Source organism: Microcaecilia unicolor, chromosome 4 (assembly GCF_901765095.1).
Source record: "Microcaecilia unicolor chromosome 4, aMicUni1.1, whole genome shotgun sequence".
In the NCBI taxonomy this organism is placed as follows: domain Eukaryota; kingdom Metazoa; phylum Chordata; class Amphibia; order Gymnophiona; family Siphonopidae; genus Microcaecilia; species Microcaecilia unicolor.
Window position 1 is genome coordinate 338,409,745 of NC_044034.1, and position 144,179 is coordinate 338,553,923.

A 144,179-nucleotide genomic window follows, 5' to 3' on the forward strand; every position below is an offset into this window, starting at 1 on the left:
CATTAGATAGGATCAGTCGCAGTGCCGATCCCTGTGACACTCCACTGCTCACCTTCCTTTCCTCTGAGCAAACTCCATTCGCCACCACCCTCTGTCATCTGTACGTCAACCAGTTTCCAATCCATTGAAGGAAGAGAGAAGGAATGGCATTGGAAGCAGCTGGGCAAATGCTTAAAAGACATGTGCTTCTGATGATCTAAAAAAAAAAGTGAAGGAAACTGCCCTGAGCTGTGGTGAGACTGGACATGCGGAGATCCATGCATGAACTCTGGGAATCATATTTCAGCTCTGTGATTCGATATTGTGAAGGCAGATTTCACAGCCCCGGGGTGAGGAGGAAAGGTAGGCTTAGCCATCACATAGCAGTGATAACTACTGACCAGACTGAATGCTGCACACATAATCAGGCTGCAGAGGAATATGGCTTGTGGTTTCTAGGCAAGTCTTGTGATTGCTGGGTTAAAAATTTGGGAAAATAATCCCTGAATAGATTCAGTGAATGCTCATAGCGCTATGATACTGCTAAGAGGACCAATTCTGATTAAGCTGGAAGCCTAAATGAGTGGACCAGAAAATAAAAGGGCTGTGAATGTTTACAATGAGGCTAATATTCAAAGGTCTTAAGTTGCTATCTTTCAGACTTAAAGCTCCTAAATTGGCCTCTTTGAAAATTTACTAGGCCTAAGTTTCTAAATTAATGTTCATAGTTTCACTAGGCTCCTATTTTGGAAGCTAAACTGTGGGTGGTAACAAGGAGCTCATCTGTTTTTGAAAATCAGGCCCAATACTTTTTTGACCTACTTTCTGAAGAGAAAAAAAAACGGGTTTTTGAGATTGCTTTGTGTGTGTGGATGTGTGTCCTCTGCTGTCTTGATTAATTTAGCAACTGCAGTGGACATAAAGGAAGAACATTACATTTACAAACAACACATCATATCTTTCTACAGCTCTGAAGATTCTGTTGCCACTCCAACCCGCCTACCACCGCATGCCTTGCAGCTCTGATCTTTATTACCTATACAGTGTGAGTTAGCACAGAGGGGGCGGGAAATGGGATTCTCGCACAACAGAATCATCCTTCTCTTGAGACCTGAAATACACAAAAGGAATATTATAAACTGTGCAACTACTTACAGTGGGGGAAATAAGTATTTGATCCCTTGCTGATTTTGTAAGTTTGCCCACTGACAAAGACATGAGCAGCCCATAATTGAAGGGTAGGTTATTGGTAACAGTGAGAGATAGCACATCACAAATTAAATCCGGAAAATCACATTGTGGAAAGTATATGAATTTATTTGCATTCTGCAGAGGGAAATAAGTATTTAATCCCTCTGGCAAACAAGACCTAATACTTGGTGGCAAAACCCTTGTTGGCAAGCACAGCGGTCAGACGTCTTCTGTAGTTGATGATGAGGTTTGCACACATGTCAGGAGGAATTTTGGTCCACTCCTCTTTGCAGATCATCTCTAAATCATTAAGAGTTCTGGGCTGTCGCTTGGCAACTCGCAGCTTCAGCTCCCTCCATAAGTTTTCAATGGGATTAAGGTCTGGTGACTGGCTAGGCCACTCCATGACCCTAATGTGCTTCTTCCTGAGCCACTCCTTTGTTGCCTTGGCTGTATGTTTTGGGTCATTGTCGTGCTGGAAGACCCAGCCACGACCCATTTTTAAGGCCCTGGCGGAGGGAAGGAGGTTGTCACTCAGAATTGTACGGTACATGGCCCCATCCATTCTCCCATTGATGCGGTGAAGTAGTCCTGTGCCCTTAGCAGAGAAACACCCCCAAAACATAACATTTCCACCTCCATGCTTGACAGTGGGGACGGTGTTCTTTGGGTCATAGGCAGCATTTCTCTTCCTCCAAACACGGCGAGTTGAGTTCATGCCAAAGAGCTCAATTTTTGTCTCATCTGACCACAGCACCTTCTCCCAATCACTCTCGGCATCATCCAGGTGTTCACTGGCAAACTTCAGACAGGCCGTCACATGTGCCTTCCGGAGCAGGGGGACCTTGCGGGCACTGCAGGATTGCAATCCGTTATGTCGTAATGTGTTACCAATGGTTTTCGTGGTGACAGCGGTCCCAGCTGCCTTGAGATCATTGACAAGTTCCCCCCTTGTAGTTGTAGGCTGATTTCTAACCTTCCTCATGATCAAGGATACCCCACGAGGTGAGATTTTGCGTGGAGCCCCAGATCTTTGTCGATTGACAGTCATTTTGTACTTCTTCCATTTTCTTACTATGGCACCAACAGTTGTCTCCTTCTCGCCCAGCGTCTTACTGATGGTTTTGTAGCCCATTCCAGCCTTGTGCAGGTGTATGATCTTGTCCCTGACATCCTTAGACAGCTCCTTGCTCTTGGCCATTTGTAGAGGTTAGAGTCTGACTGATTCACTGAGTCTGTGGACAGGTGTCTTTCATACAGGTGACCATTGCCGACAGCTGTCTGTCATGCAGGTAACGAGTTGATTTGGAGCATCTACCTGGTCTGTAGGGGCCAGATCTCTTACTGGTTGGTGGGGGATCAAATACTTATTTCCCTCTGCAGAATGCAAATAAATTCATATACTTTCCACAATGTGATTTTCCGGATTTAATTTGTGATGTGCTATCTCTCACTGTTACCAATAACCTACCCTTCAATTATGGGCTGCTCATGTCTTTGTCAGTGGGCAAACTTACAAAATCAGCAAGGGATCAAATACTTATTTCCCCCACTGTATATGAAAACCAAATACATCTCAAATTCACACATGTTCCTATGGAGTAGTAGCCTATGATATAGAACACTAGGCTGAGAAACAGAGAAACCCAGCTCAAATCCCACTATAGTTTCTTGTGATCATGGGCAATTTACTTAACCCGCCATTGCCTCATCTCCCCTTACGTTCCCGCCCGTAACCTCCGTTCACAGGATAAATCCCTCTTCTCAGTACCCTTCTCCACCACCGCCAACTCCAGGCTCCGCTCATTCTGCCTCGCCTCACCCTATGCTTGAAACAACCTTCCTGAGCCCTTACGCCAAGCCCCCTCCCTGCCCGTCTTCAAGTCGTTGCTTAAAGCCCACCTCTTCAATGCTGCGTTCGGCACCTAACCCTTATCGTTCAGTGAATCCAGACTGCCCCAATTTGACTGCCCCTATCGGACCGACCGTTCACTTGTCTATTAGATTGTAAGCTCTTTGAGCAGGGACTGTCTCTCTTTGTTAAATTGTACAGCGCTGCGTAACCCTAGTAGCACTCTAGAAATGTTAAGTAGTAGTAGTAGTACAAACTTAGGGTTGTTGTTTTTTTTTACTAAGGCACGCTAATGGATTTAGCATGTGCTAATGAATAGCATGCGCTAAATGCTAAGAAGCCCATAAGTATAAAATGGACTTCTTAGCATTTAGCTCACACTAATTGTTAACGCACGCTAAATCCGTTACCGCACCTTGGAAAAAGGGTCCCTTAGGTTATGAGCCCTCCCAGGACATGGAAATACCTACTGCACCTAAACACACCTTGAACTACAACTGAAATAGACATGAGCCAAAATCCTACTCAGTGGCGATCCTAGGTCGGCTGCCACCAAGGGCGGATCGCCGCTGCACATCCCCCCCCCCCCAGCGCAATGACACCCCCCCTCCCCGGTGCATCAAGCCCCCCCCCCCAGCGCAATGACACCCCCTCCCTGGTGCATCAAGCCACCCCCCCCCCCCCCCGGTGCATTCTTGGCTGCTGGAGGGTGCAGAGAGCAGCCGCGCGCCTGTCGGCTCCACTGGCTCCCTGCTCCCTCTGCCCCGGAACAGGAAGTAACCTGTTCCGGGGCAGAGGGAGCAGGGAACCAGCGGAGCCGACAGGCGCATGGCTGCTCTCTGCACCCTCCAGCAGCGTGCACCCGGGGCGGACCACCCCCACCGCCCCGCCCTTGCTATGCCACTAATCCGATTCCTACTCCTCCTTCCTGTGCTTGAGCACATGAATAAATGGCCTAGTGTTTAGAGCCCTGGGCTAAGAACTAGGGAAGCCAGGGTTCAAAACTCTTGCTCCCACTGCCTCTTTTAGGGCAATTGCATTATTCTCTATTTTTTAATGCATCCTGGGACACGGAAATGCTTACTGGATCTGATCTGTAACTTACCTTGAGCTCAGATATGGAAAGCTGAGTGATTAGAGCCATAAAATTAAATCAAAGGAGCCATTATGGGGCAATTCTATAACCGGGAACCACAAGTTAAGCAACTAGATGTAACGCAGTGAGCATGAATTTTATAATGGTATCTGGGCAGGGCTGTGCCTAGGGTCTCCGGCGCCCCCCTGCAGTTGGCCCCGCCGGTGCGCCCCCCCCCCCCCGAAAACGATCGCTACACTACCCGCCCTCTTCTCCCCAGATCCTTTTCCTTTTTGTTTAAATTTACCTCTCCGGCGCACGGCAGCGTAGCGTTAGTGAGAAGGAGGCGGCGCTCCCCCGCCCCGACGTGTCTTCTTCCCTTCGCTCAGTGTCCCGCCTTCTTCTGACGTCATTTCTGACGTCAGAAGAAGGCGGAACCGAGCGAAGGGAAGAGACTGACACGTCGGGGCGGGGGAGCGCCGCCTCTTCACTAACGCTATGCTGCCACGCGCCGGAGAGGTAAATTTAAACAAAAAAAAAGGACAAGGATCTGGGGAGAAGAGGGCAAGGTAAGCATGATGCGGCGGGGCGCCCCCCCAGAGGATGGCGCCCTCCTGCCATGCTTACCTCGCTTACCGTGTCGGCACGGCCCTGTATCTGGGTGCCAAGATTCTATTATAGAATCTAATATAATAATTCACACCTCCAACGTTCTGAAGCTGACTCCGTGGCAGCGTGGCAGTGAAGCCATGTAGTGTTCGTAGGGTTCGTAATCGCACTCCCAATCACTGCCCCGCCCTCGAGGGAACTCTGTGGTTTCGCTTCTGTTTCTGCTGTTCCTGTGGTCCCGCCCTTCTGCAAACAGGAAATGAGGGCGGAACCAGAGGCACAGATGAAACAAGCGGCGTCTGTACTTGCTGCACTTCAGTGTTGCCGGACGAGCAGGAGGTAAAACTTTTTAAACAGCAGCTGCACGTACGAAGGGCCGGGGCACCCGCACACGTCCTCCTTGCTGTCGGAGGCCACAGAGGCAGAGGGAGGGAGGCCCTGGCCGGCGGAAATGGGAGGAGGGGGTGGTGCGGACATTTGAGGAGAGGGGGGGCCTGGATAGAGGGGGGTCTTGAGACGAGAGAGAGAGGGGGATGCTGCGAAGACGGGAGGGGGAGGGAGGTCCTGCGATGACAGGGGGTGTCCTGAGACGAGGGGGGGAGGGGGTAGAGGAGGGGGGAGAACATTAATGGCAGAAGGTCATTACCTTGTTAGCGCCCATTTCATTTCAATGAGAAATGGGCTTTTTTAACTAGAACTAGCATAAGTCAGTATCAATACACCTACATTTGGGTGTGCCCCACTAATGCCATGTAAATGTATGCACCTAAATGTGGCACTTTAGCACACTAGAAATCTGCAAGGGAATGGGGTTAGCAGGAATCCTGTGGTTCCCGTGGGATTTCCATGGGGATCCCCTCCATGTCCACGGGACTCCTGTGGGGATGGAAGCAGATCCTAGGGGGATTCCGCGGGGATGGATGCAGGTTCTGCGGGGTTCCCACAGTAGTGTAGTGCCAGGCCAGCGCACCCGTCCTTTCCTTCCGCCATGGTAATTATAATAGAACTTAAAAAAATGAATGGATATGGTTGATAGCCTTGAAATCCCCATAAGCACTGAGAGGGGAAGTTATCAACATGGGGAACGAGTTATTTTACCACAAGTTGGGGTATATTAGCATAGGGGATGGGCAGGGATGGAGGAGATTACTTGTGGGGACAGGCAAGGATGAAGCAGATTCCAGTGTGGATGGGTGGGGATGGGTGAAATTTCTGTCCTCATTCAAAACTCTCTAGTGCACACCCCCTTGCATTTATATGATAAGCGAGTAACGCACCACTTAGCACTCAAGTAACACTTCTGCACATAACATGCATAAGTGTTAGTTCTATATAATAATTTGCACCTTCAACGTTCCATGTCTGGCTGCCTGGGTTCGTAACATCTCCTGACGTCAGCCAGCCTCCAGCGTTCCATTCCCCCTCACTGTCCCGCCCTCGTGTCAAGACGTAATGACGTCAGAGGGCGGAACAGTGAGAGGGAAGGGAACGCTGGAGGCGAGCTGAAGTCAGGAGGGATGTTACGAACGGAACGGAAGCCTGCGCCAGCCAGCCAGAGAGCGTTCAGGTACAAATCGAGGGGAGGAGAGAATCGCGGGACATCGAGGGGAGGGAGGGAGGAAGGGAAGGGGAGGGCAGGGCAGAGGAGAATTGATAGAAATGGATGGGATGGGAGGACAGTAGAGGACAGAATCGTGGAACACGGATGGGAGGGCAGGGAAGAGGAGAATCGCTGGACATGGAGGGGAGGGAAGAATTGCTGGACATGGAGGGGAGGGCAGGGGAGAGAGACATGACAGCCTTCCTAGGGCCCGTTTGATTGTTGAGGAAACGGGCATGGTTCCACTAGTATTCTATCATTTACGCACGCAATTAACACAACATTAAGCAATCTATTTTAGAATGAGAGGGTGGATGCATGATGATTAACAAGGAAATATATTCCTTGTTGAGTCAGTGTTTGTAAAAGATGCAGCCGCTCACTGCCTGCTGTCTCACTGTGCTATGCTTATTTTTTCACATCTAGACCCACAAGAATAGAAACTAATTCATTTTTTCCTATCAAATTTCTCTTACCCACAAAACACACACACAATGATGATAAGTAATATGAAATCCAACATATTGCTAATCCTCGTTGAATAAAAGTGTCACAAACAATCAATGGTGAACAGGCAATACAAAATATAACCTCACCATATCTATTTTCTGCCACATTTTCAGCGAAATGGTAACTACTTTTTTTTTTTATATGCAAAGGAAGAACTAGGGGATGTCACAATGACTTCCAGTGGGCATCTCGATGTCAATAACATCTTTTATTAAACAAGGCACCAATATAGGACCCGACACAGGACTGTGTTTTGGCGAACAAGACCACCTGCCTCAGGTGCCAACAATGCTGTACATAAATAAATATATAATGTAAGAAGACCAATAACATAAATGAAACATCAGTAACTTGAATATAAGGTGACATGTCATAAAATATAAATATCTGAAAGTATGACTATAAAAATATAGCACACAAACTAATATTGAGCCTGCAAATAGGTGGGAAAATGTGGGGTATAAAAGTAACACATAAATAAATAAATATAAAGTAAAATAAACATACTGATACCAATCAAAATAAACAGCAATAGTAAAAACAAATCAAAACTAGTGTAAACATTAGTACAAATAGCTAAAAGGATATTTTTAAAAAGCATACAAAACTGATATGAAATCAACAAGCAAATTTATATGGGAATAAGTGCTACTAAATATAAACACAAATTAAAATATACACAAAATTAGCATTTAAAACATAAACAGTCCACAGGAACTATAAAAGGTATGATAATGACAACAAGGGCAGGACGTATATGAAACTCAGCAGTGCTTGCTAAAATAAAATGCCTACTATGAAGATTGTGATGTGGAAGACACCCTCCTGGTCTCCCTGTTGTCTTTGAGAGGAGAAGAATTTACCTGGATAGCTGGGTGTGTGTCCCTTGAATGTCTGCAGCAGGAGAGGGGTGATCATAATTACCAAGAGGGAAGATTCTCCAGGTTCTAAACCCTTCCCACTAATGCTTAGTACTGTCCTCCTCAGGACAGGCACAGAGCCCCTGGAAGGGGGAAAACCTGGCATGGCCTCAGGAAGGGAGGTGCTACATACCTGTTGTGCTTTCCTGGAGGAAAAGGAGTTAGTCATCAGGGTAAACCAGGACTTAGATCCAGGTATTCTCCTGACTCAAAGTGAGGCTTGGAAACAGGTGGGGCCCATTTCTCTTGGGGGGGGGGGGAGACACCCCAAGATAAAAATCCTGCTGTTAGCTGGGGCAGGGGTAGGCAACTCCGGTTCTCGAGAGCCTAGGGGAAAGAGAGAACTTTATGCAGAGGTAAATTGGCTACCCAACCCAGGGGGGAAAAGGACCCTAAATTCATTGCAGTGCTTGGTCAGTGAGAGAAGGGGAAAGAACTGGCAGGGCCGTGCCTAGGGTCTCTGGTGCCCCCCTGCAGACTATCAGTTGGCGCCCCCCCCCCCCCCCCCCCCGTGAAAATGATCGCTCACCACTTGCCACACTGACAGGAATTGTCAGCAATATTCTTAGAAACAAATTGCTATACATTGCAAAATAAGATAGCAGTGTAAATTCTCAAAGTGGACATATTCCAAACACTAAAATGAAAATAAAATGATTTTTTTCTACCTTTGTTGTCTGGTGACTTTCTTTTTCTGATCATGCTGGCCCAGTATCTGATTCTGCTGCTATCTGTCCTCTTAACTCCGTTTCCAGAGCTTCCTTTCCATTTATTTCTTTACTTTCCTCCTTTCTTCTTCATTTCTTGCTCTATATCCCCTGCCCCCTCCATTCATCCCTATCCAGCAATTCCCCTCTCTCCCTGAGCCCTGCAATCCATATCCATCCATGCCCATCTGCCCCCTGCCTCCTCCATTCATCTCTATCCAGCAATTCCTCTCTCTCCCTGAGCCCTGCAATCCATATCCATCCATCCCCATCTGTCCCCTGCCCCCTCCATTCATCCCTATCCAGCAATTCCCCTCTCTCCCTGAGCCCTGCAATCCATATCCATCCATGCCCATCTGTCCCCTGCCCCCTCCATTCATCCCTATCCAGCAATTCCCCTCTCTCCCTGAGCCCTGCAATCCATATCCATCCATGCCCATCTGTCCCCTGCCCCCTCCAGTCATCTCTATCCAGCAATTCCCCTCTCTCCCATCCATGCTCCTCTCTCCCCTCCCATCCATGCTCCTCTCTCCCCCCTGCCCTCCCGCTCCCATGTCCCAACTGCCCGCCGGCGCCCTCTTCTCCCCCCCCCCCCCCCCGCAAGATCCCTTTCCTTTTTTTTTTCTTTTAAATTTACCTCCATCCAGCAGCACAGCGTCAGTGAAGGAGGCGGCGCTCCCGATGTCTCTAGCCAGCCTTCCCTTTGCTCAGTGTCCCGCCTTCTTCTGATGTCATTTCCTGACTAGACATTGTCCATGTAGTTCTAGCCGCAGTAAGTATTTATGCTTATTATTACTATACTAGTAAAAAAGGCCCATTTCTGACACAAATGAAACGGGCGCTAGCAAGGTTTTCCTCAGCTCCCCTGCAGCCACCCATGTCCAGCGACCCTCCTCTCTCCCTGTGCCCACTGCAGCCACCCATGTCCAGCGACCCTCCTCTCTCCCCTGCCCCCCTGCAGCCACCCATGTCCAGCAGTGGCATAGCAAGGGCGGGGCGGTGGGGGCGGACCGCCCCGGGTGCCAGCCAATGGGGGGTGTCCTCTGCTGTGGTCTGCTGATGCCCCGCTTCCCATAATGATGCACGAGCCGGCGCGCGCTCCGCACACAGCGCTGCTCGTCTCCTGACTCCTGCTTGCTGCTTCCTCTGTCCAGCAGCTCCGCTCTGGATGAGACGACGACGTCACAATGATGCCTCCTCCCCCTGCGGCACCCTGCGTGCGCATCAGTGCGCCTGGTTTGCGGTGTTGTGGTGGCAGAGCTGAGCCTGAAGAGAGTACTACTAGTACTAGCGAAAGCGGCTCGCGTCTGCCGTCTCCAGACTCCCCGGTCTCCGAGACCTCTGGCCCAGGCGCTGAGGCTCTCTCTCGAGCTGACTCTACTTGCTCTAAGCTTAGTTCCGCCCCTTCCCTGGCCTTTCCTGCACTCCACTCACTCACTGGCTAGTGCACACTGCCACTCCGTCCTCCTCCATCCCTGCCATCCACGGGCCACGCCACCAGTCAGGACTTGTCACTCGGCAGCAGAAGAGAAGAAGAAATCTCTCAATCAAGTTCTTCCAGTAGGTAATGGCCCCGCGGCATGGATCTTTTATTTATTTATTTCGGCTGCTAGAAGTTTGATGACGAGCACTAGACCAGCAAGCTGCAGTTGGGGGGGGGGGGGGGGGTGTTGACGGAGTCATAATGTAAAAGGTCAGGATGGGGGGGAGGGGACAAGAACACTACTCTGGTGGATGGGAGAGAAAGTGGGCATGATGATGATCAGATGATGGATGGAGGGAGCATGGAGGGAACAGACAGAGAGGGGAGGACGGCGCTGGAAATGAGAAGAAAGGGCAGACCAGACAGACACTGGAAAAAAGAGGCAAAGAAAGGAGGCAGATGCTGGATGGAAAGGGGCAGAGAGGGGGGGTATACACGGAAGGAAGGGAGAGAACGGGCAGACACATATGCGGCTGGATGGAAAGGGGCAGAGAGAAGGGGCAGACTCTAGATGGAAAGGCAGCCAATGGATGAAAAGGGACAGGGGCAGACACTGGATGGAAAGGGGCAAAGAAAGAAGGCAGATGCTGGATGGAAAGGGGCAGATAGAGAGGGGGGTATACGCGGAAGGCAGGGAGAAAACGGGCAGACACATATGCAGCTGGATGGAAAGGGGCAGAGAGAAGGGGCAGACTCTAGATGGAAAGGTAGCCAATGGATGAAAATCATTTTTTCACGGGGGGGGGGGGGGGGGGGTGTTAAAAAAAGGTCGGCCCCAGGTGCCAAGTATGCTAGCTACGCCACTGATGTCCAGCGACCCTCCTCTCTCCCCTACCCCCCCCCCCTGCAGCCACCCATGTCCAGCGACCCTCCTCTGGACATGGTTCAGCTGTGAGGCATGTTTTTTCCCCCCGGGTTCTGAAGTTGACATCATAATGGCTACAGTGATGTCAGCCTGATCTACAGAGCCCAGCAGACCAACTCGGAATGAGCCACGGTCCTAGGCAAGTCAGAACGTTGGAGGTGAGAATTATTATATAGGATAAGTTATACTGTTTTTCATCACTGTCTGTCTCAAAGCAATTTTCACAATGTTTGTGTAACACAATTTTTTTTCATCTAACATTATCTGTGCACTGTGGAGAGGCATTTTCGATATGACATCTAAAACTAATTTTGGATGTTTTGCTGAAAAGCTCCACAAATCAAGTGGCAAACATAGATATTTTTCTGGCTCAAAAATTGCTATCTTTTTGTTTTGAAAATGGCCATTTGCTAGACTTTTTGTGCTCAATCCGTGCGATATTTAGTGCTATTTAACCAGTCAGAATGGATGCCAACCAGTTAAATATCTGCTGATATTCAGCAGGGGACAACTGGCTGTCCTTCACTGCATATCCACTGATTTTTAAACTGGGTTTGGCCATCATATTTGGCCGCATCAAAGCCTGGTGTATTTTTGGCTGGTTTAAAGATAACTGGCTATGTCTGACATAGCAGGTTATCTTCAAACCAGCCAAAAAAAACCTTGGTTATTCATTGCCGGTCACTGGAAACGACCCAGCATTGAATATCCGGGTTCAGCGTGGACCGCGGAAGATAGCTATCTCCCACTGTCCAAATATTGAGGACAGTATCTATTTTTGTAGACCATTTTAAGAAACAAAAACTTCTAAGGAAAAATGTACAAAAACATGCTATTGGGATTATGGGGGGGAGGGCAGCATTCTTAGTAGACTGACCATACAGACATCCCAGCAGAGCAGTAGGGCACTGCAGTAGACTTCAAAGGTCCCAGGTACACATCTCACCATTACCCCATTATATTTTAGGGTGAGCCCTCCAAAACCCACCAAAAACCTACTGTACACCACTACAATAGTCCTTATAGCTTCAGGTGTCATCTATATGTGGGTAAAGTAGGTTTGGGGTGGGTTTGGGGTGGCACAAGTGTAACAATTAGAGTGGAATATAGGCCTGGATTCCCTTCTCTACAGTGCATGGCACTGACCACTAGTCCAGGGACCTGCTTGATGCTCTACTAGGTCTGGTCATAACATCTGAAGCAGCTATAGAGGCTGATATGTACTACTTCTTTTACATCTTTGGGGGATGGGAGAGGGTCAGTGACCACTGGGGGAGTCAGGGCGGTCTTAGCAAGCGCGGGGCCCTGTGCAGACCAATTCGATGGGGCCCCATCCTAGCCCTGCCCCACCCTAGCCCCGCCCCCACCCAAGCTCTGCCCCCACCCTAGCTCCAGGGTCGCCCCCCCCCCCTCCCTCCGAGCTCCTGGGCCATCCCCTCCGAGCTCCAAGACCATCCCCCTCCCTCCCTCCCAGCTCCAAGGCCCCCCTCCTTCCGAGGTCTCCCTCCGAGCTCCAGTCCCCCTCCCTCTGAATTTTAAAAGTTACCTCGTCGGGTTACAGGCAGCGGCAGGTAGCAGCAGTGAAAAGCGTGCGTGCTCGGCGCTTCAGGAGCCTTCCTTTCTCTTTCTCAGCTCTGGTCCCGCCCTCATTTCCTGTTTCCACAAGGGCGGCACCAGAGCTGAGAGAGGGAAGGGAAGGCTCCTGAAGCGCCGAGCAGCTCGCACGCTTTTCACTGCTGCCACCTGCCGCTACCTGTAACCCAACGAGGTAACTTTTAAAATTCAGAGGGAGGGGGACTGGAACTCGGGCGGTCGGGGCGGAGGCGCACAGGGCCCCCTTGAGCACGAGGTCCTATGCGGTCGCCTCGGTTGCCTCGCCCTAAGACCAGCCCTGGGGGAAGTAAGGGAAGATTATGCATTAATCCCTCCGGTAGTCATTTAGGGCATCATTTTGTGACTTAGCCATGACTGAAACAGGTCTAGACCAAAACATCTAACCTTTAGCAGTGGACATTTTTTTTTAATTTGTTCCATTATGGCAAAGAAACGTCCAAGTTTTGGGAATGCCCATATCCTGCACCAACACGCCCCCCTTGTGATTTGGATACACCGCATACGAACTGCATATTAAAATGAGTTTTGAAACTGGCAATTTGGAAACTTTGGCAAAGAAAACCAGCCATCTGCTGCTTTCTGCCACTTTTTGAACATTTTCCCGTTTCCAAAAGAGCCCCTTGATGTGCTGTGGCGCATTTTAAGAGTGGCACAGCATGCATAAAACCTGGTATTGATTTAAGACCCCACAGTTAGGGAGTATGGAAAATAAAAATAAGATATTATGTTTCCGTGAGCCTGCTTTTTATTTGCATATTCCAATGGGAGATTTAAAATATTGTTCCCTGTCCTATATGGGTAGTGCTGTACTTATTTTCAAAGCTAATCCTAGTCTCTTAGAATGAGAAGAAGGATGCAACAACCTCCCCCCCCCCCCCCCAACCAACAACCTCTAGGTTGGGGCTTCCCAAACCTGTCCCGGAGTCTCTACCACAAATTGGCATGATATAAAGTCTGAATATCAAATGCAAATTTATCTCATGCATATTCAAAAGCCTTACTGATGGGGGAGGGGATCCCCAGGACTGGCTTGGGATGCTCCAGTCTAGACAACCCAGAGAGGGATGCTCTGAAGCTTGTTTAATGGGCTTAATACAATGCAGACTGCAGAGCTCATTTAAAACATGTCTATTTAACAGTCTGAAAGCTAGTTAATTAGAAAAACAAATTAGAAATCAGTGAAAACCAATATCGCCACTGGTGTGTGTGTGTGTGTGCGTGCAGGATGGGGAAGCATTGCGAGATCTTTTGGCAAAATCTTTTAAAAGCTGAAAAGGAATATTACAGATAAAATTGTGTTATGCAGATTGTAATCGGTCTTTCACTAGGGGGTGAGGGTAACTTGAGTGCTCCTATGAAAATCTATAAGAGGTGTCTGGGGCTTTAAACAGAATAAAAGTAGGAACGTGCCTTCTAGTGCACCAAAAAAGATAACAGTTCATGGTGGATAGGGGGAGGTGAAACTCAAGGTCTAAGTTAAAGACATATTAAAGACAAAAAGGCAAGTGGATATGATTAGATAAAAAGTATTACCAGTCCAGCTAATGCAGTGCAAAAGTAATTAATGTATGGAGTTCCATATCCTTGGACCAGAAGCATTCTTCTGCTCTGTTCTTCCTGGTTCTTCTCCTGTGTGGTTCCTAGATGGGACCCTTTCTCCTCTTCATGTGAGTCAGGTTAATCCTCTTCCTGAAAGAGACCCCCACATTACATTTTCAGATAGCACATTCCTAAGGCAGCTACCCGCAGTGTACAATGGCTGGACAATACATAAATACTCACTTCCTTCACGTCTTCTAATCTACAAAACAGTGTATCTCCTAGGAGGAGATGCAAAATAAGGGAATCACTTGCCCTCTTCCCCAACAGTGCAAGTATTAAATCAGTATGAAAGAAGAAACAAAGGCATATCCTTTGACTGGGAGGTGAGGGATACAACTGGGGGTCAGGCCCCTTCTGCCTCACTGCTCAGTCTTCTCAGTTGTGATGCATGCAGCAGACACCTGAGAAACAGGATCTACTCCCAGTTCTGAAGCTTCCCCTCCTTTCTTCCAGACATCTGGAACCTTGGTCACTTCTGTCTGAGTGCCTCTAGTACTGGACTCTGCAAGCTGGTGTTTATAGTCTCAGTCAACTTGGACTTCTCTTACTCCCTTGATTTAAGATGATAGCTCAGTTAGCCCTAGGGTTATCATATTTTGTCCCCCAAAAAGGAGGACACATGCCTCACCCCCACATACACCCCACCCGCTCCCTTTTACACCCTTGCTCCGCCCCCTGTCACATTTTCCCCTCCCCCTTGTCACATACCCCGTCGCCCCCCTCCCCTTACCTTACTACTGCCCTGGTGGTCTAGTGACCTCTTCTTCGGGGCAGGAAAGAGCCCCCTCTTTCCTGCCCGGCGCGCTGCCCTGCATGCCTCCTTCCTGTTGCTGATCCTCGGCGCCGATTCAAAATGGCTGCCGAGAGTTGAAGTCTCGCGAGGTCACGTCAACTCTCGGTGGCCATTTTGAATCGGCGCCGAGGATCAGCAACAGGAAGGATGCATGCAGGGCAGCGCTCCGGGCAGGAAAGAGGGGGCTCTTTCCTGCCCCGAAGGCGGAAGAGGTCACTAGACCACCAGGGCACAATAAGTAAGGGGAGGGGAGGCTAGCAATCTGCCCATTTGTCCGGACAAATGGGCAGATTGGCAAAACCCGCCCGGTTGCCCGGACATGCCCTCAAAAAGAGGACGTGTCCGGGTAAATCCGGACATATGGTAACCCTAGTTAGCCCTAGCTAGCTTGTGGGATAGCAGCAATCTTTAGCAAATGACCTTCCAAGAAGAAGCCTCCCAAGGCTGTGCTAAACCTCTTATGGGCTCTGATGGCCTTTCCAACTTTCCCAGACTCCACTGAAGTAAAGAAAACTCCAGGTTACTGATAGAGGGGCCCTTAATGCTTCCTTCTAAATTTGAGATGGAACTCTTGTCTCCTACCTAGTAAGTGGCAGGCAAGTCCAGGTAGAAAGGCCATATTAGAAGCAGAGACTCTAGAATGTTCCTCTTGTGGCCATACAGGGCACAGTACGGTGGTCCAAATCTTTCAATCTACAAACTGTAAGTCAAACATTTCAGAGATCCCTGTACCGAATTACTGGTGGCAGAAATGCCCAGGTCAAAATGGCAAATGTAAATGACCCCCCCCCCCCCCCCAGGGGAAGATTTAATGAGAAAGAAGAGGAGATCTTTGCTTACAGTAAGTTTCAAAAGCAGATTTTCTCTGTCTATATTATAGTGAGAAAATAAGCGAGGTTTCTAATTGTTTGCTTGAGCAGTAGCACTGATGCTGAAGTAGAAATGTATCAATTTGATGAAATGTTACATGGCTGAACTAAGCAGAGACAAAGGTGGGTGGCACCTTATGTTAATTATTCACTGAAGGAAAGACAGGCAGGCTAATGGAGCCACATTTACACACTTTGGGGATATTACTACTACTACTACTGAGGCAGCCTGGGCAAAGAAATCATATTTGTTAATTTGGTGTTTAACTTTTCAGTCCTGTAAAGTGATGGAATGCCATCTGGGTTTAATTTACTCAGAAGTCTAGCTTTTGCTAGACCAGAGGTTAGAAAGGTCAGAGAGAAGTAATTATTTACCACATCTGGATACCATTATAAGTAAGGCATATTGCAGGCAGTTTAAAGGATTAGGCTAATGCTGGTTAGAAGGAGATAGTTTAGAGATAAATAATTCTAGATGATTTAGAATTTGTCTTATAAGGAATTCTGATTTCTGCTTATTTTAGAATATGTCTTATTCTGTGTAATTAATAAGTTCTATTTCTATGTAGAATATCTTTTCAATTCAGTGTTATATCTTTGACTGACTTTTCAAGTGAAGCTTTGTCTGTAGTTTAAAAGGTCATCATCTGGTTTGAATTATCCACAGTCCTAGCGAGTTCTGTGTAGGAAGCTAATAGGTGAAAGAGGTCAGGGAAAGTCTTGATTAATTATAGCTAAATGAAGGACTGGTTTTCTGAAAGTAATAACAAATCATGTATGTGTGCTATTAAGCAAGATTGGCCCTTGACCCCTTAATGAATGCCAGAGTCCAGTTAGCAGTTAGTATGAAGCTATGACTGGGAATATGAGAATTTAATAATAATAAAATGCAAGAGATAGGTGCCACATTGTCTAGTGTGAGAGGCCCCAGGTCATAGGTCAGTTTAGGAAATATCTCAAACCTATGTAACTGATATTTTTAAGTAATGTGTAAGTAATAATTAGTTCAAGGCAGGGTAATCAATCTATTCTTTACCATCTGGTGAGAAAGGGGGGCCAGAAGGGCTTAGGACCCTATATAACTGAGAGCAGAAGCAGCTTACGTCAGAAGAAGAAGAGAAGGAGCTGAGACAGAAGCCATAAGATCCAGAGAGCTGAGAAAGAGAAGAAGAGACCTAGTGCTGATGTCCTACTTTGTTTGCTGGCAAATAAAGAAGATTTCTCTCTCATTCTGGTGTGTGGTGTTTGACTCCTGAAGTACCACAGATTCTGCTAACAATAGTGGTAATTCCTGCAACACTACTATTTAGCATTTCTATAGCGCTACAAGGCGTACGCAGCGCTGCACAAACATAGAAGAAAGACAGTCCCTGCTCAAAGAGCTTACAATCTAATAGACAAAAAATAAAGTAAGCAAATCAAATCAATGTGTACAGGACAGGGGCGTATCTGCGTGGGGCCTCAGGGGCCTGGGCCCCCGCAGATTTCGCCCTGGACCCCCCCTACCGCTGCCAACCCTCCCCCTCCGTTGCTGTTGCCTACCTTCGCTGGCGGGGGACCCCAACCCCCGCCAGCCGAGGTCCGCGTCCTCCTGCCGCTGCCGGCTGCCTGTAAAATAATTCCGTCAGCTGGCGGGGGACCCCCAACCCCCGCCAGCCAAGCCGAGGTCCTTTCATTTCTTCCACTAAAGCTGGCGCCGAAAGTTTCTGTTTCTGAGTCTGACGTCCTGCACGTACAACGTACAGCGACGTCAGACTCAGAAGAAACTTTCGGTGCCAGCTTTAGTGGAAGAAATGAAAGGACCTCGGCTTGGCTGGCGGGGGTTGGGGGTCCCCCGCCAGCTGACGGAATTATTTTACAGGCAGCCGGCAGCAGCAGGAGGACGCGGACCTCGGCTGGCGGGGGTTGGGGTCCCCCGCCAGCGAAGGTAGGCGACAGCAACGGCGGGGGGAGATTGGCAATGGCAGCGGCTGGGGGGAGGGGGATCGGCAATGGCAGCGGTGGCGGCGGGGGGGCTATAATGTGCCCCCTCACTCTGGCCCTGGCCCCCCCTACCGCCGCAGTTCAGATACGCCCCTGGTACAGGAAGGAGGAGAGGAGGGTGGGTGGAGGCGAGTGGTTAAAAGTGGTTACGAGTCAAAAGCAATGTTAAAGAGGTGGGCTTTCATTCTAGATTTAAAGGTGGCCAGGGCCGTGCCGATGCGGTAAGCGGGGTAAGCACCGCAGGGGGGCGCTATCCTCTGTGGGGCGCCGCCGCTGCGTGCTTACCCTGCCCTCCCGCTCCCATGTAGGAACTGCCCGCCCTCTTCTCCCCCCCAAGATCCCGTTCCTTTTTTTTTTCTTTTAAATTTACCTTCCTCCGGCAGCGCAGCGTCATTGAAGGAGGCGGCGCTCCCAGTCCCGACGTCTCTAGCCTTCCCTTGTTCGCTGCTCACTGCCCTGCCTTCTTCTGACGTCATCCTTGACGTCAGAAGAAGGCGAGGCAGTGAGCAGCGAACAAGGGAAGGCTAGAGACGTCGGGACTGGGAGCGCCGCCTCCTTCAATGACACTGCGCTGCCGGAGGAAGGTAAATTTAAAAGAAAAAAAAAAGGAATGGGATCTTGGGGGGGAGAAGAGGGTGGGCAGTTCCTACATGGGAGCGGGAGGGCAGGGGAGAGAGGGGAATCGCTGCCTTGGAGCCAGGCAGGGGAGGGGGGCGCCGCCAACTGGTAGTCTGCAGGGGGGCGCCAGAGACCCTTGGCACGGCCCTGAAGGTGGCCAAGGATGGGGCAAGACGTATGGGCTCAGGAAGTTTATTCCAGGCGTAGGGTGCAGCGAGAAAGAAGGCGCAAAGCTTGGAGTTGGCAGTAGTGGAGAAGGGAACAGATAAGAAGATTTATCCATGGAGCGGAGTGCACGGGAAGGGGTGTAGGGAAGGATGAGTGTGGAGAGATACTGGGGAGCAGCAGAGTGAGTACATTTATAGGTTAGTAGAAGAAGTTTGAACAGGATGCGAAAATGGATAGGGAGCCAGTGAAGCGACTTGAGGAGAGGGGTAGTATGAGTAAAGCGACCCTGGCGGAAGACGAGACGGGCAGCAGAGTTTTGAATCGATTGGAGAGGGGAGAGGTGACAAAGTGGGAGGCCAGCAAGAAGCAGATTGCAGTAGTCTAAACGAGAGGTGACAAGAGTGTGGATGAGGGTTTGGTAGAGTGCTCGGAAAGAAAGGGGCGGATTTTACGGATGTTGTAAAGAAAGAAACGACAGGTCTTGGCGGTCTGCTGGATATGAGCAGTGAAGGAGAGAGAAGAGTCAAAGATGACCCCAAGGTTTCTAGCTGAGGAGACAGGGAGAATGAGAATGATATTATCCACTACAGGGGATAAAAATAAAATGGTTTTAGTAATGTAAGCACAAAGAAGAAGGATAGCTGAAGCTAATTGCGGGGAGGTGGGGGGGGGGGGGCAGAAAATAGAGAATTTATTTGCCATAATAAAAAAGGAACACACTGACAATGATCTTTTGACTGGCGTGAGTAAACAGGACGTCAGACTCACAGAAACAGAAGCCTGCGCGGCCGCGTTGCTGATCTGCAAGGGCAGGCTTCTACATGGAATGTTGCTAGTGGAATAGCAACATTCCATGTAGAATCTCAAATAGTAGCAACAGAATCTCAATAGTAGCAACATTCCATGTAGAATCTCAAATAGTAGCAACATTCCATGAGCAATCTCAAATAGGGAAAGGGAAATGGGCCTTGATACACCGCCTTTCTGAGGTTTTCTGCAACTACATTCAAAGCGGTTTACATATATTCAGGTACTTACTTTGTACCAGGGGCAATGGAGGGTTAAGTGACTTGCCCAGAGTCACAAGGAGCTGCAGTGGGAATCAAACTCAAAATGGCAGCGCCCAGCCACGACCAGTGCATTCTGGGGTGACTGGGCAGGGCCGAACTACCATATAAGGGGAAAACTCCCTTATGTGGTAGTTAGGCCCTGCCCAGTGAATCCCAGGATGCACCGTGCAGGGCAGGGCACTGCCATTTTGATGACGCCACCTGGGAGGGAAGAGGGAAGGATGCTTGCTCCCTCCTCCCTGCTATCTGAGGCAGGGGGGTGGGCCTAGGGCACCAGGGCTGACTTCGGGGGAAGGGATCCGGCCAGGCCAAGGGTCCCACTGGACCACCAGGGCCAACTTCGAGGTTGGGGGTCTGAACGGGCCAAGGGTCCCACTGGACCACCAGGGTCTTGGCTACATTTTTTGAGGTCAGAGTCCACTGGACCACCAGGGCCCTTTGTGAGGGGGGGGGGGGGCACTGGAAGCCAGTTCAAAGCAGAGTGGTTGGGTTGTTGGGAGAGAAGGGATGACCTTAAACAACCCTTCTCTCAACCAACCCTTCTAATGCAGCTCAGACCAGGTGTTGTTTTTGCAGGTGCTAAACGCGCCTGCAGCTCTTTTTTTTAGCATGCCACGGGAATACCTGACCTCATTTAAATGCATTTTAATATGATCTGCACTAATGGTTTTAGCGCGGGCCCTGAAACCATTAGAACATTTGGCGGCACACTAACTACTACTACTTATCACTTCTATAGCGCTACAAGGCATACGCAGCGCTGTACATCATAACATGAAAAAGACAGTCCCTGCTCAAAGAGCTCACAATCTAAGTAGGACAAGTAAACAGAACAACTAAGAGGTAAGGGAATTAAAGAGGTGGGGATAAGAGGGTACATGGCAAGTGAGTAATGGTTAGGAGTCAAGAACAGCGGTAAAGAGGTGGGCTTTTAGCCTGGATTTGAAAACGCCGGCAGATTTTGAGCATTGTGGCATAAGGGCGCCGTGGACAAAAAGGAGTGGAGGAGTGGCCTAGTGGCTAGAGCACCAGTCTTCCAATCTAGAGGTGGTTGGTTCAAATTCCACTGTTGCTCCTCGTGATCTTGGGCAAGTCACTTAACCCTCCATTGCCTCAGGTACAAACTTAGATTTGTGAGCCCTCCTGGGACAGAGAAATATCCAGTGTACCTGAATGTAACTCACCTTGAGCTACTACTGAAAAAGGTGTGAGCAAAATGGAAATAAAAAACAACAACACGGAAATAGGCTTCTATTGTGCCCTTTGGGAGCCTATAGAATTGCCTCCTTAGGTGATTTTTTTTTTTAAGAATTTCATCATTTTTATTTATTTCAAACATTTCTAATCCACCAATACAATCAGAGCGATGTATGCAAAGTCCATAATCAACACCCTTCACCCAAAGCAAAGCAATAAACCAAAGAAGAGGCTTTGCGTCTACAGGGACAGTGGGTCAATGATGTGTGCACCTCAGATGGAATTTAACAGAGATCTACCTCTTGAAAGACATGAGGCATATTTTCAAAGCACTTTGGGAGGCTAAGTTCCATAGGTTTCTATGGAACTTTGGGAGGCTAAGTGCTTTGAAAATATGCCTCATGGTGAACTGTCCAATCTGAACATATCTAGGAGGCAATCAAAAAGAGCTGAGTTAGGTTGCTGCTGTGTGTGTATATTACTCTGGAGGAGGAGCTCTGCAGGGTTTTTCTTGTTTGTCTGTGAGGATGACTCAGAGAATTCCAGTGAACGCAATCTGTTCCACCATCTGACAGTGTTTTCATATGCTGACAGGAGAAAGAAACTGCAGACAAGGAGCTACATAAAAAAAAACAAAGCAAATGTGGCTGGTAGGAAGAGATATTCATTTCCCTTCGATACCTCTGATCGCTGTGATAGAAATTAACAGGGAAAAAGAAATCACCCAAGCACATAATTAGACCTCGTTTTTTTTTTCCCAGTAAACATAGACTGCTTCTCCTAAAGGGTATAATTCAGTCTTTTCAAGGCTGCTTGCATTCTTCACATGGGAATTGCTTACACACCAGAAAAGACGAAATCGGAAAATAAGAAGCCGATGGATCCAAGCGCACTTAAAACTCATAAACACGAGTACATGGATAAAAACTTCTGCTGATTAGGGGGCACTTTTACTGAGCTGCGGTAAAAAGGCCCCCTGAGAGGGCTGTTTTTGCCACGCGCTGAGGCCCTTTTTACCACAGTGGGTAAAAAGGCCGAAAAAAGACATGGCTATGAGGTAAGATTTCACTTACTACGTTGCCATGTGTGGGGGGGGGGGGGAGCACTTACTTCCACCCACTGAGGTAGTGGTAAGGGCTCCCACACTAACCCGTCGATAACCAGATAGTGTGTGGCAGGGCCGCTGAGGGGGGGCAGGGGGGACAAAATTCCCCAGGCCTCCAAGAGGGGCCTGGTGCCGGGGTCAGGCCGCCGGCGCTGCAGTCCCCAGTCTCACATGCCTGCCTCCTCGGCTCCAGGCCCCCCACATTCGAAACGGCAGTCACAGATCACCTCCCTTCAGGCCTTCCCTCCCTGTGTCCCGCCCTCGCGGAAACCGGAAGTTACGTCAGATGAGGGCGGGACACAGGGAGGGAAGGCGAGCTGAAGAGAGGCGATCTGCGACTGCCGCTTTGAATGCAGGGGGCCTGGACCCAAGGAGACAGGCAGGTGAGACCGGGGACTGCAGCAGTGGGGGGAGCAACAGGGGGGCGGCAGTGGCGGGGGCGGAGGCGGGGCGGCCTTGCCCCGGGCCCGGCCTAGTCTCTCGGCGGCCCTGGTGCGTGGTACTGCCCGATTACCATCAGGTAACTGCTGCTCTAAGAACTAGTGACCTATTTGCCTAGCACGAGAAATGACGGATGCTAGGGCTGGAACTACCGCTGGTGCCACGTTACATAAGTACATAAGTATTGCCAAACTGGGACAGGCCAAAGGTCCATCAAGCCCAGCACCCTGTTTCCAACAGTGGCCAATCCAGGTCACAAATACCTGGTAAGATCCTCAAAAAGTACAAAACATTGGATGCCGCTTATCCCAGAAATAGTGGATTTCATGTTGGGCTGGCGGTAGCTCCAGATTGGCGCCTGAGGAACCCACGTTGGGCTTACCGCCACTTTGTAAAATGGCCCCTAGGTGTGTCTTTAATTGTAGAAAAAATCTTTTGCTAACATAGGGTTAATCATTCTTACACTTTTAAAATAATTGTAGACCCTCTGAACTGTAGATTCTCTGACCTTGTGTACATGACCAATAGAATGGAATGTGCCTAGATATGCTTGGGAGTCACACAGACACAACTAGTAGCTTAGAAATGTAACATGTTAGAAAATGCAATAGTGTTGACAGACACACAGGCACTGAGCTTCCTTTGTGTCCCTGTACGTAGGAAAACTTATAAGAACTGAGGGGAGGAATTTTGAGTCAGACAACCTTCTGACTGCAGTTGGATCTGTCTCCTTGCAAGTAAATAAAATGCTTAAACCTGACTTGGTCTGACGGTATTCGTGAATATTGTTAAGTAAAATTCTTTTAACATTAATGTACTTCTTCTAGATTGTGCATGTTTATGTGTGGAATGCTTGCTAGTCAGATGGAAAATTAAGCAAAATACTTCATTACCTATAAGCACAGAGTTAAACTATCCGTGTTCAATGCTTTACAAGCAGTTTGGGGCTGATGCTCAAAAGCTGAAGGCAACGGTAAAGGCAGTTGGTTCCAGTCTAGTGTGCATGTTAATGTTTGCAGAATGCTCAGAGGACTCCAGCATGACTATTAATGTACGGGTCAAAGAGGGCTGCAAATTGCATTTAAATGCATTCAAATGCCTGTTCATGAGGTCCATCACTAGTCCCTCCCAGTGCTCAGACAGCAGTGCAGAAGCAAATGCTGGCCTTAATGCTGAAAACTGACCACCAGTTCCAGAGTGGCATTGAAGGTTTTCAGAAGAAGATTTCTTGTCAATTTAGTACATTAAAGGGCGAGTTTTGGCCCATTTCGTAAGGGAAAGGACGACCGTGCAAGCTTTAAGTGCTGATAGTGAGAGAAACAAACAAGCAGAACTGAAAGTGAAAGCTCACATTGGTGCCTGTTTATCTGCGCTAAAATTTGAGCCTTAAAGTGCAATTTTTAAAAGGTTCATATTTAGAAGTGCAGAAGACCAGCGCTGATGTGTGCCTGGACATGCAACCAACAGGCCTGCTCACTGCAAAATTCTTGTGCACAGCACATCACTCCCCCTACTTTCAGTTCCATAGTGCTGTCTCACCGCACATAAAATTTAAATATAATTAGCTTTGAGAATTGCTTAGCTATTTTGCTGTACTGTTGTCATGCTATAGGCCGGTCTTAGGGCGAGGCGACCACATAGAGCCTCGTGCTCAAGGGGGCCCGCGCGCGGCACGCCTGAACTCGCCCCGCCCCAACCGCCCGAGCTCCAGTTCCCCCTCCCTCTGAATTTTAAAAGTTTACCTCGTCGACGTCGGGTTACAGCGGCCGGCAGGCAGCAGCAACAGTGAAAAGTGTGCGAGCTGCTCGGCGCTTCGGGAGCCTTCCTTTCCCTCTCTCAGCTCTGCTCAGAGAGGGAAAGGAAGGCTCCCGAAGCGCCGAGCAGCTTGCACGCTTTTCACTGCTGCTGCTGCTACCTGCCGGCCGCTGTAACCCGACATCGACGAGGTAAACTTTTAAAATTCGGGGGGGGCGGGGGGCAGGCCTTGGAGCTGGGAGGCAGGGGGGCCTTGGAGCTGGCAGGGAGGGAGGGAGGCCTTGGAGCTGGGTGGGGGGCCTTGGAGCTGGGAGGGAGGGGAGCCCTGGAGCTGGGGGGCCCTGGGGGAGAGGGGGGCCTTGGAGCTCGGAGGGGATGGCCTGGGAGCTTGGAGGGAGAGGTGGCCACTCTGGAGCTCAGAGGGAGGAGTGGCTGGCCCTGGAGCTAGGGTAGGGGCGGAGCTAGGGTGGGGGCAGGGCTAGGATGGGGCCCCATCAAATTGGTCTGCATAGGGCCCCGCACTTGCTAAGACCGGCGGTTATGCACTTTGGTCACAGGTGCAAACATTTAAGTACTGACTCCATTGTTGCCAGAAACATTAACTGCATCTTTGGTGGGTGGGTAGGCCTTTCTGTGAAGAAGTCTATAGGTAAAGTGCATGCATCCTTTATTTATTTGGATTTTGCTCACACCTTTTTAGGAGTAGCTCAAGGGGAGTTATATTCAGGTAGACTGGGTATTTCTCTGTGCCTGGAAGGCTCACCATCTAAACCTGTACCTGTGGCAATAGAGGATTAAGTGACTTGCCCAAGATCACGAGCAGCAGTGGGATTTGAACTGACCACCTCCGGATGTAAGGAGGTGTAACTGTTGGATTATTTGTAGTAAATAATTAGCAGATTTTAGTACACACAGCTTCAGCTTTAGAAATGTTAATTTCTTTCTTCATCTCTCTCTCATTCACCCCTGAATAATTCACTGCTGAGTCACTTTAAAGTTGAAGTAACAAAACATCTGTTTACTCACAGTTTGTAGTTAGATTATAATCAGACAGGCTTATATATACATATTACTATACATTTGTATTATCAGCTCCTTCCATGTGCTTAGATGGTAATGGATGCTCACACCACCATAGATCCTCTCAGGTTAGGAGAGATCATGAGCTCCATGTGCTCCATGTGCTTCATCTGCTGTGTCTGCTGTGTCTAACCCCCACCCACAGGAAGTTGCATAGCTGTGTGACCTCTCTAAGTAATTCACATCAGAGGTCACAGAGTAATCACAGAGAAATAATAGGTGACAGGCAATGCATGTAAAAATACAATACATTCCAACAAACCCCTTCTCATGCATAACTGTCATGCAATTATTTATTCATACAAAGTCCAAGCTTTATACGCAGATTCACAAAATGTTCTCTGGGTAACGGTTGGGTCATGATGTCAGCTGTCATCTCACTGGTGTGACAATAGTGTAGACTGATGACCCCTTCTTTCACCAACTCTCGCACGTTGTGGTATTTCGTTGCGATGTGCTTGGTGCGTGACTGAACCTTGTCATTCTGTGACAGTCGGATGCAGCTCTGATTATCTTCCATTATCTGGATTGGTCTCTTTTCAGCTATTCCGAAATCCAGCAAAAGTTTTTCAATCCACATCAGTTCTCTGCACGCTTCCGATACGGCCACGTATTCAGCTTCTGTAGAAGACAAACTCACAATACTTTGTTTATGACTGGCCCATGAAATTTGTACATTTCCATACATAAACACATATCCACTTGTGGATTTATAATCAGAATGATCCCCTGCCCAATCTGAATCACAGTAACATATTAGTTTTGGATTACTATTGGCTGAAATCTTTAATTTACAATCAATGGTACCCTTTAAATACCTTACCATCCTTTTAACTGCAGTCCAATCTGATTTGGTAGGTGAGCTGACCCTTCTGCTCAAAATTCCTACTGCATTTGCTATATCAGCCCTGTATGTGGTAGCTAGATATAAAAGCTTACCTATGGCTGATCTATATTGGATGTTATCTGGTAAAGGTTCTCTTACTGTTTCATCCTTCAGAAAATCAGTGATCATGGGAGTGCTTACAACTTGGGCATCTTGCATACCTAAACTTTCAATAAGCTCATTTATTTTCTGCTTCTGGCTTAGAAGATAAGAACCATCATTTTGTTTCTCAATTTCTATACCAAGATAGTATGACACATTACCAAGTTCTTTTATCTCAACATTCTGGTTTAAACACTTTACAATGCCCTTGTACTCTTGCTCACTTTTGCTTGCAATGAGCAGATCATCAACAAAAGCTAAAATGTATGCATATTGTCCATTTCTGCACCTAGTGTACAAGCATTTATCTGCTTCACCTTGCTTAAATCCTAAATTTGTCAATATTTCATGCAATTTGTCATTCCAACATTCTGCACTTTGCTTTAATCCATAAAGACCTTTGTTTAATTTACACACTAGCTGTCTTTGTTTTGTATTTATGAAACCTGTTGGCTGTTCCATGTACAAGTCTTCAGTTATATCTCCGTGAAGAAACGCTGTTTTCACATCAATGTGGTTGACTTGCATGCCTTTTGAGACTGCAATGCTCAGAAGTGTTCTGATTGTCGTGTGTTTCACTACAGGTGCAAACACTTCATCAAAATCTTCTCCATATTTTTGAAGATATCCCTTTGCCACTAATCTGGCTTTATACCTTTCCACTTTTCCTTGTGCATTCCTTTTAACTTGAATACCCATTTGCATCCTATAGCTTTCTTGCCAGGAGGTAATTTTGTAAGAATCCAAGTATTATTTTTATCCAATGCATCAATTTCTTCTTGTGCAGCTTTACGCCATTCAGCAGCTTCTTCTGCTGGCATTTTCTCAATCTCATCCCATGTTAAGGGCTCTTGAGCTTCTGCTGACTTTGTTAGGTAAGACAGTCTTAGGGGTGGAACACCTTTGTTTTCCCTGGATGAGCGTCTGACAACAGGTTGGTCTGACCTTTCCGCATCCTCTAAATCTGAGAGTTCTTCTCCAATTGATTCCCCTTCTCCAACTGTACTGTCTTCTTCAATGATTCTTTCTGTGTCTGCTTCCTCTGCCTGTTCCTCGTTAGATACAGATGAGTTGCTTTCAGACATCTGCCTTGGTATGGCATTTATATACACTGGCATGTCTATTATGGTTCTAGTTTCATATTCTGGATGATAAGGCTCATCTGGGATAATCCAGCCTTTATCAACCCTTTTGTTTTCATCAAAATATGTAACATGTCTTATGCCAACAATGCCAGTTTTCAGATTCAAAATTCTATATCCTTTGTGTCCTGGAGCATAGCCAACTAAAATGCCCCTTTCTGTTGTGGAATCCAGCTTATGCCTTCTTTGCTTTGGTATATGAGCATATGCTGTACTTCCAAATGTTCTTATGTGTGACAGGCTTGGCTTCCTACCATGCCATGTCTCATGTGGTGTGCGCTCAGCGCCTTTAGTTGGCATTCTGTTTTGTAGGTACACTGCTGTGAGAATGGCTTCCCCCCATAGTCTTTTAGGGAGATTGCTATCTGACAGCATACATCTGGTCATTTCCACAAGTGACCTAAATTTTCTCTCTGCAACAGAATTTTGCTCTGGTGTATAAGCTACTGTTGTGATATGTTGAATGCCTTCTTGTTCTAGAAATGTGCGCATGCTTTGTGAAGTGAACTCACCACCATTGTCGGTCTGAAGAACCTTTGGTTTTCTTTCAAATTTATTGCTCACCATGGCTACGTATTTCTTCAGCATGTCTGTGACTTGACTTTTTTCTTTCAGCAAATAGGCCACACAATATCTAGAGAAATCATCCAAGAATATTAGCACAAATCTGTTATTTCCCAATGATGGGATATTAAACGGTCCACATAAGTCACTGTGTATTAAGTCCAGCACTTTATTACTCCTATTTCCTGTGTATGCAGGAAATGAGGGTCTCACACCTTTTTGAGTAACACAGTCTATGCATTTCTCCATTTTACCAGCATCTGCACTTATCTGAATGCCGGTGGCCAGTTGCTTACTGTAAAGATCCTGGATCACCTTAGAATCACGATGTCCCAGGCGGCGGTGCCAGATTTCCAGACTACATTTACCATCATTCTTCCTTACTTGCGCCATATGTGAGGCTTCACCTGAAATGTTCAGCTTATAAACATCATTATGCATAAAAGCTTCAGCATACACTTCATCATTTTTAGAGATTGTGCACTTACTGTTTTCAAAATGAATCACAAATCCCTTCTTATCTAATGTAGATACACTAAGCATATTGCAAACTGCTTGGGGAATATACAAGACATCACTTACAGGAATTTCTTTAACTTCATTAGACACTTTGCATTTTAAGAATCCAATACCTTTTGCTTGGATCTTAGCAGTCCCTGCGTTTGCAGTTTTAAGAATTCCTTCTTCTGGACACATTTCCTGAAAGAAATCCTTACAATTGGTTAAATGGCATGTGCTCCCTGAATCCAAAATCCAAGTACTTTCATTTGAATTATTATTTACCATAGTCAAAGATTTTTCTGCCATTAGAAAACCCTTGTGTTTATCTTTGTCCTTCATACATTTCCTGGTTTGAAAATTCTTTAGTTCCATTGGCTTAGGTGAGCTAGAGGGAGTGTTTTGTGTTTCCTTACACCATTTAGATACATGTCCCTCCTTTCCACATGAGTAGCAAATCAGCTTGCCCTTGGGTGGAGTTTTCCCATAGCTCCGCCTTCCTCTGTTCTTTGCCAAGAAATTTGTTTCATTTCTCTCTGACTTGCTTTGAGAACACATCTCCTCAGAATCATTTATTATGCATTCCTGCCTTAGTTTTGATGTTGCCTGTTCAAAAGATTGCCCTTCAATGGCCTCATTTACAGACCTAAAAACATCAAACTTCTTTGATAGTGAGGTAAAAAGAAATGCTCTTTTCAATGCATCACACATGGGAATTCCAGAAAGTTCTAACTTTTGAAATGAAGACATAAGATGCATAATGTGATCATTACATTTACTTTTATCCCTTAATTTGGTTTCATTCAACTCTGCCAACCAAATTGGTTGCTGCTTTGCATATGTAGTTGCATACATAGTTCTCAGTTTATATAAAATGTCCTTTGGTGTATCTTTTCCCTCCACTAATATGGCTTGTTTCTCTGAGAGAGCTTCCAAAAGCATGCACTTCACATAATAGTTTGCATTGTCCCATTCAGCCATATTTTCAGCTGTTCTGTCTTGGTCTAAGCATATATTTAATCCTTTTGCTCGAAGGAGACATATGAATCTTAATTCCCACTGCTGATAATTAAACTCAGTTAATCTAGGCACCTTGAGAGAATAGAAAAATAGTGAATTTCTTCCCTCAGCCATTTTCTTAGCCTTCTGTCTGCTGTGTGGGGGGAGAGAGAGACAGACTGAATCTTTCCTTTAAAACTTAAGAGAAAAATGTGGCCTTTTTTTTTTTTTTTTTTTTTTGCCTGGTAATATTTCTCTTCTTTTTCAATTCCTGGACCCATAACCCTTTTGTTGGATTATTTGTAGTAAATAATTAGCAGATTTTAGTACACACAGCTTCAGCTTTAGAAATGTTAATTTCTTTCTTCATCTCTCTCTCATTCACCCCTGAATAATTCACTGCTGAGTCACTTTAAAGTTGAAGTAACAAAACATCTGTTTACTCACAGTTTGTAGTTAGATTATAATCAGACAGGCTTATATATACATATTACTATACATTTGTATTATCAGCTCCTTCCATGTGCTTAGATGGTAATGGATGCTCACACCACCATAGATCCTCTCAGGTTAGGAGAGATCATGAGCTCCATGTGCTCCATGTGCTTCATCTGCTGTGTCTGCTGTGTCTAACCCCCACAGGAAGTTGCATAGCTGTGTGACCTCTCTAAGTAATTCACATCAGAGGTCACAGAGTAATCACAGAGAAATAATAGGTGACAGGCAATGCATGTAAAAATACAATACATTCCAACAGTAACCACTAGGATACTCCTCCTCCTCCTACTACTACTACTATTTAGCATTTCTATAGCGCTACAAGGCATACGCAGTGCTGCACAAACATAGAAGAAAGACAGTCCCTGCTCAAAGAGCTTACAATCTAATAGACAAAAAATAAATAAAGTAAGCAAATCAAATCAATTAATGTGAACGGGAAGGAAGAGAGGAGGGTAGGTGGAGGCGAGTGGTTACGAGTCAAAAGCAATGTTAAAGAGGTGGGCTTTCAGTCTAGATTTAAAGTTGGCCAAGGATGGGGCAAGACGTAGGGGCTCAGGAAGTTTATTCCAGGCGTAGGGTGCAGCGAGACAGAAGGCGCGAAGTCTGGAGTTGGCAGTAGTGGAGAAGGGAACAGATAAGAAGGATTTATCCATGGAGCGGAGTGCACGGGAAGGGGTGTAGGGAAGGACGAGTGTGGAGAGATACTGGGGAGCAGCAGAGTGAGTACATTTATAGGTTAGTAGAAGAAGTTTGAACAGGATGCGAAAACGGATAGGGAGCCAGTGAAGGGTCTTGAGGAGAGGGGTAGTATGAGTAAAGCAACCCTGGCGGAAGATGAGACGGGCAGCAGAGTTTTGAACCGACTGGAGAGGGGAGAGGTGACTAAGTGGGAGGCCAGCAAGAAGCAGATTGCAGTAGTCTAAACGAGAGGTGACAAGGGTGTGGATGAGGGTTTTGGTAGAGTGCTCGGAAAGAAAGGGGCGGATTTTACGGATGTTGTAAAGAAAGAAATGACAGGTCTTGGCGGTCTGCTGGATATGAGCAGAGAAGGAGAGAGAAGAGTCAAAGATGACCCCAAGGTTTCGAGCTGAGGAGACAGGGAGAATGAGAGAGCCATCAATAGAAATAGAAAACGGGGGGAGCGGGGAGGTGGGTTTGGGGGGGAAAATGAGAAGCTCGGTTTTGGTCATATTTAATTTCAGGTGGCGTTGAGACATCCAGGCAGCAATGTCAGACAAGCACGCTGAAACTTTGGTTTGGATGCAAGGTGAGATATCAGGGGTAGAAAGGTAGATTTGGGAGTCATCAGCATAGAGATGGTAGGAAAAGCCATGGGATGAGATTAATGAACCAAGGGAAGAAGTGTAGATAGAAAAGAGGAGGGGACCAAGAACAGAACCCTGAGGTACGCCGACAGGCAGAGGGATAGAAGTAGAAGAGGATCCACCAGAGTGAACACTAAAGGTGCGGAGGGAGAGGTAGGAAGAGAACCAGGAAAGGACAGAGCCCTGGAATCCAAGTGAGGACAGGGTATCGAGAAGTATGCTGTGATCGACAGTGTCAAAAGCAGCGGAAAGATCAAGAAGAATGAGGATGGAATATTGACCTCTGGATTTAGCCAGTAATAGGTCATTGGAGACTTTAGTAAGCGCAGTTTCGGTTGAGTGGAGAGGGCGAAAACCAGATTGTAATGGGTCAAGAATAGTCCACTCTTCTGGACTCATTTGCATGATGCTAACATTTCTTATTGGCACGCATGACAAATGAGCATTTGCACATGCCAGTGTTAAATGTATTTTAGCACAGAGGTCTGTTAGATTGCTCAATCCCAGCCTTTCCAGAGAGTTAATCCTCTTCAGTGTGGCAGGTATTAAGCTGAGAGTGTAAATATCACTGTGCCTCTTCTGCACACATAAACGAAGAGCCTTTGCTCTTATCCTAAATGATTTCACTTGCTGCTGATACAAGATAACGGCAGCTAAATATGGAGATAGATTTATAAAGCATTTTTTTTTGCTTATAAAATTGTAACACCAATTGTATCTTTTACCCTGGAATGGCACCGCCATAACAGGTCTTTGTAAGCCACATTGAGCCTGCAAATAGGTGGGAAAATGTGGGATACAAGTACAATCCTATATAATAATTCTCACCTCCAACGTTCTATGCTTGGGACCGTGGCTCCCTGGCTGCAGGTGGACTGCGAGGCAGACACGCACGGACGTCAATGACGTCAAAACAGCTGATTCCAAGGCAAGGAGAGGAGTAGTGTTTCCCTACTCCTCCTACTGCCTCGGAATCAGCTGTCACCCCCCGCGCTACGGCCCCCTCGAAACCCACCCCCTTCCTGAACCTGTCGATCCCCCCCACCGAAACCGCACCCCCCGCCGCTGTTGTGCACTACCTGTGCTGACAGCCGAAGTGTTGTTCTGCCCTTCGGGTGGGTTCCTCAATCATCTTCTCAGAAAGTTTAACCGTGCGTCTGACGTCAGACGCATGCAGAGGAACGTCCCGACAAGATGATTGAAGAACCAACGGGAAGGAAAGAACAACACTTCAGCTGTAAGAACAGGTAGCACAACAACGGAAGCAGCGGCGGCGGGGGGCAGTTTTCGCCGGAATGGGGGGGGGATGACAGATTCGCGGAAGGGAGGGTTCAAGGGGGCCGTAGCACGGAGGGGGGGGGGAATTGCCTGCCTAAGGCCTGTTTCCTTGCCTACAGAAACGGGCCTTTTTTACTAGTAAATTAATTAATTAATTAATAAAGTTAAGCAGGCTTTACATGTGGAGAATAGCTCCTATGTGCAGGGGTGTGCATGCATAAAAAGCAGGGCTACTGCGCAGATGCGTAGCCACGTCGTGACATCAGGGGGAACGGACTCCGTAAAAAAAAAATAGGCGGCAGCGCAAGTAGGTTTTTAAAACCTCATAGGCACCGTTTTTATCAAAAGTCCGTTTGGAGGAGCGGTTGCTCCTCTCGCGCCCCTCCCCCCAGCTATGCCTTTGGCACTGCGAGATTGCCTACATTTATGCGATCTGCATGTGTCATTCCCACAGTGTAGTTTGGGTGAAGGTGGGGCAGAGTTTGTGATGTACCTGCATAAACTATTTGTAACATAAACATAACATAAAGCTTTTTTATACCGTCTCTACCAATGGCTCTAGACAGTTTACAAAATAACATAATAGCATCATTATAAAAAAAAATTCAATCCAATTAAAATGAAGACTAACTAGACAAATTACAAAATCTAACTGACTAAACTAGAGGCTGACCGAATTTCGCTTTTATGTTTACAATGCCAAAACCATGCCAAAATCCTTTTTCTGCCCAGTTTTGGTCAAAAGGTTGTTTAAAGTTTTGGCTATATTTTCAGATTTGGACAAAAATGACCATGTGTTTTTGGTGGAAACTGAAAAATTATTTATTTATTTTATTTATTTATTTGTTACATTTGTATCCCACATTTTCCCACCTATTTGCAGAGACCTGTTATGGCATACCAGGGTAACAGTTAACAATTGGTGTTACAACCAGGGGCGTAGCCAGACACATAACTTTGGGTGGGCCTGGACCCAAGATGGGTGGGGAGAAGAACCCCTCCCTTTCCCACAGGTGATTTGGTCTCTCCTTGTCTCACCTGCATGCCATCTGCTATTTACAAGGTATGCAGAAGGGATAGTTGTTGGAAGTTTTCAGCTGGTGGAGCTAGGGAATCCCTGCCAGACACACCGGCTACACCACTGGTTACAACAAGATCAGGGTGTGAGAAAAGATCTAAGCAAACAGTTATAGGAAGATGACTATCAGAAGAGGGTGAAGTGTAGAAGTGTTATGGTTGAGCTATGGTTTCTCGTTGTAGGCCTTGTTGAAGAGGTAAGTTTACAGAGATTTGCGAAAGTTAGTTATTTCGTTAATCGTTTTCAAGTCAGTTGGTAGTGCATTCCATAGCTGCGTACTCATGTAGGAGAAGCTAGACGCATGTGCTAGCTTGTATTTTATTCCTTTACAGTTGGGGAAGTGTAGGTTGAGGAATTTACGGGCTGATCTTTTCGCATTTCTGGGAGGCCAAGCATGTAGGTCGGGGCATCTCCATGGATGATTTTGTGAACTATCATGCAGATCTTGAACGTGGTACGTTCTTTAAGTGGGAGCCAGTGGAGTTTCTCTCTTAGGGATTTTGCACTTTCGTATTTTGATTTTGAATATGCTCTGTAATTTTGTTCTTTATAATAGTCTCTACCATTTTGCCTGGCAACGACGTCAGGCTCACCGATCTATACTTTTCCGGATCACCGCTGGAACATTTTTACAAAATCACTGTTACATTGACCACCCTCCAATCTTCTGGTACCATGCTTGATTTTAAAGATAAATTACATACTACTAACAATAGTTCTGCAGGTTCATTTTTCAGTTCTATCAATACTCTGGAATGAATACCATCTGGTCCAGGCGATTTGCTACTCTTCAGTTTGTCAAATTGCCCTATTACATCTTCCAAATTTACAGAGATTTGATTCAGTTTCTCTGACTCATCAGCTTTGAATACCATTTCTGGCATCGGTATCTCTCTCAAATCTTTCTTGGTGAAGATCGAAGCAAAGAATTCACTTAGGGGCTCTTTTACTAAGCAGTGGTAAAAAGTGGCCTGCGGCAGTGCGAGTGTTTCTTTTGAGTGCATGCCGGGCCAGATTTTACCGCATCCTGGAAAAAGGGCCTTTTTTTAAGGGGCCAGAAAATGCTGGTTCTGCAAAATAAAAACCAGCACGTGTCCATTTTTGGCCTGAGACTTTACCATCACCCATTGACTTAGTGGTAAGGTCTCACTTGCTACCTGGGTAGTAGGCATGCAGCGCGTGCTCACTGCTATTTACTGCCGAGTAAGTGCCACGTGGCATGTTTTTGGCATGTGCAAAATTCAGAATTACCGCCTGGGGCACACCTTTGTAAAGAGCTCCTCAGTCTCTCCACTATGGCTTTGCCTTCCCTGAATGCCCCTTTTACCCCTCAGTCATCTAGTGGTCCAACTGATTCTTTTGCCAGCTTCTTGCTTTTAATATACCTAAAAAAGTTTTTACTATGTGTTTTTGCCTCCAACACAATCTTTTTTTCAAAGTCTCTCTTTCAGGCTTATTTTCGAAAGAGAAGGACGCCCATCTTTCGACACAAATTGGAAGATGGGCAACCTTCTCCCAGGGTTGCCCAAATCGGCATAATCGAAAGCCGATTTTGGGCATCCCCAACTGCTTTCCGTCGCGGGGATGACCAAAGTTCCCGGGGGCGTGTCAGAGGCATAGCGAAGGTGGGACTTGGGCGTCCTCGACCCATAATCGACGAAAAGGGCGTCCCTGACGAGCACTTGGACGACTTTACTTGGTCCTTTTTTACAACCAAGCCAAGAAAAGGTGCCCGAACTGACCAGATGACCATCAGAGGGAATCGGGGATGACCTCCCCTTACTTCCCCAGTGGTCACTAACCCCCTCCCACCCTCAAAAAAATAGTCTAAAAATATTTTGTGCCAGCCTCAAATGTCATACTCAGGTCCATCACAGCAGTATGCAGGTCCCTGGAGCAGTTTTAGTGGGTGCAATGCACTTCAGGCAGGCAGACCCAGGTCCATCCCCCCCTACCTGTTACCAGGGGCGTAGCCAGACTTGCGTGGGAGGGGGGTCCACAGCTCGCGGGGAGGGGGCACATTTTAGCCCCCCCTGCTGCTGCCCCCTCCCGCCGCATTGTCGCCCCCCCGTCTCTGCCGACCCCCCTCCCGCCGCGAACCTTCCCCCGCCGCCGCCTACCTTCCGTTTTGCTGGCGGGGGACCCCACTCCCCGCCAGCCGACGTCCTCTCCCGTAGAACGTAGCGGCACTGTCTGGCAGAGAAAAGTCTTCTTCCTTGCATACTGACGTCCTGCACGTTGTACAGTTCTGTTCTCTGAGTCTGACGTCCTGCACGTACAACGTGCAGGACGTCAGCATGCAAGGAAGAAGACTTTTCTCTGCCACTGCCGCTGCGTTCTACGGGAGAGGACGTCGGCTGGCGGGGAGTGGGGTCCCCCGCCAGCAAAACGGAAGGTAGGCGGCGGCGGGGGCGGGTTCGCCGGGAGGAGGGTCCCCACTGAAATCTACGGGTGCCCAGGCCCCCTCAGGCCCCACGTAGCTACGCCACTGCCTGTTACACTTGTGGTGGTAAATATGAGCCCTCCAAAACCCACCACAAACCCACTGTACCCACACAATAGTTGCACTCATATATAGTTTAATGATTTTATTCCTCATTCATTTTTATTTTTTTTGTAGTTTCATTGTCTTATGGTTTTATCATGACTTGATTATTTATATAACCAAAACGTTTTATGTATATTGATTTGATTTTAGTTTTGTAATGGTTTCTCTTTTACCCTCCTGTTTACTAAGCCGCATGGCAATGCCAACACAATCCATTCAATGTCGGCATTAGCGCACGGCAGCCTCTGGCACGGCAGAGTAAACAGGTGGGTTAGTTTGTTGTATATGTCTGAATTGACAGTCTTACCTCTTTTTAATGTGAAATATGGCCACATCGGATGCTTGTGCTTAATAAACGTCATAATTCTACACCTGCTGGTCTGCTACATTTGTGTGCTGATTGCTGTTTGTAGATCGCTGCCTCTTTCTGCTTCTCTTTTAGTAAATTTGTGCATGACTGAACTAACAAAGGAACAAGAAAGTGCCCAAATCTGTAGCTACAGTGTCATCCAGTGGTCCTTCTTCATGACAATTTTGGCTACACCAAATGGATGTTCTTTTAATAAAATTTAGGGCCCTGTTTTACTAAGGTGCACTAGCGTTTTTAGTGCACGCTAAATGCTAGAGACACCCATGTATTCCTGTGGGTGTCTCTAGCGTTTAGCACGTGTTAATTTTTAGTGCATGCTAAAAACGCTAGCATGCCTATAGCACAGCTTAGTAAACAGGGCCCTCAGTTTGTGCAGGGCATATTGCAAACAAATGATTCTATTGAATGCTAAGTAGAGAGGTGTGGTAGCCGTGTTAGTCCACTCTTAAAGGTTATCAATAGAAATCAAACAAAATAAAACATGGAAAAGAAAATAAGATGATACCTTTTTTATTGGAAATAACTTAATACATTTCTTGATTAGCTTCGAAGGTTGCCCTTCTTCGTCAGATCGGAAATAAGCAAATGTGGTAGCAGATAGTATATATAAGAGAAACATCAAAGCATTACTTTGACAGTCTGACAGAGTGGGAGGGTGGGGGTATGCATGGGGACATCAAAGCATTTCATTGATATTCTAACAGAATGGGTGTTGGTAGGTGAGAGGAGGGTAATAAACAGAGACATAAACAGAGAAATACAGCTTTATGTTTTATAATGAGTTAGAAAACCCAGATCCTTATTAAGTCCTGTTTTTGTTGTGTGTCAAAATATTCAATCATTCTTATTTCAAAGGTCTTACGTTCCTGTATTGTTTTAAAATTACCTTTCAGTATTCTTACTGTGAAATCACTGGTGCAGTGTTCTGGTCTTGTGAAGTGTTGGCCCACAGGGGTGGGGGCTTGACTGGCACCGGCTATTTTCATGTGATGTCTGTGCAAATTGAATCTTGTCTTAAGCATCTGGCCTGTTTCTTCAATATAGCACCCTTCATTACATTTTTTACACTGAATGATATATACCACATTGGAAGATGAGCATGTAAAATAGTCCTTTATGTTGAATATTTTTCCTTTGTGAATGACTGCTTTGTGAATGCACGCTCGCTGATGCCTCTTAGGAAAGAGCGTCAGCGTGCACAGGACAGGAGGAGCAAGAAGAGCAGGGCAGAAGCGGCTGTGCCGGAGATGGTGCTGAAGGAAGGCTTCGACTGGCAGGGGTTGGGGACCCCTGCCATCAAAGGTATTTGTGAGGTGAGGGGGTGCGAGAAGGCGTGAGGCGGTGGTAGCGGGGGGGAGGTGAAGCAAAGTGTGGCGGGGGGGGGGGGGGTGACACTCAAAATGTGCCCCCAAACTCAGGCTCTGGCCCCCTCCCACCGTAAGGTCTGGCTGTGCCCCTGCTACAAAGAGGGTTCATTTTAATATATTTGGGGCCCTGCTTACTAAGGTGTGTTAGCATTTGTAGTGCATGCTAATACTAGGACTAGGGGGCATGCGATGAAACTACAGTGTAGTAAATTTAAAACAAATCAGAGAAAATGTTTCTTCACCCAACACGTAATTAAACTCTGGAATTCGTTGCTGGAGAACGTGGTGAAGGCGGTTAGCTTGGCAGAGTTTAAAAGGGGGTTAGACGGTTTCCTAAAGGACAAGTCCATAAAACACTACTAAATGGACTTGGGAAAAATCCACAATTCCAGGAATAACATGTACAGAATGTTTGTACGTTTGGGAAGCTCGCCAGGTGCCCTTGGCCTGGATTGGCCGCTGTCGTGGACAGGATGCTGGGCTCGATGGACCTTTGGTCTTTTCCCAGTGTGACATTACTTATGTACTTATGTAGTATTAGCATGCACTATGGGGTCCTTTTACCAAGCTGCGGGAAAAAAGGCCCTGTGCTAGCGGTGAGAGCCATTTTCCCCGAATGCCAGGGCCCTTTTTTACTGCAGCAGGTAAAAAGCCCCCAGACAAACATAGCCATGCAATAAGAGAACTCTTACAATGTGGCCATGCAGTGGGGAGCCCTTACCATCACCCATTGAGGTGGTGATAAGGGCTCGGGCAGCGCACGGCGATGCCTGATTACTGTCAGGTTACCACCAAGCAAGCCATTTCCAGGAGTTTTCTTTTCCCCCCCAGAAATGGTGCGCGCTTGGGGCAGAACTACCGCTGGCGGCCGCGTTGGGCCAGTGGTAGTCCCGATTTAGCGTTTGGTAAGCCCATGTTGGGCTTACTGATGCTTTGTAAAAGACCCCCTAATTTTTAGCGTGCGCTAAAAAGCATTAGTGCACCTATAGTGTGGCTTAGTAAACAGGGCCCTTGATTTTCTGATAAATAACTTGGGGGGGGGGGTCCTTTTACTAAGCTGCAGTAAAATGTGACCTTATCGCACCCTTACACGGGTTTTCCCTGCGTGCTAAGGTCATTATACTGCAGCCAGAAAATCAACAATTTTTAATTTTTTCTATTAATGGCCTTGTCCTAATGTTGCCATCAGCGCGCGGCCATTAAGAGGAATTACCGCATGAACGCTCACCTCTTTTATAGGCAGTAAGGGCTCACACGGTAATCCTGCGATAACCAGTTAGCGTGTCATAACGCTGACGTGCTAACTGATTAGCGCAGGAACATCTCCTCTCCATCCTCAGACATGGCCTCTCCAACAAAAAGGTTAAAATAGTTTTTGCACATGGTGAGTGAGTGCTTATTTGGAGCTTACCACAGAACACCTGAGTGCATCCCGTGGAAAGCTATTTTAAGCTGTGTTAAGCACATGCTCGTTCTTATCGCAGCTTAGTAAAAGTGTCCCTTGGTTATGTAAACCACCCAAAGTCACTGTATTAAAATAATCACCATAATTACCACTGCCCTCCCATCCTCAACATACAGATAATTTTTTTGCTTCAATTTAACCAATTTATCCTAATTAAAAACAGGTGTATTTTGTACTCTAAGGGGTAAAAACAATTCTTGTAGTTTTGGAAATATCACATGCATGTGCTATTTTATTCCTCTGGTTGAACATGCCTCCTCACAGTTTGGTTAAAAATATGTGCATAGACTGTGGGCAATTTTCAGACAGGCAATCTAGTGCATTGATTCATTTTAACACAGCTAGACTACTACTATTACTACTACTACTATTAAACATTTCTATAGCGCTACTAGACTTACGTAGTGCTGTACAAATTAACATGAAAAGACAGTCCCTGCTCAACAGAGCTTACAATCTAAATTGGACAGACGAACAGACAGCTAGGGGTGGGGAAATTGCAGTGGTAGGGGTGATAAGTGAGGGTGTTGAGTAAGAGAGTCATGGTTAGGAGTCGAAAGCAGTAGCAAAGAGGTGGGCTTTAAGCCTAGACTTGAAGACAGCCAGAGACTGAGCCTGAGGTACTGGCTCAGGGAGTCTATTCCAGGCATAGGGAGCAGCGAGATAGAAGGAACGGAGCCGGGAGTTAGCAGTGGGGGAGAAGGGGGACGACAGGAGACATTTACCCAGCGAACGGAGTTCACGGGGAGTGTAGGGAGAGATGAGAGCGGAAAGGTACTGAGGAGCTGTAAAATGTAAAATGAGTTTATCTTGCGCAAGCTGGATGGACCGCTCAGGTCTTTATCTGCCATCATTCACCATGCCACTATGGATTCAACCACAAGAGAATTGTGTGGAAGTTGAACCCTCTCAAATCTGGAAACTTTCTGGATAAGATACTGCTTATCCACCTTCTAAGGTGCAACCTGCACTAAGAGAGAAGAATCCCAGTTCTTTGCAAGTGCATCTTTAAGCATAGGATGCAATGGTATTGTAACCCCCCTCCTTAGGAGGAGACTTGTAGTCCAGGACAGTTAACCTATCTGCCCTGGGCTCTTCCTCCATCTCTAACTTAAATGAGATGGCAGAAGCCATTTCCATCACAAAAACCAGTGAAACAAAGACCCTCAGGAGGAGATTTATGTCTAGACTGCTTTGAAAATTGCCCTCCCCATTTCAGTCAGAGTCTATCCTATATGAAAGCAGTTATTATTTACATTTTAGTGCTGGATGTAAACTCACAATAAACATTTTTAGAAACAAAGAATTATTATCCAGCAGCACCAGAATAAGCAGAGAATGGACACTAGTAAAGTATAATACAACAGCTACACCTCATGGTTGCTGGTGGAACCTGAAAAATCAAGCAGATGAACAAATGCAATTTACAGGTATTCTGTTGTTTACCTTCAGAAAGAATTCAGTTAAGTGAAGGACTAGTTCTGCTAGTTAGAACAGGAATGAAAGCCAGAGTTCAAAGTGTGTTTCTCCCAATGATGCTCCCTGTGACCTTGGGCAAGCCACTTCTATTGATAAATCTTATATAAAAAGACTCTTAACTAAACGCTACAGAATACAGCTGTACGTGTCTTGTGTAGGGCAAAGCAAAGAGACCATATTACTTCCCTTTTCAAGAAGCTTCATTGGCTCCCGGTTGAACAAAGAATACATTCTATAATGTTATCGTTAACCTATAAGGCTCTTCATATAGGCTTACCTTATTACCTTGCCCATACTCCTGTATGCTACTTCTGCTCCATCAAAGACCATAGACTTGTTCTTTCTAAACCTGCTAAGAAGCACTGGAAATCTACCAGATTAACGTGCCTATAATGCTGCTTAGTAAACAGGGCCCTCAAACTAGTATCTTAAACTAGATTCACCAAATACTTAGCATCCAATGAAGTTTCAGTAATTGCAGAGTAATATGATCCATCCTAGACCCTCTGCCATTCACCCGTACAGCAGCATTTTGAACTACTTGGAGGGCTGTCTATGGTGTTTGGGGTAAGGCATTACAATAATCCATGTGTGGCATTACTAAACTTTGCATTACAATAGTGGATCTTTCCCATTGTCCTGAAGATTGTACGTATGATAATGATCTAATCTGTACTGGCCTTATTACTTTTGCTGCTCTAGGCAAACCCTTCAATTCTGCCACATCTGGTGCAAGGGCTCTAGCACCTGCGACATGCCTATCCCCCGTCGCTGCTCTTTCTCCTGCAATCTTGCTGAAGTCCCTATGCATGAGATCAATTTTCATGCACTGCCTCCTTGATATGCAGCTCTATCTCATGCAGCTGGGTGCGCCTAGGGTTACCATATGTCCGGATTTACCCGGACATGTCCTCTTTGTGAGGACATGTGCGGGCAACCGGGTGGGTTTTGCCAATCTGCCCGTTTGTCCGGATTTCTGGACAAACGGGCAGGCTGGTGGGCGGGCCAGAAGTTGAGTGGATAGGAAGGATAATGAGGCAGAATTCATGGCAGCAGGGCCCAGCCTCAAAGTGAAGGCTGCAGCTCCCTAAGTAGGAGAATGCTGCCACTGACTCTCTTCTGATTGACAATGTCAAATTACAGAAAAGTGTGTCAGTGTTTGAACCTGCCACACTAAGGGCTCCTTTTACCAAGCGATGGTAAGCCCAACGCGGGCTTACATTCGCTATACAAGAAGTACTGCCCACCCCTAGCGTGCCGTCATTTCCGATGCTACAAAAATGTATTTATTTTTTTAGCACTGGAGTGTACCCGGCAGTAATCAGGCAGTGCCGCGCGCTGCCCAGTTACTGCAAGGCTCCCCCCCCCCCCCCGAAATGGCTGCGCGGCAAGTGCTTTACTTGCCGCACAGCCATTTCCTGCAGGAAGGCGAGACTTCCCTTTTACCAGCTGCGGTAAAAGGGGGCCTCGGCGCACGTGTAAAGCACGCACCGATGCCAGCGTCGGCCCTCTTTTGCCGCAGCTTGGTGAAAGGGGCTCTAAACAACTACCTACTTGACTAATCCACTAGAGCAGGGGTAGGCAACTCCGGTCCTGGAGAGCCGCAGGCAGGTCAGGTTTTCAGGATATCCACAATGAATATGCAGGAGATAGATTTGCAAGCACTGCCTCCTTGGTATGCAAATCTATCTCCTGCATATTCATTGTGGACATCCTGAAAACCTGACCTGCCTGCGGCTCTCGAGGACCGGAGTTGCCTACCCCTGGCCTAGTGGTTAGTGCAGTGGAACATGGAATGTTGCTACTATTGAGATTCTGTTGCTACTATTTGAGATTCTACATGGAATGTTAATGTTGCTATTCCTCTAGCAACATTCCATGTAGAAGCCTGCCCTTGCAGATCAGCAACGCGGCCGCGCAGGCTTCTGTTTCTGTGAGTCTGACGTCCTGCACATACGTGCAGGACGTCAGACTCACAGAAACAGAAGCCTGCGCGGCCGCATTGCCTCCACATGGAATGTTGCCAGTGGAGGAGTAGCCTAGTGCAGAGGTAGGCAACTCCGGTCCTCGAGAGCCGCAGGCAGGTCAGGTTTTCAGGATATCCACAATGAATATGCAGGAGATAGATTTGCACGCCCTGCCTCCGTGGTATGCAAATCTATCTCCTGCATATTCATTGTGGATATCCTGAAAACCTGACCTGCCTGCAGCTCTCGAGGACCGGAGTTGCCTACCCCTGCACTAGAGCACTCCCTGGATTTATCCCTTGATACACAAGATGCTTGTCTATCTAGCTAAACAGTAGACCTTTGTTTGCCTATACTAGCATTGCTGATGAGCATGTTGCAAGGACATCCCTAGAATTTTTATACATCTCTATTTTCACAGTACACACTCTTCCTTCTCAACGTCTTTCCTTGGCCACCGAGTCCCAGCCACTCATATGCCATATATTGCGATGCATCTCATTTCACAGCATTTATTCATTTGGTTCCATTTAGTCACCCACCTCCACAAAAACCGCTTGAGGTGACTAGCAGCACAATTAAAACACTGTCGAACAACATATGATAGCCCCATGAATATATTCTGAATAACATATCCTTTTTGGTGTATAATTCATAACCGGAAACTTCCATTTACTGACTCATAGCAACACCACATGCCTCCAGTCAATTAGCGCTTGCCAACTCTCGTTTCAGTCATAAAGAAGCTATTTAGCCTCTTATTTTCAATGTTCAGATTTAAAGATATAATTCAATAATATTGTACACAGGCAATGAACTCCCTGTCATGTTGTTGGAAAGTAAGCTATTTTGATTGGCTCAAAATAGGGGCCCCTTTACTAAGCCGCGTTAAGCGTCTACGTGTGCCCAACACGCGCCAAAACGGAGTTACCGCCTGGCTCGTGGTAATTTCATTTATGGCGCGCTTCTGGAAAATCATTTTTATTTTCGGCCGCGCGTATCGGTCATGCGCTAAGTGGCATTTGGCGCGCATAAGCCATTACCGCCCAGTTACCGCATGAGACTTTACCGCTAGGTCAATGGCTGGCGGTAAGGTCTCAGGCCCAAAATGGACGCCCACGGCCATTTTCATTTTGCCGCACGTCCATTTTCGGCAAAAATTTTAAAAAGGCATTTTTTTGTAGGTGCGCTGAAAAATGATTCTGCGCTTGCCCAAAACCCACGTCTACGCCACCGCAGGCCATTTTTCAGCGCGCCTTTGTAAAAAGACCCCCATATGTCCTGTTATGAACACAGCAGAAGAGTAAATGAGTCAGAGATCTACTTTCTTCCTAATATGACATCATAGATCTTCCCAGTTGTCCTAACTTGAATCTCCTTAAATCCCACCGCTGTAAGGAGCTTGCAATACTCAGCGGGAGTGCGTTCTCTCCCTTCTGTCTGTACCAACATGTTCAGAGAATACAGCTGGGAAGACAGAGGACCACTTTTATCTTCATTTAAAAGGACTTCAACCAGAAGGACAGCACCACCTAATTGGATTAAGAAAAAAGAATGCAAATAGACTTTAGAAAACACGATGCCAGGTACTATTTTGCAAATATATGGATTTGATAATTTACACGTTTATAAAATCTCTGCTAAGTATCTTGTTAGTCTTTAAGCTTGCAACAGGCTAATCATAACTCCACTTTCTTTTGCACCGTTTTTTTAATAGGATCATTCCCTAGTTGTGCAATTAAAATAAAAATGAAAAAAAAAGAAGGAATTATGAGTTTCCAAAAAGAGAGCTGTATATCACAATTGAGAAACTCCTGGAAAATCTGGATTAAAAGGCCCAGAACAAGCAACAGGGAAAGCTGCTCTCATTTGTGTTCTTTGATCAGGATGTTCTGTCTACCTCTGTTCTCCAGTGGTGACTAAAGGCACCAAAACACTGTTCCCTCTAAGCTAAGTGGAAGTTCTCCACCTACAGTCCTGCCAGTGGGGGGTGCTGTTTCGCTATCACATTTTCAGTAGTGAGAGACAGGCAAACTCTGTAGGACTTCAAAGAACCTGCCTGTCCCAAGCAAATGAAAACACAATAATGAAACACCACCCCCTACTGGAAACAATGCAGTTGGAGGACTCCCGCTCAGAGGGAACAATGGCACCAAAAGCTTCTATCAGTTTAGAGGATAAATGTGATGTCAGAATAGCAGAAGCTGGAACTTTTTTGTGTAATGTTTTGTTCAGATAGCAATGGACTCTAAATTTAAAGTTGTGAATTATTGCACTTCTAAGAGAATATCACAAATATCACGAGAGTAAAGAACAAAATTCAACAATATAAAATCAAAAAAAGTATTTTGTTCTGAAGATTGAAGGAAGAGACCAACAGGTGCGCTGAAAAATTATCGGCTTGCAGCCAAAACCCACGCCTACACTACCCACAAGCCATTTTTCAGTGCACCTTAGTAAAAGGACCCCATAGTTGTATTTGTTCAGCTTGAAATGAACATTGATAGTGAAGAGTCTGTGGTATTGTTCCTATAACTTAATAGCATCTTTTTTTTGTAACGAGGATGTTATAATGCCGTTGTATCACTCCATGGTGCGACCGCACCTTGAGTATTGTGTCCAATTCTGGTCACCGCATCTCAAAAAAGATATAAAGGAATTAGAGAAGGTGCAGAGAAGAGCGACGAAAATGATAAAGAGAATGGAACGACTTCCCTATGAGGAAAGGCTGAGAAGGTTAGGGCTCTTCAGCTTGGAGAAAAGGTGGCTGAGGGGTGATATGACAGAAGTCTACAAGATAATGAGCGGAGTAGAGCGGACAGATGTGAAGCGTTTGTTTACACTTTCAAACAACAACAAAACCAGGGGACACAAGATGAAGCTAGAATATGGTAGATTTAAAACAAATAGGAGAAAGCTTTTCTTTACTCAGCGTGTGGTTAGACTCTGGAACTCGTTGCCGGAGAATGTAGTGACAGCAGCTGGCCTTACGGAATTTAAAGGGGGTTTGGACAGATTCCTGAGGGAAAAGTCCATTGAACATTATTAATTTTTTGGGGAGGGGTGGGGTGGGGTGGGGTGGGGGGGGGGGGGTTGCCGGGTTCTTGAAGCCTGGCTTGATGGACCCTTGGTCTTTTCCCAGTATGGCGGTACTTATGTACTTATAACAGTGTTTTTTCTCTGTTTTCTAGTTGTTTTTCACTGTTACTTTTTTGGTGCTTTCATTGAAACCAGTGATTACAGCCATTTATGAATGGTCATCTACGTACACCTTCTGTAGCAGTTGAGGTTTCACTTGTTTAAACTCTTTATCGGTTGATGTCTGTTCCTTCAATGCTCAGAATAAAATACTTCTTTTTTTGACTTCCAAGAGAACACATCTTTCAATTACCCTTACAGTCATGTGATTCAAATTAAAGGCCCTTTTACTAAGCTGCGGTAAAAAGGTCCCTGCGCTAGTGGCAGCGGCCGTTGTTGCCATGCGCTGAGGCCCTTTTTACCACAGTGGGTAAAAAGGTCAAAAAAAGAAATGGCCGTGCAGTAAGATTGCACTTACCGCATGGCCATGCGGGGAGAGCATTTACCGCACCCAGGGGCCCTTTTACTAAGGCACGCCAAAAAATGCCTGCGCTTTTTTGGGCCAAAAATGGATGTGTGGTAAAATAAAAAGTGGCGCGCATCCATTTTGGGCCTGAGATCTTACTACCACACGCTAAGTTAGTGGTAAGGTCTCGCGCGTTAACCGGGCAGTAATCGTCAGTGCGCATACACTGCCAGTTAGCACCACGCGGTAGAAAATAAAAAATATTTTATGACATTCGTATTGGATGCGTTGTAAAAATGAGAATTACCTCCCAGAGCATGTGGTAGCCGGGCGGTACTTCTAATTTGACGCACGTTGTATGCACATGGGCGCCTACATGCCTTAGTAAAAGGGCCTCCCAATGAGGTGGCAGTAATGGCTTTTGCGCTAACACAGTGGTAACCGGGCACTTTCCGATTACAATTGGTAACTGCTACGGTAAAAAATATTTTCCCTAAGTAGGGTTACCATATTTTGTCCCCCAAAAAGGAGGACACATGTCCTGCCCCACCACACCCCACCCTCTTTCACACCCCACCCCGCCCCTGTCACATTTCCCCCCCCCCCCCCGTCACACACCCCGTCGCCCTCCCCCTACCTTACTACTGCCCTGGTGGTCTAGTGACCTCTTCGGGGCAGGAAAGACCCCCTCTTTCCTGCCCGGAGCACTGCCCTGCATGCTTCCTTCCTGTTGCTGATCTCGGTGCCGATTCAAAATGGCCGCCAAGAGTTGAAGTCTCGCGAGGTCACTTCAACTCTCGGCGGCCATTTTGAATCGGCGCCGAGATCAGCAACAGGAAGGAAGCATGCAGGGCAGTGCTCCGGGCAGGAAAGAGGGGGCTCTTTCCTGCCCCGAAGGCGGAAGAGGTCACTAGACCACCAGGGCAGTAGTAAGTAAAGGGAGGGGAGGCTAGCAATCTGCCCGTTTGTCCGGATTTCTGGACAAACAGGCAGATTGGTAAACACCCGCCCGGTTGCCCGGACATGTCCTCAAAAAGAGGACATGTCTGGGTAAATCCAGACATATGGTAACCCTATCCCTAGGGCCAGAAATGCCGCGCACTGGGGGTGGAACTACCACTAGCGCCTGTGTTGGGCTGGTGGTAGTTCCAGATTGCTGCACAGTAAGCCCGCGGTGGGCTTACTGCTGCTTAGTAAAAGGGCCCGTAAAACAAATATCAAAACTTGGAGACTGAAGTAACCAGTGCACCAAGATAGGCATCCTATGAGCACTGCTACACTTTTTGAGAGGCAGAAGGTTCAGGAACTACATTCTAGTGTTAGACACACACCAGGTTTACAGGCCTTGTAAACTTTTTCTAGAAGCTGTAAGCACTTTTTCTCTGTCCAGTCGTGAAGGATTCTAGCCAAAATGTACAAGTCAGCTTCAGGAATTGAATCTTCAAAAAAGTCTCCTGTATCAAAGAAGAAAATAAAAAGTCTGCATTCATGGCATAGCCATTCAAGGTGCGTGTGTTGCAAATACATCCCCTTTCAGTCGATTACTATTAAAGGTGCCACCTTTGCATTTCCTTTTTTTCTTTCTCCCTCCCTCCATGCATGGTCCGGCATCTCTCCCTTCCCTTCCCAGCATCACAAAGCTCTCACAGGGGTCCTTTTATTAAGCTGCGGTAAAAGAGGGCCTGCACTAGCGTCACTTCGTGTTCTTGATGCGCACTAAGGCCTCCCTTTACCTCAGTGGGTAAAAGGCTGTCTATTTTTGGGAAACAGAAATGGCCATGTGGTAAGTAAACCACTTAACGCAATGGCCATTTCGGAGGGGAACCCTTACCGCCGTCCATTGAGATGGCGGTAAGGGCTCCTGCGCTAACCTGGCGGTAACTAGGCAGCGCTTGATGCTGCACGATTACTGCCGGTAAAGTTCTGGCACTACAAAAATAGGATGTATTTTTGTAGCACTGGAATTGGTGTGCACTAGGGGTGGGAACTACTGCCAAGCTCCTGTGGTAGCCTGGAGGTAGTTTTGGATTGGTGCACAGTAAGCTCATGGTGGGCTTACCGCTGCTTTGTAAAAGGGCCCCACAATTCCTTACTTCCCCCCACCCCCACCCCCATGCTTTAAAATCACCTCCAGTCTTCACCCGGTCAATACCAGTGACATCAGCACTAATAGGCTGCTTGCGGCCTCCAACGGGGAATTCTCTCTGAATCATTCCGCCCAGTGGTGTGCTGGAGTAGGCTCTCACGGGCTTGCGAGAGCCATTTGTTAAGTTATTAAGAATTTTGGGAGCCAGTTGTTAGAGTAGGCCCTCCAAAAGTACTTTAACAATTGGCTTCCAAAATGTGGGCTCGGGCCTCCTCATGAATTCTCTTTTACTTTGCTGGCGGGGATGCTGAGTGCTGGAGGGGATGCTGAGTGCTGGAGGGGATGCTGAGCCCTACCAGTCAAGTAAATAGACTGCTGCTGCTCTCCACTCCTTGTTTCCAGCTCTGAGCTGCAGGCTGGGACTTCTCCTGCATGTGCCAGAAGTCCCAGCTTGCTGCTCAGAGCCAGAAACAAGCAGCGGGGGGGGGGGGGGGGGTGTTGGCAGTCCATTTATTGGCTGTTGGGGTCAGCATGCCCATATGAGGGAGGAGGGGAGAGAGAGGCATGTGTTGCCCCCCCCCCCCCCCCCCCCACACTAAATTGCAAGGCTGGCTAGCCCAGACAGAGAGCTCGTTGTTAAAAATTTACCAGCACACCCATGATTCCGCCCCTTCTGACACAACTTCCTAATTTCAAGCCTGCAGAGCTTACATGCTAATCAAGGAAAGCCTGTCAGATAAATGCATACAAGGTTCTGTGGTGAGGGCTTCTCGCATGTACAAACAAAACAAAAGTGTCAGCACCCCTCTGCACCTGTTGTTCAACACATAAATATTAACCTCGAAAAAATGTCTTGCTTATGCAGTTTTTGCAAGGCTGATATTTATTCACGCCACTACCTTCTCTTACAAGAGCACGCAGATATGGAATGCATTACCTACAGACCTGAAAGCAATCAAAGAAACAACTATGTTTCGAAAATCTCTGAAAACATTCTTCTTCAACAAGGCCTACAATGAAAACCTATAACTTCACTAAGTCCACTCTATAACTACCTTAACAATTCTCTTCCTTCTTCCCTCTCCCCTTCCTAATCGCCACACATAATTAACTGTATCTGATATCCAGCTATGACAATGTTATCAGATCTATGTAAGCCACATTGAGCCTGCAAATAGGTGGGGGAATGTGGGATACAAATGCAATAAATAAATAAATACATAAATATTCATAGAACAACAGGCATGGATGGGTGCTGGCTCTCGTGGACAAACACACATGACCTGTTGCCTCCCGTCTGTCTGGCCATTGGTAGTATGTTAAAACTAAATACAAATAAAATGAATCTTCTATGGTTCCACAATTATAATGTTGTTGTTCTAGATACAATAGTGTATGATGATGATGATGATTATTATTATTATTATTATTTGTAGCATTTGTATCCCACACTTTCCCACCAATTTGCAGGCTCAATGTGGCTTACATTTGACTTAATGGCGGTTGCCATTTCCGGTTAACAGAATTACAAATGGTATTGCGTACAGGTACTTACATACATGGTAACATACATGAAACACAAATTACATGGAACTTGTATATATATATATATATATATATATATATATGCTATGTGCATACATACATGATAAGAATTCATTATGGTATTGCATGAAGGTAATTGTGTCATAATTGGATTTTGACATACATTTGGACATCTAGTGGTAGTGCTTGATCATCATTCATAGCAAGGAGGATAGCCAATCATGTGATAAGAGTTCAGTTTTGTATAGATCGTGTATAATGTTAAGATGGTTAGGTCTTGCGTTGTTTTTATGGCCTTCGGTACTGCATTCCATAGCTCCGTGCAGATGTATGATCTCTTCCAGTGGAAAACAAATCTAGGGTATTAGGTATTATTCTTGACTCATCCTTGGTTTTTGAACCACAAATTAATCATCTGTGGCAAAAAATGTTTTTTCAAACTTACCCCCCTGTTTACTAAGCCAATAATGCTGACACGGCCCATTCACTTTGAATAGGCTGGTGTGGCTTAGTTAACGGGGGGGGGGGGGGGTAGGTAGTTTACATTGGTGAGGTCTTATTTTGATCAGTCTACTTTTACTTTGCTGGTTCAGATGCTTGTTTTATCCCATATAGGTTACTGTAATGTTTTGTACTTAGGATTGTCAACTAAGGGGCTATTGCTGTGTGAGTGTCAGGCTGAATGGATTGGATGCTGGTGAGTATTACTGTAACCCCCTCTGCTGAAAGGAGAGCCCAGTCTTACTCTTTTACCTGTATTGTAGTCCTGGTGTAGCCAAGTTACCTCAGAATGAGCCCAGATCTCAGGAGGGTGGTACTACAAAAGATATTACTCCACCCATAAAGATGTTACCAGATGAAAACTAGTGTAAGTAAGTTTTGAGTGAGTGTACAGGTGTTAAGAGAATCAATTTATGTTACAGATTCCAAATTGTCTCACTCAAGTAAGAATAAGCAAAAACTCTTAATAAAGTGCAAACAGTAAATTTTTTGCACTTATTATTTTTTTTATAAGAACTAGTTAAAATCATTAAAAACCATTGCAATCTTAAAAGTACACAATAAACAATTAAAATTTTATTAAAACCTGCCTACTGGATCCAGATAATACAACTCTAATTTTTCTTACAGCGGAACATAACACATTCAGGTGAATATAGTATAAAATATTTTAAATTTGTTAAATCAACAAGTAAGATTAAGTTACTACATAAATAACTGCTTTTCCCCCCTTTTTTTGTTTTATGAGGTGAGTGTAATTTTCAATTCCTTTTTTAAAATAAATTACACCAATGTTCTATTTTTTAACTATTTCTTTTCTTTTGACAGATGTCCCAAATTTTAACCAGGTAAGTATATGTGTTGTTCTGTGAATGTATCCCCCTCTCTTTTCCAATGTCCCATTGTCCTTAATGTTTGTATCTTCTTGTTTACTTATCTTTTCAAGCTCTCTTGGGTTCAGTTCTTCATCTGTCTTAGTTGTCTTTGCCTTGGTCTTCTCCCCACAATCTACCTCTAAATAAAAATAAAAGGAAAGAATTCTTCCTCCCTTCAGTGAGTGTCTCTAGATATGTGCCTGCCTGTCACAGGATACCTGAACTGGAAATGGCTGACTAATAAAACAAAATTCCTTACTTCAGGAAAACAGTTCTGTCTGAGTGCCCTTATTATGCTAATTTGTTCACTTTCCCTATCTTTAACTATCAGGAGAGTGCTTCATCTTCTTCTGGATTCAGGCTATTGAAACGTTTCATCAGTGAAATCACTCACAGACATAGAACACTTTCATACTTTTAATAAATAAACGGACGCTAGCACAGAACCCCTTAATAGAAATAATCTTCTGACTTTTAAAAGTCAGTTCTTCACCTAAGAAATCTTAGGGGTTTAATCAAGTTTTTAGTTTGTTCATACTCCGAGTTTTCATTTTTCACAGAGCATAACTTTTCTCACATCAATATTTAACTCAGAAGTGATTATCTATCTTTCCAACAGAGAGTTAGGAGCCCTTTTTACTAAGGCACGCTGAAAAATGGCCTGCGGTAGTGTAGACTCGTGTTTTGGGCATGTGCAGAATCATTTTTCAGCGCACCTGTAAAAAAAAAAATGCCTTTTTAAAATTTTTGCCAAACATGGATGTGCGGCAAAATGAAAATTTCCGCATGCCCATTTTGGGTCTGATACCCCTAGCAGTAAGGTCTCAAGCGGTAACCGAGCAGTAATGGTCTACGCACGTAAAATGCCGATTACTATTACTACTACTACTACTTAACATTTCTAAAGCGCTGCCAGGGTTACGCAGCGCTGTACAATTTTAACACAGAAGGACAATCCCTGCTCAAAGAGCTTACAATCTAATGGACAAGTGTAGAGTCAGTCAAGTAGGGCTAGTCAATTTGGGGCATTCACGATTACATGAAAGGTACAAAGGTATAAAGGTTAGGTGCCGAAAGCAATATTGAAGAGGTGGGCTTTGAGCAATGATTTGAAGATGGGTAAGGAGGGGGCTTGGCGTCCGCACACCAGAGAATAAAAATATTTTCCAGTGCGCGTAGCGGACATGCGTCAAAAATGAAATTACCGCAAGGGCCATGTGATAGCCGGGCAGTAACTCAAAATTAACGCACATTGGACATGTGTAGGTGCCCACTTGGCTTAGTAAAAGGACCCCTCAATTTTAAAGGCTCTGCTGATCAGACCTTGATCCCTTTAAATGAACCAAAATTGAGTAAAATCATTTCAATAATATCTTCTGTCCCTAAATTTATCTTGTTTATCAAGAAATTATTAAACCTGACAACAGAGATTAAGGGCCCTGTTTACTAAGCAGCGTTATAGGCGCGTTAACATTTTTAAAGCGCGTTAACCATGAACATGCCTACAACAGCCCTATAGATGCCTACACGGTTAGCGCGTGCGCTAAAAACACTAACACACCTTAGTAAACAGGGCCCTAATTGTTTTTCTGAGTTCAGATTTTCTCTTCAAAATATATTTTTTAACTAATATACCTTTCTCACACGCTCCGGGACACTTATGTTTATTTTCAGACAACACACTTTAACTTCCACTCATTATAATTCTTTTCACGCTAAATTTCTCTCATATCTACGACAGCACTTCTGCCTTCTTTAAAGGTGTCCATTACTCTGCTGAACAGTGCAGCCAATCAGAGCCCTCCTTTCAAACATTCAGACACTCTTTAACATTCCATTATTCTACATTATATTAACATAATCTTTAAAACCTTTGCTTTTGTTTTTTAACTATATAATTCACTTCAGAGCCAAATCCCAAATTAAAAACTGCAGCATTTTGCATACAAATGGAGCACAAATGAAACTATGGTTCATATTTGCAAGCTCTCTACACTGAAATTCTTAATTTTTTAACTTCGCAAACACTTTTTAAATCATTAAATTATTTATTTTATTTTGCAAGTGTCAGTGCAGGTCTCTGGTGACCTCACTGCACATGCGTGATTTTTTTTGCGCCACTAGGGGATCATCAGGGTCAAAAGTAGGCTTCCTTGAGCTCCCCCTCGCTTCCCAGCATACTCTAGGACTTGCTTAATTAGAAATGAACCATTCACGCATGCATATGCCCCTGCACGATTGCATTAATTTAAATAAACGCTGCCACTTATTTTAAGACCCTTCCTGGGTTCCCATATGTTCCCCAACCTTATTTATTGACAATAATTGGTGGTCCAGCATTTCTCAAGCCACAAGACATTCCCGGAGTCATCAGGACTCAATTTCCCAATGTGCATGAGAATGTGACATGCACAACAAGGGACTTTCCTGCCTACTCCAGCCAGCTCACACTATCTTCGGGGTGGGCCAGAACCCAGCAGGTCACATCAGAAGCATCACTCCCGCGTTGGGTGTGCCCCAACAAAGGACCAGAACCCAGAGCCCCCCCCCCCCCCCCAAGCTCCAGGACACTCCTCAACTTGGTAAAATTTAAAAAATATATATATTTTTATACTGGTTACATTACTATAGATAAATAGATGTTTGTTTCATTTCTGACTAATCCATTAAGATGTGTTACTGATTACCTCTTATTTCTTAAGCTGTTGAAAGCATATTTATTTATTAAATCCCTTACTCATACTTGTAATTGTTAGCTCTCAGGCTTGCTTGGAACCCTGCTCTTGTTATTCAATAGTAGTGAAGTTTGTGTATTGTATTGTTACTATGTATGCTAATACTAACTGTATTGTACTTTTTATGAATGTTTATTGTTAGCCACATTGAACCTGACCTTGTTTGGGATAATGCAGTATATTTATTTATTTATTTATTACACTTGTACCCCCCCCCCCCCATGCTTTCTCACATACAGCAGGTTCAATGCGGCTTACATAGTAAAGAAAAAGCATTACAGAGTCCTGGAAGGAGAATATTACAAACTACAATAACATAATAGTAAGGTTTGAAGAATATATGGGTTGGATATGGGAAGGTAATCAACGGTAACGGAATTCAAACATGCATGGGATAAGCATAAAGGAATCCTGTGCAGAAGGAATGGATCCTCAGGAGCTTAGTCGAGATCGGGAGGCGGGACTGGTGGTTGGGAGGCGGGGATAGTGCTGGGCAGACTTATATGGTCTGTGTCATGGCCGGTGGTGGGAGGCGGGACTGGTGGTTGGGAGGCGGGGATAGTGCTGAGCAGACTTATACAGTCTGTGCCAGAGCCGGTGGTGGGAGGCGGGGCTGGTGGTTGGGAGGCGGGAATAGTGCTGGGCAGACTTATATGGTCTGTGCCCTGAAGAGCACAGGTACAAATCAAAGTAGGGTATACACAAAAAGTAGCATCATCTACTATGTTACTATGATAGATAGGTAAAGGAGAGGAGATTGGGAGGGGGATGGGATAGGAAGATGGAGAAGAAACGATTGGAGGATGAGTATAAGGGTATTAGGAGACAAGGTTAAAGGTATAATCGGTGTAGAGGAAGTGTCATTGTCAGAGCAGAGTAGAATCAGTGGGCTGATAGGATTAATGTCAGAAGTAAATATATTTTTGGAACCTTTTAAAAAAATGTAATATTAATTGAATTTTGGGCACAATTGGATTGCATTGGAAAAATCATTGGAAATGGTCATTTTTGAAGAGATATTATGAAGGACTTTTTAACAAACCTAAAGGTTATTGAATGTCTTACTGATGCCTTAGGAAACAGATAATCTCCATCACTGCCTTTACCCTTCCCTGAATCTGGCCCCGATTACATTATTGTATATTTTTGGTTGATATTTTACTAACTGATTATTGATTATTTTACTGCATGTTTTTGGTTGGTTGATTGATTGATTGTTTTTTATTTTACTGTTTTGTCTACTGCTTTATGATAGCTTGCCTTTATTGGGATTGCTCAGAATGTTAGATCAGCAGGATAGATGCAGTTTTTAAATCAATTAATCAATGATCTGATCTATGAGTTGCTGTGACCCAAACCTACCTTCCTGGAAACTGATCCGATGCTCATCTGTGGATATAAAGTGCTTCTTTGCAGTTTGCACAACTTTAGGCAGGTCATAGATTGTCACCATAGATTCTGGGTATATGGAAATGCATTCCTTTGCCAGAGCTCCCGAGCACCCTTGTATAGAAAGCAAGCAAAATACTACATGAACAAATATGAGCGTAGAAAGCAGTGGTTCCCAAACCTGGCCCTGGAGACACCCCAGCCAGTCAGGCTTTCAGGATAACCGCAATGAATATTCATGAGAGAGATTGGGTGGCAAAGCCGGTGGCGGGAGGCGGAGATGGTGCTGGGCAGACTTATACGGTCTGTGCCAGAGCCGGTGGTTGGGAGGCGGGGCTGGTGGTTTGGAGGCGGGGATAGTGCTGGGCAGACTTATACGGTCTGTGCCAGAACCGGTGGTGGGAGGCGGGGCTGGTGGTTGGGAGGCGGGGATAGTGCTGGGCAGACTTATACAGTCTGTGCCAGAACCGGTGGTGGGAGGCGGGGCTGGTGGTTGGGAGGCGGGGATAGTGCTGGGCAGACTTACACGGTCTGTGCCCTGAAAAGGACAGGTACAAATCAAGGTCAGGTATACACAAAAAGTAGCACATGTGAGTTTATCTTGTTGGGCAGACTGGATGGACCATGCAGGTCTTTTTCTGCCGTCATCTTCTATGTTACTATGAGAGAGATCTGCATGCACTACCTTCGCTGCATGCAAATCACTTTCATGAATATTTATTATGGAGATCCTGAAAACCTGGCTGGCTGGGATGCCTCCCAGCCAGGTTCGGGAGCCACTGGTATAAAGCAAAAGGCAAAAACACAGCAGCATTAAGGGTTTTTATATCACTAATGGTGTTTGTAGTTTTATTAGGTAAAAGTTTCCCGCCCCATCATTCTTCTGTTGTTAAAGGCAAATGAGGCCCAAAATTCAAAGAATTTATGCTCCTAAATGTGAGAGTTATCCTCATAAATTGAACTCTTTGAAAATTTACTGGGCCTAACTACATAAATGTTTACTCAAGGGGTGGACTTAGGGTGGGAAAAAGAAGTTAGGAGCTTAGCACTGATTTTCACCACTAGGGACCAGATTCTATATATCATGTCTAAAATATCGGCACCAAAAAAATTACACGCAGGTGTATTCTATAAAGTATGCCTAAATTTAGATGGACTTTATAGAATGCACCTAAATTTCTGCATGGTTTATAGAATACACCAAGTGCCTGTCCGCGTGACTAAATTTAGCCGTGGGCAGTTACACCAAGTGAAACTTGGTGGAAATGTTGACTCTTAAATTAGGCGTGGACCGGGTGTATTCTATAGCAACACATCTAGATTTTAGAAACGCCCACAACCCACCCATTCCACACCTATATCCATGCCCCCTTTTCAACTATGCAACTTAGAATTTATGCACATCACGCCTAGACTGTTGAGCATGTAAAGCCAATTGGTGTCAATAATTGTAATTATTAGTGCTGATTGGCTTCTTAACCAAGTTACATGCGCAAATCCAGAATACGACCGGATTACTCACAAGTTAAGTCGCGCTACATAGAATCCTGGGGTAGGCTCATAAATCTAGGTAACCGAATGGCAGGCCTAAATTTATGTACATATCAATATAACGGTTATTAGAGAAAATTGATCGCTTAAACCAAAGTTTCCACTTAATTATCCAAAAAGTGATCTATTTAAACATCAGTTAGGGGAATTAGTATTTGCAGAGGAAAAAGTCTCAGATGCTGCAATGGGTGACGGTAAGGACTCCCCCCCCCCCAAAAAAAATGGCCATGTGGAAATTGCTTTACTTGCCACACGGCCATTTCCTGCAGGAAGTCAAGACTTCCCTTTTTCCAGCTGCTGTAAAAGGGGGCCTCGGTGCGCGTGTAAAACATGCACCAATACCAGCACTGGCCCCCTTTTGCCGCAGCTTGGTACAAGGGGCCATCAGTTTGCGTGCACAAATTGGGCATGAGTCGAGGTTTGCACACGCAATTTAAAGCACCATTTATGGAATTTGGGAGTATGTGCTTACTTAGGGGCCTTTTTACTAAGCCATGGTAAAAAGTGGCCTGCGCTAGTTCTGGTGCATGAAATTGGCACGTGCTGGGCCATTTTTTACCAAGGCAGGAAAAAGGCCTTTTTAAAAACGGGGCAGTAAAACCCATCCCTCCCTCCCTTTTTAAACCCATCCCTCCCCCCCCCCCCACCCTTTTTGAGAACAATACCTACTCAAATTCTGTGGAGGATTATGGGGAAAGGGAGGGGGGAGGGTCGGAGGTGGTTAATGGCATAATTTGCTTTCAGTTGGATCATGGTAGGAGAGCTAGTGCTCATGGGTTACGTTTACCCGAGGTATAGACCTTGGATAACACATCAATTTAAAGATGTTTGAATTTAGTATATGTTACGAAAACCTTAGATTAAAGAAAGGTTGTTTTTGTTGTGGTAGTACTTTGTCAATTTGTCCTATTAAGCAGACTCATATGTGTTACCGAATAATAGTAGACTGCCAGGATTTGTTAGATAATTTTTTTCCTGGAGAAAATCAGAATTTGTTTAGCTCAGGCAGTGGCGTTCTGACCCTAGCTGACACCCGGGGCGGATCGCCAATGCGCCCCCCCCCCGGGTGTAGTGCGACCCCCCCCCTCCCCCCGACGAAATGACACCTCTTCCCCCCCCCCAGCGAAATGACACCCCCCCGGGTGCACGCCACTGGGGCGGGGTGCCGCAGCGCTCGCCTGTTGCCCTGTCTCAGTCCGAGTTCGCAATTCACATGTGTTCACTGCTCCCTCTGAGTCTGCCCCGGAACAGGAAAGTAACCTGTTCCGGGGCAGACTCAGAGGGAGCAGTGAACACATGCGAATTGCGAACTCGGACTGAGACAGGGCAACAGGTGCGCGCCGCGGCACCCCCCCCAGCGGCGTGCACCCGGGGTGGACCGCCCCCACCGCCCCCCCCCCTTGGTACGCCACTGAGCTCAGGTAATTATACCATACTTGCCACTGTTCTGTTTTTTATGACTTGACATGTGATACTTTGTGATGTACATTACAATGGTTATGTCTTTATTTAAAAGTTAATAAAAGATTAAAAAGTAAAAAAAAAAATGAGGCAGTAAATGACGATGTGCTAATATTAAAATTAGCACGTGGCTATTCACTGCCTGAGCCCTTACTGCCACCTGCTTAGTGGGCAGTAAGGGCTCACGCGCTAACCTCACGGTAATCGGGCAGCACACAGCAATGTGGCCACACTGCCAATTACCATCAGGAATGTCGTCGTCCCCCCCCCCCCCCCCCCCCCCCCCCGTAGAAAATAGAAAATTATTTTCCACTGTAGGAAACTGTGCGCGCCAACTTCAGAACTACCACCAGGCTCCCCGATTTGGTGTGCTCTACCCATGCGGTAGCCCTACCGCACCTTTGTAAAGTGCCCCTTAGCAGGTTAGTGGCCGAATATCGCTGCTAACTGGCTAAGTTGTGGCTTAGCCCAAACTCCACTCCTGGACCGCCCCTAACCTAGCCAGTCAGGCAATAGCCAATCAGCGAGCGGAGATATTCAGGGGCACTACCCCAATTAAGTGCTGCTGAATATCAACGGTTGGACAGCTCAGCAGGATTTAACCAGGCAGGAGCCCAGTTAAACCCCCTAAGGTGAATTTTCAGCTGAAAGTTATGCTCCTAAATTTGGATGAAAATAGGGCACACATTTAGGAGGCTTTCTTAGGAGCTCAGCGTTTTCCAAATATTGGGCCCTTGATATCCACATACCATTTGTGTACTTGACACAGTACTTTTCTCCACAGAGGATTGCTTTGAGGTTACTTACCTCCCAGGTCACATACAGTGGTGAAAGGTGAAAGATCAAAAAGTTTAATGACATCTCTGCTACACAGAGTCCAAACGGAATTCATAAGGTGCATGAATTTTATCATCTCTTCCTCTGATCTAGTGATCGAAAACAAAAGCTAGTTGAAGGTTACATTACATTCAGCACCTTGAGGTAACTATATTAGAGATGTTTGAAATGATGTGGAAAATGTCAACATTTATCCAAATAAGATCAAATATATTTCTAATGTCATTTTGTTTTGTGGTGTTTCTCCTGTGTTTCTGAGTGTGAGAGCTAGTCTTGAGAATGCCTGCTGGTGGGTGTCATATTGCATGAGTTCCTTTGATGAGGCACAGTTAAGGATGCTCCCTGAGAGGACCTTAGAAACCTCAAAGGTACATAGGGGACCAACTTATTCTTTAGGTATCACATCAGCCTTTCTGCAGTCTCCAGCCCTCCGGGACCACTCCAGCCTCTAAGGAAGCATTTGAAGAGGTCAGACAACGGAGCTGCCAAAACTTCCCTGATGTCACGGTTGTGGCCGTGCCCTTATGTTCAGACAGGGACTGTCTTCTGTGTATGGTGTCCAGCGCTGCGTATGCCTTGTAGCGCTATATAAATGATAAGTAGATAGATAGATAGTAGACCTACTGTTTCTCTGTGACCTCTCCAGTCTGCCTTTTTTCCTATTGTTGTTCTTCCTGTAAGCCAAGCCTCACTTTGATCTTCCTGCTTCTGCTTCATTTCCTGTTGTTGTTCTTCCTGTTAGCCAAGCCTCACTTTGGTGTCCCTGAAGCCAAGCCTCGCTTTGGTCTCCCTGCTTCTGCTTCATTTCCTACTTGTGACATCATCAGCCTACTCCTTTATAAGGACCCAGGGAGCTTTACTACAAGAGGTCTCTTAATCTTGTGTTACCTGTTTAGATCATATCCATGCTTGGCTTTGTTCCTGAGTGTTTTACTCCTGAAGGTCTGTGCTGTGTTTCTCTGAGTCTTGTGTTTCAATGCTTTCTTTTGTTTATGTGAGTTTGCTTTTGAATCTTGTTTCCTGAAAGCCTGGCTGTAGAGCCACACCCTGCCCTTGGTGTCTGTATCTGTTTGATTCTACCCATGGCTCCTGCTTTTAGTCTAGCCCTGCTTTTGACTCTTGCTAAAGTTAAGCTCTTCATTTAAGCCAACCTCTTTGTTTAGCCAAGCTCTGTTTCTGTATTTCCTGTTCTGTTTCCTGGGTGTGGTTCTTGTCTGTTTATTCCGAGTCTGTAGAAGCCAGCCTCATACCTGATTACTTCACTGCTATCCAGCTGTGGGTGCTGGTAAGCACATTGCTTCTTTGTTTGTTTGTTTGTTTGTTTGTTTGTTTGTCTTCCCTTAGTCTGCTTAATACTTTGCCTGCTAACTTTGCTTCCTGGCTCTTGAGCTCTGTTTCTGCTAAGTTCTGTTCCTGTTGTGTGTTTCAGCCAGGTTCTGCCCCTGCTATGTGTTTGAGCTAGTTTCTGTCCCTGCTCTCTGTCAAGCCATGTCCCTTTCAGTATCCTGTTCCCTGTCAAGCCAAGTCCCTTTCAGACTCCTGTTCCAGCCAAGCCACGCCCGTTCCAGAATTTGGTTCCAGCCAAGCCTGTTTGAGAATCCTGAATCCTGTTCCAGCCAAGCCTATTTGAGAATCCTGAAGCCTGTTTGAGATGCATGCACAGAAACTTGATCAGATCATTCAGCAAGCAACGCCGCGCAGCCGAAAAGAGAACTTCGGCTGTCGGGGTTGGAGTCCCCTGTCAGCAAAAGTACGCAATGGCGGTGGGGGAGGGTTGGCGGCGGGAAGGAGGGGTTGAGAGGGTCGCAGCAGGGGGGTCCAAGGCCAAATCTACGGGGGCCCAGGCCCCCATGGCCCCATAGTAGCTACGCCCCTGGATAGAAGTAGAGGAGGATCCACTAGAGTATACACTAAAGGTACGCTGGCAGAGATAAGAAGAAGACCAGGAAATCCAAGTGAGGACAGCGTATCAAGGAGTAGGCTGTGATTAACAGTGTCAAAAGCTGCCTGTCTCCTTACATTCAGAAGGCAAGCCTTGTCTCAGTTGTGCATGCCATGATAACATCAAGACTGGAATTCTGCAATGCACTCTACACTGGTCTGACTACAAAGGGTTTGCACCAGCTCCAACTGATTCAGAATGCTTCAGCAAGACTAACAGAAGTTTGTAAGCGACGTGACCACATCACACCATTTTTGCATAATTCACTGGCTACCAGTACAATACAGAGCCAAATTTAAAACTCTCTGTTTGACCTTCAAGGCCCTTAAAGGAATTGGCCCAGAGAACAGAATCTCCCTCTATACACCTTCAAGGTCACTAAAGTCTTCCCCAGAAGCGTAGTGAGGTTTTACCATCAGGGGGAGCAGATCTATTATAAAACAGGCGCCAGTGCAAGGCTGAAGGGCCAATCCACATAGGCGCCATTTCATTCAAAATCCATTTGGGGGAGCGACTGCTCCCCTTGCACCCCACCTGGCTATGCCTCTGGTCTTCCCAAGGAGTTTCCCTAACCACACCCTCTCCAAAGGACATCACACGATGTGATACCTGCAAGTGAGCCTTCTCCGTAGTACCTCCAAATCTTGGCATTTGGGCACAGGAATTAATTTGCAAGTATCTTCAATCTATGTACAAATTTCAGAACCATATATAGAATCTGAGGGAAAATGTCTTTAAATCTCCTGTTCCTCTCAAACATAAGATTCATTAGTTTTCCTAAGATCACACTGTTCATATAAGTTGTGCTTAAAGTTAGGTACAGTTTATAGAATAGCGCCTACGCTCGGGAGTCACACCTAACTTCCCATTAAATCTACTTAATGCGAATGATTGCTTGTTTAAAAGCCAATTGGCTCATTAATTACATAGTAACATAGTAGATGATGGCAGAAAAAGACCTGCACGGTCCATCCAGTCTGCCCAACAAGATAACTCATATTTGCTGCTTTTTGTGTATACCCTACTTTGATTTGTACCTGTGCTCTTCAGGGCACAGACCGTATAAGTCTGCCCAGCACTATCCCCGCCTCCCAACCACCTGCCCCTCCTCCTAACCACCGGCTCTGGCACAGACCGTATAAGTCTGCCCAGCACTATCCCCGCCTCCCAACCACCTGCCCCTCCTCCTAACCACCGGCTCTGGCACAGACCGTATAAGTCTGCCCAGCACTATCCCCGCCTCCCAACCACCAGCCCTGCCTCCCAACCACCGGCCCTGGCACAGACCGTATAAGTCTGCCCAGCACTATCCCCACCTCCCAACCACCAGCCCCGCCTCCCGATCTTGACTAAGCTCCTGAAGATCCATTCCTTCGGCACAGGATTCCTTTATGCTTATCCCACGCATGTTTGAATTCCGTTACCGTTTTCATTTCCACCACCTCCCGCGGGAGGGCATTCCAAGCATCCACTACTCTCTCCGTGAAAAAATACTTCCTGACATTTTTCTTGAGTCTGCCCCCCTTCAATCTCATTTCATGTCCTCTCGTTCTACCACCTTCCCATCTCCAGAAAAGGTTCGTTTGCGGATTAATACCTTTCAAATATTTGAACGTCTGTATCATATCACCCCTGTTTCTCCTTTCCTCCAGAATATACATGTTTAGTTCAGCAAGTCTCTCCTCATACGTCTTGTAACGCAAATCCCTTACCATTCTCGTAGCTTTTCTTTGCACCGCTTCAATTCTTTTTACATCCTTAACAAGATACAGCCTCCAAAACTGAACACAATACTCCAGGTGGGGCCTCACCAACGACTTATACAGGGGCATCAACAATTAAATTGTGCACAACATTTCTGGCAACTTTTATAACATTAGAGAGTTTATATTCTCAGAAAAAGTACAGTAATTAATGTCGTTACCTGTAGAGATCCTCAAATATGTTTTTTGAAGATACTCCAAATGCTCTCTTGAATTGGTTTTTGCCCTCTCTAGAAAATAAAACACAGTGCATAAAGTTTGTTAGCTTTTCTACCACCAAACATTTTGAGTTTGTGCTTGTGAGAAACGTGACTGGCTTTCAGGAGTGTGAACATTTTAAACAGTTTTGATTTGTAATATGGAACCTTCATGTTTCATTTTTCAAGTTCAGTTGTTTGAGTATGCAATCCTGTACAAAAGGAAACAGGTCGTTTCCCTAATAAAATCCCTCTTCCATGCATTTCAGGAGCAAGAGAGCTCAGATTGCAATTTAGCCTGCTTTTACTTTCTGCGATTCCACCCTCTTTTAATGCGGTGGTCTTGTTAGCAATCAAAGAAAGATACTTTTTAATTAGACTAGCCTTACAGAAACATAGAGGCTACACTCTGTAACTGCAAAACCCTTGGAATGTACAAAAGAAAAGTTAAATTGTGTGCTGTAAGGAGGTTGGAGGGTCTAAGCAGGTCAGGAGGAGGTATGGGGCCAGACTACATTCCCCACAAGGCCCTGATCAGTGTTGCCAGGTGGGCGGTTTTACCGCCCAATTGGGCGGTTTTCCGCGACCCGCCGCAGGAAATTTTTGCCCGCGGCGGGTCGCGTTTTTTTGGGCTTCTTTTTTTTCTTTTCCGCGGTTTTTCGGGCGGTTTTTTTGGCTGTGGGGGGCAGGGTTAGTGATGTTTTGGGCGTGGTTAGTGACGTTCTGGGCGGGGCCGATGACGGGGGAGGCGGGGCCGATGATGGGAGAGGCGGGGTCGTGACGGGGAGGCGGGGCAGATGACGGCGGGGGCGGGGTTGATGACGGCGGGGGCGGGGTGATGACGCGGGGGTGGGGGTGTCAGGGGCGGGGTTTGAGTTTGGGCGGGTTTTGGGCTGTTTTTAGGCTGGATTGGGTGGGAAAAAATTTTCCACCTGGCAACCCTGGCCCTGATAGAAGGGGTTGGGGGGGGGGTAGGTCCCAAAACCCGGTAGGGACACCCCGTGGAAGGGAGGGGGAAAAGCACTGGAAAGAGCAGCTGCTATGGCAGACGAGGGCCAGAAGGGGGAGCCGTGATGACAAAGCTCAATTCCACTGGGTTAGAAATCAGTACAAGATTCCTTCCACCTGGGAGGGGGAGGAGGTCTCCAACCAACAGGCTAGCAGAGAAGCAGAGTTAATGGAGTGCTTGGAGGAAGGACAGTCTGGAGGGCCCCTTTTGTAGGAACCGGTTGACATGGACTGTAATTGTACTTTGGGGCAGAGTTGCAGGGACTGAAGGCAGTGGGTGGTCACAGGAGTCAATTAGCTGTGTTGTGGGCGGTGTACTGCCATTCTGCAACCACCCAAGCGGAAAGACTTTTAAAACTGAAACCCAGGCTGTTGAACTGGGGAGAACTTGGATTTAAAGGGAAGTTTTTTTTTCTTGTTGCTTTGTTTTGAAACTGAATGGGACTTTAACCCCCTTGATCTGAGATTTGTGGAGGAGGGGAAATAAACTGCTGGGAACTAAAAGCTGTGTTGTCTGGAGGGACTTTGTTTGTGGACTGCTGAAGGGAGCCTACCACCCCCTGAAGGTTTGCTGCCGGGATGACAGTTATTACAGTGCCCACTAGGGAAAGAGAAATATAAACCTCTTTGGTTGTACCACTGCTACTACTTAACATTTATAAAGCGCTGCCTGGGTTACACAGCATTGTACATTTTAACAAAGAAGGACAGCCCCTGCTCAAAGGAGCTTACAATCTAAAGGACAAAAAGTGCAGTCAATCAAATTGGGGCAGTCTAGATTTCCTGGATAGAGGTACAATGGTTAGGTGCCAAAGGCAACATTGAAGAGGTGGGCTTTGAGCAAGGATTTGAAGATGGGCAGGGAGGGGGCTTGGCGTACGGGCTCAGGGAGTTTATTCCAAGCATGGGGTGAGGTGAGGCAGAAAGGGCGGAGCCTGGAGTTGGCGGTGGTGGAGAAGGGTACTGAGAGGAGGGATTTGTCCTGTGAGTGGAGGTTACGGGTAGGAGTGTAAGGGGAGATGAGGGTAGAGAGATATTGAGGGACTGCAGATCACGTGCATTTGTAGGTTAGTAGGAGAAGCTTGAACTGTATGCAGTATCTGATCGGGAACCAGTGAAGAGACTTGAGGAGAGGGGTGATGTGAGTATATCGGTCCAGGCGGAAGATAAGACGCGCTGCAGAGTTCTGAATGGATTGAAGGGGGGATAGATGGTTAAGTGGGAGGCCGGTGAGGAGTAGGTTGCAGTAGTCAAGGCAGTATATCAAATCCATGACCCATACTCTTACCCTTGGTGTGAACCTATTAGGCACATTCGCAGGATTTTGCTATGCAGTTAACATAGACACAGGGGTCCTTTTACTAAGGTGCGCTGAAAAATGGCCTGCGGTAGTGTAGACGCATGTTTTGGGCGCGTGCAGAATTATTTTTTAGCGCACCTACAAAAAATGCCTTTTTAAATTTTTGCTGAAAATGGACGTGCGGCAAAATGAAAATTGCCGCGCATCCATTTTGGGTCTGAGACCTTACCGCAAGCCATTGACCTAGCGGTAAGGTCTTACATGGTAACTGGGCGGTAATGGTCTACGCACATCAGAAAATAAAAAAATATTTTTCAGACGCACGTAGCGGACGCGTGCCAAAATTGAAATTACCACAAGGGCCACTTGGTAACTGGACAGTAACTCTGATTTGGCATGCATTGGGTGCACGTGGGCACCTACATGGCTTAGTAAAAGGACCCCAAAATTTATTACTGCATGCTAACTACAGTACATTATGGAGGTCTTTGACAAAGTGTCAGTAAGCTTACCGAGTGCTAAATTGGGACTATCGCCGGCAGGTCTACACTGAGTGTGTGCCTTTTCAGGGGGGGAAAAGAAAACCACCGGAAATAGCTTTTGTGGTGGCAAGCTAGTAGTAATTGGGCATCGCCATGCACTGCCTGGTTACCACTGGGTTACCACGGGAGCCCTTATCGTCACCTCTTCTCTTACCGCATGGCCATGTTTGTCTGGGGGCTTTTTACCTGCTGCGATTAAAAAAGGGTCCTGGCGTGTGGGAAAAATGGCCCTCGCTGCTACTGCAGGGCCCCTTTTCCCGCAGTTTGGTAAAACGACCCCTATCTGCTGTCTTATCAGCACAGGTAACAACCTTCATGTTAACTACACACAGTCCCAGCTGTTTAACATGGGAGATACTGCACGCCAAGTTTCAAGGCACTATGGGCACCTTTTACCAAGTGGTGGTAAAAAGGGCCCTGAGCTGGCATTTGCATGCCAGTTTGCCGCGTGCCAGGGCTGCCTTTTACCGCCACCAGTAAAAGGCATTTTCCAGTGCAGGGGCAGAAAATAGCCATGCGCTAAGGAATGACATTGGTGCGTAGTCATTTCCTGGGAAGAGCCCTTACCGCCTTCTATTTTCGAGGTGGCAAGGGCTACAACGGTAACCCTGCCCGATTACCTCTGGGCACACTCTCGGTGCTAGAAAGTACAAAAGTATTTTCTAGTGCCTAGAATGGTGAACGGTTTCTTGCCAGATCTACATTCCTATAAATGAATTCCCTTTCCCTGCTGATGACATTATGGGCATTCATTTCTGCTTACTGATAAGCAGAGATCGGTTTCTTCCTATCCCACCCCTTTATTTCCTATCAATTATGCTTCTCTAGTTTTTCCTGGTTGTGATTGTTTTTTGTTTTTAAGAAACAGCAGCAAACAGAAGAGATTAACCCTTTGATAAGTAGATTCAATTATAGATTGGCAGCTTAATGGTTCTTACCTCACAGCATCTGTCAGGAAATGCCAACACAAATACAAGGTCTGAGAATAGTATATCATCATGTCATGTAAAGACTTGGGACTAGATTTGGTAAGATACAGACTGGAAAGCTCTGTGTTTCTGTAAAAAGCTGGAGGAAAAGCATAAATGTCAGGTTGATAGCATTGCTGAGTTTTCAGTCAATATTCCGTGCATTGCAAAAGTAACACATTTAGAAGTCATAAAGACAAAAAGATAATTTATAAAGTAATAGTAACAATATTAAAATTAAAAGTACAGAGAACTTAATCATAAGAACAATGCCCAGGTTTTGGTCAGCCACAGGTAAGCTAGACAGGGCCACAGCTCATGGTTCTTTGAGCCGGAGAGAAAGCTGCAAGCCAGTCCTGAGTGTATTAATCCCTTGAAAAAGCAGTGGAAAGCGAAACAGGCACCTGTCGGGTTTACACGAGTACCCGGACTTACAGGTAAGTGCAGTCTCTTATATGTTTGATGCTTTGGGCAGAATAAATATACCCGTGACTAGTGGCGTACCAAGGGGGGGGGGGCGGTGGGGGCGGTCCGCCCCGGGTGCACGCCGCTGGGGGTGCCGCGGCGTGCGCCTGCTGCGAGAGTTCGCTAACTTCTCTCGTTCGCTGCAGCTCCCTCTGCCCCGGAACAGGTTACTTCCTGTTCCGGGGCAGAGGGAGCTGCAGCGAACGAGCAAAGTTAGTAAACTCGCAGCAGGTGCGCGCTGCGGCACCCCCCCTCCAGCGGCATGCACCCGGGGGGGGGCTCTTTCGCCGGGGGGAGGTCCGCGCTGCATCGGGGGGGGGGGGCGGGGCGCCGCCCCGGGTGTCCGCCCCCCTAGGAACGCCACTGCCCGTGGCACTATATACACAGCCTGATATAAGACATCAGCAGGAAGCCGATTGTGGTAGGAAGTATGACATTGTAATTGAAAGCAAGAAGTTTAAAATTGTGACATTGTGAATATAAGAACAAAAAAAGGAAAAAATCTTTATCAAGGCAGGAGGGGGTCAGTCGATGATTACATCCATCACCAAAAGGGTATACCAAGATAAATGGTTGATATAATTCCCTGGTGATTATATGAGACTTCCCCTGGTAATAGATATAGTCACGAACAGTCATAATTAACACAGCAATCCTGTTGAATAAAACTCTAAGTTTTGTAGTTTGGATATTGGCAGTAGAGTATAGCCATAATAAGTGTGACAGTTATATTTTATTAGCAGCAGATGAGAATCATAGCAAAGAGGTAGATACTGAATTGCTAATTATTCATAAATCAGGAGACAGAATTCAGGTAATCACAGCAGGTGACAATCACAATTAGAAGGAAAAGGTCAGCAGGAGCTGCAGAAACAATGAGGACCTTCTTTTGCACCTGCCCCAGGGAAATGAGGGCAGCAGCAAATTACAGACACCAGCTCTAAATTCAGGAGGCTTCTCCTAGATAGGAATTTAAGAATAACTGTACTGGGTCAGACCAAAGGTCAATCCAGCCCTGTATCCTGTTTCCAACAGTGGTAAATCCAGGTCAGAGGTACCTGGCAGAAACCCAAATAGTGGCAACATCCCATGCTACCAGTCCCGAGGCAAGCAGTGGCTTCCCCTTGTCTGTCTCAATAACAGACTATAGACTTTCCCTCCAGAAGCTTGTCGAAACCTTTTTTTAAACCCAGATATGCTAAGCACTGTTACTACCTCTTCCGGCACAGAGTTCCAGAGCTTAACTATTTGTTGAATGAAAAAATATTTTCTCCTATTTGTTTTAAAAGTATTAACATGTAACTTCCTTGGCTCCTGTTTTCTGCATTTAAATAAAAGCTTTCCAAATAAAAAAAAAAAAAAATTGATAAGCTTATATGTAAAGGGGCAGAAAACAGATGCCAGTGTGTGCTTCTACATTCGGGTTTGCCTAAACCCTGGCCCCCTCTACATTTGACCCCCTCGCTGCCAAACCACCGGAGCCGCTGACTTCCCCCCCCCCCCCCCCACCACCACCGCGCCAGGTACCTTGTTTGCTGGCGTGGGTCCCCAACCCCCGCCAGCCGGAGAATCTTCTTCAGCGCCGGTCGACTCCGGCGCCTTCACTGTGTGATGATCTGTTTCTGACGCCTTATGTCCTGCATGGGGCTACATACAGGACGTGCACGGCGCAGGACATCAGGAGTTTGAAACACCATCACACAGCGAAGGCGCCAGAGTCGACTGGCGCTGAAGAAGACTCTTCAGCTGGCAGGGGTTGGGGACCCCTGCCAGCAAACAAGATACCTGGCGGCGGTGATGGGGTAGGGTTGTGGCAGCGGCAGGGTGGATGGGGGAGGCGGCTAAACAGTGCCCCCCCCACCTCAGGCTGTGGACCCCCCTCCCACTGAGGTCTGGCTACGCCCCTGATTCGCACAGGAGCTGAGCTTACCGCAAAACTCTTCTGCCAATGTGCCAAGCATGTCTTCTCCTTGCTTTCACTGTAACAACACGCATCTGATTTGCATGTCATTTCCTTTGAGCATTGGCAAGCTAATTTTCAGTGCTGTTCCGGCAGGATAGTTTCTGCACTGTTGGATTACCCTGGGAGTTCTGAGCATCAGGACATTAGACATTACTGTGTGTTGGTTGCTCCTGCAGAGGAGTAATTGTGCCACTCCTTTGAGTTAACATTACAGACAAGTTTGGGGTTGATGCTGTAAGTGTGTATACTCAGAGGCTGTGCCTGTTCTGATGGTCCAAACATACTACTTTCTATAGTGTGGTAACTTGGAAAAAAATGCATTGAAATATATTTATTGATATATTAAACTACAGTGGGGGAAATAAGTATTTGATCCCTTGCTGATTTTGTAAGTTTGCCCACTGACAAAGACATGAGCAGCCCATAATTGAAGGGTAGGTTATTGGTAACAGTGAGAGATAGCACATCACAAATTAAATCCGGAAAATCACATTGTGGAAAGTATATGAATTTATTTGCATTCTGCAGAGGGAAATAAGTATTTGATCCCTCTGGCAAACAAGACCTAATACTTGGTGGCAAAACCCTTGTTGGCAAGCACAGCGGTCAGACGTCTTCTGTAGTTGATGATGAGGTTTGCACACATGTCAGGAGGAATTTTGGTCCACTCCTCTTTGCAGATCATCTCTAAATCATTAAGAGTTCTGGGCTGTCGCTTGGCAACTCGCAGCTTCAGCTCCCTCCATAAGTTTTCAATGGGATTAAGGTCTGGTGACTGGCTAGGCCACTCCATGACCCTAATGTGCTTCTTCCTGAGCCACTCCTTTGTTGCCTTGGCTGTATGTTTTGGGTCATTGTCGTGCTGGAAGACCCAGCCACGACCCATTTTTAAGGCCCTGGCGGAGGGAAGGAGGTTGTCACTCAGAATTGTACGGTACATGGCCCCATCCATTCTCCCATTGATGCGGTGAAGTAGTCCTGTGCCCTTAGCAGAGAAACACCCCCAAAACATAACATTTCCACCTCCATGCTTGACAGTGGGGACGGTGTTCTTTGGGTCATAGGCAGCATTTCTCTTCCTCCAAACACGGCGAGTTGAGTTCATGCCAAAGAGCTCAATTTTTGTCTCATCTGACCACAGCACCTTCTCCCAATCACTCTCGGCATCATCCAGGTGTTCACTGGCAAACTTCAGACGGGCCGTCACATGTGCCTTCCGGAGCAGGGGGACCTTGCGGGCACTGCAGGATTGCAATCCGTTATGTCGTAATGTGTTACCAATGGTTTTCGTGGTGACAGTGGTCCCAGCTGCCTTGAGATCATTGACAAGTTCCCCCCTTGTAGTTGTAGGCTGATTTCTAACCTTCCTCATGATCAAGGATACCCCACGAGGTGAGATTTTGCGTGGAGCCCCAGATCTTTGTCGATTGACAGTCATTTTGTACGTCTTCCATTTTCTTACTATGGCACCAACAGTTGTCTCCTTCTCGCCCAGCGTCTTACTGATGGTTTTGTAGCCCATTCCAGCCTTGTGCAGGTGTATGATCTTGTCCCTGACATCCTTAGACAGCTCCTTGCTCTTGGCCATTTTGTAGAGGTTAGAGTCTGACTGATTCACTGAGTCTGTGGACAGGTGTCTTTCATACAGGTGACCATTGCCGACAGCTGTCTGTCATGCAGGTAACGAGTTGATTTGGAGCATCTACCTGGTCTGTAGGGGCCAGATCTCTTACTGGTTGGTGGGGGATCAAATACTTATTTCCCTCTGCAGAATGCAAATAAATTCATATACTTTCCACAATGTGATTTTCCGGATTTAATTTGTGATGTGCTATCTCTCACTGTTACCAATAACCTACCCTTCAATTATGGGCTGCTCATGTCTTTGTCAGTGGGCAAACTTACAAAATCAGCAAGGGATCAAATACTTATTTCCCCCACTGTACATGCTTCAACATGGTCTCTTCCCTAAGGAAAACGGCAACATCCTACTCACCCCAATTCCAAAAGATACCAAGAAAAAAAAACAAATGATATCACCAACTACCGCCCAGTAGCATCAATCCCACTAGTAGTCAAACTGATGGAAAGCATGGTAACTAAACAACTAACTGACTACATAAACAGATTCACAATACTGCGTGAATCACAATCAGGATTCCGCTCCAACCACAGCACCAAAACATTTCTAATTACTCTCTTAGCCAAATTCAAACAAGAGATTGCAACAGGCAAAAGCGTACTCCTAAAATTTGACATGTCTAGTGCATTCGACATGGTAAATAACAACATGCTACTAAGCATCCTAGAATATTTCGGGATTGGTGGAAGTGTACTTAACTGGATCAAGGGTTTCCTAACCAATAGAACATATCAAGTGAAATCAAATTCGAACATATCACCACCATGGAAAGCAGACTGTGGAGTACCTCAAGGATCACCACTATCACCACTCCTTTTCAACCTAATGATGACCCCACTAGCCAAGTTCTTAGACAGTCAAGGCCTCAACCCTTTCATATATGCAGACGATGTCACAATTTACATCCCTAACAAACATGACCTTACAGAAATCACCAAAGAAATCAATCTCAGCCTAAACATCATGAACTCATGGGCAAATTTTTATTTTTATTGCATTTGTACCCCACATTATCCCACCTTTTTGCAGGCTCAATTTCAACTAAAACTTAATGCAGAAAAAACACACAGTCTCATCCTGTCATTCCAATATAACACGAACAAACCCACCAACATAACCACCTCAGACTACACCCTCCCTATCTCAGACAGCCTGAAAATTCTCGGTGTCATAATCGACCGAAACTTTACACTAGAGAGCCAAGTGAAAACTACAACGAAGAAAATGTTCCACTCAATGTGGAAGCTCAAAAGAGTGAAACCTTTTTTCCCGAGAGAAATATTTCTCAACCTGGTACAAATCTATGGTACTAAGCCATCTAGACTACTGTAACAGTATCTATGTGGGATGCAAAGAACAAATCATAAAGAAACTCCAAACTGCTCAAAACACAGCAGCCAGACTTATATTTGGAAAAACAAAATTAGAAAGCGCCAAACCCCTATGTGAAAAACTGCACTGGCTCCCAATCAAAGAACGCATCGCGTTCAAAATCTGCACCCTGGTTCAAAAAATCATTTACAGAGAAGCCCCGTTTGGGTTTGGTCCCAATGAGATATTGCTGGACTTTCCAAAAGTTACCCTTTCAGTTATAGTTAATCTAGAATACCATGGCCAAGATAATTAGGGAGCTCGGACAATGAGATAATGTTACTTGAATGTGGAAGATTTTACACTGCCTGCCAATTAAGGGGGTTAGTTATTAAAGTTTGTTATGGCCATAATGTGTGTTATTTGCCACTTAACATGTGTAAAATACAATAACGTGTGTTATATTATCATTGCACACATCAGTATTAGTTGCCTGAAATACATAGTAATGAGATTCAAAGCAGCTCATTACTATATAAATTGAATAATGCAGCTTTTGGTGAACACAAGCTGTGCTATTCCTAGAAAATGCCAGCTAAAAGCTGGATGCTCAGAGGCCATATCTTAAATGCACCAGGCACTAACGAATGACCTTCCCTTCCCCCAAAGCCACCCAGCATCACGCTCTCTCCATGCAAAAAGCCTCTGCTTCACAACCCCTCCTGAAGCTGTCCCTTCAATCACTCCCCCTCCCAAAGATCTCCATCACCAATCTCCCCTTATCAAGAAGCCCCCTCTCTTACAAATCCCCTACCTGTATACATCCCTGGGATCTAGGCAGTATGGGGCAGACTTGATTTCCAGTTGCTCCTACCCTGCTGACACCAGATTCAAAATGGTGTCAGCGAGTCCATTTTGAACCCAGTGCTAGCAGGGGAAGAAGCAACTGGAAATTTGCTCCTCCCCATACCCTTCAGGCCCGAGAGATTTATACAGGTAGGCCTGGGGAGGTGATGATGAGGGTCAGCAGCGGGGATATGTTTGTGGGAAGCTATGGGGAAGGGAGAGGTATTGGATTATTGTTCATCCCCTTCACGCTGCAATATAGTAGCTCAATGCTTCTGGGCAGCATGAATACTTTTTATTTATTTATTTATTTATATGTGCATTTATACCCCAAGTTTTTCCCACAGTTCCGCAGGCTCAAAATGGCTTACAATGCACTGATAGGCTATTGCCAAATCAGAGGTGATACAGTTACAGTTAGAATAGAATCAAATAGATAGAATCAATGAAACAGAAAATAGATAATAAGTTGACAGGTGAAAAGAGTTTAAAAATGGTCCGCAAATATGTCGCTAGGAAGGGCTAGGAAGGGCGATATGTTGAAACCTTGGAGTAGGCTGAATCTCTGTGGCTGCCTGTGCAAACTCCGACGCTGAGAAGGTTTCGACCCATTGTGTGAGGCAGGATGAGATGAGAGCTGCCGAACCGGCCAAGTCGAAATAGCAGGCTGCAGAAGGCGGTAATGCTGCAATTTTTAATAATTCTGTGGTTTTAAGTAGCTTTTATTTGGAATTTGTTCTTATCCATTTTATCTTGCTTGTTAAGTTTTATTTATTTCCTGAATAATTTTTATTTACTTTGAGGGTCTTTTACAAAGGTGCGTTAGCGTTTTTAGTACACGCTAATTCTTAGCATACGCTGAACACTAGAGATACCCATAGGAATATATGGGCATCTCTAGTGGTTAGCACAAGCTTATTTTTAGCACACATGCTAAAACACTAGTTTGCCTTTGTAAAAAGGACCCCTTTGCGCACTGCATTGCGCATTTTTTGCAATCTGCAGAATATAAGAATGTTAAATAAAATATTAGACTTTACCTTCGTCATTTTTCAGTTCAGCCTCCAGTAACTTCATTCCGACACATGCGCTGAGCAGTCTCTCCATCCCATCAGCGCTGCTGCCCACACGCTGAACAATGGCAGCTGAAGAGAGAGGCTCCTCTGATTCCAGCAAGAGATCAAACACTCCCAGCTCACAGGCGGTAAACATAACCTGGAAGAGGAAACCGTTCTTGGCATCACGTCAGCTCTTCACAGCATCTGGGAGATAGTTCTTCCTCACGATTATCAATTGGGCTCGCAGTCTAAATATTTTCTTTCCAGGCTCTCTTGCTCATGTAGGGCCTTTTACCAAGCTGCGGTAAAAAGGGCCCTGCGGTAGCATTAATGTATGTGGATTTATCGCACTCTGACGCCCTTTTTACTGCAGCGTGTCAAAAGCCGGAAAAAAGAAAATGGCTGTGCATGGCCATTTCTAGGGGAGCCCTTACAGCCACATATTTAGAAGGCAGTAAGGGCTCTCACTCTAACCCAGAAGTAACCGGGCAGCACGTGACGCCGGGGCGTAGCCAGACTTCGGCGGGAGGGGGGTCCAGAGCCCAAGGTGAGGGGGAACATTTTAGCCCCCCCTGGTGCCGCCGATCCCCCCCCCCCCCCCCCGCCATTGCCGACCCCCCCTCCTCCCACCGCCACCCAGGGCCGCCGAGAGACTGGGCCAGGCCCGGGACAAGGCTGCCCCCGGGCCCCCCCCCCCCACCCGAAGTCACCAGGCCCCCCTCCACCCGCTACCGGGGCCTCTCTCCACCTCCGGACCCTCTGCACTGACCTTAAGCGCCTCACCTTTGAAAGCGCAGCAAGCAGCGGCAGACCACTCCTTCCTTCTGTGTCCCGCCCTCGTGGAAGTTATGTCAGGCGAGGGCGAGACACGGAAAGAAGGAGTGGTCTGCCGCTGCTTGCTGTGCTTTCGAAGGTGAGGCGCTTAAATTCAATGCCAGGGAGCGACGGAGGGCGGGCGGGCTGGACTGCGGCAGTGGCGCCGGGCCCCCCCCCCCCCCGGAGGCCCGGGCCCGGGGAATTTTGTCCCTCCCTCTCGTCGGCCCTGCCGCCACCACCAACAACAACTTCGACCCCCCCCCCCCGCCGACGACCCTCTCGACCCCCCTCCCGCCACCAACCCTCTCCCGCCACTGCCGTCGCCTACCTTTGCTGGCGGGGGACCCCAATCCCCGCCAGCCGAGGTCCTCTTCTTCCGGCACAGGACGTCAGACTCACAGAAACAGAATGAAGCCTTGCAGATCAGCCAGCGTTGCTCAGAAACAGAACGAAGCCTTGCGCCAGAAGAAGAGGACCTCGGCTGGCGGGGGTTGGGGAACCCCACCAGCAAAGGTAGCCCACGGCGATGGCAGCGGCAGGCAGTAGGGGAGGGTTGGGGGCAGGAGGGGGGTCGAGAGGGTCATTGGCAAGGGGGTCCAGGGCCAAATCTATGGGGTCCCAGGCCCCTGTGGCCCCACATAGCTATGCCACTGCGTGACGCTGCCTGATTACCGTCGGGTAATTTCTGTTGTGTCAAAAATGGTGTGTGCTGGGGGCAGCGCTACCACCGGCTCCTGCGGTAGGCCGGTGCTGGTGCCAGATTGGAGCACGACAACGCTGCAACGCTCTACCCACAACGTTGTAAAAGGGCCCCATATTTTGTTAATATAAATTTTCTCTTTCAGCTTGAGATGAAGAGTTAATCAATAGTAATTAATAATCAAATGGCCCAATTTATCAATCAGTCAGCCCAAAAATCATGTAGCCTTTGTCAGAAAAACATGCTTTAGCTCTAGATCCAGCCTACTTATTTTTATGCACTAGGTACAAATATGAAACACACATAAAATATGAATTATTTTATGTATGTATTTTTGTAAGCTGCTCAGGGGTCCTTTTCCTAAGGTGCGCTGAAAAATGGCCTGCGCTAGTGTAAGCGTGTGATTTGGATGCACGCAGATCCATTTTTCAGCGCACCCGTAAAAAATGCCTTTTTACATTTTTGGCCGAAAATGGATATGCGGTAAAATGAAAATTGGCGCGCATCCATTTTGGGTTTGAGACCTTACCACCGGCCATTGACTTAGCGGTAAGGTCTCGCGCATTAACCAGGTGGTAATTATCTACACGAGTTGAATGCCTATTACCGCCCGGTTAGCACCGTGTGCCAGAAAATAAAAAATCATTTTCTGTCGCACATAGTGGACGCGTATAAAAAAAATGAAATTACCGCCCGGCCACGCGGTAGCCAGGCAGTAATTCCAAATTGACACACGTTGGGCGCACATAGATGCCTACATGGCTTAGTGAAAGGGCCTGTTAGTTTTTAGGCAGGGTGTAAGTTTTAATAAATAAATAAACATTCATTAGTGTTTACAATTACTGAGCTGCATAATATCTGCTTAATTATATAGTCCAGTGCTCTGCTATTATGCTAGTACAGTGGTTCAAGGCGCCCTTAGCGTATCAGTAACTTTTTCACGGCATCCGTAAGTCAAAAGAAATACCTAACAGTTCTGCTTATTAAGTAGTTAGCTCCAAAGAAATAATTTAATTGAAAGAAAAGTAGGAGTAGCCTAATGGTTAGTGCAGTGGACTTTGATCCTGGGGAACCAAGTGTTGCACTTTATCCAATGAGCGCTTTCCTCGATATAAAGATTGATTTCAGTCAGAATTACAAGAAAAGTATTTGATTTAAGCACGTTTAGCACTTTAAAAAGACATTTATGAAATTGAAGAGTTTAATTAAAAATCCCTATGATAGAAACGTGTCAGCGGCTAATATTTTGTCCGTTGCTAAACCTAGGACCGGTTGTCCGATAGGTTTCTGAGGGATTCTATTCACATAAAATATTTATTTGAGCTATATAGCCAAATTTACAGTGTCATATGTTGGTTTTTTTTTATTGGTTTACAGTATTGTAGACACTGTTTATACTGCACTTTTTTTTTGAAGAGCTGATTTCGATTCCCACTGCAGCTCCTTGTGACTCTGGGCAAGTCACTTAACCCTCCATTGCCCCAGGTACAGAATAAGTACCTGAATATATGTAAACCGCTTTGAATGTAGTTGCAAAAACCTCAGAAAGGCAGTATATCAAGTCCCATTTCCCTTTCCCTATTGGAGATTATACATGGAATGTTGCTACTATTTGAGATTCTACATGGAATGTTGCTATTCCACTAGCAACATTCCATATGGAAGCCTGCCCTTGCAGATCAGCAACGCGGCTGCGCAGGCTTCTGTTTCTGTGAGTGCAGGAAGTCAGACTCACAGAAACAGAAGCCTGTGCGGCTGCATTGCTGATCTGCAAGGGAAGGCTTCTACATGGAATGTTGCTAGTGGAGTAGTAGCCTAGTGGTTAGTGCAGTGGACTTTGATCCTGGGGAACTGAGTTTAAGTCCCACTGCAGCTCCTTGTGACTCTGGGCAAGTCACTTAACCCTCCATTGCCCTGGTACAAAATAAGTACCTGAATATACTATGTAAACTGCTTTGAATGTAGTTGCAAAAACCTCAGAAAGGCAGTATATCAAGTCCCATTTCCATTTCCCCTTTCCCTTTATTTTTAAATAACCACAATGCAAGTAATAAGTCCAAATCCAACTTCCCCCTTCTTTTTGCCCAATCAGCATGTCCAGCCTGAGGTGTGGAGGGTGCCTCCAGCCATCTTTCTTCCCTGGACCCAATTATACCACCTCAATGGCACACTCAAATTATTTCAAACTGTCCACACACTATTGGGGGGGAGGAGGGCGGACGGACAAAGATTCAAAGACACTGACTGCATTTTATAGGAAAATGAATTTAACACAAAAAGTTATTCTGGGAAAAAATATTTTGATAGGGGGTGCTCTTTAATCCCCTATGCATAGAAAGAGCTGCCCTGTACTCGCCTGTTTTCTTCTGTCAGCTTGTTCAGCTGCTGCCATGGCCCAGTGCCAGTAGCTCTTATTGCCTCTGCTGTGCTCCCTCTGCCTGTCCCCTGCTCCTGTGTACCGGGTTAATGTGTTACTGCGTTAACTCTGCTCTGCCGCCGGCCACAAGTCAGGTCCTTCTTCTGGCCACATGCCCTCTCGCCTATGTAGAAACAGGAGGCGGAACAAGACAGGAAGAAGGACTCGACTTGTGGCCAGCAGGAGAGTTAACACGTTAGGGCTCTTCAGCTTGGAAAAGAGACGGGTAAGGGGAGATATGATTGAGGTCTACAAAATCCTGAGTGGTGTAGAACGAGTAGAAGTAAATCGATTTTTTACTCGTTCCAAAAGTACAAAGACTAGGGGACACTCAAGGAAGTTACATGGAAATATTTTAAAAACAAATAGGAGAAAATATTTTTTCAGTCAACAAATAGTTAAGCTCTGGAACTCTTTGCTGGAGGATATGGTAACAGCATTTAGCGTATCTGGGTTTAAAAAAGGCTTGGATAAGTTCCTGGAGGAAAAGTCCATAGTTTGCTATTGAGACAGACAGGGGGAGGCAGCTGCTTGCCCCGGGATTGGTAGCATGGGAATGTTGCTAATAATTGGGTTTCTGACAGGTACTTGTGACCTGGCTTGGCCACTGTTTGGAAATGGGATACTGGGCTAGATGAACCATTGGTCTGATCCAGTATGGCTACTCTTATGTTCTTATATTCTTATGTCCTGGTCCCGGCACATAGGAGCAGGAGGCCAGTCAGCCTTCAATCTGTGTGTCTGCCTGGAGGCATGAGAGAACATGTACACTTATTCTGCATCTCCATCCGCGGCACCCCTGTGAGTTTGCTGCAGTGCACCAGGGCAGAACACAGTTTGGGAAATGCTGTGCTAGTCTGTTAGCCCACTCAGTTTTCCAATATTGATTCACTAACTTTGCACTAGAATTCTAAAGCATTGTGTATAAAGCTATTAAGAAGCCCCTGGCTTTAGTCTTTTCACCTGCTTCACATAATGCTTGTTTTAACAATTGAGGAGCGGTATTCAAGCGGCAGCCAGACACTGTGGCAATAATGAGCACTAATTGGCAATAATTAGAATTTACAGGCACAATTCCCTATGTGTATTCTGTAATGCACTGCGCCTAACTTCTAACGCATGCAGATAAAAAGGGGCATGGTTATGGGTGGGGAAATAGATGTTTTGTGGGCGTTCCGAAATTTACACGCATAGTTATAGAATATGGCCCTCTGCGCCTAAATCTACGTGCCAAGATTTACGCCATGTTTTCATTGATATAAATGGATGCGCATAAATTTAGGCGCTATGATTGCCGCCTAAGCATATTCTATATACCGCGCCTAAATCTAGGCATGGCTCATAGAATACACTTAGGTGGAAATGTTTCCCATGAGAATTTTTTAGGTGCAATATATAGAATCCACCGCCCCCCCTGGGGAGTGGCCAAGTGGTTAGAGCACTGGTCTTGCAATCCAGAGGTTGCCAGCTCAAATCCCGCCGCTGCTCCTTGTAATCTTGGGCAAGTCACTTAACCCTCCATTGCCTCCGGTACAAACTTAGATTGTGAGCCCTCCTGGGACAGAAAAATATCCAGAGTACCTGAATGTAACTCACCTTGAGTTACTACCGAAAAAGGTGTGAGAAAAATCTAAATAAATAATGCCAATTACAGTCTATTATTGGTAGGTAGTGCCAATTCACACCTAATTTAACCATTCCATGCATAACTGCCATTATTCTATAACCTGTGCGCAAGATTATATAATTAGAGGTGGGTTTCCCTTTGCTCCATATCTTCTCCTTTTCATTAGCTGTGCCTGTTCATTCTCTAACAAGTTGAAGCAGTAACAGGCATTTCAGAATTATTATTATGGCCCTACTTCATTTCTGCTGGTCGATAAAATCCCATTAAAATAATCACAGCTGTATGCTCCACGTTTTTTGTTATTATTCTTACCTTAGAAACCAGAAAACCATTCTTGTACTCAAGCAGTTTCTGGGGGTAGTCAAGATCTTCTGAGGAGCTCATGTTCCTGTGATGCTCTGCATTAATCTGATTTCTTCATCCATGTAAGCTGTGTTTTGTATTGGTAGTGGATTAGTCAAGCAGCTTAACCCTGAACCTATAACCTAATCCAAACTCTCTCTCTCTATATATATACTGTCAAGCATAAACAGAGTCTTGAGCTGTGGTGCTATTGTATATTAATATGAAGGAATGTCATGGGCACAGATTAAAGTAACTATTGTGTACTTTGTCGTAAAATAAATCACATGATAGGGAGTCTTTTATTTATTTATTTATTATTACATTTGTACCCCGCGCTTTCCCACTCAAAGTAGGTTCAATGCGGCTTACATTTGGGATTACAGAGTATTGATGAAGAAAAATAAGATAAGTATTTTTTTAAGTAATTGAGACACACGACTTAGAAATTTAAAGTGTTTATGAAAAGAAGATTGGAGGTTTATTTGCCGATGAAGAGTTTACCCCGTGGGTCACAAGATTACAATATTTGGACCGGGGTTACAGAGGCTTTTTCCTCAATCATACATAGGAATTACCACCACCTATAAACCACTTGGATATACTTAACATTTAGGCATGAGCATTTATGCCAGCCACAGGGCTAAATTAAGTGACCACTCAAACGCCGGCAAGTATTTTGCCACCTGCATTAGGAAAAGTAGGTGCGTACTTTTCGTTATAAATAGGCTTGAAAGAGGAATCTGCTTACCCTCTTATCCTAGGTGCCCTGTTATAAAATTATCCTCTGTTATTCGGTAGCATTTTTAGTACACGCTAATGATTAGCGTACGCTAAACACTACAGACGCCCATAGGAATAAATGGCGTCTAGTGCATGCTTATTTTTAGCGAGTGCTAAAAACACTAGCATGCCTAAGTAAAAGAACCCCATAATTTCTATATAGTTTAAGGTGAGAATGAGCAGCCCTAGTCCACGTACACTGAACCACTTTGAGTGAAACCTCTTATGGGGAACTCCAGACCTAGGAACCAGCTCTATGGGTGTCAGTGGGTGCTGAGCACCCCCAATATGGACTGTGTGCATAGAAGGGTAATCTGTATTGTGTTGGGCACACTCAAATCATTTTGAAATGTTGACACCTATGACTCCAGAGCATGAGTAAGGAAGGTACAAGATCTTGAAGTACTACCAGATGTGTTCTCTAGTCCAATGCACTTTCATAGATTTGGAAGCAGGGACCAGGGGATGGAAACGTAAAGTAATGATACATTAACCTGGCATGCTCTGATCATGATGGAATAGTTTTTCCACTCTTTGCTACAGCAGCTGTAATACCAGCTGCCACCTGAAAGGTCGAGTGTTAATCAGTTTAAAGAGATTATACCAAAACAAAAGTGATGAGGATTGAACATTCAATGGCGACAGCACCGAGAAATCTATTAGAGGTAAGTACTTCTGAGGCTTAATCTAGAGCTGGTGTTAAAAGCTAGGAAAAGCAATCAGTAAGGTGGAGGAAAGATTGCTCACAGTCTGCCAGTGCATTTTAATCCACATGATTCTACCGAAGACGCAAGCTTTAAAATGCCGCCAAGCAGCAGAAGCTTGTAAATGATTATGAGGACAGTTTTGAAAACTGGGAATGCATTTTATTCGCATTCATTGTACTAGTATATGAACTATAAGTGTACATTTTTATAACTTTACATTTTTTATAATTTTATTTGTTACAAGACATTTTAAACACTATCAAAAGCTTTACAGTCCAAATAATATAACTAAAGACTTACAATTCCCTTTTAACCTCCCCCCCCTCTTTGGATACATCTAGACCCCTCTAAGTTCTGTGTACTTCCGCTGCTTGTCATGGCTTCTGAAACTCATGCTCAGGTAGCCTCTTTAGCTCTTGAATCTTCAGAATTATGGGGTTGATATTCAGCCAGTGGTGGTGAGCATTTTTTTAGCCACTGCCAGCGTTATTCCTGGATATTCAATGCCAGGCCATATACAGTCTCTGGCATTGAATAGCCATATTTATGCAACTGGCTATCTCTTGTGCAGTTAAGTGCAATATTCAGCACTTAACCTCCTAAGCGGCTCTTTTACTAAGCCAAGGTGGCATTTTTAGCTTGCGGTACAAATCAGCTGGTGGTAAACACCGAGACGCCCATTATATTCCTATGGGCGTCTCGGTGTTTACCACCAGCTGATTCGTACCGTGAGCTAAAAACACTACCGCTGATTAGTAAAAGGACCCCTGTGTGACACTGCATAAAGATAGGCTTTAACTGCTAAAAGTAGGTGGTTAATTGCTGAATATCGGTACTTAACCGATGGTGGACTTTGGTCCTGGGGAACTGAGGAACAGAGTTCAATTCCCACTTCAGGCACAGGCAGCTCCTTGTGACTCTGGGTAAGTCACTTAACCCTCCATTGCCCCATGTAAGCCGCATTGAGCCTGCCATGAGTGGGAAAGCGCGGGGTACAAATGTAACAAAAAAAATGCTGACTTTGCCCCCAGACTGCCCTCAAAATAGCCAACTTTGAGTGTATCGATCTGTAGTGGCATTCAGCAGAACTGGTTAAGTGACACTGAATATCAGCGGAAAGCCCTGAACAAGCAATATTTAGTGTTAGAAAGAAGATGGAAACTGAAATTAACTAAAGCCCTGCCCAGTTATTTTCAGGATCTGTTGCAATATCAGACCATTTTCCTAATACTCTTTGGTATTTTCACCTAATGGCACTTGGAGACCATTAGATGTTTTTTTTTTCTCCAGATACAGCATCAAGACTCCTGAAGCAGGCCTTCAGCTGAAACACAGTACTGTATCGAGTCTTCAGTCATCAATAAACAGAATTTCATTGAACTTTGAAGTTTCCTCTGTTTGTCCTTGGAGAGCCATAGTCCATTTCCCACTGTCTTCTTATCCTTGTACCTCCCGTAGGATTTCAGTGTTCTTCCACTACGGTGAACGCATGGTTCAATCTCGAGTATCCTCGAAGGATACTATTGAAACAGGACATTTAGGGAATCCCAGTAGAGAGGATAAAGGTTGCACATTATCCCCGTCAAAAACAGCATTGTAGATCAAAGGAAGAAACACAATTTGAAATGCCTGTATACAAATGCTAGAAGCCTGAAAATAAGATGGGATTGTTAGAGTATATATCACTAAATGATGAGGTAGATATAATAGGCATCTCAGAGACTTGGTGGAAAGAGGACAATCAGGAAAAGAGTATTCTTGTAGGGCTGTACTACCGTCCACTGGGACAGAATGAACAGACAGATGAAGAAATGTTTACAGAAATTAGGAAAGCTGGCAAACTGGGCAACACTATAATAATGGGCTATTTCAATTACCCCAGTATTGCCTAGATAAATGTTATATCAGGGAGTGCCAGGGAGATAAAATTTCTAGATGTAAAAAAACCCGACTGCTTCTTCGAGCAACTGATCCAGGAACTGACAAGAGGGGGAGCCATACAATGCATACAATGGAGGAAGTGCACGGAAATAGATCTCATGCATATTTATTGGGGAAATCCTGAAAACCCAACTGGATGGTGACCCTTGAGGACTGAGGTTGGACAAGCCTGATTTAGTATACGCTAGTAGCAGTCCAACTAAATGCAAAACCTATGCATTAAACTTTTAAAAAGAAATTCTTGAAACCATTATTCCGAAAAGGCACCACATGAGATCAGCTGGTACCAGTTTGGAATATGGTTGCCCAATTGCCAACTTTTGACGTGGGGCAGAGTAAGAGACATTTAGGAGGAGAAATCAGCAGAAGGGCCTGAGGAAGGAGAGCTTTTCTTAAGTTTAAGGCATATGGAAGTTTTCTGTTCTTTAGCGTGGGGGGAGGGGGTTGCAGTTTGGAAAATGAAAGGAAACACAAACAAAATATTTTTATTATGTGTTCAAAGGTAAATGAAACAAAATAGGAATTCAATATTTGATATTTCTTTTCAAATGAAATCATTTTTTTAAATCATATTTTTATTATAGGATGAACTTGTTCCAACATACTCAAGCACAAGACACAGTAGGAATCTGAAAAGGTGCTTCACTATATAGCATTCTCCATCTTGTTACAGCTTGAGCCATGGGCGAGTTGCATTTCCTCTGTGAAAAAGGATCAGTAAGAACACGAACCAAAAACCAGAAAGCAATCAACATACAAATACCAGAAACCCTTAAATAGAAGTGCCATCTAGTGGTCTTACTCTCCATACAATAGGCTTTAACTTATCATATCTCCACAATTTCCCTCTTTGTCTATCTCTTTCTTAATGCTGTTTCTCACCATCCACCGAATTCTCCATTCTTTTGATCTATACTACACATCCCAATTGCTGTTTTCTTATCTTTCCAACAATATCTTTTCCTTTTGTCAGTGTTCTTAGGACTCTTTATTTTTTGCCCTTTTCTCTTTCTCTCTATGCTGTCTCTAGGTAATCTCATTGGATGTTATACCTGTAAAGTGTTTGTCTAGGCCTACCACATTCAAATCTAAATTTATTCTGCACACACAGCTTTAGTACTCATCTAAAGCCCCAAAATGTCTTCCTGCTTTCTTTTCCTGGATGTCACTCAAACAGCCCATACTCATTGTCAAAGGTTGATGCCCTGTAAGTGATGGAATATGAGAAAAGAGTTAACAGCATTCTTTATTAACACTGGGGATCATTTCTATTCTGTTTGAAATAGAAGTTTAGATTTCACTTGCTTTTATTTTTGTTTTTTTCCCCTTTCCTATGTTTTTGTATCCTTGAGATTCAGCTTATTGTCACTCTTATTTAAAAACAATAAAGAAAAATCATCCTCAGGTAATGCATTAGTCACCTCAGTGTAATCTATGCCTCTTTCCTTTCTTTCTTCTATAATATACATATTGTGGAGAGCAAAGAAACTACAAGCCCCAGAAGGCAGTGCAGCACCAGAGAGATTCAGAACCAATAAACTACAAAGCCCAGAAGGCAGGGCAACGTCAGAGAAGCCAGGAGCTAAGAAACTACAAGCCCCAGAAGGCAGTGCAGCACCAGCAGACAGATCAGGTGAAGGGAGAAGAATCTATGCAAGGGAGGGAGGAGCCGGAGTGTGATTGGGAGATGGAATCAGATGGGGGAAGGGAGGAGCCCCTAGACAGCAGTGTTGCCAGGTGGGCGGTTTTCCGCGACCCGCCGCGGGAAATTTTTGCCCGCGGCGGGTCGCGGTTTTTTGGGCTTCTTTTTTTTCTTTTCCGCGGTTTTTCGGGCGGTTTTTTCGGCCGCGGGGGGCGGGGTTAGTGACGTTTTGGGCGGGGCCGATGACGGGGGAAGCGGGGCCGATGACGGGGGAGGCGGGGTTGATGTCGGCAGGGGCGGGGGTGATGACGCGGGGGTGGGGGTGTCAGGGGCGGGGTTTGAGTTTGGGCGGGTTTTGGGCTGTTTTTACGCTGGATTGGGTGGGAAAAAAATTTTCCACCTGGCAACACTGCTAGACAGGGAGGAAGGGGAGGAGAGAATGGAACTGGAGGAGGAGAAAGAAGGGGGGAATGAGGAGGAAATGGAAGTGCTGGTGGAGGGCTCTTAAAGTGAGTTATGAACTGAACTGAGGAGAGTGAATGAAGCCTTGGTGAATTGACCCGGTGGGTGGATGTCAGGTGGTTTTGTGCTGACAAATGAGGGAGGTGGGTCATTAGGTCTAAGAGTGAGAAAGTGACTTAGACCATATTGCCATTGAATTGAACTGTTTAATTTCATTTCTAAGATGAACTGTGTTTGAAGGCAATGCTAAACTAAACTGTGTTTGAAAGCAGTGCTAAAACTGAATTGAGGAGGAAAACATTGCTAACTGAACTGAATTGTGAGCAGTGCTCATTAGCTGTGGGAAAGAGCAGTGCTACTAAGTACTGGATTAGAAGCAGTGCTGGGGAAAACCATATTGAAAGCAGGGCCAAAGTGAACTGTGTGGAAAGTAGGCCCAAGCTGAACTATATTGCAAGCAGGGCTCCAATGAACTGTGTTTAAAAGTGGAGCTACACTGAGGAGAGGGAAAGGCCTGTGAAGCCTTAAAGCAGAGTAAATGTACTCAGGAGATAATAAAGCACTTCTGGTGATTTGCCTGTTGTCCGGAGACCCTGATTGCAGACTGTCGACTCGGGAGTGAAGGGCGTGCTTGGTAAATAAAGGAAGAGACTGAGAAAGAGTGGTGCGGATCTGGCGGCTGAGCCTGACAATATATATTGGGAATATTGGTCCTGTTTCTGCAAACTTGATTTTTTAAAATACCCTATTAATGAATTGCTTTCCACATTTCTCATTGGTCAAATTTAAACCCGCTCCCCCCGTTTCTCAGTTCAAGATCCTTATGTATCCTCTATTTTCTAGTATTTGGGGGAGAGGGTTGCTTCATCCCTGTTATTTTGAACCTTTAGTTAAGATATAATGCCAAACAGCTACTCTCATAAAAGGGTTTATTTGAAGACTATTTAGAACAAGTGAACATTTATTAAGTATGAAGCAGAAAGTATGGGCAGTGCAGGAGGTGGAGCCGCCACCACAGGTGAATATTTGGGGGCTCATTTTCAAAAGAAAAGAGTGTGCAAAAAGTTGCACGAGGGGCAGATGGACGTTTCTAACATGAAATGTTTAAACCACATAATCTATCAAACACACACACACATAAAAATTTAAGTCCATAATTCACCGAAAGAAAAATGTTTTGAGAGTGGGCATTTTGGGGGCATGTCATGGGCATGAGATGGACAGTCTCACGTGATGTACGTTTTTGGGGGTTTTGCGAAAATGGATAGCAAAACGATTTCCTTGTGCCAGAAAGAAAAACGTTGTGAATTAGACCTGCTTTAAAAGTGACTAGCTCAAGACCAAACTTGTCTTTGGACCCATTTGAGATTTTGCTGAGTTGGAGAGTGGAAAGGTGGAATTGTTGGTTTTTGAAAAAGAGTGGAGAGTTGCTGACTGGTCTGTAACCTTTATTTCTTTGCCCCTGTCTGAACCTTTGGACCTTCACAATCCTTGCCTCCTCTGTGTCTCACCTCCTCAAGTCCTTGCCTACCGTTCTAGCCTCCCAGCCACACCCATCCCTTGATCTGTGCCTTGCCCCGTTCACCAACCAAACCCTCACTGTCCCCAAACCCCAACACCTTCCATTCAAACCCCCTCCCTGCTTATCTTCTGTCTCTCATTGTTCCAGTTTGTCTCTGTGTGAGGCCTTTTTGCTGGTGCTGGGTCTCACTGGGTGCAGTAGGAGGAGTGCACAGTGGTGATACTGGACTTAGTGGTATTGGGACACCTGCACATCAATCATGGATGCCCTGAATGTTATTGTGGCTGGCTTTTTGTTGGATGTGGATGAGAGCTTGGAGAGGAGGCCCAGGAGGAGATACCCCAATTCCAGAATATTTAATCCCAGGACCTCACTGACCAGCAATGCCATACTAGGTACTGCATTTGATAGGGCTGCCATACAGCATCTCTGTGACCAGCTACGGCCCCTCCTCCAGGCCAGGACACACAGGAATAAGCAGTGCTAGTCCACCAGTCCACCTTCAGATTACTCATACTCCATCGGACCCTTTCTCCTGTATGCCTGTAGTAGTGCTTCTTTCTGCCTCCAATTGAGAAAACGGGCAATTGCTGGGCGAGGTCTATTATGGTCCTGTAGTTTAGCCCCGATCTGATGAGCCCTCTACACTCAGGTCCAGTTTTTCAGGTATCCATTTGCTGAACATTTGGTATAGTTCAACATCTTTTACCGATTCAGAGAGCCTTATAGTAACATAGTAGATGACGGCAGAGAAAGACCTGCATGGTCCATCCAGTCTGCCCAACAAGACAAACTCATATGTGCCACTTTATGTGTATACCTGACCTTGATTTGTATCTTCCATTTTCAGGGCACAGACCATAGAAGTCTCCCAACCACTAGCCCCGCCTCCTCCCACCGTTGTTCCACTTCAGAGAGTCTCTTGTTTGTGGAGTCAAACTTTTCATTCAGTCCATTGACGGCTGAATGTAGTTTATTTAAATTGTCCACCAGAGCAGCTGAAACTGAGCGGGTAATTTCCTGTACCCACTAGTCCCCTGCGGGGACCGTGAATGCTGCTTACTCCAGCACCAGCTTTGCTGTAGGAGAATTACATTTTTCTTTCAGACCTTTGAGGTCCTAATTGGCATGCCGGGACTCTCAATGTCCAAAAAACACTGCCAGGGAGGAAGAGAGCTCAAGCGCCGCTCACCTCCACCAGGTGTAGCCTCAATCAGGTAAAAGACAACAACGATTTAAGCAGTTTTTAAGGGGTCAACAGCAGAGCTTCACTCTCCCACGTCTGCTCAGGGTGGCTGCATCACAAGACACCCCCCCCCCCACCCCCAGTATGCATGTTCTGTTTATACCTTACAGAAAGGAAAACCCCACAGCAAACCTTCCAAAACTTTTCTTCAGTTGCAAGACAATGGAAACTGAAGGTGACATCTGAATTTTACTAAACTTCACAATTTTACATACAGAATCAAGTTTTTAAAGCATGCAACACCATAATGGTTTAAAACCCATACATATCCCAGACACAGGCTATGGACCAATCTGATTAGGTCCTCTAAGGCATAAGCACTTGTTGCTTGATCTGGGCTAGATGGATTTTTGGAATTTCTCTCTTTCTTTGTGTATCCTATTAGCAAATTAGAATTTAAGATACATGAACAATGAAGATATGAGGCCATTTTAGAAAAGCTTTCCACATGTAACACCTGTTATACAAGTGGAAAAGGAGCTTTCCTAAAATGAGGCGCTGTGTGCATATCTGCAAGCATGTCACGAATAGCAGGCATAGTTATATACATGCCTGCATGTAGGCTTTCCTAGGGACAGATGTACATGAGTATTTTATAAAATACACAAGTGTAAAAGTATGCATGCACATTTACACGTCTTGGAACAGATGTTTATGTGTGCACCAGAGGCTGATTGAATTTTGGTTTCGGCTCAAAATCCAGATTTGGATTTCAGCCCAAACCAAAACTTTCCCCCCTCCACCTGCTATCACTCTGTCTCCACCCTGCCCCCCCCCCCCCCCCTCGAGGCTGCCTGACCACCTGTAGCCTACCTTAAGAACCTTTGGTCTAGTGCCTCTCATTCCTGGTCAGTGCCACTACTCAGTTGAAATGGCTGCCGAGAGTACTGTGGGAGGTCCTGGCGGCCATTTTGAGATTGAAACTGGCATAAGCAGAAGCGACTGGAGATTGGAACTGACATAAACAGGAGCAATCTCAAAATGGCCACAGGACCTCCCATAGTAGTCTTGCAAGGCTGCCACAGGAAGTCTCAGCAACCATTTTGACTGAACAGTGGCACTAGGCAGGAATAAGTGAGGTTCATTCCTGACCCCAAAGAGACCATTAGACCTCCAGGGCTTACGGGTGGCCAGGTGTCCTGAGGAGACAGGTCTTTGCTGGGGGGAGGGGGCAGCCCAGAGTGATCCATCTTCTGCTGAAGGGGCTGTCTTCTGCTGGTGGGGTGGTCAGGGCGGGCACAATGGTTCTGGTTTCCACTTTGGTTCCAGCTGAAACCGAGTGGTGAATTTTGCCCACGGATTCAGCTTCAGTTGAAACCAAAGCCACCGGTTTCAGTGGGCCTCTAGTGTGCATCTGGGCAAGTTTTTGATGATTATTTTCTAAAGGCACATTGAGTCCCCATGTTGCCTTTATAAAGAAAGTATAAAATAGGTGCATTTTCAAATGTGTTTGAGGCATCCTGTTGCAAAATACCCTTCATAACATTTATATAACTGGGGCTACAATAGCAGTAAAATTATCCATATGACTACAACATGTGCAGATGAAGTGATAAGCTGAGGCACCGCTGAGAATCACTGATCCAGAAAATTAACTTTCATGAGAAAACTTTTTTATGGAATAAAGTTCCTTCCTCTATCAGATTGATAAATGATTTATTCAGACTTTATAGAGCTATTAAAACCTTTTTGTTCCATTGAATTCTATCTGATGGAGGGATTTAAAGATTTGTTGATTATTTTGGGGGGTATTTACTGTATAAGAGTTGTTTTATTACACTTATGAGATACTTGTTTTATGTGCTTATATTATAATGTATTCTTATTTGTAGGTTAATTTTATTATGTATGTAATCTTGTAACCCGTTCTGGGTATTAATCGGTAGAACAAGCTGAATTTCGAATTAAATAAATAAAACACACAATGCTTCAGCAGACAATCGGTTGAGAGATACTGTGAAAATTACCTGACAGAAGAAGCCTGTTGAAGCTTGCAACTAATTCACCATTTCAAAAGAAACGGAAATGTTTATCTATTTCCTACAAGGGAAAGGCCCTTCTGGTAACACTTTACAGAACATCAGATGCCCTCACACATTTGTTAGTCAAATATTATAAGTACAGATAAGGATGACATAAATCACTACCACAGGAATGATCCTTTCAGGGAAATTTCTTGTGTAGAGAAAAACCAACTGAAACTAACCATATTTTTTCATAAATTCTAAAAGCAGAACATAAAAAGCACGAACATTCCAGCGTTGCTTTTGTGTCATAGGATGACGTTTTAGAATGTATTTATTTATGGCATTTGTACCCCACGTTATCCCAAACAAGGTCAGGTTCAAAGTGGCTTACATCAAACATTTAAAGCAAATTACAATAAGAGAACTATAATGAAAACACAAAACACTAATCGCTAAAAACATCCAAGCAGTAATATGAATCATTTCATGAATCAATGAAATTCTTTAGAAACCAGATACAGCTTACAATATACTCACTCTCTTAATAAACACAAACCTTTGCAATGAGAGAACCTTCACTTTCATTTATTTATACAAAAATATATATATACACAAGCAAGTTTGAAATCTGGGAAGAATACAAGCATTGTAAAAGTTTCAACCGTATGCTACTATGAAGTTAATTCTATTAGGAGCTGCCTTATTTTAAGCAGCAGAAAAGCATGCAAATGGCAACATCATTTATACATATCAAGGCCACTTATAAATGTAAATGACCTCTTATAGAATACTGCCCAATGGGAAACTACACGTCCTGCTGAAGTGGCTTTTAACTCTTAATTCACATGTAAGTACCTATATTGTTTTAATCATTCCCATAATAAATGTAACAGCCTAATCCCTTATTTGTCCTGCTTGTCTGTCAGCTCTATTGAACAAGAACTCTTTCTTCCGAGTTTATGTGCAGTACTGACATGGACGTTGTCCAGTTAAGCTCAAGATAAGTTGAGCGGAGTGGTTAAGAATGAATCATAACGGCAAAAATAATATTAATTGGTTGAATTTGAATATTAAAACAATCTTACCACCTAGTTTGGAGCCAGTAAAGACTAAGGCCAGCAATGAACAGTAGCTCGTGTGAAACGAGCCGCCACTGTGGCTCCTGTGGTTTGATAGAATTATTATTGAGGTTTGGTATGAAAGTTTGGATTATTAGCATTGGGTTGTTTTATGCATTGAACATCTAGGAGTGGGCATTTATACCAGCTGTAGGGCTGATATAAGTGACAGTGCCTTAATGTACATGCATTGTCGGCCATTTGCACTACTATTTAAAAAAAAAAAAAAGTGCCTACTTTTCTTTACCGAATAGGCTTAGGACTGGTGCAATAACCGCCCAAAATACAGCAGCCAGGTTGACATTCAGCAAAACACGCTTCGAAAGTGCCAAACCCCTTCGAGAAAAGCTGCATTGGCTCTCAATCAAAGAACGGATCAACTTCAAAATCTGCACTTTAGTCCACAAAATTATATATGGCGTAGTCCCAGGATACGTGATAGACCTCATAGATCTACCAATAAGAAACAGAGTCAGGTCATCAAGATCATACCTAAACCTACACTACCCAAATTGCAAAGGACTGAAATACAAAACAACCTACGCAACCGGCTTCTCCTACATAAGCGCACAACTATGGAATGGCCTCCCAAAAGCTGTGAAAACAATACATGACCACCTGAACTTCAGGAAATCACTAAAAATCAACCCCAACGATCCTACGTAAACCTCTTCACCCAGAAACACAGCATGCCTAATGATCGTACTGGACAACACACAATCTTCATCCCTTCTGATCCTCCACATAAACCTCATTCGATCACTATAAAACCTTGTATTTGCTATCAACCAACTGGGCAAACATCTTGCCAGTACTATGTAAGCCACATTGAGCCTGCAAATAGGTGGGGAAATGTGGGATACAAATGCAACAAATAGATAAATAAAACATCCTGCTAGATAATTACCCTCTATGTGTCCCATCCATGCTATGTACATGCCGTACCCTCTATGTACCATCTTTTCTTATCAGGCAGCTAAAGCTTGGAATGTAGTATCAGCAAATTTAAGAACAGAGAATAATTTTATGCTATTTAGGAAAATGATATAAACTACTCTTTTTGTGAATATATCACTTCTAAACTGATGAAATTTGGATTTTATTTGCAGAAGTTTTTAAACATTTGTATATGGTCCTAGGTATTTTAACTAGTTTTCTTGTTTGTGATCCCCTTTGACCTCATTTGGGTATTAGCAGAATACAAGAACATAATGTAATGTAATAACTGCCCATGGTTGCACATAGAATCAACAGTTAAAGGAAAGGCTCCTAGGATCTGATCCCTGCTAGCAGATGCCTGTCATTCTCCTAACATCGGGCATTCGCACTCCCACACTTCCACATCCATTACCGATATCAGAACAGAAAAATTCACACAACTCCCAGGACTTGTTCAATTTTAGTGGCAAATGTATTAGCCGCAGCTTTATTAAATCCATAACAACAAAAACTCTTATAAACTTTTCTTAACATCAGCATAATATCCATGTAACAAAGTCAAACTGTCCAGAGCAAAACTTAGACCACCCCACCAGCTGGTCGTTAACGAAATAGCCTCTCAACATAGCTTCAACCAGCCATATTAGTTGTAGCATGACCCGTGGTGTCGCTTAGTCATACGATCCGCGTGGTGGTGATGCCCATGTGAGTTCCAACCCCATTTTGTTACAGTGCTGCTCCTGGACCCGTCTCCCTCATACCACCCCAATATAAACTGCAACCAAACCCCCCTCCCCGGACCACTCCCCATATGAATAAAAACCCAAAAGCACCCCCCCCCCCCCCAATAAGCAGCCACTCTCCCTAAGGTGGAGGGTGGACAGGAGAACCCAAAACTCCGCTACTCCCTTTACTGGCTACCCTTCCAACCATCTCCTCACAATCCAAACACCTCATAGCCCGCCAAAACTCCACACCGCAATAATTTGTCTACCAAACTCCTCCCACACATCTTCAGTCACCAACCCATCCCTCATCCTGTTGCTATCCAGATCGTTCTTTCCTTCCGTTCCCTTACTTCCAGTTTTCCTACCTTATCCTCACTATGCCTAGACCCCCTCCCCTCCCCCAATGTATGTGGCCTCAGCCTTACTGCCGTGGGCTCCCAAATCCTCCTATAGCAAGTAGAACAAGAAATTATTGCATTCCTTTTTTAAGTGTGGTGACAGAATAGTTTTCTATGTTTCCCCGAGCTTCAGTGCAGAAGCAAAAAGATCAAATCATAGAAGTTCTCATTCTTCACTGGATGTTTTCTTCAAGAAAAAGTGAAAGCACGTAACTATAGAGTTTTTACTCTTTAAATGATCATCAGTTTCATTGACATGTACTATATCAGGGGCGTAGCCAGACACCCAATTTTGGGTGGGCCTGGGCCCAAGATGGGTGGGCAGAACTCCGCCTTGTCCCACAAGTGACTTGGTCTCTTCCTCTCTCGCCTGCATGCCATATGGTCCCTCAAACATCCTCCCTCGCATACCTTTTAAATAGATTTTCACCAGCAGCGAGCAGCCACTAATACACACTGCTCATGTTGGCCCTACAGCATGTATCAGTTGCTACTTGCTGCAGGTGAAGATCGATTTACAAGGTATGCAGGAGGGACAGTGGTTGGGAGTTTTCGGCTGATGGGGCTTGGGGAGAATGCCTGCTCTGATAGTTTGTATCCAGCATATTCTGTTTGGTGCTACGTGATCAGTGAGCTGACAACACACATACAAGTAGGACTCTTCGTTTTGCATTCACTACTTGGTGTATTTATTGACCCCTGATGCAGACGCTTTTTAGCGTCGAAACACGGCCTGTGTCGGGTCGTTATCTTTGATATAATAAAGACTGTTGGACTCACGGCTCCAGTGGTGAATCGTCTATTAGTCTCTACTTTTGCCTTCTAAGAATGCCTGCCAACCACATCATAGGGATGGGCCTGAGCCCAAAGTGGGTGGGGGCCTGGGCCCACCCTTGGCTACGCCACTGGTACTATTAAGTACAAAAACTCTTCCCTAACTAACTCACTAAACATTTGTAAGAAAATCACAGAACGGTTTGCAGACTGCTTATTTGTTTTGTACCTTCTGGCATCCTTCAAAGCATAATGCAATATTGCAGTGCTCACAGAAAGCAACAGAGACCAACAGATTTTCTACAAGAACAGCACACAAACTGGGTCTGACTGCTGTTCATCAAAGAAACTTTTCTTAACACAGTTAACCATGTTAAAGCACCGACTCAACAAAACCATTTTAACTTCGACTGAGTGAAGCACAATATTCCCTCAAGCTGCCTGATAACAGTTAAGAAAACATCATTTCTAGCAAAATCAATGACAGTTTCAGCTCCAGCACCTGCGGCTTCGGCAAACGCATGAAGCATGTGCTGAACCGCCACCACACGCAGGAACCTCGAATGCAGAAGAACAAAACTGCTGCACTGTTTGACTAAATGCCCTTGCGTGGTTGAGTAAATCGGTCGATTGGACATTCATGCTAAAATTCATCGTTTTAGATTTAAGAAAGAAACAGAAATTGTTCCGTTTATACCAGGACGGTATGATAAGAAGTATGGCAAAGCCAGTATTTCAGAAGAGGAAAGGACTGCATTAATAGATTTGGGGAATCCTTTTGCTAAAGGGCAGTAGGGTTACTGCGTGGGTAACATGCAGCAAAACAGCACTGCTGCCGGGAATGCCCAGGCACCCTGCGGTATTTCTGCTCTTGTTGCGTGCCATTTCCCGCTCTAGAAATTAAAAATTATTTTCTAGCACGGAGGCGGGGAGTAGGCATGCCCAGCGGTGATCAGCCGTGGACAACCATCGCCGCGCGCTGCCCAATTACTGCTGGATTAGCACGTGAGCCCTTACCGCCAAGTAAATAGGTGGTGGTAAGGGCTCAGGCAGTAATGGCCATGTGCTAATTGTGAAATTAGCACATGGCCACTAAGGACACCAATTAAGAAAAAGCCTTTTTACAGTCATGGTAAAATTGGCCTTGGCATGCAGCAATCCCACCTACCAACACTACTGCTGACCACTTTTTACCGTGGCTCTGTAAACGGCCCCCTTAGTTAATAAAAGAACTGTATGCCAGATATTATCTGTGCCTATTCCACCCCTCCCCCCCAAAGGGATTCCACAGTGTTATACATTTAATTAACTCCTAAAGACTGCTTCATAACAATCCATCATGACGTCTACCTCCTAGTGTCATCCATTATCCTTTCTTTAATGTTTCTAGTCTCGTACATTAATCCAAGGGTCTCTAATGTTTCTCAAACCTCACACTAACACTATTTGCTTTTGTTTCACCTAGAATGTAAACCACACTGAAAAAGGGGATATTAGCGGTATACAAGAAATGATTTGAATTGAATTAAGTCCCATTGCTTCAAGTACAGATTGACATTTTCACACTTGCTCAGCTTGATGTGCAGAGCACTGGCCATCCCAGGAAACTCCACAAAAAGCCTGTAACTAGGGATGACACCGTCTCAGAAATCACATTACTTTTGATCAAGTGTAAAATTAATCAGCTGTTAAGTGTGGGGAAATGGCAAATTTATTATTCCTTTCAATATGGTAAAAAAAAAAGTTCTCCTCAGGTAGATAACAAGCTTTGGGGGCCTCTTATTAAGCCGTGTAAGCGCCTACGCGCAGCGATTCTGAGTTACCGCCCGGCTACTGCGTGGCCCGAGCAGTAATTTCATTTTTTACACACTCAGCGTGCCAGAAAATATTTTATTTTCTGGCGCTCGGGCAGTAATCGGCATTTTATGCACGTAGACCATTACCGCCCAGTTACCGCATGAGAACTCAACGCTAGGTCAATGGATGGCGGTAAGGTTTCAGACCCAAAATGGACACTCGCCAATTTTCATTTTGCTGCACGTCCATTTTTGCAAAAAGTTTTAAAAAGGCATTTTTTTTTTTACAGGTGCGCTGAAAAATGATTCTGCGCACGCCCAAAAAGCATGCATCTACACTACCGCAGGCCATTTTTCAGCGCACCTTAGTAAAAGGGCCCCTTTAAGAGTGGGCCCAAGATAAACATGGGTACAGAAATGAGACAAAAGGAAAAAAAAAGTCGAGTCCACTTTTTGCTCTCATTTTTATTTTAAAATTTTCAAAGGATTTATTGGGATTTAATGCGTTCCAAACCTGCTCCAACACAGCCAACACATTGGGCCCAAGTTAATAGGAGTGCATTATTTGTCAGACGACAGGGCAATCTTGAAGAGAGAACTCTGTCAGTCACTGTGAGAAAGAAAAATTACATTTGGTCACACTCAATTATAAGGCATGTCAAACAGTTAGGAACAAAAAAAGACTAAAAGAAAAAACAGCAAAGTATCTGTCTGATTATATGGCTGTGCTGACCCTGAACAGAGCCAGATGAAGCATCACACTAAATAAAAAGAATGACAAAGTATAAAACCAAACTCAGAGACAGATTGCAAGAAAAACAAAAACTAACAAGAGCCTGAACATATCAGGCCATATAAAAGGTGTGCATTATTTATTTTAAAATTCTAAGAACAAAATTTTAGGACAAAAGAAAAACTCAGAAATAAGATTTTTTTTTTTTTTTAAAAGGCAACATAGCTAAGAAAGAGACAGAGAATCTAGTTACAGCCACTTTTCCCTGTACATGATGCTACCCAGGAGAGCAGATTATCTGGATCCGATTTTCATGAATGACCTATCAAGCCATATTCGACTACATTCAAAAGGGGGGTGGGGGTGACAATTCCAGTTCAGTCAAATAGTTGCACATGCAGAAACTCTGAATGCACAAGTAGAAAACAGCTGACCTGTCTGATTAAATATAAGGTTGCAGTATTCTTCATTGACTGGCTGCCATTTTTCTCATTATATAAATGTTACCTTGCTCACTTACACGGGCTCCTGATTTCCTGCTTGTAGACAAGAGAGAAGCAGTAATCCTATTGGCCTTCAGGACCAAAACTGGGCCAACATCATAAGGTGTTTTTTTTCCCCATCCCATGCTGAGTGAGTTAGGTTTTGATCTGTACACAACTACAACTCTGCACTTGAATGTTCTGCATTTTCCTAGGTGGACCGTGAAATAAATAAAATGTTGTAGATTGATCCTAACACATACAATTTGTTTTTGAAGCTACAAAGCAAGGAACTCCACCTTCTCCATTTGCTTTAAACATTTTCTTTCAATTACCAATGTGTAGCAAGACCGCTCCTGCCTCAAACCATTAAAACTAAAAGCACTATGGCCATGTGCTTAATCAAACTCAAGCAAACTAAAGCGATAAGCCACTAAAGCTTATGTCTGACTATTCACACCAATTAATTCAGAATTAGTAAGAGAACACTCTTCAAAATACAAACCTCCACTTTAAATATCACAGCTAGTGGATGCCTTTTTCATCACACCATGTCCCACTGGTGAACCCAATGATTTTCAAAACGTTTGGGCAACGAAACCCAAGAAAATCCTCCTTAGAATACCTAACCCACCACAAAGAAAGGCAGACAGATTACTGGCATTACCCCAGAAAGGCACTGTGCAACTCTTATCCAGTTTGATTTATGCTGTACCACAACTCTTATGAGACTGAGAATAGGGCAGGAGCTCAGGTATTGCTCAAAATCACCGAGAGCTGCATTATGCCAGAAGGAAAGAGGAAAACAGCTGTTCCAAGGAGGGGCCAGTAGAACCCGGTCAAGATACACTGGAAATTCGGGCCAAAAAAAGGGTGAACCGATTAAAAAGAAAAAAAAGCCTTTTAAAATGCTGCAGATACGCTGGACTGGAATGAACAAGAAGTATGACAGCTCTAACCCAAAACTTTCAAAGCACAATCTACACAGGTAAGATGGGGACCACCTGAACTCCTCAGCACAGGGTATGTTTAACTGAACAGAGGAGAAGTCAGATATGTATCTTTATACTTATCTACAGGGTAATTTGTATGTTCATAAACCGGGGCACTATATCATGTTTACGATTTTGTTACATAGCATCACAGTGACAAAGAAACAGTGCAAGAATTCTAATCGTTAGCTGGCAGAGCCATGTGGCTGCTTCCCTCTGTATTTATCTGCATTTCACAGCTAAGTTTTTCAGCACACACCTTGCTCGCTACTAGAAAAAACATGCGAAGGGCAACTGTATAAACTGGCACCCAATGCTATGCGCTTAGTGCCAATTCTACAATGGCATTCTGTAATAAAATACTAGTGCAAGGTCAGCATTGGTGCTCCTATGTGCAAATGTCCCTCTTATGGCAGGTGTGACAAGTGGCAGGCATCGTTTATAGCACTGGTTCCCAAACCTGGTCCTGGAGGCACCCCAACCAGTCAGGTTTTCAGGATATCCTCAATGAATATTCATTATTATTCCCCTCTGATTACAAATTACATAACTACTTATATTTCACTGTATCGTGTCCTCAGGGGTTATGACTTAAACCCTTATGCTGATTCTTAATCACTTTGGCAGACCCTGGAGGAACCCTCGTTGGTTTACTTTTCAAGATATCCACAATGAATATGCATGCGCTGCCTCCACTGTATGCAAATCTGTCTCAGCATATTCATCGTGGGTGTCCAGAAAACCTGACTGCCTTGGTGTGTCCCAAGGACTAGGTTGAGAGCGCTATAGAAGTGATAAGTAGTAGTAGTAGTAGAACCTCTGCATTAGAAGGTAAGGGAAAGGGGAAAGTGTTGCCACTATTTTTACAGAATAAAAGCAAGAAAAGTACAATTTCTATTTGCATGGAAGACTAATCTCAGTCATTCCATTTGGCTTTAATTAGAACTTCCCAAAGGGGGTTGCAAAACCCGCATTTGGGGCCACAACTTGTGCAGGCACTCTACAAGACGTCATTATCCTACAATACCTGAAGGTCATGTGCTTTCTGCGGCCACACAGACTGGGAATCACAGTTGTAGAAAGATTGCCAAGTGGTGGCTGTAAGCTTAAAGACAAAGGGTCGCATTTACCAAACGTTAGTATATGTTAAGAATGTTACTGGTCGATATTCAAAACGATTTAACTGGCCAGAAAAGGCCACTGACCGGTTAAATCACTCGTTCGGGGCTCTCCACCAATTTTCAGCAGGACTTAACCAGTTATCACAGCTGAAAAGTAGCAGTTAGTGCCTAAGTGAAAACCAGCTATTGGGGGGGCGGGGGGGGGGGGGGGGCGTTTCAGGGGTGGAGTCAGCACTCAGCTAATTAAGTGCCGTTATCCAACACTTAACTGGCCAGGTACCGCATAAAAGTCATTCTTATCTTTATGCGGTATCTCATGGCTGGTTAAGCTCTGAATAGCAACTTAATCAGCTATGTGTTATTTAGCACTGCATAAACCAATATTCAATGCCAAAGCCCAGACATAGCCCAGCACTGAATATCCAGGAATAACGCCTGCAGCATTCAGCAAAATACTCACTGCCACTGGCTAAATATAACCCCTTTGTATGTACTAACTAGTGTGTAGTTAATGCACTCCAATGTTTAGTAAACGTGGCCCAATGTTTCTTTTATTGATTGTGATCATTTAGAGACCTCCTGGCCCCCCACAGCCTGGGACCTGGCTGACTTTTTTTTTTAATCTTATTTCCTTCTCTACTAAGAAATTGGGGGGATAACCTTGGTAAGGGTGTTGATCATGAGTGGGCTTTTCAAGTTATGGGAGTTGTTATTAAGGTGCATTATGGCCACAATGCATGTTATTTGCCCTTTAATGCACTTTAAACGGCAAGAATGTATATTGTCCTTATATGGCAGCTTGACCCCCTGGCAGTAGTGCCACAAGACTACCACTGGGGGTCGCCTATGCCATTTTGAGCTCAGCACCAGCAGGAGTGACTGGGGCTCATTCCTGCCTTGTACCCCCCCTAGAGATTTCTAAAGGTAAGCCCAGATGGGACCTTTGGGAAAGCAGGGTCTTTGTTAGAAAGGAGGGGGAGGAAGGCTTGTTAGTGTATTAATGTGAGACAGGAGTGACTAACCTATAGTCCGAGATATTGCAGGTTAGTCATTCTTGCAGTAAACCAAGGTGCAGTACAAGCTTGACTTATACCAGACCTTAATAATTATTTCTCTTACTGCATTATCCAATAGGCAGGTTTCACTTCTTAGATTTGGTATTTCAGCTAATTAATGGCAAATAGAGATCGATACTGCCAATTCCCTCCTGGATAACTACCTCATGGTTACAAGTACTGTAAAAACGAGATCATCTTGGAATATCTCTAGTTTAAATCCACGAATGTTTACGGCGGAGTTAGAAGAAGCGGGTGTGGCTGTCTAGTGTTTCACCAGACTGTCTCTGTAGAGTATTTAGGTGACAGCTGAAATGTAAACGTTACCAGAGTATTAGATTACCACATGTTGTTGTCTGGTGTCAGTTTAACTGTAAGAAACATGCTGCATAGTTTCCTGAGGTTTCCAAAAATACTCTGGCAGGCAGCTAAGGCTTATAAGAGAGCCATACAAGATCCAAAGCTGTAAAACTGTCAAGTAAACAGCCACCACCAAAATTGTTTCAAATTGTATTTGATTTATTAGGTGAACGTGTGGTTATAACCTAAGATACGCTCCTTGGTTTAACTTGTGAATCATTTCCTGACTTTTTTTATTCTAGAATAAAGAGGATTATCGATTCACTCAAGGCACCTGGTAACAATGCTGGGTGGCATAAGAGAATATTTTAGACTCTTACCAACCATCAATTGAGGAGTTGCCCAATAGACTGAAACTGAGTACGTCATCAGAATGCCTCTGTATATGGACCAATATAAGTGAATGGTTTTCAATAAATATATTTTACTTAGACTTTTTGCATTTTATAATCTATTGGTATTCACTGTATACTTTTTACCTCTAAAATTTGATAACATTTGAAATGGATATGTTTTTCTCCTCTGCTCTTATTCGCCCATAAACAAACATAGCAAACTGCCCTGGTAACTGCGTCCCTACACTGAGGCATGGCAGTGGCAACACTCACTATACTGCAGGGACGCTTCGCAGCAAAAGCAACAATAAAGTGGCTCAGCACAATGACCCAGTCAAGGCCCAGATGCAAATCCAGCACAAAATCTGGGGCAATTCAAGAACTTGAGCTATTCTGCCAAGAAGAATGGGCAAAAAACTGCACCACCTCACTATGCGAAGTTGGCAGATCCTTAACTCTTAACGACATATGCCAGTTACTGCTACACAAAGGGCTGCAATTAATAACAGAATCAAAGGGGGTGAACACTTAGCAATGAAAAACAATTTTTTTTGTTTCTTATTCTTACTATTTGAATGTCTATAATTGATTGCATGTTGTGCAGATCTGTGAAACAAAATTCTACTTTACAGTTCAAAATGCATTAAGCCAGTGGCTCCCAAAACTGGACCTGGAGGCACCCCAGCCAGTCAGGTTTTTCAGGAAATCCACATAAATATTCATGAGAGAGATTTGCATGGATCGACTCCACTGTAAGCAAAGCTCTCGAATGAATATTCACTGTAGATATCCTGAAAACCTAAAGGACCAGGTTTGGGAACCACTGCAATTAGACAGCAGAATGTGAAAAATGTACAAGGCTCTGAAGCCTTTGCAAGGAACTGTAGATGACAACTTCTATGTTCAGTTAAACCCAGTGCTGAGCTTTTGGGTTGGTCAACGCTTACCCCAACCAGGCCTGATCAAAATGAGAAATACTTCTTTTATATTTTCAATAATATTTGGGAGTGTCTTTATAATGTACTGTGCCTTTAAGATGGGGGGCAGTGGAGTAGTGTTCCCTTTAAACTGTGGAGTCCTTCACCTACATTCCCGCCAGTGGGGGTATTATCGACAACAAGGAACAGGCAAATTCTACAGGACTCCAGAGATCCTGCCCATTCCAAGTGCTTGGAAACACAATATTGAAGCACCCCCCTCCAAGAAGCAATGCTGCTGGAGGACTCCCATACAGCTTGGACAACCACAGTCCTCGAGGGCCAAAACGCAGTCAGGGTTTCAAGATTTCCACAATGAATATGCATGACATTGATCTGCATGCACTACTTGCATTGCATGCAAATCACTGCCATGCATATTCGTTGTGGAAATCTTGATAACTCAATTGGGTAGTGGCCCTCGGGGACTGTGGTTGCCCATCCCTGGCTTACAGGAACATTGGGGGGAGGGGGGGTGGAGAGAGATAATGTTTGTCACTCTTCATCTGGATAACCTCTGAGATTATTTCAAGGCTGTGATTTGACACAGGAAAGCAAAGACTTGAATCCAAAACTGCAACCTAAAAATGTGAAAGTCTAGTGATACTGTGGCCAACACTGCTGAAAGTTATCTAAGATACATGTGCACATTATTTAGAAAGTACAGGAAGAGTAAGAAGAAACATGACAAAGAGCGTAAAGATTTCACATTCACAGTATCCCAATGACAGCAAGTTGACTCCTGGTTGTAGCACCTCATTCTCTGATGAGTCTTTCTGATGAGAAGTTCCTGTACAATTTTCCCTACCCGTAAAGGCCTTCATTACCTGCTCCAAGAACTTCTTTCCTTACTTAAAGATCTCCTCCGGTGACTCCTCTTCTTGTGTGCGTGACTTTTCTCTTTTTTGCTCTCACTGCTGAATGCCCTCTTCTGATGGTGCTGGTCTGGACCACTGCTCTTCTGGTGAGAACTGTGGCTCTTGCTGGAATGTTTCTTATGGCGTTTTTTGGCCTTGCTTTGGCTATCGGCCTCAGCGCTCAGGTTTCTTCTGTGTTTCCTTTTAACCTTCTTAGGTTTAGCACCATCTGCATCGCAGTCTTTCCAAGCCTGGCTTTCTTTCTTAGTACTAGCTTCATCACACTTGACTAGCTCAGAGCAGATTTCTTTTTCACATGCATTCTGGTCACTGGTAGATGTACTCCCATGGTGTTGACTGTTAGCAGGAACGCAGGCAGGCACAGCTGGATGCTTTTCCCCAGGACAGCTTTTAATGTTACCGCAACTCAGTTTCTTCACTTCTTTTGCACAAGCTTCCTGTTGAGGGATACCATTTAAATCTTTGGAATCAGAATTCACATTCTGATTAGATATGCCATTTCTCTCAGAGACCTGAGTTAGATGACCCGTAAAGGCCTTCGCGGATGTAGATGAGACACAGCTGGATGACAGAGTCTGCACCACATTCACCTCAGATTTCGAGGGACCACAGTCTGATTGTTTTGTTGTTATCTCTTTGATCTGGGGGAGGACACCGGCGTTTTTATTCAACAGATTGTTTAGCAATTTTTCCCTGAGCTCTTTCTCTTTCCACTGAAGATCTAGAGCCCGTTGCTTCTCTTCCTCCACACGTCGGAGTTCAGCTTCTTGCTGTTTTCTCCTCGCCTCCAACTGTTCAAGGCGAAGTCTTTCGGCTGCTTGCCGTTCCAGTTCCATCAGCTTTGCCGCCTAAAACAAATGCAAAAGTGAACAGTGAGCGAGAGGAGTATCAAACATATAAACGGCGAGTGACCGACTCACTCGCAAATGCGCAGTAGAGACTTCCCTCTCTGTCCCGCCCCCGCGTCAATACGTGATGACGAGGGCGGGACAGAGAGGGAAACTGCGCCGCCGAGGCTGATACCGCACCCGCCCACCCGAGGTCACCGCTACCGTTACACCCCCCCCCCCCCCCCCCCCCCACACACACACACCCGCCCGGGCCCTCTCTCTGCTACTAAACTTACACATCCATTCGCCGGAACGCAGCACGCACATCAGCTGAGCTGCCATCGGCCTTCCTTCCCTGCCTGTGTCCCGCCCTCGCTGACGTTACGTCACAGGAGGGCGGGACACAGGCAGAGAAGGAAGGGCCGACGGCAGCTCAGCTGATGTGCGTGCTGCGTTCCGGCGAATGGATGTGTAAGTTTAGTAGCGGACTAGAGAGAGAGGGCCCGGGCCGGGTGGAGGGTTGGCGGCGACTCCGGGGGGGGGGGGGGGGGGGGGGAACGGTAGCGGTGGTGACCTCGCGGGGAGGGAGGGGGAAGGAAGGAAAACCCCAATACTAGCCCGTTTTTACGGGCTAAACTGCTAGTATCTGTAGAATACATTCAGTGGCGTTGTGAGGGCAGCTGACACCCGGGGCGGGTCGCCGCTGCGCACCCCCCCCCCCCGGGTGCAGCGCGACGCACCCTCCCCCCTCCGTAGCGCAACCCCCCCCCCCCCCCCCGCGAGAACATACCTGGAAGGCGGTGAGGGGCGGGCAGGAGGGCCAATCCGCCGAGTGCACGCCGCTGGGGGGGGGTGTTGGCGCCTCGCTGGTTCCTTGCTCTCTCTGCCCCGAAACAGGAAGTAACCTGTTCCAGGGCAGAGAGAGCAAGGAACCAGCGAGGCGCCGACACCCCCCAGCAGCGTGCATCAGGGGCGGACCGCCCCACCGCCCCCCCCCCCTTCCTACGCCACTGAATACATTTGTATCTCTGAAACATTGCTCTACTGACATTAACTAGTAAAAAATGAGCCAGGCCCTATCTTATTTAGAAAATGTTACCTATTTTAACTGTAATTGTTTTTACTTTAGCCTTGTACCACTGCTGCAGAATAAAACCTATTTATTTAAGTACTTAGGAATATAGTCATTTTAATGGATGTTAGAATATTATGTTGTAATTTTGTCCTGGGTATGCCCACCTTCTTGCTTCTGTAAGCCACACTGAACCAGAAACAGTATGTGGGGGATATAAATGTTATTATGTTATGTAATGTAATAAGTACACCTTTCAGAATTGTTCACAGTAAGCATAAAAAAAGGTTGTACTTCTCTTAGTGCTCATCCAACAGGAATAGCTAATTTAGACAGTGGCGTACCTAGGTTGGCTGTCACGTGAGGGTCACTACTACACCCCCTCAGTGCATCACCCACGTCCTGAGGGTGCACGGAGCAGATGCGCGGCTGTCTACTCCGTCAGTCCCCTGCCCTGGAACAGGAAGTAACATCAGAGGGGACAGGAAACCGGCTGAGCAGACAACCGCGCAACTGCTCCATGCACCCCCATGCTGCCTGCACTCAGGGCGGACCACCCCCACCGTCCCGCCCTTGGTACGCTAGAGAATATAGGCACTGTTGTCCGCAATGCTGAAGTCCTTCTCAATCTCATAAACCCGATGAGTGCAACATATGGCACCACAACTGAGCACAGAATATTAATCTGTTGTATACTTGATTGGTTTAAATATTATTACCCATATTTTAGTAGATCAATAGGCTAATGCCACCAGTGATCAACTAGGTTGGGAAAACACTCCAACAGAATGCCTTGCTTACCTAAGAGAAAAGCAAAGCAATAAACTTTGTAAATGACAATTCCCCTACATTTTAGTAAAAAAAAGATTTAAAATGGTGGTAAAGTGTTTCTAAAGGCACAATATAGGGGACAGAACCGTGTGGCTTTAACAGCTCAAGGAAGTAAAGGTTGTTTTTTGGTTTTTTTTTAGCTGCAGTACTCAGAGAGAGAAAAAAATCATCCCTGGGAAAGATCTGCTCCATCAGGGTGACCTCAGCAATCTTATTCCAAAGCTCTGACAGCGTCGAAAGTGGAAAACACAAATGCAACATTTTTTTCTACAGGCAACAGATCTCAACAAAATCCATGATATGGCTTGATAACAGTGATCATAATATGATCGGTTTTGATATTGGCATTGAAGGAAGTGAAACTAGGAAATCAAGTACGCTAGCGTTTAACTATAGAAAAGGTGATTACGACAAAATGAGAAAAATGGTGAAAAAAAGACTGAAAGGAGCAGCTCGCAGAGTAAAAAACTTGCATCAGGCGTGGATGCTGTTTAAAAACACCATCCTGGAGGTTCAGGACAAATATATTCCACGTATTAGAAAAAAGGGAAAAAAGACTAAACGTCAGCCGGCGTGGCTAAACAGTAAGATAAAGGAAATCATTAGAGCCAAAAACCAATCCTTCAGAAAGTGGAGAAGAGAACCAACTGAAAGTAACAGGATAGATCATAAGGAATGCCAAGCCAAATGCAAAGCGGAGATAAGGAGGGCAAAAAAGGACTTTGAGAAGAAATTAGCGTTGGAAGCAAAAATACATAGTAAAAACTTTTTTAGATACATTAAAAGCAGGAAACCGGCCAAAGAGTCGGTTGGGCCGCTGGACGAAAATGGTGTTAAAGGGGCGATCAAGGAGGACAAAGCCGTAGCGGAGAAATTAAATGAATTCTTTGCTTCGGTCTTCACCGAGGAGGATTTGGGGGGGACACCGGTGCCGGAAAGAATATTTGAAGCGGGGGAGTCGGAGAAACTAAACAAATTCTCTGTAACCTTGGAGGATGTAATGGGTCAGTTCAGCAAGCTGAAGAGTAGTAAATCACCGGGACCTGATGGTATTCATCCCAGAGTATTAATAGAACTAAAAAATGAACTTGCGGAGCTACTGTTAGAAATATGCAATCTGTCCCTAAAATCGAGTGTAATACCGGAAGACTGGAGGGTAGCCAATGTTACTCCGATTTTTAAGAAAGGTTCCAGAGGAGATCCGGGAAATTATAGACCGGCGAGTCTGACGTCGGTGCCGGGCAAGATGGTGGAGGCTATTATTAAGAATAAAATTGCAGAGCATATACAAAAACATGGACTGATGAGACAAAGTCAGCACGGATTTAGTGAAGGGAAGTCTTGCCTCACCAATCTAATGCATTTTTTTGAGGGGGTAAGCAAACATGTGGACAATGGGGAGCCGGTTGATATTGTATATCTGGATTTTCAGAAGGCGTTTGACAAAGTGCCGCACGAAAGACTCCTGAAGAAATTGCAGAGTCATGGAATCGGAGGTAGGGTATTATTATGGATTAAGAACTGGTTGAAAGATAGGAAGCAGAGAGTAGGATTGCGTGGCCAGTATTCTCAGTGGAGGAGGGTAGTTAGTGGGGTCCCGCAGGGGTCTGTGCTGGGTCCGTTGCTTTTTAATGTATTTATAAATGACCTAGAGATGGGAATAACTAGTGAGGTAATTAAATTCGCCGATGACACAAAATTATTCAGGGTCGTCAAGTCGCAGGAGGAATGTGAACGATTACAGGAGGACCTTGCGAGACTGGGAGAATGGGCGTGCAAGTGGCAGATGAAGTTCAATGTTGACAAGTGCAAAGTGATGCATGTGGGTAAGAGGAACCCGAATTATAGCTACGTCTTGCAAGGTTCCGCGTTAGGAGTTACGGATCAAGAAAGGGATCTGGGTGTCGTCGTCGATGATACGCTGAAACCTTCTGCTCAGTGTGCTGCTGCGGCTAGGAAAGCGAATAGAATGTTGGGTGTTATTAAGAAGGGTATGGAGTCCAGGTGTGCGGATGTTATAATGCCGTTGTATCGCTCCATGGTGCGACCGCACCTGGAGTATTGTGTTCAGTACTGGTCTCCGTATCTCAAAAAAGATATAGTAGAATTGGAAAAGGTACAGCGAAGGGCGACGAAAATGATAGTGGGGATGGGACGACTTTCCTATGAAGAGAGGCTGAGAAGGCTAGGGCTTTTCAGCTTGGAGAAGAGACGGCTGAGGGGAGATATGATAGAAGTGTATAAAATAATGAGTGGAATGGATCGGGTGGATGTGAAGCGACTGTTCACGCTATCCAAAAATACTAGGACTAGAGGGCATGAGTTGAAGCTACAGTGTGGTAAATTTAAAACGAATCGGAGAAAATTTTTCTTCACCCAACGTGTAATTAGACTCTGGAATTCATTGCCGGAGAACGTGGTACGGGCGGTTAGCTTGACGGAGTTTAAAAAGGGGTTAGATAGATTCCTAAAGGACAAGTCCATAGACCGCTATTAAATGGACTGGAAAAATTCCTCATTTTTAGGTATAACTTGTCTGGAATGTTTTTACGTTTGGGGAGCGTGCCAGGTGCCCTTGACCTGGATTGGCCACTGTCGGTGACAGGATGCTGGGCTAGATGGACCTTTGGTCTTTCCCAGTATGGCACTACTTATGTACTTATGTACTTATGTACTTATGAACTGAAGAAAACTGTATTTCTGATTTAGACCAACAGATGTGTACATTCAGACTGCTAACGCAGATTACAAATTACAATTACCTTAGCCCTGCTCAGCAGCTCTGCAATTAATTTAATAGACTCTAGGTTCCTCTGGGCCAATAAGAGTTTTCTCTCTTCATATCTGATCTTTTCTTCCAACCTCTTCTGCTCTTCCGCCTGTATTTTCTCAAGTCGCCTCTGGTTTCTCCGAGCTTCACGTTCCTTCTGTTTCTGCTCTTTCCTGCGTAACTTCTGCTCTCTTTTCCTTTGTTTCTCCAATTCTGCTAGTTCTTTTTGTTTCCTGGCACACAAAGATTTAGTATTTTGTTAAACATGTACAAAAAAATCTATTTAAGATCATAATACGTGAATACAATACACAAGGGAATTTTTGAATCAAATCAGCAATTACATTACACAAACACCAACTGAACACAAGGTTTACAATAGCAATTACTGCCTCAGGTTGAAACGATGCTTATGGTATCGTCATCTCTGGAAAACATGTTTATATGTAACTTGGAAACATCCCAATTAATCTAACCCTGGATGCACTAAAGAAAAATTATTGAAATAAAAAAAATGAGTTCATTCAGGCTGTATATACTCATCAGATCACTCTTTGAATTCCCGAACTGCAGTACCTATTTCTTCTCAACATCAGAAACCTCGCAACAAGTTAGCTTGCCAAGAACAGATAAATGGAAGGACTCTGACAATTCACGATGGCCTTACTGAATCTGTAGAGGCCAGTTCTATTTTGGTCTCCGTTTTCCATGCTCTATCCCTATTACTATGAATATGTATTTCAATATATTACCAAATATATTATACACAGAAATGAGTCCTTTTACTAAACTGTGGTAAACGCTAACTCACACTTACCGCAGCATTAAAGAGTTTACCTTGGGATTTGCTCAGGCGTCCTGTGGTAATTTCTGAATCTGCATGCACTACCCACACACTCATTTTTTTTTTTTTATTTTGTGCTTGAAGGGGCAAGTCTGGGGATCAGAGAGTGGGTATTTCTGCACTAACAAGTTAGCGCACCTACATTAGCCCAGGATTTCCGAGTGAGCACATACTGCCTACAAAATGGATGGTGGTAAGTGCTCACGTGGTCATATTTTTTTTTAATGGATGCACTAATGGAGGCATTAGCAAATGACCATTAATTTAAAAAAAAACAAAACAGAAAATTGGCCATTTTTCTGCTGCAGTAAAAATGGCTTTAGTGTGTGGGAAAGACCCACATAAGGACGCACTAAGGACACTTTTTACCGCAGCTTAGTAAAAGGACTCCTTAGTTTTTAAGACACCTAACTTCTAGTCCTGGTATCTAAAGGCAGTCTATCAGCTGCAGGGCTTCTAAGAGCCAGAAGACTAGCTATGGCCCAGCAGCTGGGTGACTGAAAGCGGGAGGTGTGGCACAGTCAGTGGATCAGCAGAAGACTAAAGGAGAATGTATGGATGAGAGAGAGAGAGAGAGAGACAGACAGACAGACAAGCACTGGGAAGGAATAGAGAGTCATGGATCTGATATAACGCCTTTCTGTGGTGGAACTAAAGGGGTTTACATATATTATATGCAGGTACTTTCTCTGTCCCTAGTGGGCTCACAATCTAAGTTTTGTACCTGGGGCAATGGACTTGCCCAGGGTCACAAGAAGCTGCAATGGGAATCAAACCCAGATCCCCAGGTTATCAGCCACTGCACTAACCATTAGGCTACTCCTCCATTCCACAATACAACGAGGAGTGGTCATACAGCACACAAACATACACTACAAAAAAAGATGCCCCAATGAGAAAAAGCGAAGTTACTCACTTGTACCAGGTGTTCTCCAAGGACAGCAGGAAAATTGTATTCTCACATGAGGATGACGTCCCCGACAGGGCCCCAGTGCAGATGTTGCCTAGCATTCTGTAACTTCTAGAAGCCTTTGGCAGGCCCCCACCGTGCTCAGGACCCACAGTTGGGTAAAAAAACCATCAAGAATGCAACTCTTATCCTGCTGTCCTCAAAGAACACCTGCTACAAGTGAGTAACTTTGTTTCCCCCCCCCCCCCCCCCCCCCCCCCCCGAGGACAAGCAGAACATAGTATACTCACATGTGGGAACCCCTATCTACCAGGCTCACCAAAAACAATAATGGACAATAGGGAATTACAATGTTAAGGCCAACCAGAACCAATACCAACTGGATAAAGTGTGTTTACCGATGGCTACTCCCATCCTGTTTGGATCAAAAGCAGCAAAAGGCTGGATGGACACTCTATGGGCTTAGTCCGCTCCATACAGAAGGCCAAGGCTTGCCTGCAGTCCACGTTGTGCAGTGCTTTTTCATTAGGATGGGCATGAGGTTTTTGGAAAAATGCTGGTAGGATGATTGACTGACTTAAGATGAAACCCACCACCACCTTAGGAAGGAACTTAGGATGCTTGCGAGATTGTTATAGTGAAGCTTTGTGTAAGGTTGATCAGCTACTAGGGTCTGCAGCTCACTGATCACCACCAAAAACAAGACCTTCCAGGTCAAGTATTTCAGATGACAGGAATCAAATGGTTCAAAAAGAAGCTTTAATCGGCTGGATAAGGACAACGTTGAGGTCCCATGCCACAGAAGATTTGAGAAGGGGGGGGGGCTTTGTCAACAGCAAACCTCTCATGAAGCAAACAACTAGAGGCTGTACAGAGATGGGCTTACCTGCTACACAGTAATGGTAAGTATTAATTGCACCGAGGTAAACCAATTTACTTCAATTCTTTGAAGGAGTAAACAAACATGTGGACAAAGGGGAGCCGGTTGATATTGTGTATCTGGATTTTCAAAAGGCGTTTGACAAGGTTCCTCATGAAAGGCTACAGAGGAAATTGGAGGGTCATGGGATAGGAGGAAATGTCCTATTGTGGATTAAAAACTGGTTGAAGGATAGGAAACAGAGAGTGGGGTTAAATGGGCAGTATTCACAATGGAGAAGGATAGTTAGAGGGGTTCCTCAGGGGTCTGTGCTAGGACCGCTGCTTTTTAATATATTTATAAATGATTTAGAGATGGGAGTAACTAGCGAGGTAATTAAATTTGCTGATGACACAAAGTTATTCAAAGTCGTTAACAAGATTGTGAAAAATTACAAGAGGACCTTACGAGATTGGGAGACTGGGCGGCTAAATGGCAGATGACGTTTAATGTGAGTAAGTGCAAGGTGATGCATGTGGGAAAAAAGAACCCGAATTATAGCTACTTCATGCAAGGTTCCACGTTAGGAGTTACGGACCAAGAAAGGGATCTGGGTGTCGTCGTCGATAACACACTGAAACCTTCTGCTCAGTGTGCTCCTGCGGCTAGGAAAGCGAATAGAATGTTGGGTATTATTAGGAAAGGTATGGAAAACAGGTGTGAGGATGTTATAATGCCGTTGTATCGCTCCATGGTGCGACCGCACCTTGAGTATCGTGTTCAATTCTGGTCGCCGCATCTCAAGAAAGATATAGTAGAATTGGAAAAGGTGCAGCGAAGGGCGACTAAAACGATAGCGGGGATGGGACGACTTCCCTATGAAGAAAGACTAAGGAGGCTAGGGCTATTCAGCTTGGAGAAGAGACGGCTGAGGGGAGACATGATAGAGGTATATAAAATAATGAGTGGAGTGGAACGGGTGGATGTGAAGCGTCTGTTCACGCTTTCCAAAAATACTAGGACTAGGGGGCATGCGATTAAACTACAGTGTAGTAAATTTAAAACAAATCGGAGAAAATGTTTCTTCACCCAACGTGTAATTAAACTCTGGAATTCATTGCCGGAAAATGTGGTGAAGGCGGTTAGCTTAGCAGAGTTTAAAAAGGGGTTGGACGGTTTCCTAAAGGACAAGTCCATAAACTGCTACTAAACGGACTTGGAAAAATCCAAAATCCCAGGAATAACATGTATAGAATGTTTGTATGTTTGGGAAGCTTGCCAGATGCCCTTGGCCTGGATTGGCAGCTGTCGTGGACAAGATGCTGGGCTCGATGGACCCTTGGTCTTTTCCCAGTATGGCATTACTTATGTACTTATGTACATTACAGAGTTAGTCTTCAAACCAGACTCAGAGAAGTGTAAAAGGTGACTAGGGAGACGATTTGCCCTCACACCAGATGGAAAACCTTATGGTGGAATCTTTCCTGGAAGCCATCAGGATCCTGGAGACATCCTCAGGCAGTTAAAGGGATGCAAATTCTACGTTCTCAACATCCAAGCCATGAGGGCCAGGGATTGGAAGCTGGGATCCAGAAGAGACCCTTCTGCGTGATGAGGGTCAGAAAACAGTATTTCATATTTATTTCACATTTTTTGCTGGATATGTTTATACAATAAAATCCCCTTTGTGTTTGTAAGGAGTGGATTCCCATATAAAGATTGTTACTGCTTATGTGTGGGCTGATACTTTTGGTGTTCTGAGTTTATACAGCTCATCCCTAGTAAATTATTATGGTCAGGAAACAGTCCAGTCTCCATGATTCTTCGGAGAACAACTCCAGAAGAAGAAGAGGGAACCAGATCTGCCAGATCCAGTCCTGCTTGAGTTTTAGCAAAGTTTTCCCTATTAGAGGATATGCATACAAAAGGCCTTTCCCCCAATCAAGGAGGAAGACATCGGATGCAAGGCTGTCGTGTAATCCGAGTCTGGAGCAGAGACGAGGGACCTTGTTAAGAAGAGTGGCAAAAAGATCCACCAAGGGCGTGCCCCGCTCTTGGATGACCTTGCGGGCAACACCCACTCTTAAAGGCCACTTGAGTGGTTGCATCACTCTGCTCATCTTCTCCACCAGACTACAGTCATTCTCTGCCAGTTATGTGGCTTGGAGCACATCATGGCTGGTGGCCCACTGCCACATCCCATCTGCTTCCCAACACAAGCGGTAGGATACCGGTACCCTTCTACTTGTTGACATAGTACATGGCAACTTTAACTGTCTAAATTAGAACAATTTGGTTCGACAGCTGATCTCTGAAAGCCTTTAGAAAGTTCCAGATTGCCTGGAGCTCCAGGAGATTGATGTGAAACTTGTCGCCTGAGCGGGTCCAGTGTCCCTGGGTGTGAAGCCTGTCTACAAGAGCTCCAGATTTCAAACTGGATGCATCTGTGGTCAGAATCTTCTGGAGTGGAGAAACTTGGGGGCTGGACCTTATTTCAGCTATGCTCTGCTGGAGCCAGTCAAAAGCTCTTCCCCTGCTTAGACTGGAGAGCTGGCTGGGGCTTCTGAGTCCACTGCTGTTGAGGACCAGAGCGCAGAGGCTGGGCCTGTTGCTGAGGATGGAAGGAAAGCGTGAACCTATGCCTTTGAGAGTAATAGGTACTTTTTGACTCCTACCCAAAAATCTCAAAGAAAGAGAGGTCACAGAAGGAGTGGGCTCAGACAGGGACTTAATTCTTTATGACGTCTCCTACCTCCTCTACCTTGTCCTCAAAAGAGATTATCACCATGGCAAAAGAAATCCACCAACTTTTCCTGAACTGCTGGTCCTATGTCCAAGACACGCAGCCATAAGAGTCTGCGCTTGTCAATACCTATAGTGGAAGTCTTGATGCCACATCAAAAGTGCCCTAGCCATATGTTTTCTGCATTCTTTCTTTAGTGGCTATCTGGCAGAGTGCGGCCTGCTACAATGGCAGAGTGTCCACAAACTCAAGCACACTGTTCATCAAGGTCTTCAAGTAAACGCTCATGTAGAGCTGGTAGGATGCAGGAAATGAGTATCGAGCCCTGAAAATATTTCCTTCAAAAAGATTCCAGAGTGCAAGCATTCCTGCCTTGGGGAGCTGAGGCGAAAGTCCTCCAGCTTCTGGCACTTTTGAAAGCAGATTTTACCACCATGGAATGGTGCAGAAGCTGCAGCTTCTCGAATCTGGGAGCCTTCTGGACTCTATAGAGTCTGCCTTATTAGGTACAAGCTGCAAAGAGGCTGGGGTCTCCCAGTTCTTCATCTGTGCAATGTTGTGACTGGGCATTGTCATAGCTTCCTTAGGTGGGGAGTCACAGTCAAGGAAGTCCAACACCTCGACCCTGGTGGTGATTGATGGGGGGAACCCAAGAGAAAGAGATGATGGGGTAAGGGGAAGCGATGAGGTGATGCTGGATAGTGGGGGATGGGAAGAAAGACATTTATTACAGAAGGAAAATGGTGGGAGGGAAAAGAAACAGAGGAGTGATGCTGGGGGGGGGGGGGGAGAGAAACTGAGCAATAGTGAATGATGGAGGAGACAGAAATGGGGCAATGCTGAATGGTGGTGGGAGAGAAACAGACCAAGATGACAACCTGGATGGCCAGGACGGGGAGAAGAAACAGAGAGGAGATGCTCCATGGCTGCAGAGAGACAAACACACACACACACAGATAGGAAATGTGGCATGGCGGGGGGGGGGAGGGGGGGACACACACAAAGAGAATGGAGATATTGGGAAAGGCGAAAGATAGGGATACAGATAAGGAAGATGGACAATGGATATGGACAGAGAAGAACTGTTAAATGGACAGGAGATTCTGGTAAGACAGTTGAGAAGACAAAGAAAAGAAAAAACAGACACTGAGATCAACATGATTAGAAAAATAAAATGACCAGATAATAAAAGGTAAAAAAAAAAAAATAATTTTATTTTCTATTTTGTGGTTAGAATATATGACAACTTTTGGAATATACATCTGCCATAGCTGATCAGAGCTCAGCGGTACTCAGATGAAATTTGTTTGATTTAGTGGGTACTTTGCTTGAAGAAATCGGGAGACACTGCTTTAACGAACATCACTTTCTGGGAATATAATTTTCACAGTGATTTACTGTTTTGGTGCAGCTGTCTTTTCGTACTCTCTAGAGTTGACCAGGATGCTTCCATGGGAATGTGTGAGGCCCTGAATACCTCCATAAGGATGAAATTGAAGACTTGGTAGCATGTTAAACTACATATCCTTAGGGAGTACCGCATATTGAACGGTCCAAGCTGGTTAGACTGAAATGCCTCTGTAATAAATGGAAAGCCATTTGTGTAAAGGGAGTAACACTGATTGCTTAGGTTTTTTGATGTATCCATCAGTATTTAGTTTATAGAATAAAGAACCTCTCCAAAGAACCTCCTACCCAGCCTAGATTTGAGGATTTCTGCAACGAACATGCATGACAGAGATTTGAATGCTATGGAGGCACCTCAGATTCTATATAGGTTGTCCAACTTTGGGCGATCCCTGATCAGTGTGTAAACTAATTAGTCAATTAGGCACTATCAATTATTGGTGTTAAACACTTAATTGGCAATAATTAGGAGTTGTGCGCAGATCTCTCTATGCCCTATTCTGTAACATGCTTGCCTAAATTTCGTAGTGCGCAACTCAAAAGGGAGTGTGGCCCTGGGAGGGGCATGAAAAACAGCAAGGCAAACGATCTGCAAACTCCAACATGGAAAATGAGCCAGCAGATCAATATAATATCAAAAATATATTTTATTAAAGATACCATATGTAAGACAATTGCCCGACACAGGCTGTGTTTCGCCCAACAAAGGGTTGCGTCAGGGGCTAGTCTGTATCTTTCTAAAAAAGAACAATTATAAATTGCATATCAGGGAGAGAAAATATATTTAAAAAAAAACAGCACAAACAGTATGTCCTGTTGTGTCGCCAGTGAGTAACCCGCTATCAAAGCTGGGGAAAAAAAAAAAAAAAAAATATATATATATATATATATATATATATATATATATATATTTCCTTGCCCTGATATGCAAATTATAATTGTTCTTTTTTAGAAAGATACAGACTAGCCCCTGATGCAGCCCTTTGTTGGGCGAAACACGGCCTGTGTCAGGCAATTGTCTACCATACAGTATCTTTAATAAAATATATTTTTGATGTTATATTGATCTGCTGGCTCATTTTCCACCTGGGAGGGGCATGGAAGGCACAGAAATTGGGCACGATGTTATAGAATACCTAGATTTGCGCGCCTAACTGCCATCAGTAGGGATGAGCATTTACACCAGTTTTTAGCAGGCATAAGTAGTGCTCTAAGCCAGTATTCTGTAAAGGATGCTGTACACAGAGCGTCCTTTACAGAATACAAGCTTAGTGCACATGACTGCGCCTAATTTTGGCCACCATTTACTGAATCTGGCCCAGTATGTATAAAAACCTCTCCTACGCAAATTCATTGTGGATATTCTTAAAAACCGGAATGGCTTCCAAAATCCTGCCCTGGAGTACTTTCTGATATACGTTCATGATTTACCTTTCTTCCTCTTTTTGCCTTTGCTCTGCCTCTCTCTCCTTCCGTTTCTGTTCTTCTCTTTTTTGTTCAAGCTCTTGAAGTTTCTGTCTTTCCAGCTGACGTTTCTTAATTGAAGCATCACTCAGGTGTTTTGTGGAGTCAAAAGAAACCTTTACATGGCAAACCAAAGAACAACAGAGTTAACCCAAAAACTAATTCTTAGTTAATTTTGACTTGTAAAACTTGGGGGGCAGATTGCATTCTACAGCAGCGGTTCTCGAGCCCTAAGGATCGTCCGCCCAATCTAGTTTTCAAGACAACACCTCTTAAAAAGTCTAAGAAGTTTACATAATAGTAAGTGTGGGGGAGGGAACAAAAAGAAAATATATAGGGGACACAAAAGAGGGTGAAAAGGAGATCAATAAATGAAGGGAAGAAACGATTACCTAGATTACAATTTTGAAGTAAACTGTACAAGAGAGAAAACAAATCATAAAAATTCACAGTCTTAACACAGAGCAAGCCACAAAACCCAGAAAGAACCACCAGCGGGAGGCCAGTCAAGGCAAATTTTGAAATGAGAAGAAATCACTAGCAGGTTGTGTTAGGAGAAATGGAAAAGTTCAGCATACCTCTTTCTGGATTCCCATTCAGTATGCCTCAGGAGAGAATCCTCATAGAAAACATGTAAAATTGATCTTACAACACTTTTTTCACTTTGGCCTTCAGCACCAATCAGTGTGCGGAATGCAAGTAAAATAGGTGGTGGCTGCATATGGTACCCTGAGTAATCACTAAATCTTTCAGGTCTCTTTGGAAACTAAAAAGGATCAGACCCTACTTCTCATCAGAAACATTCGGACTATTGGTACAATCATTAACATCCCAATTCGATTATTGTAATGCCATATATGCTGGCTGTAAGGAGTAACTGTTGAAAAAACTCCAAACTGCTCAAAACACTAAAGCCAGATTCATATACAAAAATCTCTCGTTTTTGAAAGTGCCTCCCCTTTATTAATCAAATTATACTGGCTCCCAGCAAAGCGAGAATCACCTTCAAATGATGTACCTTCATCTTTCAAATCTTAAATGGCACAGCTCCAGACTATATGGTACCATTAATAAACGTACCTCAAAGAAATGCTAAATATTGCAAAAAAAGTGATCTACAAAACTGTCCACTCTGCAGACTTCACTTACCTAGGAACCAAATGGTGGCACTCCTTTCCACCCAAAGTAAGAAATATACAGGAATATACTACATTCCGCAAAATCCTCAAATCATTCTTATTCAAACAAACCCTCGCAAAGAACAACCATATCTCAAACAACTAATTATTATCTGAATTGGTTATTACTCTATTTACCTTTAACCATCTCTTTGCTTCATTTACAATTTCTCATTCATAATAGATTTTCTAAATGTTAAACATCCATAGCTATCCCAGTACGTTTATGATACTGTATTGTAAAATTGGATTCTTACAACAAATTATATTCTTTGTTATGTATCCTATACTGTTTATTGTAAGCCACACTGAACTCAAAGTTGTTTGGGATAATGTGGGATATAAATGTCACAACTAAATAAATCTGATGTTTCTTACTGCTTTGCTTCCTTATCCTCTGATATTTCTGTCTGCTTTCTTCTTTTGTTCTATTGCTTATTTAATAGTATTATAAACCGCTTTGACGCTCAGGGCAAAAAATGGTACAACAAAAGTTATAAGACATAACTGTCATTTTCAATGCAAGAATCATGGGCAGCCCCCAAGGACTAGGGTTCAAATCATGTTCTAGAAGTCCCTCCATCCGCAGAAGATACAGAGTCTTCTAAAACTGACAAAAATTAAGGATTCCCATGAACATTTTCTACTTGCAAATAGTTCCAGGATGCCTGCAGTTTCAAAGGGCACTGTAAAAGAATTCACTTTTGTGTCATCCTTTCTTAAAACACATTTTTATTTTAAATATATTGAGTTTTGTAGGGTCTTGTTTTCCTGCCACAAACACTACTCTGTTTTTAAATGGCAAAGATGGGCTATACTGAAGACAAAAATTTGTCTTTATGGTGAGAATTGAGAGAAGTAGCAGAAAAGGCTGTGCATGAGAATGAAGGCTCCACTTACCACCTTGCACCTTAATGCAACTTGGTCATCAATACATGACAACAGAAAGACCATCTGGCCCAACCAATCTGCCACATTATCCTGCCCACACTGTGAATAATACAGCCCAACAGATGAGCACAACCAGCTGCAAGATTTCTCCTTATCCAAAACAGTCTGTCTTTCGCCTTCCTTTTCCACCATCTTGATTAGAAGAGCATGCAAAATCCATACTATGGAACGCTCTCCCTAGACCTATCCGAGCAATCCATGACCACCTACCATTCAGAAAAGCACTAAAAACCCATCTATTCAAACAAGCCTACCCAAAAGACCCAGATTAATCTCATGAACCCATCTACCTTACATATACTGAAGAGAAAACGACATTGACCCAGAATCTATCTCCCACCTTACCCTCCTCTCTCTATCACCTGTCTCGACCTACCTACCCATCCATTTACTACCCATCCATCCTTCTATTATGTTATACTTAATTTCCTACTTTACATAACAAAATTCTGTGTTACCTATTACTATGTAAGCCGCATTGAGCCTGCTTTTAGTGGGAAAGTGCGGGATACAAATTTAATAAATATACTTAGGGGCCTGCTTACTAAAGTGCACCAAGGAGAAATTAGGTTTTACCTGATCGTTTTCTTTCCACTAGTCCTTCCCACTATTCCAGAACCTGTGGGATAGTTGTGTCCATCAACCAGCAGGTGGAGATAGAGAACTGAAAACTGAGCTGAGAAATAGCTCTCTTGGCATCCAGTTCTGCTCCTCAGTATTTACGTAGAAAAGCAGTAAGGAGAAACTCAGAATAAACACAACCTTAAGTAACTTGCTAACCTAACACTAACCAGATGAGCAAACATGTGTGGACCTCTCTTGTCTCTGGACAACTTGTAGAGAACAAGAGATACGCAGGAAGCGCCATGCAAGGTAAGTCGTTATCTGACCCATTTCTTCACATCAACTAAATCTCAGAAACCTTGAGTGGGCCTCTGGCACAGTGGGAAGGACTGATGGAAAGAAAGTTATTAGATAAGACCTCATTTCTTCTTCCATTACCTAGCTTACCACTTTTCCAGAACCTGTAGGATGTTCAAAAGCAATCCCTAGAGTGGGTGGGATCCTGGCGCCACTACCCTGAGGACCGAAGCCCCAAAACTCACTTCCGAACGCACCATAACATCCACCCAGTAGTGTCAACCACGTTGCCACCTTGCAAATATTGCTGAAGACAGCAAGGTACTCTCCACCCAGGATGTCGCTGTATGCCTTGTAGAATGAGCCCGCAAGGATCCTGCTTCCCCACAAATAATCTGACATGATAACCTCCTTCAGCCATCTAGCAATTGTGGGTCTGGAAGCCATGAGGCTAAGCCTTTGTTTACCAAAAGGCACAAATGAACAGTCTGTCTGATTTGCAAACTTATTCGTGACTTACAGATATTTAATGAGGACTCTACGCACATCAAGAAACTTCAAGGAAGAATACCGAGCTTCCTCGTCCTCAAGTACGGAAACTCGACAGACTGGTCGAGATGAAATGTTAGTACTACTTTCAAAAGAAGGAACCGTATGCAGGGAGACCACTGCCTCCGAAAAGCGAAGAAAGGGATCCCAAGAGAAACTGAAGCCCTGAAACCTTACGTGCCGACGCAACAGCCACCAACAATGCTGTCTTTAGTGTAAGATCTTTCAAGGAGACCTTCCAGAATGGCTCAAAAGGAGGCATCTGAGGAACCCAAAGGCCTAAATTAAAAAGGTTCCACTCTGGACACGGTGTACGAAAGGGACCCCAAAATCGGCCCGCGGCCCACAAGAATCAAACAATATCCGGGTGAGTTGCAAGAGTCATCTTCTGTAGTCAGCCCCTGAAACAGGCCAAAGCTGCAACCTGAACTTTTATAGAACTCAACACCAATCCTTTCTGAAGACATGCCTGGAGAAATGCTAGGATGTGTGCAATCTGAGCAGAGGAGAAAGTCCACACTCAGAACACTTGTCCTCGAATGTCCTCCACACCTTCGCATATGCCATGGATGTAAGCATTTCTGAGCCTAAAGAAAGATACCAATGACAATTAGAATAACTTTTTCATTTCAAATGAGCCCTTTCAATGGCCAAGCCGTAAGACCAAAGGGGCACGGATCCTCCATGAGCACCGGACCTTGTTTCAGTGGGCCGTGTACCTGAGGAAGACAAAGAGGACCCCTGTCCAGCAATCAAATCAGGTCTGCATACCACAGCCAATCCAGGGCTATGAGAATTATTTGACCCCCAGTGCAATGCAATCGTCCTCACACTCAGCCTACCATGGGCCAAGGAGGGAAGACATACAGTAGCTGTGTCTCCAGCCATGGCTGCAGTAGGGCATTGAGCCCCATCAAGCCCAGTTCTATCCAACGACTGAAGAAATTGAGCACTATGGCATCCCTTTTCATTGCCATCAAGTCCAGAGGCAGAGAACCCAATAGGTCCTCTATCAGCTGAAACTCCTAGCTGGACAGTTCCAATTCTCCCGAGTCCAAGGAGTGCCTGCAGAGAAAGTCCGCTTCCACATTCAAGGACCCCGCAATGTGAACTGCCGACAAGCAGAGAAGAGTTTTGCCGCCCAACTCATGAGGGAGGGAGGGAGGCCACCTCCACCACCATTAGACAACTGCAGGTTCCACCTTGCTTGTTGATATATGCAATCACTGTCCCATTAACAGAAATACTCGGACCCCGGTCCCTGCCAGAAAGGGAACAAAGTCACATAAGGCATTCCACACTGCCCTGAGCTCCAAGCGAATTACTGACCACTGAGACTCCTGTTCCGTCCAGGTGCCATGTCTCAGATGGAACTTGTAATAAGCTCCCCAACCTGACTTGCTGGCATCTGCTATCACCACCTCTCACTGTGTTATTGGAAAGTGAGTTCAGATGGTAAAATTCCTGGGCAACAATCACCACTGCATACTCCCTCTGGCAACCAGCTTCCAAGGAAGACGAAGGCCTATACTCTACCCACCAATAAGGCCCATTGCAGTTAGATGCTATGAGGCTCATTTTCAAAAGAGCAAAACGTGCAAAAAGAGGCATAAATCTGCATTTAGATGTTTTACTCACAAAAACATCTAAATTGGTATTTTCAAAACTAATTTTTAGACCTTTTCTATGAAGTCCATCAGAAATGCATTCAAATCACAAGGAGTGTGGCAGGGGAGTGTTAAGGGCGGGATCTGGTTGTTCCTAACACGTAGGACATTTTTCTGTCATAATGGAACAAAACAAACGCATCCAGGGCTATAAGTTAGACATTTTGGTCTAGACCCGTTTTATTAACAAATAAGTCAATAAAAAGTGGCCTAAATGACTAGATGACCACCGGAGGGAATAAGGGATGACCCTCCTCTTATTCCCTCAGTGGTCACAAACCCCCTTCCCACCCACCCCCTCAAAAAATGTGATTAAAAACATTACTTACCAGACTCTATGCTAGCTTCAGGTGTTATACTCAGCATGCAGGTCCCTGGAGTAGTCTAGTGGTGGATACAGTGCACTGCAGATAGGTGGGATCCAGGCCAATACCTCCTCCTACCTGTTACACTTGTGGTGGAAACTGTGAGCCCTCCAAAACTCACCAGAAACCCACTGTACCCACATATAGGTGCCCCCTTCACCCATAAGGGCTATTGTAGTGGTGTACAGTTGGGGGTAGTGGGTTTTGGGTGAGTTTGGGGGGGCAATGGTGAGATGTGTACCTGGAAGCATTTATTTGAAGTCCACTGAGGTGCCCCCTAGGGTGCCCCATTGTTCTCCTGGGATGTCTGTGTGGCCTAATGCTCGATTTTGTGTGTTTTTCAATTGAGACTTTTTTTTTTTTTTTGAAAATTGACCAAAAGGATAAACACACAGAGTACAAAAACATCTAGCAAATAGCCATTTTTGAAAAAAAAAATGTTTTTCTGTTTTTAAAATGGCTATATTCCCCACTTGAATTTTGGACGTTTTTAGCAAAACGTCCAAAGTTGAACTTAAGACATCATATCAAAAATGCCCCCCCATGGCACTTAGGTGCTACCTTATAAAACAGCACCTAATACACATAGGTGCTTGTCAATTGATGGCACTTTGATGTGCCTAAGTTGCATGTACCTCTAGAACTGCTTTGACATGCAAACCTTTACCCCACTTTAGTAAACAGGCCCTGTAGTTTGCTCCACTACCCAGATTTGCCTAGTCTATGCACAAGGCTCCAACAACAGCCAGCAATACTAGCGTGGCCACTGCACAAACACCCAGCCTATGAAAAGGTTAGGTCACAGCCAGGTAAGCTGAATCTGGGATAAGTGAAGCACAGGCCAAGCACCTACCAAGAATGTTTGGAAAAAGGGCTGTGGCATCTGTATACCAAACCTTCAACTCCGACTCTTCTGTTTTCCTAATGTCCAACTCAGACACCAACTCCTACTGATATTAGGCTTTAAATTTTTGTTCTGGATCTAAAGTACAGGTAAATATATAACTTATATTTGCCAGTACTTTAGATCCAGGACAAAGATAAACATAAAGTATAAAATGATAAATTTACTAAATGTACATTTTTACTGACAGACTGCCCAAAATTGCTTCTGACTCCGTCTCCATAGCTCTGTTTGGAAAGGCATGAAAAGAAGAAGGCTTGCAGAAGGTATAAGAACAAAAAAAGATTAAAAACACGCAGTGCATCACTGATTTCTTGAAAAGTCTGCATCTATTAAAAGCTACTACTGACAGAAATAGAAGTGTTACGTGAAGTACAGATGGCCCTTCATATTCAACAAACATTTATCCATAACTCGTTATAAAGCGTGACGTGCATCCATTCCTTACCTTTATATTGCAAGCCACTGCTTTGCCATCTTCTCCTTTATACATCAGCTTCATCCCTCTTAAGGCATTCATGGCCTTCATAAATCCTACATATTCACTGTATTGAACATAAGCTTCAAAGTTCAAATGACCACCAAAACTAAACGTGTGAAAGTTTCTGCCAGTCATTTCTTCTCTATATGGGTCCAACATAGGTATGTCCACATTCCGTATTTCCCCAAAGGTTTTAAAAACCTTGATAAGGACTTCTTCACTTGGTTTTTCTGAACCTGAATCTTTCGCAGCAAACCATTTGCAGGGTAGCCCTTCTAAATGAATAGTGTCTGGCCTTTCTCCAGGTAGCGTCTCATTCATGTCTTTCGCGTCACGGAAAAAGGAGTCCCAGTCGTGCCGAGTGGGGAAATCTATTTTATATTCAGCAGCTCGGACTTTTAAGATGTCCGAGAAACCACTGAGCTTTATTGTTTTTCCGTCTAGAGCTGCTAAGAAAGCTTTAACCAAACTCTTGTTTTCCACTTCGCCTTCAAAGCGGATGAAATCCATAGTGCTCTTGGAAATTCTTAGGGTAGAAAACTGATGATTCTGTACCATACCTTTCAATCTTTCCATCACTTCCCAGTTAGAGATAGACTTCCCCGGTTGCTTTAGTTGTGGAAGTGCGACACTAATGGTCATTTTTGTAATGGGTTTTAGGTATAAACCATATGGCGGGCAGATTTCCATAGCTTCTGATGTATCATGAACTATTGTAGCAGCTGCCATATCCAAAGTGACACCTTAAAAATGAACACACACAAAGAAAAAAAAAGTATATAACTCATGATCTGCAGAATTTCAGGAAAAAGTACCTTGGTTATGTCTATCCAAACAAAAAATATAAAAAGCCAAGCATGCCTACAAGGCAATATCAAGCAAATTAGATTTATGTTTCCTTTGGACTGCTAATAGCAAGCTCCCATATGTTTGGTCTACCATAGCAGATTTAAAAAAATAATATTCAGCAGGTTATCCATAGGAAAAACTAATCTGTTTGTATAATCTTATAAAACAAAAATGTTGAACAAAGGAGAAATTCAGCATATTTGTTAGATATGCTTGCCCTCTCCAAAACATCAAAGAAGGAATATCACCCTGGAAAGTTCAAATACGAATATATCTTTACTCAGCATCTTGGGGGGGGGGGGGGGGGATGGTATGCAAGAATGGGAAAACGTCAAAAAAATCAGGCCCCATCCAAAATTTTTGTAATTGCCAAGATAGACAATTCATCTTTATGGCTAATTTTTGAGCTCCATACCCTCCTCCCATACTGGAGCCAGTGCTCCTTTCAGCTCTAGTCAGTCTAAATGCTCCAACAGTTCCATAGGTTACTAGCAAGCTCATTTTCAAAGCACTTAGCCTCCCAAAGTTCCATAGAAACCTATGGAACTAAGAGGCATATTTTCAAAGCACTTAGCCTCCCAAAGTTCCATAGAAACCTATGGAACTTAGCCTCCCAAAGTGCTTTGAAAATATGCCTCTTAGCCTCCCAAAGTGCTTTGAAAATATGCCTCTAGGTAACTTTGTAAGTCTATGCGTTTTGAAAACATGCATCTGTGTTTTTAGAAAACAGGCTAAAAATAAGTACTTATATGGGTCTTATAAGGGGGGGGGGGACCAACGCTTCCACAGTAAATCAAGGGGTACAAAGGAGTGAAGTAAAATGTTCCAAGATCAACTGGCCAAAAGCTAAAGTCCAAGCTTCTAAAAAAAATATTCTTCAATGATTGTTGTAGTCTTGACCAGTCAGTCATAAAAACTGGACCCAAACACGGGCCACGTTTCGGCATAAAGCCTTCCTTTGGGGTAATAGTGTCAGATACTGGCAAAATATGCCTATGCAAAAACACCAGGCTTGTGATGAAAATCGGTGGTGCGCTTCAGGCTGACAATTTGGACACATTTCTATTATTCCATGGCAAAAATACAACTGGAACACTACTGTATCTCCTAACTGTAAGCTCTTTACAGCAGAGATTCATCAGCGTGAATGTGTTACAACGCAGAGCACCAAGTACAATAACCGTGCATTACAAAATTGAGACTTATTGTCTCGCATGGGAAAATGCACCAAATTTTTAAAAAGCTTTAGACACTGGAGGGTGGGGGGGAGGGGTGAGAACCAGCACTGGCCCGACCAACTTTTCTATTGTTTCCAAAGATACCATTCGGCTGCTACTCTCACTCGTCGAGCACCCCCTTCTCACAAGCATTCGGGGATTGGGGGACCGATCTCCCCCTCCCCAAAATCTGACCTATCTCCCACTCTCCTCCTTGTCCACGATCCGGCAACTCTCCCTCAAACATCTCCCATCAAACTCATACTTGAGGTCACCCACCAACAATCCAACAGCTTTCCTTTTGCGGTGCCCCGTCCCTTACGAATAACTTCTCTTCGGCATACCGCAGCCTTGCCGGAAACAGGAAGTTGTAAGTATCAGAGGCGAGATAGAGCGGGTCAACAGTACCACAGAGGTTAGGGTGAGAACAGAAGGCGGCATGACGTCAAAAAGCTGAAGACTATTTTAGGTTAATATCTTTTCCCTCTCCTCCGCGTAGCCGTCATCCCCGTTCACCCAAAACAAAGCAAGAAAAAGCTATGAGCTGCTCTATCCACGTTGTCGTTCTTTATTGCTGGTAGCATTTTTATTTGATTTCACTTATATTTACAAACATGCCGGCTTGTGCAGCAAACAGATGTACACAGAGGAAGTATTGGTTTCATCGGTTAGAGTAGTAATTAGCTCTAAATTATAAATCACTGTGTCATTTGGAGGTGCTTAACAATAAGATTTACTATTTATAACTACAATTGAAAAAAAACATTAATTAGGTTGAAACCTGGGACCATTTATCATATTTTTTCCTGTGCCTCCATCAAAAGAAAAAGATGTTATGTGGGAACTTCCTCCTTTTGTTTTGTGGAAGCAGTGGTATATTATAAAAATGTGTTTGCCTTTTTTATTACTACTATTTGTAGAGGGGTATTGAATAACGAGGGAAGGGCTTCCTTCATGCAGAAGTTCTGGCCAGAGTCAGTCTAAATATGCCAACATTGTCCAGTTCAGCACACTATTAGCCGCCAAGTTCATACAAAGTTAATTATGTTCAGTGGGAAATAAATCTGTTGACTCAGGCTGCTTACTATGTGAATATTCCATCAATTTTTCATTATTACTACCTAGTAATACATATTAGAGGCATTTGCTTTAAACTTTGTTTTAATTCATTTATCCAGTCCTTACATGCAGGTGGCATTGCTTTTTAAACTCAAAGGTGAATCATAAGGGTGAACAATTAGGTATAAACTGTGTTGTTTCTGGCTTTACTTATTTTGGACTGCTTTGGGTTCTACTTATCTGTACATCTTCTGTCTAGAATTTTGGAAGATGAATTTTGGAAGATGGAAATGAGAAAATAAAAGTTTAAGTTTTGGATGTACTCTATAGAAGTTGTTGTTTACTTTTGCAATGTGTGTATGGAAACCTATTCTGATGTGTGCATGTGATAATATTTGTTAAACAGTCTATACTTACTATGATTTCTGAACATGCAGTATCATTAAAGGGCAGACTTTTAAATGCCCAGTTGGGTATATATGCTAATCTCAACTTTGTTAAATGTTTCAGACATATCCATCTACTTGCTCCCATGATATTTATTTATTTATTGGGATTTATTAACCACCTTTATGAAGAAATTCACCCAAGGTGATGTACAGCAGGTACAGTTTAACATAAAACTTACAATTTTGTTAACAGCATAACAATAGTAAAATAACCAAGAATAAACATAAATACAATAAATGAGGTAAACTTGAAAGCAGTAAGTTGAAACCTAATAATAGAACTACCATGAAACAATATAAAAAATATACACATTTAACAGCACTGGAATTCAAATACCAGAGATATAATACAATCAGGGGCATTTTATATCTGAATTCTATTAATCTGTCTCACTGTATTTTCAAATATAAGCCACATTGAACCTGAGTTTGCTTGGCATAATGTGGGGTATAAATGTCAAGTAAAAAAACAAAACAAAAACAAATCCTTTATCTTCCACCTTTTAAAACACTGCCTATCCAGCTGGATGGTGATGGCAGAAGGAAAGCAAGTTTGGTCCAGTGAAGACTAACTCAAAATAACATGTTCCTTAGCTGGGATCATCTAGTATTACCATATTGAAAATGTGACCATACTATGCCTCTGTGGTTATGATCCACTAAAGTTAAATGATTAAAGTGGCTTTCTGAAAGGATTATAACCTTTGGATGTATGACTAGGAACACACACACTTAGGCAATATCACAATTCCTCATGTACAACCACAAAACAACCTTTTAGTGTGGATAGTGTTTACAATGAGCTCATTTTATTATCGACCAAATAGAAAAGATAAGAGTTTTCAGTTTTGTCACAGTATAAGTCAGCACTAGAACAAAATATAAGAAAACCAATGGAGTGCATTAGGGGCTTATAGCCCATTTAGTTATGGTTCAACAAATGAGAGATCTGCATGAAACCAAATATTTAGTTTTAGTATTTTATTTATTTATTTATTTATTTGTTGCATTGGTATCCCACATTTTCCTACCTATTTGCAGGCTCAATGGGGCTTACATTATGCCATAGTGGCGATCGCCATTATCGGAATGAGAAGTACAGAGTGGTATTGCATTAAACTTCATAAGTGACAGAGTACTTTAAGCAGTCAGGTATAGAGAGTTCATTTCCGGACTGAGAAATAAAGTGGTATTGCGTTAAAGTTCAATTTTGACTTATAAAACCACTTGTCCCCGAAACATGCTCAAAGCAGAATAATCCATTTAAACTTCTTCAAAACAGATGAGGTGAAGATAAGATTCCATGTGCCCCAGTGAAAGGAGAGTTTATTTTTACTTCCATTTAATTACAACATATTCCATCTTTATAACACCAGCCAGCTTATTTTCGAAAGAGAAAGACGCCCATATTTCGACTCAAATCGGGAGATGGGCGTCCGTTTCCCATGGGCGCCCAAATCGGTATAATCGAAACCCGATTTTAGGCGTCCTCAACTGCAGTCCGTCACAGAAACGAATAAAGATCACGGGGGTGTGTCGGAGGTGTGGCGAAGGCGGGACTGGGGCGTGGTTATCAGCCGAGGAGAGATGGGCGTCTTTAGCTGATAACTGAAACAAGAAGGGCGTTTTTGACGAGAATTTGGTCCGCTTTATTTGGACCCTTTTTTTCAGGTTCAAGTCCCAAAAAAGTGCCCCAACTGACCAGATGACCACTGGAGGGAATCGGGGATCACCTCCCCTGACTCCCCCAGTGGTCACTAACCCCCTCCCACCAAAAATACCCACCTTACAAACTTTTTTGCCAGCCTGTATGCCAGCCTCAAATGCCATACCCACCTCTATGACAGCAGAATGTGTTCTATCCTCTGACAGCCTTTCCCTGGTTCTGATGTGGGTCTCGGGTGAGTGTGACACCTTTTCTGTTAAGGGCACTGCAGAGTCACATCAGCAATGCATTGTGGTGGGTGTAGGGTATTGGGCTCCGTGATTCCACTAGCTTGTGTTAAATGCTCACGATGTTGGTAGTTGGTAGGCTCTACTCCCATGGTGCTTTTCCCTCTGCTTACTGGGTCAGAGTGTGCCCTGTTTTGTTTCCAGTAGTCCATGAGGTAGTGGCCATTTGTGTAAGACACTTTTAGATCCCTTTCATGTGTTAGCCACGTTACAGCACTTAGTTCTTACCTTGAATGTTGCTGAAAGAGGGCATTGTACACCATTCTGCCAGCTCGGACCTATTGCTAATCTCAGTACCAGCGAGACTCGTTGCCAGTGGGGCACAACCTCTGATCTGCAGTTAACTGTGAGTAAAGGTGCTTATTCAAATAAAGGACGTTTTCAGCGAGATTAGTTTTCAGGTGTCAACTGGTGTGCCAAAGTTATACACCAGCAACAAGTCCTGTCCCTGGAGCACTTTTAGTGGGTACTGCAGTGCACTTCAGGCAGGCAGACCCAGGCCCATCCCCCCCACCCGTAACACTTGTGGTGGTCAATGGGAGGCCTTTAAAACCCACTGTACCCACATGTAGTTGCCCCCTTCACCCCTAAGAGCTATGGTAGTGTTGTACATTTGTCCCTCCCACGACCAAATGGCTTGGATTGGGACGTTTCTGAGCTGGGCGTTTTTAGTTTCCATTATCGCAAAAAAAAAAAAACACCCATCTCAGAAGGGACCAAATCCATGGCATTTGGTCCGTCCAAACCGTATTTTCGAAATGAAAGATGGACGCCCATCTTTTTCGATAATATGGTCTGTCCCGCCTCTTCACATACCCGTTTTCGGACATAGACGCCCATGGAGATGGGCGTTCAATTATGCCCCTCCAGGCTTCCCAAAGTCAGATTCATCAACAGTTAAGATGAACTCATCAGGAAACAGGATATCCTCACTTAGGGGTCCTTTTACAAAGACGCACCAGCATTTTTAGCGCACGCTAAAATAAGCACGTGCTAAACGCTAGAGACACCCAAAGGAATATTATTTATTTATTTGTTACATTTGTATCCCACATTTTCCCACCTATTTGCAGGCTCAATGTGGCTTACATAATACCGTAGAGGCATTCGCCATCTCCGGCAGAGAAAATAAGTACAAAGAGTTTTACTAGTCAAAGTAGGTTCATGTGTTATAGACACGCTGGGATTTGTAGAGAGGAAGAATTATGCAATGTCTGTTTCAGGCTTTGGTTTCATTGTAACATAGTAACATAATAGATGACGGCAGAAAAAAGACCTGCACGGTCCATCCAGTCTGCTGAGGAGGAAGGAGGTGTTTTAGAGAGCTCTGCTGACTTCCAGTGGAAAGGGAGTGAGACCTAGCTCCCTCCCCAAAGATGAGGAGGGTCCCTGGGGAGAAGGCCTCAGGAAAGTCCCAGGCTATGGGGCCTCCTGGGGCCCGGGACCAGAAGGCCGAAAGGAGTGGCTCTCTCCCTGGTTTGACTACCGGGAGAAGGGAAAGGAGTCCAGTGGACCGAAGGGAGAAGCAGCCCAGTGGAGGCCACCAGAGCATTTCCCCCTCCATGGCCCAGCTTGCGGAAGGTAAGCGAGAAGACAGTGGAGGGGGGAGGAAGATAGTACAGGCCCCAGAAGGGCGCTTCCAAGGAAGGGAGAAGGAAGAGGCGATGGAAGTTTGCCAGAAGCCTTTGCTGGAGGCAGCTGAGAGTGAGAGTGAGGAGAGTGGATCGTCAGAGGAGGAGTTCCTTGAAGTGAGCTATGACCCTGATGATCCAGCAAGTAGTGTGGTAAATATTGTAAGACGAATTAAGCTGGTGGAAAAAGAAGTAGTGGAGCTAGGAAAACGTCTGAAAATGGCAAGAACTATGTGTAAATTTGCCCCAGCGGAGCACAGACAAATGTATGTTAAAGAGGAAGCCCGGATATCAAAGTTGTTGGGGAAAAAAGAACACTTGTTGAACTGTTTAAAAAAGGGCTCTGTGAATCCTTTGAGGGAGCTCTATGTTAACCGAGAAAGGATGGCTTCAATACCACAGTCTGGGGGTTCAGGAACACTACAGTTGCAGCAAGCTTCAGTGTCTTCAGCAGCATTAGACTCAAAAGAGTTGTCTGGGTTCAGAGGTGACCCCACTTTAAAATACATGAGACAGTTGGCAACACAGTCCAGAGCACTTACCCAGCAGCCAGAGGATAAGGAGGCAGCGGCAGGACATGGCTCTGAGGTGGGGGCTGGAGTAGAGATCCTACCTGTGGAGGGGAGGACAGAACTCAGTAACTTTTCAAAACTCCAGATAATGGAGGCAGCAGAGGGAGACGCAGGTAGCAGCCTGTTTTCTACAGAGGTGGTGGTCGAAGTCTCAGAGGGCTTACCTTCAGTTGTGCAAACAGTTGCCGTGAAGGAGGCCCTGTTGGAAAAGGGTCAGCAGAGGCAGACTCCGGTATTTTTGGCCGGGTCTGCAATGACTGAAGTGGAAACCGAAGCAGCATGGCATCTGGAGAAGCCCCGCCCACGAAGTCCGGGAGCAGGGGAGGTCTTCCCTGAGCATGGAGTAGCTGGCGGTTTACAGGAGAGGGGTCGGAGAGAGAGGAATAGGAGCGGGCAGCGGCTGGGAGCTCATTTGACCAGCTGTCCATTACAAGAGGTGAAATCGGGGGGTGCTAACAGCCAGCCTGTGGCGGAATCAGGAACAGACAAGCCATGCCCCCGGGAAGCGCCAGCCATTGGGAGAACGCAGGAGGGACTGCACCAGAAGCAAGGGGGAAGTAACCCGATTGTTGAGAGACTTTCGTTGACTACAGAAGTGGACATGGCAAGTCTAACAGATGTGCAGCGGGTGGTGGAGCAGACCTGCCAGCAGGACGGCTGGGAGCGAGGAGCCAAGGGGAGCGGCGGAGTTCCGGAGGCTTCGCCCCTGGTGCCGGAGGTTGGAGGGAGTTCGGGGGCAGAGCGAGCAGGGAGTCTGGTATCGCCAGCTGCAGACCTGACTGGGCAGGTGCCAGAGTATCGCCAGGAGACAGAGGAGAGGAGGCGATTAGCCCAGAGGCTGGAGCCTGCAGTGGCAGGGACGAGCAGGGACGTTCCAGGAAGTGGAGATGGGCAGGACAATCAGTTGGAGGCAGCCCAAGCCGCAGAACTGACTATGGACGGTGCTGGATGTTTGTCTGAGAGGGAAGGGGACGGGGGACAACGGGAGGGGGAGGGGGCGGTGGATATTGAGGAAGGGAGAGGGATGAGGGGAGGGGCAGAGGGACAGAAGGGGGGGGAGGCAGAGGGAAGGGCTGGAACAAGTGTGGAGGGGGGGCGGTGGGGGCTGGGGTCCAAGTCCTTTGCGGCAGTAGTCCAGGGAGGGGGAAGGAGGGAGGGGGGGAGATCGGGTGGTTTTGAGGGCCCAGGGAGGGGTTGGGGGGGAGCGGGGACAGGGGGTGGACAGCTGCCTAAGCGGCGAAATGTGGTACAGCTGAAATGGATAGGGGAGGGGGCAATGCCCTCCAGGGATCGGGTCTTGAGGCTGGTGATGGGGATGGGGTTTATACCCGAGGACTTTTACGCGTGTATACACCCCATCAACATCCCAGAATATGACTTGAGCTTCATGACCCAGAGGGGGATGGAAATATTCTGGGAAAGGTACGAGGGGGTGAGGGGAAAGGGGGAGTGGCGGGACCTCAGGGCCATTCCAGTCAGCAAGCCGGACCTGGTGCAGATCACCCTGCTCGTGAGAAATGAGTCTATCTCTGGGGCAGATTTAGCCTACTGGCTACAGAGGTACGCGGAGCTGAGATCCCCACTTACAAAGTTACCGGATCCAAGCAGGGTTTGGGCAGGAGGTTGGGGAGCCCTGGTCAAATTGAGACAGGAGAGCCATGTGGTCCAGCACATTCCTTCGGCTGCCTTTATCGGTCGTGACAGGATACTGTGCTTTTACAAGGGGCAGCCGCGGCAGTGCTTCAGATGTGGTTCGTTTAGGCACTTCAGCATGTCATGCCCAGTGGTAAAGTGTGGAAGATGCGGGGATCAGCATGCCACAGAGGACTGCACCGTGATCAGGTGCAACCTCTGCGGCGGGTTGGGCCATGCATATCGGAACTGCCCTAGGGCGGCCCATAACGAGTGGGATATGTGGGGAAGGGACGGGGAGGGGGGGTAATGGAGGAGGGGATAGGGCAGGGGGTGATAGGCAGGGAGGGGCAAGGGGGGGAGAAGGAGGGGATGCAGGAGGGGGGGCGGCAGGGGGCTGGGTCAGGAGTGGAGCAGGGGGGAGAGGGGGAGGGGGTACAAGTGCCACAGAGGAAAGGGAAGTTTCGGAGGGGGGGAAACTAGGGGTGGGCAGGGAGGGGTCGCTGCAGGGGAAGAGGGGGGGGAACAGATTTCAGGTGTTGGAGGAGGAGGAGGGGGAGGTTGGGAGGGAGGAGGAAGAACAGGGGGAAGGAGAAGAGGTGGAGTTAATGGAGGAAGAGGGGGCGGCAGGGGGGATTGGAGAGGGCAAACGGAAATATGAGGAAGCACTGGAGGAGGGTACTGGTGGTAGGAAGAAGGGCGGGAAGGCTCTGGGGGGAGGGGGAGGGGTGAGGGAGGAGGAAGAGGGAAGGGAGGGAGGGAGGGGAAAGGGGAGTAAGAGGAAAGCTGAGGGGGCCGGGCAGGTGGTGAAGGCCCAAGTGCAGGCTTGGGGGGACAGAGTGGAGCTAGAGGAGGATCTGGAGGACTTGGAGGACTTGTGGAGGTGGAGGACTCGGAGGAGGAGGTAGGGGGCGGGGGTGAAGAGGGGAGAGGGAGGGATCAGGGGGTGGGTCCGGATAGAGCAAAGAAGAAAGGAAGGAAGAAAGGGGGAGGGGGGGGGGGGGTGCAGACAGGACGGCTGGGGGGGGGGGGAGGGGGATCTGGCAGGGGATGATGTAGACCGCATAGCAGAGGACCTGCTTCAGGGTAAGAAGGGGGTATCCCAGGAGTAAGGAAAGAAGTTGGGAGTGAGCAGACCCGTGACTCGCAATGAGGATGGCAGGCTTAGTGTTGACATTTGCCACGCTGAATGTGGCCAGCATCGCCTCTCCGAAGAAGCAGGGTTTAGCGTATGACTGGTTCGCGAGGGTCCAAGCAGATTGCTTCCTGCTCCAGGAGACTCGGCTGCGGTCCATTGAGGTGATCAGGCGGGCAAGGCGGGCCTGGAAGTGGGGTCCCTCGGTGTGGGGTTTGGCGGGGGAGAGGTATGGTGGGGTGGGGATCTTATTTAAGTCCCACCGGGTGAATATTCAGCGAGTGGTGGAGCTGGGGGTGGGGAGATGTCTTGTTGTGGATGCGATTTGGGAGGATAGAGCACTGAGGGTGGTGAATGTGTACGGGCCCCAAAGCAAGAAGGAAAGGGTGCTCCTCTTGGGAAGATCTAGCCTACCTATACACTTCGCGCCAAGTAGTCTGGGGGGGAGATTTTAACACCATATTGCGGAAAAAGGATAGTGGGGGACGATCGGTACAGGTGGGCTATGACGGGGTGAGGCTGGCAGGGATCATGCGGGAGGCGGAGCTGGTAGACGCGCATGTGGCCTTCTGTGAGGAACAGGAGGGGTTCACGTTCTTTCGAGGGCAGTGTAAAAGTAGAATCGATAGATTCCTGGTAAAGAAGGGGGTTTGTTCTGGGGGTCCACGAGCCGTGGACGTGGACTTTTCAGACCACCACATGGTCCTCCTTCAGGTGGGGGGGGCGGCAGCGCAGAGGCCAGGGAGGGGGTTATGGCGGACCTAAATTTAAAGTGGTTAGGTAGCGAGCAGGTGCGGGAGGAGTACCGCCGGTTTTTGGAAGATCAGGTGTCAGTGCAGGGGGCATTTCAGTCATTGGGGGAGTGGTGGGATACAGTGAAAAGACAAACGCGGGGATTCTTTCTCAGACAGGCGAGAAGGGAGGGGGAGGGAAAGGACAAAGTTGGGCATGGCAATAAAGAAAAAGAGGGACACATTGATTTCACAAGGGGGGAGGGAGGAAGAAATACATGATCTCCAAGCACTCCTGGAGCAGGTACAGTACAACCGCTACACCTCCTTGGTGTATGAGCGGGACTTCGGGAAAATGTGTAGCCCGGACCCCTTCGCATGCTGCCGGGAGCGGAGGGCGCGCAGGGTGATGGAGGGGGTGCGGGATGCATGGGGGGTCCTGCAGGACACCAGGGAGGGGATTCTGGGCGGCAGTGAGGGACCACTTTGCGGCGTTCCTTTCAGCCCAGCAGATTGATATGGAGCAGATGGAGTGTTATGTGGAAGGAACCCCGGGGATAGGTCACGGGGGACCCCAGCTTCAGGCCCTCTTGAACCCGTGGACAGAAACAGGAGGTGGAGGAAGCCATCGGGGGCGCTCCACAGGAAGACCTCGCCGGGGCCGGATGGGCTAACAACTGAGTTCTACCAGGCCTTTAAGGAGCAGCTGGTGCCGATCCTGGTGAGGGTATGGGGGGCAGCCCAGTTGGAGGGTTCCTTGCCTAGTTCCTTGACAGAGGCGGCTCTTATCCTACTAAGTAAGGGGAAGGACCCGGCGATGCTGGCCAACTGGCGGCCTATAGCACTGCTTAATACGGATCGAAAAAATCTTCGCACGAATGCTATTCCAGAGAATGAGGCAGGTGTCTGGGGATTTGCTAGCAGCCTCGCAAGCATGTGGGGTTAAAGGGAGAGGGGTCTTGGAAGCTGCAGCGTGGGTGCGGGAGGGGGTAGAACGCAGTAGAGTGGGAGGGCATGGTAGGCTGTTGGTAACACTCGACCAGGAAAAAGCGTTTGATAGAGTGCAGTGGGGTGTCCTATGGAGAATTCTGGAGCGCTATGGGTTTCCGAAGGGTTGGATAGAGCAATTACAGCTACTCTATCGGCATGCGGGTGTTTTCCCCTGGTTAACGGGTGGAGAGGGCAGGGGTTTGAGGTAGGGGCAGGGGTCCGACAGGGGTGCCCACTCAGCCCGCTGTTGTATGCATACGCCATCGACCCTTTTTATAAGACGGCTGGAGAAGGGTGGGGGCGGAGGGGCTGGAAGGGGTGGAGGTGGGGGACAATAACCAGTTAAGGGTCGTGGCGTATGCAGATGACGTTACAGTGTGGGTAGCGGACCAGAGGGAGGGGGTAGATTGCAGAACCTGATCCAGGAATACTCGCAGGCAACAGCGTCGCAGGTCAATTTTCAAAAGTCCAATAGCCTGTGGGTTGGGGATCAGGGGCTGCAATTTGAGTTGGGAGGTAGGTTTCCTACAGCTGTGGAACGTATACGGGTCTTGGAGAATATACTTCGAGAAGGGGGATTATAGGCTCTACAACTGGATAGGTGTCTCCAAGAAGTGAAGGGGAGGGTGGATAGATGGAAGGGGTGGAAAATGACCATGGGGGAGCGGGTACAGCTCATCAAGGCACACTTAGTTCCTTTGTTTCTGTTCGTCAGTTACATCTGCCTGCTGCCGGAGAGCCGGTACGCGGCCTTGTATGGGGTGTTCTTCCGGCTGCTCTGGGGCAACAGGACGAATCCGGTAAAACGGAATGTTACCTATCTGCCTAGGAGGGAGGGGGGGGGGGGGGGTGGGCATGATAAACCCAGTCCTGTTTTTCAGCGCTTTGTTCCTGCAGTTCAATCTGGGGAGGGCGGTAGGGCGGGAGCCACCGGGGTGGGCTAGGAGTGTCCTGCAGTGGTGGCCGAGATATTGGGGACCTATGGCGGGAGGGGGGGAGGGTAGTGGCACTGCGAAGTGGGGGCTCCGGGGGGGGTGAGTTATTGCAAGACCCTAGTGAATTGGTGAGGGTGTGGGGGCTGACGGTGGGGAGGTGAAGGCAGGACAACGGTGGGTCTGGATGGACAGAGTACGGGCGCAGGTGTTCTCAGCTCCTCTGGCGCTGAGGGACGCGCCGGCCCCACGGATGCAGCAGGGGTTACAGTTGATTGCTTCGAACCGCATCCCGGTGAAGTATAAAGACCTGGCGTGGCTGTCCTTTCACGTAGACTGTACGTCCGAGGAAATTTAAATATCGCAATGTGCGGGATAGAGGGTGCCCACGGGAGGAATGTGCTGGAACTGAAGAGACGATGGAGCATTTCCTGTGAGGTGCCCATGTACAGTCCAGGTCTCTGACCGGGTTTCCTCGTTGCTGCATACCCCAGTTTCCGCAACTACAGCTATGCGGACTGGGTGTATGGCCCAGAGGGTGGAGAGGGACGCGGGGATCCGGTAACACGCTTTCTGATTTCGGTGATATTGCGGTACTGCCTCTGATGGCGCGCTGCAGGGTGTCCCTGTACCAGGAGGTGTCCGGCCGGCGGAGGTAGTCAGCTGGGATGTGTAAGGGCGGTGCAGGAAGCGGCGAAGTGGGAAGGGTGGAAAAAGGGGTGGGGGTGGCTTCGAGGTGGTGGGACACGTGAGGCTTAAGCCGCCATGAGGGGACATGCTTCCCAGGGGATTGTGTGCCAGTTGTCTGAAGGGGTTGTGGGGGGTCGGGGGGGGGGTTGATCCATTGTATTATTGAGGAGGGGGTGTACATAGATAGGCAGACCATGTCTAGCTAGGAGCCTGGGGTTTGATTTGCATGTCCGGTTTTTTTCTTGGTCTTTCTAATAAACAGTTTCCACTGTACTATTGAGGAGGGGGAGGGGGTGTACATAGATAGGAGGACCGTGTATAGCTAGGGGCTTGTTTTTGATGTGTATGTTATTTGTTTTTAGTTTTTTCCAATAAAAAGAGTTTCTCAGTCTGCCCAACAAGAACAACTCATGTGTGCTACTTTTGTGTATACCCTACTTTGATTTGTACCTGTGCTCTTCAGGGCACAGACCGTATAAGTCTTCCCAGCACTATCCCTCCCTCCCAACCACCGGCTCTGGCACAGACCGTATAAGTCTGCCCCAGCACTAATCCCTGCCTCCCAACCTCCAGTCCCACCTCCCACCACCGCGCTCTGGCACAGACCATATAAGTCTGCCCAGCACTATCCCTGCCTCCCACCACCAGCTCTGGCACAGACCATACAAGTCTGCCCAGCACTATCCCCGCCTCCCAACCTCCAGCCCCGCCTCCCACTACCGGCTCTGCTATCCAATCTCGGTTAAGCTCCTGAGGATCCATTCCTTCTGAACAGGATTCCTTTATGTTTATCCCACGCATGTTTGAATTCCATTACCGTTTCATCTCCACCACCTCCCGGGGGAGGGCATTCCAAGCATCCACCACTCTCTCCGTGAAGAAATACTTCCTGACATGTTTCTTGAGTCTGCCCCCCTTCAATCTCATTTCATGTCCTCTCGTTCTACCGCCTTCGTATCTCTGGAAAGGTCTTTGCGGATTAATACCTTTCAAATATTGAGCGTCTGTTGCAAGATTCAGACATCTAAGTTGGGTTGATGGGGTATTGCCTTTTTGAACAGGTGAGTTTTTAGTGATTTCCGGAAGTTTAGGTGGTCGTACGTTGTTTTCACGGCTTTTGGTAGTGCGTCCCACAGTTGTGTGCTGATGTAGGAGTAGCCGGATGCATATGTTAGTTTATATTTGAGTCCTTTGCAGCCTGGGTAGTGGAGATTAAGGTATGTTTCATGCTGATCTGATTGTGTTTCTTGTTGGTAGGTCTATGAGGTCTGTCATGTAGCCCGGGGCTTCACCATAGATGATTTTATGGACCATGGTGCAGATTTGAAAGCAGTATGTTCTTTGATTGGTAGCCAGTGTAGTTTTTCTCGGAGGGGTTTTGGCGCTTTCGAATCGCGTTTTCCCAATATTAGCCTGGCTGCTGTGTTTTGAGCGGTTTCAAGTTTCTTTATGAGTTGTTCCTTGCAACCCACATATAGTCCATTGCAGTAATCTACATGACTTAGTACCATTGTTTGTATCAAATTGCGGAATGTTTCCCTTGGGAAGAATGGTTCCACACGTTTTAGTTTCCACATTGAGTGGAACATTTTTCTTTGTTATAGAGTTAACTTGGCCCTCGAGTGTGAGGTTGCGGTCAATAGTCACGACGAGGATTTTCAGGCTGTCTGAGATAGGGAGGGTGTGGTCTGGGGTGCTTATGTTCGTGGGTTTGCACATATTGTGTTGGATGAGAGGATGATACAGTGTGTTTTATCTGTATTGAGTTTTAGTTGAAATGCATTTGCCCATGAGTTCATGATATTTAGGCTGAGTTTGATTTCATTGGAGATTTCTGTCAGGTCATGTTTGTAGGGTATGTAAATTGTAACGTCGTCTGCATAGATGAATGGGTTAAGACCTTGGTTGGCTAAGGACTTGGCTAGTGGTGTCATCATTAGATTGAAGAGGGTCGGTGACAGTGGTGATCCTTGAGGTACTCCGCATTCGGCTTGCACGGTGATGATATGTTTGAATTTGATTCACTTGGTATGTTCTAGTGGTTAAGAAGCCCTTGATCCAACTAAGTATGTTTCCACCAATACTGAAATAATCTAGGAGTCTTAGAGGGGCATAATCAAAAGGGGCCGGCCATCTATAATGGTGGCCCGTTAAGTGGCATACCTCGACTGATTATCGAAACAAGATGGCCGGCCATCTTTTGTTTCGATAATACGGTCAGGGGCCGGCCAAATCTCAACATTTGGGGCCGCCCTTAGAGATCACCGGTGTTAGAGATGGCCGTCATTGGTTTTCGCCAATAATGGAAACTAATGGTGGCCATCTCAAACCCGGCCAAATCAAGCCATTTGGTTGTGGGAGGAGCCAGCATTTGTAGTGCACTGGTCCCCCTCACATGCCAGGACACCAACCGGGCACCCTAGGGGGCACTGCAGTGGACTTCACAAAATGATCCCAGGTGCATAGCTCCTTTACCTTGGGTGCTGAGTCCCCCAAAACCCACTCCCCACAACTGCACAACACTACCATAGCCCTTAGGGATGAAGGGGGGCACCTAGATGTGGGTACAGTGGGTTTCGGATGGGTTTTGGAGGGCTCCCATTTACCACCACAAGTGTAACAGGTAGGGGGGGTGGGTCTGGGTCCGCCTACCTGAAGTGCACTGCAGTACCCACCTAAAACTGCTCCAGGGACCTGCATAGTGCTGTGATGGAGCTGGGTATGAAATTTGAGGCTGGCATAGAGGCTGGCAAAAAATGCTTTTGATTTTTTTGGGGGGTGGGAGGGGGTTGGTGACCACTGGGAGGAGTAAGGGGAGGTGATCCCCGATTCCCTCTGGTGGTCATCTGGTCAGTTTGGGCACCTTTTCGAGGCTTGTTCGTGAAGAAATAGGGACCAAGTAAAGTCAGCCAAATGCTCGTCAGGGCCGGCCTTCTTTTTTCCATTATCGGCCAAGGACAGCCATCTCTTAACTATGCCCCCGTCCCGCCTTCACTAGCCTGCCGACATGCCCCCTTGAACTTTGGCCAGCCCTGCAATGGAAAGCAGTTGAAGCCTGTCAAAATCGGCTTTCGATTATACCGATTTGGCTGGCTTTAGGAGAAGGTCGCCATCTCTGTCGGAAGATTGCCGCCCTTCTCCTTCAAAAATAAGCAGGTTAGTAATATATTATGGTTTACCATGACGAAAGCACTAGACATGTCGAATTGAAGGAGAAGAATGCTTTGCCTGTTGCTATTTCCTGCTTGAATTTGGCCAGGCGAGTGATGAGTGTTGTTTCAGTGCTATGGAGGTGGGCAAAATCCTGATTCTGATTCATGTAGGAGTGAGAATTTGTTTATGTAATCTTCAAGTTGTTTGGTTACCATGCTTTACAACAGTTTGACTACTAATGGGATGGATGCTACTGGGCGGTAATTGGTGAGTTCACTTGTCTTTTTCTTAGTGTCTTTTGTAATCAGGGTCAGTAAGATGTTGCCATTTTCCTTAGGGAAGAGACCTTGTTGGAGCAGGTAGTTTAGGTGGGACGTGACGGTCTGCTGTGAAACGTTCGGGGAGCGGATTTTTATTAGGTAGCTGGGGCACGTATCCAATTTGCAGTGGGTGTTGGAGAACTTATAGATCGCCTGGGTTACTGTTTCGGTGGTGAGGGGGGCGGAGTTTGACAGGTTCGGGCCGCTGGGTATTTCTCCTGGGGATGAGTCCAGGCGTGATGAAGTTTTCGATACCAGTATTGGCAAGAGGGAGTGTTTTGCGTAGATTACTATTTTTTCATTGAAATATTTAGCAAGTTTTTCTGCAGGTGGGATACCTGTATTGGTTGAGGTGACCAAGGTGGTGCCTAGTAGTTTGTTTACGAGTTGGTATAGTTTCTTCGTGTCTTTGTAGTCTGGTCCTATTTTAGTTCTGTACTATGACCTTTTGGCCTGTCTTGTTGCGTATTTGTATTTTCTTTGTATTTGTTTCCAAGTGTGAACATGTGTTCATCTTTTATTTTTTTTTCCATGCTCTTTCAAGTTTCCTGGATGTGTTTTTAGTTTTTTCAGTTTGTCGTTGAACCATGGTATCGAGATCTGTCTTCATGCTGTTCTTGTTTGTAAGGGTGCTATTTCGTCTAGTATGTTTCTGCATCTTTTGTCCCAATTAGAGAGGTAGTGTATGGAGTCTGTTTGTGTTGTCCATTCGCTATTATATATTTGTTGCCAGAATGTTTTCGAGTCTATTTGGCCTCTTGTGTTGTAGGTTTTGTGTTCTTGTGTACGGTGTGAGCCCTTCTTCCGCCAATTTAGTGAGAGGTTTAGTTTGGAGTGGTCGGTCCATGGTTTCTCACCATTTAGTATAAGTTATTATTAGGTTTTGGTCTTTGGACAATTTATATGAGACGAGGTCAAGCGTGTGTGCCCTTTGGTGTGGGTTGCTTGCATGTGTGGCCATTTAAGATCCCATAAGTGGAGGAATCCTTGCATTCTCGGCATGGGCAGAGTTTGGGTCTTCTAGGTGGAGGTGATGTCTCCTAGTATTAGTATGTTAGAATTGGATGCACAGGTGTTTGAGATGAAGTCCATGAAATTTGACTGGCTATCGTTCCAGTTGCCTGGTGGTCTGTAAAACAAGATACAATTCAGGTGATTGAGCAGGGATTTGTTATGGATTCTGATTGAGGCAATTTCAAGTTGGGGTGTTATGGACTCGGCAGTGGTTTCGGTTGTAAAGTGGGATTGATAAATTAGTTCTATGCCTCCGCCTCTCTTTTCTTTTCTGGTCCAATGAGTGATTTTGTAACCTGGAGGGCACCGGTCAAGGATTATGGGGTCTTTTGATCATGGATTCAGGTTTCAGTGATGAAGATTAGATCAAGGTTTATGATGTGATCAGTCAGTTACTGTTGTTGTTTTATTTACGATGGATCTGGTGTGATGTAACCCACTTGGATTTTTTTGTATGAGGCTTCTATGTTTGAGGTAGTGTGGATTTTTGTTAATTGTCATTTCTTTGTTTGTGTGTGTTTGGTTTGATCTTTCTTTCCGTTCTGTTGCTGTTGTCCGCATGTTGGTGTCCTTCCTTTGTTATGGTTGTTATCGGTTTGTTGAGGTGAGGGGTATTTAGTCAGTCTTTAGTAGTGTATAGTATGGGTATGTGTTATTTTCTGCGAGTGGGATGGATAGTGTTAAATGAATCAGTAATAAGAGTAGATCTAGGAGTATTTTGGCGATGTTCATTTTGGATCCGTTCGGTTCGGTTGCTAGTGAGCCGTGTTCGAATGGGAGGGGGGATAGTTCTAGGTGAGATTCGTTCTTTGAGTTGTCTCCGTCAGCTACTTGCTACCATTGTAGGGGGTCATTATCATTGGGTGTGCATTGGCGCGGCAGAACACTCCTGAGTTTCTTTCTTAGCTATGGTTTATTCTAATTGGGTTGGCACTTACAGTTTACTCACTGTTAGTTGTCCCAGGGTGCAGAGGCTCTGTGGTCCTGAGAGCTGTGTCTGTATCTGGAGAGATATTATGGTGCAGGCAGACAGTAATTCGTGTGGGTTGAGGTAGCTTGTTGTTGAGTGTATGGGGAGTGCTGTATCACATCCGAGGGTGCTGAATGCGTGGGTATCGCCTTCTCCGCTCCGTTGTCATTGGTCCCGGTGGCCCCATCCCTTTAGGCGGTTCACTCTGAGATCTGGCGGGAAGGAGGGCAGGCTGGCACATGGCCAGCACCAGACAGACCCACACGACGACAGCGGGACACTCTCCGAGTGCACCAGGTGTTGTGCGGGTGGGAGTGCCGCCTGCTACTCCACCATCCACAGCTCTGCCGTCCACTGCTCCATTGATTCGGAGCTTCCACCGGGCGCGTCCCTCACAATCACAGGAACACAGCATTAGGTGAAAGCTGTAGGCAAAGCTTTTACTCCTCAGGACTACCAAGCTTGAAAGGAGGCTTCACAGGAACACAGCATTAGGTGAAAACTGTAGCAAAGCTTTACTTCTCAGGACTACCAGGCTTGAAGACAGACTTCCACTAGAACACAGCATAAGGAGAAAGCTGTAGCAAAACTTTACCTCTCAGGACTACCTGGCTTGGAAGCAGACTTCCACTGGAACACAGCAAAAAGGAAAAGCTGTAGGCAAAGTTTCAGGTCACAGCCTCGCAAAAAACAGAAGTTGGAACTAGCAGAGCCCCAGGCAGGCCTGGGCTTAATCGAGGATAATTGCCAGAACACTGAGCACACTCAGAAGCCAGCTTAAGAAGTGCTCAGTGCTGATGACATCACCAGCTTGGCCTCCACCACTCTACAGTGATCCCACAGGTCACTGACTGGAACTGTAGGTAATTTTAGTAGGTTTAGAAGGAGGAACAGGCACTGACGAGCAAGGCACTGATGTTGGCGACTACAACCGTGACAAGGAGACAGAACAGGAGCGAGAGAAGAGAGGAACACTTGCTGGATCCCTGGGGGAGGGGCAGGGGAGGGAAGAGAGGGGGAGAGATGCTAGCACGTGGCAGGGGGCATAGGGACACAGAAGAGTTATGTTGGACAGGGCAAGAATAGGAACACAGAGATGGAAGATGCTCAACATGGAGGGAAGACAGGGGGTGATGCTGGGTCAGATAGGGATGC

The 144,179-nt window shown here is 45.6% G+C and overlaps 2 protein-coding genes across 4 annotated transcripts; both read right to left on the bottom strand.

The window, feature by feature from the left end:
• Positions 1 to 43,890: 43,890 nt before the first annotated feature.
• Positions 43,891 to 67,416, bottom strand: LOC115468123 (acetylserotonin O-methyltransferase-like). Of its 2 annotated transcripts, XM_030199648.1 has the most exons (7): positions 67,335 to 67,416; positions 66,870 to 66,999; positions 63,046 to 63,114; positions 59,150 to 59,268; positions 55,304 to 55,444; positions 47,531 to 47,653; positions 43,891 to 44,187 (listed from the first exon to the last, which is right to left on the bottom strand). In XM_030199648.1, the coding sequence occupies exons 2-7, from the start codon at positions 66,929 to 66,931 to the stop codon at positions 43,976 to 43,978; spliced, it is 726 nt and encodes a 241-aa protein (XP_030055508.1). In that variant the 5' UTR covers positions 66,932 to 66,999; positions 67,335 to 67,416; the 3' UTR covers positions 43,891 to 43,975. The 2 variants fall into 2 exon arrangements, with proteins under 2 accessions (XP_030055508.1, XP_030055509.1); XM_030199649.1 differs by lacking the exons at positions 43,891 to 44,187; positions 47,531 to 47,653 and adding an exon at positions 51,101 to 51,345.
• A 29,026-nt stretch (positions 67,417 to 96,442) lies between these two features.
• AKAP17A (A-kinase anchoring protein 17A) lies at positions 96,443 to 126,144 on the bottom strand. Of its 2 annotated transcripts, none has more exons than XM_030202104.1 (6): positions 126,073 to 126,144; positions 123,695 to 124,470; positions 116,739 to 116,887; positions 108,537 to 108,777; positions 103,016 to 103,889; positions 96,443 to 96,718 (listed from the first exon to the last, which is right to left on the bottom strand). In XM_030202104.1, the coding sequence occupies exons 2-6, from the start codon at positions 124,454 to 124,456 to the stop codon at positions 96,597 to 96,599; spliced, it is 2,148 nt and encodes a 715-aa protein (XP_030057964.1). In that variant the 5' UTR covers positions 124,457 to 124,470; positions 126,073 to 126,144; the 3' UTR covers positions 96,443 to 96,596. The 2 variants fall into 2 exon arrangements, with proteins under 2 accessions (XP_030057964.1, XP_030057965.1); XM_030202105.1 differs by having other exon boundaries at positions 96,632 to 96,718; positions 102,991 to 103,889.
• Between the last annotated feature and the right edge of the window lie 18,035 nt (positions 126,145 to 144,179).

Excerpts from the sequence above, each read along its gene's own strand:
- LOC115468123 (XM_030199648.1), bottom strand. The coding sequence starts at position 66,931 with ATGATGATATACTATTCTCAGACCTTGTATTTGTGTTGGCATTTCCTG. Across the intron at positions 63,115-66,869 it reads TTCCTGACAGATGCTGTGAG|AGAGGGCAAAAACCAATTCA; the intron begins GTAAGAACCATT and ends TTTATTTTCTAG. Across the intron at positions 55,445-59,149 it reads CACTGTATGTGACCTGGGAG|GGTGCTCGGGAGCTCTGGCA; the intron begins GTAAGTAACCTC and ends TTTCTATACAAG.
- AKAP17A (XM_030202104.1), bottom strand. The coding sequence starts at position 124,456 with ATGGCAGCTGCTACAATAGTTCATGATACATCAGAAGCTATGGAAATC. Across the intron at positions 116,888-123,694 it reads CAGTGGCTTGCAATATAAAG|GTTTCTTTTGACTCCACAAA; the intron begins GTAAGGAATGGA and ends TGCCATGTAAAG. Across the intron at positions 108,778-116,738 it reads AGGCAAAAAGAGGAAGAAAG|GAAACAAAAAGAACTAGCAG; the intron begins GTAAATCATGAA and ends TTTGTGTGCCAG.